At 43.6% G+C, this 119622-nt stretch overlaps 3 protein-coding genes across 7 annotated transcripts; 2 read left to right on the top strand and 1 right to left on the bottom strand.

The window, feature by feature from the left end:
* Positions 1-2574: 2574 nt before the first annotated feature.
* Positions 2575-4243, top strand: bhlha9 (basic helix-loop-helix family, member a9). Its single transcript, XM_040179817.2, has one exon. It carries the CDS (start codon positions 2802-2804, stop codon positions 3666-3668), a length of 867 nt encoding a protein of 288 aa, XP_040035751.2. The 5' UTR covers positions 2575-2801; the 3' UTR covers positions 3669-4243.
* Positions 4244-51719: 47476 nt separating this feature from the next.
* wscd1b (WSC domain containing 1b) lies at positions 51720-65496 on the top strand. Its single transcript, XM_040182404.2, has 9 exons — positions 51720-51975; positions 52823-53459; positions 57838-57952; positions 59553-59737; positions 62538-62659; positions 63174-63363; positions 63937-64101; positions 64194-64394; positions 64587-65496. Exons 2-9 carry the CDS (start codon positions 53057-53059, stop codon positions 64931-64933), a joined length of 1728 nt encoding a protein of 575 aa, XP_040038338.1. The 5' UTR covers positions 51720-51975; positions 52823-53056; the 3' UTR covers positions 64934-65496.
* Positions 65497-74106: 8610 nt separating this feature from the next.
* Positions 74107-114051, bottom strand: LOC120821675 (uncharacterized). Of its 5 annotated transcripts, XR_013468342.1 has the most exons (4): positions 113949-114051; positions 113433-113717; positions 90012-90075; positions 77572-79272 (listed from the first exon to the last, which is right to left on the bottom strand). XR_013468342.1 is itself a non-coding variant. In XM_078106495.1 (3 exons), the coding sequence occupies exons 1-3, from the start codon at positions 98936-98938 to the stop codon at positions 78806-78808; spliced, it is 636 nt and encodes a 211-aa protein (XP_077962621.1). In that variant the 5' UTR covers positions 98939-99053; the 3' UTR covers positions 77572-78805. The 5 variants fall into 5 exon arrangements, 1 of the variants encoding a protein (XP_077962621.1); XR_013468343.1 differs by lacking the exons at positions 77572-79272; positions 113949-114051 and adding an exon at positions 74107-74243 and having other exon boundaries at positions 113433-113938; XR_005712574.2 differs by lacking the exon at positions 113949-114051 and having other exon boundaries at positions 113433-113938.
* Between the last annotated feature and the right edge of the window lie 5571 nt (positions 114052-119622).

The raw sequence follows: 119622 nt of genomic DNA, 5'->3' as shown, positions 1-119622 counted from the left end.
AAAACATGCATTAACATACCACAGCAAAGCCAAGGTTAGCAAACCTGGACCTTACTCACTTATTACTCCTAACTACCCCTTTGTAAATATACATCTATAACGTTTGGCACACAGACCTCTAATAACAACCGGCTAACAACCAGTCATTATGGAGGCTTGAGCAGAGATTTACAAATCTAAGGTTCAGCGGCGTTGGACGGGTTCCCTTTGCTTGAAAATGGTTATTCTGTCAAGGGCATGGCGAGCTGCGTAATAAAATCTGGTGATTTATTCTTGGCGGCTGATAATTACTGGTGTCTTGTCACCTGTCAAAAATGGATGGACGGGGAGAGTCTGAGGCAGTCTTCATGCTCTTTACACCAGAGCAGTAAATCTGACATGTTTTTAAGCCATAAATCACAGCTAGTGATAAAGTTTACTCTCTCCTTGGAGCTGAGTGGCCTGGGCTGTTTTAACTATTAAGCTATGCACAAGATCAACAGGGTTATTTAGAGGTGTGGTAAGCACAGTGGTTGAAGCGGTTATACCTTATGGGATCACAAAAATGCTCAAAAGACTAGATTCTGTATAAGGGCTTATAAAAATTAAATTTATGGTGCTGTTAGTCGAGCGGGAGTGAAAACCATAGAGGTGAATGTTGACATCATTGTGTTTTATCACCAGTGCGTCTTTAAATGTTAAATGGACTGTACATCTATTTTTTAGTCTCCTGACCACTCAAAGCTCTTTAACCCTACATGTCATCAATCACCCATTCACACCCATTCATACACTGATGACAGGAGCCACCTGCCCATCAGTAACTTACATTCACACACCGTAGTCACAGCTACAGGTTAAGTGTTCTGCCCAATGACACACCGACATGCGGACAAGCAGAGCCGAGGATTGAACCGCTGATCCTCGCCAACAACAGAACGCTACACAGTGATATGTTTACTGTTTTGATATTAAAGTTTGCACTACTAGCTTTGCGATCTGAGTATGTCTTTCAGGTTTCGATGTGTCAGTGAGAAATGTTGGATACAAAAAACTGCAGCTTGGACTGACGTCCCTTTCAGGTTTGGACTAGAGCTCGTGACTACCTTTTAATTTAATAAAAGATGGTAAAAATACCATTGAGACCTGAAATCAGTGTGGAATGTTGACTTAAGAACAGATTTACAGTCCATGTCTTCAAGCTTCAAGAAAATAGAAATCATATAAATCATTCTATATTTTACTCTACTTAAAACAAAAATGTTTAACTTACAAACTATATGGCAAAAAATACTTTTTGCAGCTATATTTAGAACCAAACATCTATGTGAGTAGTGAATAGTCCCGGCATCCCTTTTGATCTAATCTCACGGATAATATGGCATAAAGCTTTCCGCCTGAACGTAACAAATGTGTTTTTAGGCTGAAACTCAAGGCTGTAATTGCTTTAAAGGTCGAGGTTTGACACATTCAATAAAACTGATTGGACAGGAAGGAAGCAATGCTCCTCAATGGCCCCCAGTTCAGTGTCTCAGGGCCCACACTTCTGTTACCCTTCAGTTACCTGACCTGTTGCACTTGGTCAGAAGGCCAGCTGGGTTTCAATGCAATCACCTCACCTTCACTGTCCACACATCTTTCAGGGGGGAACAGGTTACTGTTCTGAGGGAATCTGTGGCAATTTGTACCATAAAGGCTAATGTTGATGAAGACTATTATTTACCATATCATTTCTGGAATAGTTTATTCTGTTTAACTTTAATCAAAATATAACCACATCTTAAAAATAAAAAGGACATAAAGCCAGCAGGTTTTAATTGTGAAATATTTGCCCTTAATTTCCCCTCCTCTTTGAAGTCTAGGTCTCTTGTCCTCAGGTGCTGCTCGGCCCTGATTTATGAGTATGGGTTCCAGGGAAGCTACTCTAAATTACATGGCCCTTAAACCTGAGCGCTGAGATACAGAGTGCGCTGAGGATCGCCACTCGAGAGGACACTAATTGCTGGGACAAATCTAACCTGCGCTAGATAACAAGGTTCCTCTCTTCCCAGACCTGAGAAAAGGAGAAACGTGAATAACGGAGTTGGCCACTGGGATAAATGCCTAATTTGTCTAAAATGTCCCTGAGACTTATAGTCATGGAGCACCAATGGTCCAAAGTAAGGGGCACACATGGTGGTGTGCAGCCAAATGAATCATCTTGGCACAATACAGTGTTTGTTTGTAATGACAGGGATTAGATCACACGACTTGTTCAAAACCCCACAGCTTCATGGAAAGTCTCAAGTAAAAACATGCAACTGCTGCAGCCAAAAAACAGTGGCATCAAATCCTCTATAAAGGTGTTAAAGGAAGTGTACTGCTATCCAAATAATTAGTATGTTTTGCATGCATTTTACACTGAGGTTAAATGCTAAAACTCCTCTGTAAGAGCCTGCAAGCGATGTGAGGGAGAGTCTGAGGAGGAGGGGGTGGAAGAGGTGGTGACGGTGCCATTTGCCTGTAGGGCACCCATAAACTTGGAGAGGAGGAGAGAGTGCCCCGTTCCTCATAGGTGACTGTACCATGTGACTCCAAGAGCTTTAAAAGCAGGCCAACCTGTCTTGTCGAGGCACAAGTAATCAAGAGGCAACTGAGGAGTCAGAGGAGGAGAATACCTGGGCTGTCGGCGCAGCAGCAAATACCGACAGCCCCAACAAAACAAACTGGGCAACACCCGGCCAGTGTGTGGAGTAGTCTGCAAACGGTTCCTCTTTACTGCAACAACAATACAGGCAGAAAGACTTTACCCGCACTCACCCAGTGTCTGGGTTTTTGACACAATGAGCTGCAGCAGTGTTTCAGGATCGGAGTTCTCTGAGGAAGAGCTAGAGCTCGGTGTGCTGTGCCAAGGGCAGGACGAGAGAAGTACCAAGGCATCTTTCCAAGACAGCGAAGGCTCCGCGTGCAGCCCAAGTGACCTGGAGGAAGGCCAAACCAAGAAGCGCAATCGCCCCGTCCGCTCAAAGGCACGAAGAATGGCAGCCAACGTCCGCGAGCGGAAGCGCATCATGGACTACAACCAGGCCTTCAACGCCCTGCGCGTCACTCTGAACCATGACCTCAGTGGTAAACGCCTCTCCAAGATCGCCACGCTGCAGAGGGCCATCAACCGCATCTCTGCCCTCTCTGTATTCCTGAGCTCGAACCCCCCGAGCAAGCCCTGCACCCACCGGGAGTGCAACAGGTCATCAGCGGGGCCAGCTGTGATGGGAGCGTCTCGACTAGAGCACCCCAGGGCGGCGGTGCCTTGCCTGGAGCACCAGAGCTATGGCCCCTGGCACGTGTCCATCTCTCACCAGATGCAGCAACAACAAGGGCCCCACGTCCACCGGCTGCCCACTGAGCCGCACGTCTACATGGATAACGCCGCGTCATCGTGTCCCCCGTCTCCACACTACCCTTGTTATCCCAACGAGGGACAGCTCTACGCCCCCTATGGACACTGTGGCAGCCCCCACGACCATCCGCCCAGCCCGGTGCAGTACCCCCAGGTGGTTGAGGGGTTGGGGTACCAGCAGGGCGTGTGGGCCTCCTGCACGCAGAAATACATGGACGCTTTTGTGGAGCCACCGCCTCCAGCTCTGGGAATGCCCTGGCAGGTGAGCTACCCGGAGACCAGCCTCTCTCTGGGCTCTGACATACTGTGACTTGGGGCGCCCCCCAATTTAAACGCTGATTGAAGCTGATCCTTCCAGTGAACTGCTGAATGACCTCAAGGAGTAAAAGGCTTTTGTGTTCAGTATTACAGGCTCTTATTTCAGAACAGAGACATTGTGATGTATTTAACAGCAATAAATAAAAGTGCAATGGCAGTCCAGACAGCAGAATGTTGTATATGTTGCTAAATGTATTTTGACCTGGCATTTAAAAAATGTTAAAGATTATTAAGAATGTGTTACTGTGTTCTGTGGATAATTCACCTACGGAATTGTATTCCGATTGTCTCATTGTGATTATTTGGACGTCTGCAGACGCGGAAATGGTGTAACATGATATTAAAATGAAACATAAGCGTAAAACCACAAAGACCACAAATGGGACAATGTTCCACACTGTTATGTAACTGTCCTATGTGTTTTCTATCAAACAGTGGCTTAATCTTGAGAAAATGGGACAAAGATTTGATCGTGTATTTATTATACTACGTATTGCATACGTTGTAATGTTTGTAAAGAGTTGGTACATAGTTTTTCAAATTAAATGTTGAAATGATACGACACCCGTCATGCTTCCTTTCATAACAGCAAGGCTGGCCTCTAACTGCCGTGGTTCAGACTGAGGCCTTCGACATTGCACAAGCACGCCACCAGCTTTAGTGTGCATTCTTATCCGTGTGTGAGTGTCTGTGTGTGTGTGTGTGTGTGTGTGTGTGTGTGTGTGTGTGTGTGTGTGTGCGTGTGTGTGTGTGTATGTGTTTGATCATAGCCTGAGGTCAGTAGCCTCTACTACTCTGAGATGACAGAGGTCCTTCACTCAGTTGAAAAACGTTCTCACAAGTCTATTCTTGTTGTGTGTTTCTGGGGCAAAAAATATTTACGGCGCTTTTTAGACACAGTAAAATGAAAAGCCTGAGTCAACAATTACAGTGTTTGTGCTAAAACGTGATAAGCATGCAGGGGTATGCGTTATATAATGTATTCATACTTGTTTGCTTCCTTCATTGAAGGACATTTTAGCATGTCAGATTGTTACCAGTTGTAGGTCAGCCAGATCAAGCAATGTCAATTCTAACCACACTTTCTACCTCCTGGCCCTTTACCAGCTCATGTCAACAACAGCCCCCGCCCTCCCAGTGAGCAGCGTGTCATGGAAAACAGCTTTAATATTAGAGTATAGGACAGGGCTCAACGACAGATTTATGTGGGCTCAGGAAGGAAGACTGTGGCCCGTCATCAGTGTGCTGAAATCCCCTGTTGGGCTGCACTGGCCCGCAGGTGGAATAGGGTGAGTGAAGAGGTTTTTTTGAACCTCCCGGAGGTCTCCCAACGAGGACCCTGAGACGCCGCTGGAAAGAGTTGGCCCGGGGACACCTACTGCAGGCTTTGGTCGAGAAATAAATTATGTGGTGCCACAACAATTAGCAGACAGGAAGGAAAGGGACTATACTCACAAAGAGATAAATATAGAGGAGGAGTTAAATAATAGGAAGAGGGGGATGTATGGTGAGAAAAAAGGGGGAGAGTGGCTTTACTTTGAGGCTGTCGTTTGCAGACGTGAATCACCAGAGAACCTTGACTCACCAGCGAAAGACGAGTGCAGCTGACAGCGCTCAGTGACGGCATGTCTCCTCTTCCTCCCTTTCTGGCAGACAGAGAGACTTCCACTCACTTCACTGCCAGTTCATTGACTTGTCTGGGACCTCAAGAGACTCCACGGGGGGAACGTGGGGCTGCCAGTATTATAAGAAGAGTTGACTTTCTCGATCAGTTGCTGCTTTCTCTTACAGAGACTAAATCTACGTCAAACCTGTTAAATAAGAGTGAGAACCAAAGCCGAGCTTTATGAGAGAAAAGTGACAGAATGGGAGGATTGGTAAAGTTTGAATTATTTTTACTGTGAACTTATGGATTTGACAACAAAAGTCATTAAACATTAAACACAAGACGGCATTTACAAAAAAATGTAAGGCCGCTGTTCATCACAATAAGTGATAATATCTTCCTTAAGGTACTGCCACAGCAGTTGAACCATGAAACAGCCGCAACGATTCATTGATTAATCAGTTACACAAAGATGCACAATAAAAATTTCAGAGCATTACTGTTTCTGATCCGAATGGCTCTCTACATGCCGACGTCTGAGCCAGCAGCTAATGGTGATAACAACGCTGACCTTTCTAACAGGGGGTGGGAGGCACAGGTCGGCCAGTTGTAAAATCACAAAAATGACCAAATGACAAAATTATGAATCCATATTCATATTCTCTGTGGAGTCCGTCTGCAGAGAAATGCTTTTAATGGTCGACGCTCATTCTGAACTGTGGCTCACCAGAGCATTTACCTTATTTTCGACATTCAGGCGAGATGCACCTTTTAATCAGACTGTCGACACCCTCCACTGCAGAGCTGATGGAAAAGACAACGAGCATACATGGGAGAAATGATTCCTAGACATGTGTGTGTGTGTGTGTGTTTGCATGATATATGGCGATGAGTCAGCCTTCAGAGTGATGTTGATGCTCTGCATACTGTTCCCACCCCCTGCTACACACACACTCACATGCACACAGCGCTATTGTGACATCGACATGGAAGGTGAAGGGAGTGAAGGTACCAGTGGACAATATGTCCCTTTGTTTGTTCCCATGACATTTACAAACAAGACCGTTAAACCTGAATTATTGCTTCCTGACACAACAGAACTGTGGAAAAACCTTGAACAAAGTAATATACATCAGTCATTTAGGGAAGTTTATTGAGAAACACAATGCTTACTTCAAAGAATGTCTTTTTAATTCTAACAGAACATGACTATGGCAAATCTATGTAACATCACGTGTCAAATAAGAGGGGCAGAACTTCACCAAGGATGCGTCTGTGAGCTTAAACTAATGTATCGGCCTTGTGATTTTGGATTAACTCCAACATCGGATGGGTTCTTGCTCAACCCATGCACCAAGTTTCTCAGAAATGGTCCTTGATACGACAAAAAATAGTGAATGACAATTTTGCCTTCAGACATTCTGTACCTCGGAGGCTGAACCCACCGAATTACATCCACATATACAAGGAAAAAGAATGCTGATATGCTCTCAACAGCCCCATAGAGTCACACTGTAAGGTCCACAAGGTGAATAATCTTTGTGTCTTTATATAGAAAACGATGGCCCCACTCAATCATTCATGAAGTGTTACTCTGCCCTTTTGTTGAGATGAGACGAGACGCTGCTTGTTTTACTGATTTGTTTGGATTCCCCGAGCAGTAAGCAGTTTCACTGCTCAACACTAGATGGAGACGAGACAACAGAGATATGCTTCATGTCGATCAGGGGAAGAAATGTGGCCCCTGAGCTCCTCAGATAACTGGTGGAGAGGAGGCATTGAGTCAGCCAAAAATATCACACTGCAACATGTAAGGATGCAATAATCTGTCTCTAGTAGATGATTCAACCGTGTGTCTGACGCAATACCAAGTCTGGACAGGTGCAAATATTGAAGCATATTTCTTTATCTACTTTTTTATCCCATGGTGACTATATAATACTGACTATATAAATTAGTAACTAATCTTTCCTTCACTGCCACAAACGTCACTTTCTGCGGAGTGGACAATAACGACGACACATCATGTCCGATGAAGTCAAACAAACAAGGTTACTAAAACAATGCAGGAGTAGATTATTTTGAAAATGGAGCATCTAGTGTTACACAGTGAAAGAATTGTCAGACATTATTCACTGTCTGACATGGAAACATTGAGACGCTGTGTGTGTGTGTGTGTGTGTGTGTGTGTGTGTGAGTCATCACGGCAGAATGTGCTCATGGAGACACACTGCTGTCATGGTACTGCAGAGGATGGTGGGAATACTGTGCCAGGACCAGGAGAGAATGAAGGGTGTAACAATGTTATGAAATGTGCTTCAGTATTTTAAAACAACCAACTGAAGAAGAGAACAGGATTAATAACTATCGCTAAACTAGCTGGGCAAAAACAAAAAGAGTTAAGAAAAGCAGTTGCTTTTCCTGAAGAAATGCTGGTTATCAGACTCATTAATGGCAGCTCAAAGGATTTTACGGTTCCCGTGAACACGCTGAACCATGAAAAGGACTTTAAAGCATGTTTTTGTTCTCTTGTATCTGCGGTGCATGTGCACAGACTACACCAGGTGGAAGAGAGCTGTCGCAAACAAAACTAAAGATAACCTGGTGACGTGTAAGGCCTCAAAAACTCTTGCAGCCAGTCAAGCTCCTGCAGACAGTCAGTGGCAGAAGGGCACAAAGGCCCACGTCTCCCTATCGTCTCCCCATCGTCTCCCCATCGTCTCCCCATCGTCTCCCCATCGTCTCCCTATCATCTCCCCATCGTCTCCCCATCGTCTCCCTATCGTCTCCCCATCGTCTCCCCATCGTCTCCCCATCGTCTCCCCATCGTCTCCCTATCATCTCCCCATCGTCTCCCCATCGTCTCCCTATCGTCTCCCCATCGTCTCCCCATCGTCTCCCCATCGTCTCCCTATCGTCTCCCTATCATCTCCCCATCGTCTCCCTATCGTCTCCCTATCGCTCCCCATCGTCTCCCCATTGTCTCCCCATCGTCTCTCTATCTAACGCGGATAACTCGGCTGACATTGAGGTCGCAGACACACAGGGATAAACTGGGAATGGAGTGTGGCGGTTCCTGCTGTGGGATCAGAAGGGCTGTAATCAGCCTGAAGGTGAAGAGGCCTCCGGATCATGAATATGAACGCCTGATGGAGCTTCGAGCTTTGATTTTTCCTCAGTCTCACACTTTGCCTTAAATCCAGGCTTTCTTCATTAGCCGGAACGAGTTGCTCATCTGCTTAGAGGTTCAGCCGTCTGCAGCGGAAGGCGGGGGGATTCTTACGCTATTTACTACACACACTCACAGATAAACACTGTGTGTCGTGTTTGGATTATTACTTTAGTGCTTGGTATGTATTTTTGTATACAACCTCTTTTTATTGTTGTATACACCCTCTTCTCGTCTCGAGCGCGGCCATTGATTCCTCCTCAAACTGAATTCTGAGGACGGTGAGTTTGTTCCAATTAAGCCTGCATCAAGAAAGCAAACAAAACCCGCAACAGTGTGAAAAACATCTGGGGCGTCTTTCAAAAATGTCTGCGTCCACACTGGAACTTATTCCATGTTGAGCCCTCAAAGAAAGAAAACAAAAAGCATCTGCTTTGATAAAAGTTACAAATAACTGTCAGCAATAACTGGCTCTTTGAATTGGCTACAGTGGAGAAAGTCAGTGACAACAACGTGCAAATAAATGCAATTGAACTTCTTCAACTTGACAACACATAAGGAACATTTAGAGAAGAAATAAAACTCAGGCAAAGTGGGAAACACATTCCCGAATAACATTTGCTTCATAAAAACAAGCTGAAAAAACATGCTGTTTGTGTGTTTTCTTTGTGTCTTTGTTTACATATTGCCATATACACAATTGGCTGCCGCGTGTGTTGGCTACACTGCACTGCGCCCTTAGGTCCCCCATTACAGCACCGTAAAAGAACTCAGCCTTTTCCTTGGTAGCTATGTAAAGGACAACCTTTGAGGCTCATGACTACAAAGCGTCCCCCACTGGTTGTACTGGTGGAATCTGTACTAATGCAGGCTTAAGCTGTTGTTGTTGTTAGAGCCACACACATGTGGATTCTCCCCAGTGCATATTAAGTAAGCAATGAGAAAATCCTATTTTCTTGCCCTAAAACTCCAGGCCCCAGTGCTGCTATCACGCTGTGGTTTCTCCATGTCAACCCTCTGCTCCCTTCATTAGTCTTTGATTTGTCCACATCCCAGTTGGCTGGAGCTCTGTTCGCTTGACTTCAGTTAGGTTCAGTTCCAACGGGCTGCTGAGCTGTAGACTGGACTTCAAAGCTGGTGCTGTTTGTGTTTTGACACAAAGTTAATGTGCGATGCTCTAATAAGTATTCATGTTTCAGTTAGAATTTTCAGTACCTTCATCCAATGTATAAAAAAAACCCGTTACTGTGAGTTTTATTGCTAGTAGCAGTAGTGTTGATTCTGGAGAACCTCTGGACTCCAGCATGGAGACTTTCAGTGTCGCACTCTGACTATATATATTATATATACTATGTAAATAGTAATCACATATTGTTTCCAGTGCAAAATACATCATGCAAACACTAGACACATGCAGGCATTAATATCCCAAAATTGAATGGGTTGAGAAGACGGGTTTAAAGACCATGGTGAACAGCACTGTAATTTCAAGAGCACTTCAATAAATACAAGTACGTGATACGACTGCTTTGGAATAGTTCTGACTTCATGGTTGTTACAAATGATCGTTTGGTCACCTGAGGTAGCCAAGAGAAAAACCCTGTTAATTCACAAAAAAGATGTTGATTCAAACACATATACAGTACATACACATTTTCAGTATGTTGTGCATGTCATGCAATTTTGGACATAACCAAGGTACTAAATAACTCAACTAACAGAAGAGAACTTCAATTTCAGAAGCCGACCTTCCCCAGACAGCTTGTGCACGTCTAGGTGCCCCTTTCCTACGGTCGCCTGCCTATTAACTTAAAGGTCAGTGAATACCTCCCTGACTAGATCTTGACAGACCTTGACAGATATCAGCGTGTTAAAATAACTGTCATTTCAACAAACTGGATTTATTATTCACTAAGTAATACTGTTTTTGCACAGAGGTTGTTGCTTATCCAATTTAAAGTTTGGCTCAGACATCTTTTTTTGGGGCGTCTAATGTAAAGTTAGTCAGTTAATGAAGTGGTTTTGAATAATTGTGAGGAGTTAATTGGTCTTTTAAGGGAGCCCAAAACGTGTTAAGAGATCGGACAGGCTCATTTCGGCAGCTAACTCCACCGCTGCCCAATTCATTATTTTTTTTTTCGCCCCTTTCGGAGTCCACATCTAATGAATTGATTTTTCTTTCTCTGAGGGAAATTGGTCTGTAACACCTCTGAGAGTAGAGCGAAAGAGAGTAGAGCAGTGAAATGTCAGAGGGAAGAAGGCTGAGGAGTGTAGAGGGTTGGAAGAAAAGTGTCAGGGAAGAAGGAGGAAGAGAGAGGCTGAGGACAACGCGATGAAGAGTCTGACTTCTGTGCTCCCCGCGCTTTCGTAGCTCCCCGTCTTCCATACCCACCCACGTTTGTTTGAAACCATTTAAAACCATCGCAGGGACAAGACAGACAATTACCATCACTGATTGAACTACAAAATCCTGAGGTCAATAAACATTGAAAGCTGATGACTTTGCGGGGAAAATAGATTTTCATACACGTTCGGATAATCTCCTTCAAACGAGTGTCCTTTCAGAGAGAGCGAGGGGCTCAGCTGTTATGAGAACACCAAAGAAGTTGTGTCTTTAGTCAAAGATAAAGATGCATTACATGTGACTTTCTACAAAACAATGCTTTGTTCGAGGATTTCCAGTCAGGATTTCGAGCGCATCACAGTACAGAAACAGCACTGGTGAAAATTACGAATGATCTTCTACTTGCATCGGACCAAGGACTCATCTCTTTTCTTGTCTTGCTGGACCTCAGTGCCGCATTTGATACCATAGACCATTGTATCCTGTTGCAGAGACTAGAACATTTAATTGGTATCAAAGGAACTGCTCTCAGCTGGTTTAAATCCTACTTATCGGATCGATCCCAGTTTGTGCTTGTAAACGGTGAATCGTCAAAGACCACCAATGTTGGTCACAGAGTCCCACAAGGTTCTGTACTTGGACCGATTTTATTTACCCTCTATATGCTTCCTTTGGGCGATCTTACCAGGAAACACCGCATAAACTTCCATTGTTATGCAGACGATACTCAACTGTATCTGTCGATCAAGCCAGAAGAGACGGACCAGCTAGTTAGACTTCAAGAATGTCTTGGAGACATCAAAACTTGGATGACCGGCAACTTCCTGATGCTAAACTCAGAAAAAATGGAAGTTATCCTGATAGGGCAGATTCGGTCAGCTCTTTTAAAGTAAAACTTCAAACTTTCCTCTTTGATTGTGCCTATAGTTAGGGCTGGCTCAGGTTAGCCCGGACCAGCCCTTAGTTAAGCTGCTATAGGCTTAGAATGCAGGGGGAATTCTTAGGACACACCGAGCTCCTCTCTCACGCTCTCGTTCTACCATAATTCACGTTTTATTAATGCACATGACTAATTCAGCTTCTTTCCGGGAGTTTTTTTTAAGCTTTCTCCCCTAGCAGGTCTCCGTAGATCGTGGTTCCTTCGGGACCCTGGTCCTGACACCTACCGTGGCCCTGCTGACGCCTGCTGCTGCCATCATCATCATCATCATTATTATTTTAGATATTAATCATATTACTGTACTCGTAAACCAAATTACCCTCTCCTAAAGTCTCTGTGCTCTCCCTCCCCACAGGCTTCTGTGGATGGTGGTTCTATCTGATGGTGGTTGCCCCTGCAGTGGTCCTGCTGTGCGCCTGACTTACTACTCACAGTTACTTGAATCATTTCTGTAATAGGAATTGCATGTATTATATATTGTTCATTCTGTACACATGGCATCCATTGTAGTCTGTCCATCCTGGGAGTGGGATCCCTCCTCTGACGTTCTCCCTAAGGTTTCTTCCCTTTTTTCCCTCTTGGAAGGGTTTTTTCATTTTTTGGGGAGTTTTTCCTGTGCTGATGGTCGGTTTCGGGACAGAGGATGTTGTATGTGTACAGACTGTAAAGCCCTCTGAGGCAAATTTGTAATTTGCGATTATGGGCTATACAAAATAAAATGAATTGAATTGAATTGAATTGAATTACATGCAGGGTTGTAGTTGTCAAATTAGTTATTAATAGTAAATCTGTATTCTGGGGTTCATGTGCTTCACCAGCCAGGACTTCACATACTGTGTTGGGATGGATTAACATTCAGGTTAATAAATATCAACAAGAACATATTGAGAACTGACTAGTTTGTGTTCTTTTAATCTGCACTCTCTGTATAGTGACAAAAAAAGGGGATCTCCGGCAGTTCCATGATGGACCCTCAAAACCCCCCGAAAACCTAAATAGGAAGATTTCATAAATTACGCCACATTCATTTGCCACTGAAATGTCTTCTAAAAAGGTACTAATACCCAGAATGATTTCATGATTAAATCTGTAAAACATTTATTTAAGAATAACAATAATGTGAGAGATGATTTTCCACCAATATTACACAAGGAAGCACGCCCGTCTTTCAGTCTGTTTGTGAACTAAATGGGACGTCTTTGGAGAAGCTGGGCTGCAGCGCATGTGTCCTTTTTCAACATGTAGTTAAATGTTAAGAGTCAAGCTTTAACACATACGGCTATATTTAACATTTCCATCAGCGATTTGCTACCTCCATCACCTTCTAAGCAGGACATTTTATTTTGCGCATCTGGTGTTCTGTAATTGCCTTTGTAAAAAGCACATGCTGCAGAACTAACTGGCTTTGCTTGCTTGACTCTTGAAATTGTTTTTCTTGAAGAAAAGTAAGGTCAGTGATCCTGAACGTTAGTTAGGAGGAAATGTTGTGTAAAAGGATAGCTTCAAGCTCTCTGTTTGAAAAAAGCAGTACGTAAGTATAGTTCGTAAGTATGAATAACATAATAATATAGTAAGAAAACATTGTAAGCCTTGTGTATACTTATATAAAATATTTTTGGTACAGTAAATGGGTGAACGAATGTATGAAATTAATCCTTAAAGACTGAGATTTGTTTGTCAAATGCAAAAATAGCTTTTTGTGAAGTCACAGTGACCTTTGACCAACAAACTTCAATCAGTTCATCTTTTGTTCTTAATGGATTCCTGTGCCAAATTAAAGTAAATGTCACCAGTTCCAAATGAGTCAAATCCAGAGTCAGAAGAGAGTTTGTGGTTCTGCTGTACTTTAGAAGTTACAGAGGGAGTTGTCTCAAACGCCCTCTCTCTTGTCTCTTTGTCTTCGTGCTTTTCTCTGACTAACGGCGACTCAGTATAGAGGGAGACACATGACACATGGCAGACAGAATAGAAAGAGACCATTTTACTGCGGTATGCTGAGAACTATTGTTGTTTCAAAAGTAATCAAAGGAAGAAACCAGCAGCAGTTTCTCAGATCATTTGACCAGTAAACAGAACACCTGTCCGCCGAAATGCTCCTATTTCTACTGTCCAAGCTCGTCTATTAGTGATGATGTACAGAGTTTGATAAGATAAGTTAATGATAAGTGACTTTTGACACAGTCGTTTTGGCACAGTATGTTCAGGGTTTACTGATTAACAATATAAGGAAAGAAGGCAAAGAAAAAAAAGTTACTGCTTCACCAATCAGAATTGAGTTTATATGTTCAGTGTGAATAATGCTACACAAAGCACAACACCCCAATCAGGCTGCTGAAACCTCTCCAGAAAATAGATTGTTAATGACAATATAGTGCATACATGGCTGATTACGAAAAGGGCAAGTTACTGTTTTTTGGGTTAATTGGGTCATCTGGCTGCAAAGTGACACCCACTGATAAATGTCTAAAAAGAGTGACAGAGCTAAGATACTACAATGCAGCGCAGTGAGGCAAAGGTCAACGGTATACACTGGAAATGTGTCGGTTTACAGTGCAATCGAGATATGACAATATGTAAATACACGAATCTATAATCAGATTTGGTTTCTAAATGAACCAGTGGTCAGTAGCTGGGATATGCTACTGTACATGTTTGTGGTGTTAAAAGGGTTGTTGAGCTGTTGACAAGGAACTTGCAACTGTAATAGAAGACAATATCAAATTTAAGATTTAAATGTAAAAATACTTCCTGGTTTGTGGACTAAACCTCACAATAGCTTTGCAGCTTAGCACAGCGTCCGTTTCCTCTTTGTTCAAATCAATAAAAACTCTTCCCCTGCAGAAAGTCACATAAGGACTCTTAAAGGAAAGGAATATGTTACATTTTACAGTTGGGCTTCTACAACACACAACATTCAACGTTGGCCACTCGTCCTCGGCTCATCCAGGTGGCAAATTCCAATTCTGTATGGTGAAATCAATGTGAAAGTGGCTGAACTTTGTTAACAACATAGTAAACATAAGTTTATGGCCTCAATCTCTAGTTTCACGTCCACATTATGCAGCATGATGGTCATTTGTAAATGATGGCCCATTTAGAGCAGGGGTGCCCAATAGGTCGATCGCTAAGGCAGTGCCGGTGGGGACTGTGAGTTAATGCTAATGCTAATTAGCGGTCCTTGCTTACTAATGGACACATTTCATTGCATTAAAACGCAACCCTGGCTGACTCCAATCGGTGCAAATAATCCGAGTAATTTACAAAGATGAGGACAGACAATTGTTGGTCCTACATTTATTTTGTAACAATTAAAAATTACAATTTACAGGATAATAAAAGCCATGGCACTGGTGCTTTGTTTGAGCGAAGCCCAAAACTGCTTTGCAAAGCAAAACAATCAATAGCTTTACTCATTTAGAGTAATGCGTTTTGATTTTGATTTTACGTTTTTCCTCCTTACCTTTGGAGTACAATTAACATTAGTTAATAAATAGTTGTCAAGACTTTTAAATGTGTGCATCTAGCTGGAAAAGGCATTCAAACTTGATTCTGAAAAGGGCAAAAGTTTGAGAGATGCGTTTTTAAGTCCAGTTCCCCAAAGCCCCGCTGGCTGAAGATAAGTGGCCATCCTTGCATTTGGACCCTAAGGAGCCGCCCCTGTTTCAAGGATGTTACCCAAAGTGGCACAGACAGCACCCACAAGAGTGGAAACAGAGTTGTCATTTTGGGCAGCTAAGCCGTAAGAAGTATGAGCAGCTGCCAGAGGGTGAACTTGGCCTCCATCAGCCTCCACACTGGGCTGTGCAGCAGTAGAAGCGCCTGACAGCTGTGGAGTTGATCTTAGAAGAGTTGCCGCAGAATAACAGCCGGTGAATCGGTGCTTCAAAGATGAATGGAACACCGAAAGGCCGGTGGCAACGAGAAAGACCTCCAAGCTCCAACTGCTGCTCCATATGCAGGAAGAAAAACTGCAGACTTATGTGACACGTTGAAATAGCCTGGAACAGCAGAGTCATTACAGTCAATGGGGCCCTCGAGGGGGAGGGTAAGAGGGTAAAGTGACCCTCACGCTAAAATGCACAGACACACACACACACACTCATAGTTTTCGTTTGCTCAACAAAATTAAAGCTAGTAAATCTACATCAGAGGTATTCAATTAAAATTTACGAGGTCAATTTAGAGAGAATGTGCTCATGCAAAGGTCCAGATCATCACAATATCTAACTTGTGCAATGATTTAGTAACACATATATCTAACAGTGCTACAGACGTCAGCATAAAGCCTAAACCCTAATTCTTAAATCAAATCAAATCAAATATATATCTATCTATATAAATAGTATCTGAACTGTCAGTAGTAATACATAAATAATTTAATTTCAAGAAACATTGGACTGATACAACTAATTAAAATATTACTGAAAAGTTTGAAAAATGTAAAAGTACGTGCTTTAATAAATTAATTTGGACTGAATTGTTCATTCAGGGCAAAGTGATATTATTACTTTAATTCCAAAAAGAGAGATTTTGTCTGCAGGAACAACCTGTGGTTGTTTAGACCACTTGTTTCCGCTCCAGAGAGGGACTAAGCTGACATCATTGTTGGTTGCCGAATTAAGGTGTCCTGATCATATTGGGCTCTTGTGTTTATTATCTGTGCCTTCGTTTAAGATGTATATAGTAGATAGATATACTAGCTATGTAGTATTGGTGAGAGGATTGAAGATATAACAGCCTGTCCATCCACCACATAACCACTTTCCTCATTTTAGAGGACACCATGTGATATAACTTCTGACTCCCGTAATATTCTCAGACTACTCGGTCTCCCTCCTCTTCTCCCCTGTGTGTAAATGTAGCTTGGGTCGGGAACCTCCTAAATAATACACAAATCTGATTAGTCTCATTACCTGATGTGATTTACATTGTGTTTGCAGGGCTGATGAATCATCTATTGGTTTTGGGTTCAGGTCTGGATACAACAATGTCTGGGCCAGGACTCCACCTTAGGTTAAGCCTGATCCTAACATTGCACTAATTACCTGAAGAGTCACGCTTTCCAAAGGAATGATTCAATTATTGTTCTTCGGAGGCAAAACACACTAAAAGATTGAATAGAAACCAATAATATTATTAGAAGAATGAATTTATTCCGTCATTTATTATTATGAACTTATTCTGACGAAATTGAATGAATATTTTCTAAACTAGCATCAAGTTCTTCAATCCATTAGTCTGGGATGTATTCCATTCACACACAATCATACACTGATGACCTGAGCGATCGTCTACAGTGCTATACCTGCACATCAGTAGCATGAGCAACCTGCAGAAAACCCGCAAACTCCACACAGAAAAACCACCGGGTGCTTTCCAACCCAAAACCTTGTTGGTGTGAGCCGACTGTGCCAAGCACCCCACCACCATGCCCCCCTTCATTTGCTCCATTTTACTCTCAAATTTTCCTCTAGCGCCAACATCATGTCAAATGACAAACTATCCTAAATGTAGATTGCTGCATTTCCATTACATTTTGGGTATCTATGATCTCCTAACATGAATAATTGTATTGTCAGCGTAACATCATGACAAAGCAATACAGACAATACCAAAATACTGGGTTAGAATGCAATAAGGCTTTGAAAATGGTCCATATATTTATTGTAATGCCATTGCGTCCTATTAGAGACGCTGGTGTGATTTTGGACTTAAATCTTTAGATCTACAGTTTAATGTTTAAAGAGACAGTATGACCTATCAGAATATGTGATCAATTAATCTTAATATCTGAAATAAGACACTTTTTTCTTTAATTAAAGATGAATGATGAGTTAAGGATGATACAGTGTAAGGTCCTGCCTGGAGATAAAACAGCTCTTTGGTGTAACTCATCTTTATCTTAATTAAGACCAACTTTCACCTTGATTCACTCTTCAAATGGGTATTTCATTGGATTCCAAATTATATATTTTTCATGCATTAAAACTCCTCCTAAAACGCCTTCCCTGATATTCCTCTTCCAATCCATTATACCACATTTTTTGCTGGTCTTGTTTTCCTGAAGGCACCACTGATTGCAGTCAGCGAGCATTGTGACAGCATGTTATCACAAGAGGTGTGCATGCATAATTAGTACAAGTGTGCATGCTTGAGTGAAGATTAGCAAGCTATTGTTATATAAAGTGTCTAAGGAAGAAAAAAAAGAGAGAGCCCTTTTTTTATATAACTGCCCAAGAAAAATAAGAAGTTCACTTACTGTACATAGACAAATCTACTGAACATCGGTGTCATTTAATGAACTCCAATGTTCATTTAATGCAGTGACTTTTAAACTATGGCAGCGCGACCCTGCAGCGGGTCACAGCGGTATTACAGGCAAATTCTTTTACTTAAAGAACTTTATTGAGAACTTCCTATTTTACAAAAGTACACGGACTGCTGTGGCCTCTCACAAAACGATCCACATCAAGAATGAAATGCAACACTGTTTTGAAACGCTTTGTAGCGGAAAGCAGTTTAATAAAATGTGTTTTACCTGTATGTACACGTCTGCACTAATTCTGTTTTGATTGCACATTTAGTGGAAAACAGATTAATCACAGCCACAATAAACCTTATGTTTTGCCCAGATAGAACTTTATTTGCATTGTTCTAACAAGATGGTTGTGCATTATTGAAGAAAATCGGGTTTATTTGAATATTTTTATAAATTAAATAAATTATTCCATTATTTAAAAAAGATGGAGTTACAAAATGTTATTTTAATAGTACAATTTTGTTCAGCGGCGGGGCATGAACATCTTCTTTTCCTTCAAAGAGGGCCGTGACAGAAAGAGTTTGAGAACCACAGATTTAATGAGTGACCCCTCGTGCCGTTTCTCATAATTTGGAGGATTGTTTTTGTTACTGTTGGGATTCCCAGCGTTGAGCAAGCACCATTAAAATGTGCCAGTGTGTAAAGCCCATTGTGTTAAACAACACATTGTCTATCAACTGAGTCAGCTTTCAATGCAAAGCAGAAAAGCATAGTGAAACGTTTATGCCAAAGTATACAGCCAGTCAAAATAATTGTGCAATATATATAGAACATTCTAAATCCAATATGATGGTTTTATTAAAATGCAATTTATGAGAAAATTAAATAGCACTTATAGCCGTCTAGCTGTCACAGTGGGAATTTTTTGCATGGGCGTGATAAATGGATGTTAATATTTATATTTCTTGCAGTGTATTTTGTTAATATGAAAACATTTTAGTCAACCATACGGGATAAATATGTACTTACTTTACATTATTTGTGGTACACCTTACCTGCAGAAACAGAGCCTTTCTTTGGGAAAGTTTTTGTCTTCTTGCGAATTAAAAAGTGACCAATTAGGGCAGAAATATTAACAAGATCAAATTGTGATTATGATGCAACCAAACCGGAAAAACAGGAAGAAAGAGCGAGCGGCACTCTCACGTGTAATTAAGGGAATTAATCAAGTGTGGTGCAAACATATTTGAGATTGATTTCTTAGAGGACAAAATGGAGAATGTTGCTTGGAGACTGGGCAGTGAATTAATAGCAAAGAGCCTACGCAAAAGGTCAGATTTCTGTGGGCTACATAATGATGGGGAAGCATTTGTTTGCCCCTTTTGTGCACCAAGTGGGCCTCTGCAGAAATAACTTTTAAACAACTATTAAGACGCATTGTACCACAATAATCCATAGAGCCCCCCCCCCCTCCCCCTCCCGAAAAACTGTAGTAACTAGAAAGAGATTAATTAATAGTTGCTGTGAGGATCTCATATCGTGTTGGTTGTGCCCTTGAGAAAAGAAGCACTACCTTGAGGAAACTTCACATATTACTGCTCTGATGGAATGCCTCTTACTTCACGATGTTCATTTAGTAAATGATGGTCCATTTAAATTCCAGTAGACCAGGGTATGCAGGGTATGCTTTAGGGCTGCGCTGTTGATTGACAGGTCTCTAACTCTACAAGAACTATATACGGCACCGTAACGCCATTCCAACAATGGTCACATCTTTTACCGGTTGAAAATTGGCGTTATATTTGTGCCACAATCCTGAGCGCGTAATTGTTAAAAAAAATTTTGAGCACAGAGAACTATATTTTAGCAAAGAAAAACATATTCCGTACGCGCAGTTTACTCAGGTGCCCTCTCCACAAACTGGTTTTCTGCGCGCAGGCAGCCGTTGCTGCGCTCTCTCCACCTCTTCACTCTGCGCTCGCTCGACGTTTCACTCACGCGCTCGCTCGACTTGCAGCAGCGTTACATTTGTCCATTGTGATTGGCTGTTGGTCTCCAATCACAACGCTAGTAGAACTACCTACAGCATCGCGGAAGCTCAGCGAGTTGTTGAAGTTTGCCGCATTCGTGCTAAATGCTAATGGCCTGTTCTCATCATTTGCTTCGGTCACGTCTGATGGTGGCTAGCCGGACTTCTAATATCACTTTTTTTCGTCTTCTTTAGGAAGCGTTGTGATTGGAGACCAACAGCCAATCACAATGGACCTTCTTTAATTCTCTGATTGGTTGGTTTTGTGGCACAAATGTAACGCTGCTGCAAGTCGAGCGAGCGTGTGAGTGAAGAGGTGGAGAGAGCGCAGCAACGGCTGCCTGCGCGGAGAAAACCAGTTTGTGGAGAGGGCACCTGAGTAAACTGCGCGCACGGAATATGTTTTTCTTTGCTAAAATATAGTTCTCTGTGCTCAAAACTTAAAATTACGCGCTCAGGATTGTGACACAAATATAACGCCATAGAAAACAGGCAAGATGGTGATGGCCAAAGGGCTTCTCAGACTTCAAAATAACAGACTAAAAGGTGAGGGGTGACGTCACAACGACTATGTCCACTTTAAACATTTCACAGGTGTTCTTCAGCGGAAACGGAGAAGCAACGCTATGTGGAGCTATATGTGGGTCTGTCTATCCATCCCCAATGGCGTCTGAGTTTCTGTGGAACTGAAGTTCCTTGTAAATTCTGTAAATTGATTTAATGGGGAATGAAACTTGATGATAGGTTCCTAGGATAACTAACTAAAAATAGCCGGTCTTCTCTCTCATAGTCTTTGTCACTTAAAAAGGCCATGTAGAGGTATCAGTATCACATTGAGACTGTTTCATAACCATTTTACAGTTCCCCACAGTATCTTAGAATAATTATAATTTTTGCACAAAACACAATGAGCAGATTATGCACAAATTAATTTACTGTGAGATGTGTTGGATGCTCCTTACAAAAAGTTATTGAGACATTTGATAACAAACAGGCTACAATAACTATGCAGATATTGTCCTCATACTTAAAGAAAGAGAAGGAGAAAACGCTCCTTAAACGTCTGCCTTTTGATTTGAGGTCATATTTGAAGAAGAGTAATGCTAGCTGTCACATGAATTAAGGTGCACGCCTTAATTCTAAGAGGCCAAGTCGACTGTGGGCAAACGTTGATTGCTGTCTGAGAGCCCCATTAGTTGACATTTAGTGATGTCCAACAACAACCCTCATTAGAGAATAGGGTTTCCAAATCGAAGGCTCCTTTAGTTGCCCTTGCAATCGTCATCTCGGAGCAGAAGCAGAAAGAGAATCCATCTCATTTTGGCTAATGCGCATAATGACCAGTACACTTAGGCCTTCACTGGCACAGACTAAAAGTGATGAACCTCTTCCGTGACAGCAGTGCAGTCACTTTTGTTTACTGGAACCATTACTGATTCAAGCCACGCTTCCACTCTCTGTCAGTTGTACCTGGTAAGTTGTTGTGATTGGCAAAAATTAAATCTCTCCAAACATCATCAGTAGGAATGTTAAGAAAAACAAGCCACAAAAGGACTGTTTATCAGTGCTGTGCAAAACAAAGAAATCTAGATAAAGACCAAAACATAATTTCATATTTTGATCACAAGATGTTAGACAAGTTTTCTCACCTCATGAGTTTATGAATAAATGGAACTAAAATCTGCCACAAACCAATCACATTTCTGTCAACTTTGCTAATTGCCTCTCTGACAGCAAAACCATGAAATTAATATTTAGGCAAAAAAGATGTTTTTCAGGCTACAATAAAAATTGTGATAATGCAGCATTGCCTACAAAAAAGCATTGGGTGTTGGATGCAGTTGAAAACATATTATAAAGAGTACAAATAATTGTGGGCTTTGTTGGTACCAGGAATTTGGAAAATAATCAGAAAACTAAAAATCTTTCAAGCATTTTCAACTGGAATAACTTTTAAAAGGTATCATATCAGCTATCTCCCTCCATCTTTCTCTCCCTCTCTGTCTCTCTGTGCCTCTTTGCTGCACTGGTCCGCTTGTAACCTGAGCCGATGGTGGTTGTTGCTGCTGCGGTCCTGGTTCACATCTGGCTTACTATCAATATTTGAATCATTTCTGTATCCATTGAAGGTATTGTACATCTCTTACGTTGTTCATTCTGTCCATCCAGGAAGAGGGACCCTCCTCTGCTGTTCTCAGTAAGGCTTCTTCCTTTTTCGTACATGTTGAAGGTTTTCTTTCATTTTTGTGGGAGTTTTTCTTCTGCCGATGTGAGGGTTTTGGGACAGAGGAGGTTACATGTGCACAAAACCCTCTGAGGATAATTTATAATTTGGGATTTTAGGCTATACAAAATGAAACGAATCAAATTTAGATTTAATTGGAAAATTGAAAAATAAAAATGTTAGAAGAGTCTGACCGCTGCCATGGCATTTCTATTAGCACAAAGCAATATAATTAAGTACTTAATGTGTCTACAGGTGGGAATATTTCAGCTTAAACCTTGAGCTAGTGGTGGATAGAGGCTGCTATGGTGCAACAAATGTCTCCCTGAGTAATACGTGGAGCTCTTTATTTCCCTACAAGCTCTGGAAAGCCGCAAATGTCTACAAAGGACAATGGCAGCACAACAAAGCCACTGTTATAAGTGAGAGCTACCATGATACCCATGTGCTCTCTGTTAGTGTAGCTGGGAAAATAATGACTTGTAAATGCCCACTGAAAAATAAACCCGTAGGATGTCTTTAAATACATTTTTAAGTGCCATCTTATCAACTTTTTTTAGTAAAATGGAACAGTGTGTGATGGCAGGACTGGAAGTTTGGTGCAGAACTAAAGGAATACTGCCATCTGTTTCTTGAAATTTAAAAAAGGTGACATATACACCTGAGAGCAGAGCTTCATGAGTTCTGTGAGAAGAAAGATGTTGATGTGACTGCACTAATGAATAAACTAAATATCATCTGCAAGTCAAGGGCCTTTTGTAAATGAAATGTTCAGCTTAGTGAAGGCTTTCAAGATGGGATAACTTTCTCTGCCGCTTGCCACACTAAAGGAAGCCGCGCCATCGGCTGATCACCTGATCACCTCGGCAGGCACTCATCCATGTTGGGAGCGCTGCAGGGTGAGTTTTGAAAGCAATTTCAGGACTTTGAAATAGGTAAGAATGAAATGCATGCAATCTGTTGTCCTTTAACCTGTAGTGTGGAAAATACACCCAGCGATGTTCAGCTCAAAGCCATTGACCTGCAGTGTGATACTGGTGGAGCCCTAACTCTACTCTCAAAGAGTAAACTGCACAAATATGGAGGCGTGCTTGTCCATGCCTAAGATACAGCGTGGTTACATGGATTCGAATAACTGGCTTAGTTGGACTGAAATCGAATTATCCGTTTCATGTAAACACCTTTGTCCGACTATGTGCGGTCCGACTACGATCCGACTAACACCCCTGGATAACTCCATCCGATTCAGTTGATAGTTTGACTATTGCGGCATGTAACGGTGAATCGGATAAGGAACTGGACTTTGCGTCTTTGCGCATGCTTGAGATCCCGACGGCGTCTTCTCTCCGTTATCAAATCAGCCGATAGCGCCATTCGCATTCGCTGTGCTCCTATTAACATCATGCACAAAGAGTAGAGGGATGTAGCTTCACCTTGCTTTCCGTTAGCCATCTTTCTCGTAATGTTGATGTTGTTGTTGTTGTTGGTTGTTCTTGGTAGTGGTGAAGCTGTCAAGCGGAAATGGCTGTATCACAACTAGTTGTAATGAAAACAGCGCCACCTATCGTATCGGATATGACATGCTTTCGGCCAATGATTCGATTTATTCACTGCCATGTATATTGGGATAATAGCACTTGCCCCGAAAGATAGCATAGTCCGACTAAGCAAAGATTCAAATTATACCATCATGTAAACACACTGATTGACTGGATTTTCTCACAAAAAAAGTGAAAAATATCAAAACCACTTACTGATTTTTGTAAAAAGTTAATTCATTGCTGGTCTTTAACTTACTGCAAAACATATATTTTTTGTCTTGTTTATTTGAAGGTTTGAATGTATATTATGTTGAAAATAAAATAAAACGATATAATGATTGGAGCTCGTTTTTTACTGCCATATTCAAACTGCACCACATTTTCATAGCCCTATCGTAACATGTATTCTTACAGCTCAAAATGATATATGTTTTTTATAGAGCTCGGCGCCTCACGAGACTAGCCTGGGGCCAGCCCTACGATGGCCCAAGGCTGAATATAATTCAGGATGCTGATTGGCTGAATTATATGCCGTTTATACAAGCCGTCATTGGCGGGTTGCAGAAGCAGGTTGGATTCATGGAGGCTGATCGCCGCAAACGCCGGTTTGCCGGTCGAGAGGTGCACAAAGTTGTGGAGGAAAAATGTGTCCGCGATGAAAAGCAGCAGTGGTGATGCACGGGGCAAAAAGTCTATGATAAATAAATAAACAAATAAATAAATAGACGTGACTCTCTAGGTCGTCTTCAACAAAACACGTTACTCCGCCTGTTGTTCTGGAGGTGAATTGCTCTGCAACACACGCAGAACCATGAATTGAAACGAGTGCGACGCAAACGCGGAAGCATGCGCCGGCCTTTACAGTCTCAGCTGTGTGTGTCTCTGGTGAGTGGCAGCAGGACGGCGGTGATGACGAGCGAAGCATCTCAACGGGCACATTTCTTTTTTTCTCCCTCCTTTTTCCTTTCGCATCCTCCGCGCCGCCTGTTAAATTCGCTTCCTGCGCATCCTGTCGCGTCTGTGCAATGACTTTGGATGGAATCTACTCGCGCGAATAATTCGCTTCGCTTTTGGTGTGAACGCAGCATTAGACCAGAGTCTTTTGGGCCTGGGTGAGACATGCAGACAGGTCGAGAGGACGTGCAGGAAAAGCATATATTGACATCTTATTTAAGAAATACTGGTTGTATTCCATATTTCAAAAACACAAGTATTGACTATTTGTAAAATGTATTTTTAATTCAGGGGGCCAACCGGCAATGATCCTTATTACTACTTTCAGATATTCATGATTTTTTTCTTAATTTGATTCCATCTTAATTATTCGCTACTTGCTTTGTTTGACCAATTAATGCCCTTTAATCTCAGGTCTTTACTTCCGTCCCCTGAATGTCCCTGAGTTTCCCCCGGTGGTAGTGTCTGGAATGAGTGTGTTGCATCCCCTTTCTGTTGGGGTAAAAACTGTGAAACAAAATATTATTTGAGCTGAAAATAAATGCTTCAATGACAATCAAACAGGGTTCCAATTACAGAACTTTAGTTCTGATTCTTGGTTCGCTTGAGGGTTCCCTGTGTGAATGCAAACCGGAGCAGTTTGAAACCACATATCATCCTTGCACTGGTTCTATTCAGGTACCAAAATGTCGGTGCTGACCAGCCCTAAATATTAAAGCGATAATTGTGATTTAAAATGCTCCCCAGAAAATAAAGCCATCATAATAGAACTGATCCGTTTTACTTCATAAAGCCACAAAAGCCATTTTGCAAATTTAAGATATCTTTTTAATTCACAAAATTGTTTTTAAATGAGGAAGACCCTTTTCCATCATGAAGTATTACTTAATGTGACATTTTACTATTAGCATTGATCCCTCTGCCATTTTAAATTGACCCTCAAAGGCTCTTTATCAAAAGAAAAGGAGCAGCAATCTCATTATGACATATTTTATCTCTTTGTTTCTTGAATGTTTGCTTTTGACGGTCTTTGTATTTACCATTATTAGAGAACACTGCCACACCAAAGGCTGGGACCACTCTTCAGAGAGCCACTCCACGACCATTTGCCTCCCAGTGGATTGCAGTCACTTAGCTCACCATTTATCACTCGAGAAATTAGCTTGGCCTCCTGTCATCGACAATGAACTCCTGAATTGTAATCAATCTGTGTGCGATGCCTGAAGAAAGTGAGAGCGGAGTGATTGATGTTGCAATGGAACGAGGCATTACAAAAAGGTAGTATTGGAGGAGTCCAAATAAAAAGATAAGCCAAAGGAGCCGTTTTGAGGTGGGCTGGGAAGCAAGAGCTAGACTGACTGGTTCTTAAAAAGAGGAAATCATTTCTGCTCTCATCTCATGTCTGTGGGAAAGAACAAATAGAATACAGCGCACATAGTATTTGGCAGTCTCGTAGGACAGCACAGAAGGCGGAATGAGAGCGGGAGAGATGATGTATATTGTCTGATTTGGAAAAGAAACCACCCAAACATGTTTATGCACGCAGCCTCCAACACGCACTGAAACCAGCGACTCGTTTTAAAGGCTGGCAGTTGGAAACGGCGGCTTCGGCAGCACGATGCCTCATTCACCGCCAGCGAGGCAGAAATGTGTTGATATAGAAGAACTGACTCAATCTGAGAAGAGGAAACTAGAAGGCACTCATTACGCTTGTTGGTTTCGTCCAGCAGTATTTCCAACCGCTAAAATCCTTTTCAGCAGACACACACCATCAAAGTTCAAGAGCAGTCAACCAACGCATTGGCTGCCTCTGGGATCTGCTAATACCACCAGCAGTCTGGCTTTTTTCTTACTCCACTTCACAACACTAATAACTACAAAATGGAAAAACGACATCCTGAAAAGAAGAAAAAGAGAGGCCATGAATTTACAAACAAAAACACACATATGTGCTATCTGAACATATGTTTCCTTGCTGTTCTAAAGCAATATGTTCGCTACATAAGGATGTACTTTGGATGCATTTCAATATATCTATATGTATATATTAGCGCTGTCAAAGTTGATATTATTGTGGCCAAGATTAATGCAATAAGATATTTTAACACAGTTAACAACTTTGTTTACTTCCAGTGTGTGTTGATGCTAGTTGAAGACGGAGAGAGCTTTTGGCAATCAAAGTAAAAAGAGCTTTTTGCAATCAAAGTAAAACAAACAGGCACCACATACAGCGGGAAACTGTGCAGAGGAATTCCTCCACGAGTCAAACAGAAGAGGGATGAGTGGCAAACGGACACCTTTAGGACTGATAGTGCCCAAAACATGTTGGTAGCTGCAAGGCTACTTCGATCTCAACATCTATCCTACGCAGCACAGAGTCTGCAGAGGACCACCACTGTGTCCCTAAAAGACCGTGCTTCTTTCTCCTGGCTAAATGTCACACAAGCCGTCACATTATGGACAGTTGAGAGCACAGCAAACTACACGAGGACAGCGCTAATTCAACATGTTCCACCTGTTGAATTGAACAGTTGCACAGTGTTGGCACGTGCGGTAATTAATAAACCGCTATACCCCAGTGACATATCCCTTAAAAGGCACCTGGGAGCGCAGAGGAGATAATGTGTCTTTCAGTCTTTGTATTCCAATGAGTGAGTGTGACGCCGGTGAGGAGATGACCTTTGATGGAGCCAGGAGGAACAGCCGATGGTGAGTCATTATACCCTTGAAGGACAAGTAACGCACTGCGTTTGCACAGGCAGATTCAGCCCAAGGTTGAACAAAACACCGGATGAATAGATGAAAGGAACGTGTGTGAATTACAGCAAGGCCTCTCCTTAGAATAGCGCCTACAGTAACAAGAATGTCTCTAGAGTAATTCCAAATTGAATTCTTCAACCTCCATCGGCGATCATGAATCATGCCTCAGCTTTGATTTAATCAATGCAACAGCACAACAGACCACCGGCAGGTGGCCCCTCCAGCATCATCCAGTTTTTTCTCTGGGAGTCTGAGGATAAAATAGCAAGCTCATTCTCCTAGTCTCATCCCTCAGCTAGTGCATTGGAGCTTGACGGATTAATTGAAATGTCTATTGGCGTAAAAAGCTGTGGCCCAAGATCATGGGCTGATTTAACGACAGCAATAAAATGTGAGTCATAAAAATAGACTGGGAAAGAGACTCGTCTTCTTCCCAAATCCTTTGCTCTGCTGTTTTCATTTCCTCCTGGATTTCTGCTTCTGGCAATCGTTTTTTAAATCCTCAAAGGGCCATACTGTGGTGTCCCTGTCAAAATGAAAACATGCATGTCAGCTAGAACTGAAGTCAATACTGTTTCATTGATCAGCAAGCTAATTACAATAGCTGTTACATTGCCATAATGATCCATTCTGTAATACCATATGAAAGATCCCTGTTATAAGCATTAGTTAATAGTTTAAACTATAAGATGTTTACTGTCATTGTTGTGCTTATAGCCATTTACAAGTACTTATACACATTTATTAGGTTTAACTAACAGTAATTGTTTATAAACTGTTACTAAGCTGTTACGGGTTGGTTGCATTATTAAGATTAATAGATACTTATTATGCCTTTATATGCAATTAACTACACTGCAGATAAATGGCAGTTGTAAATCTGTTGACTGTCCTTCTCGGAAGAAAAGATTATCCTTTGCAGATTTCTTCCCCTTTTCTCCGTTGAAGTTATTTTTTGGGAGGAGAGTTTTGTATGTCACATTTGTCACATTTATAGATAGTAAAAGAGGCTCATTTTTAAATAATTTTGGGGCATGAAAAATAAATCAAATCGAATTGAATTTTTTATCAAACTCTTTTCAAGAATGCAGCTATTGTAAGAACCAATGGTGAATTAGAAACAGGAAAAGGTGGCGTTGGACCGAAGTTACAATTGTATCTAATCATGTGCTTGCAAAGAAAAGGATATCAATCAGTTTGCATTGTGTTCTGCCTGAATGCGTCTTCTAGTGGTCCTGCAAGGCTGTAGAAATGATTCATTGAATCTGCTGTGTAGCATCTCAGCATTTGTAGCCCAAGGCATGAATCAGACTACTGATTTAGAACACCTCAATAACCCCCTCACACACTGGGGCCGTGGCCCCATCAGGTATATCATCTGGTATTCATGACAGGAAACCTGGAGATAAAAATAGCCTGGCTCATATCATGCATGAGCTCCACACACAGGTGCAAAAGCAACACAGTGGGGAAAGTATGTGGTTTTCATCAGCAGTAATATTTCAATGCTGAAGGGATTTTTTAGTTAAGCACAGAAATCCTGCCAGTCCTGTGAATTTATGTGATTGAGCTATGGGTTGTCTAATTAGCCAACATTAATGATGTATATCAGTCTCTTCTTCCTCATTGGCGTAATACTGCTTACCTTGATATCACAGTTATCCCCCAAATGATTAACGACACAAAAAATGCATTGACAATGAACAATTGATGCATTTGGTTTCCCAACATGTATCTTCAGTCTGCATGCTGAAGTGTTGCCACCGCCTCTTTCTAATAAACATGGCAACATGCTATTCAGCTAAACAGCATTGATAATTATGTTGAATCATGTTACACATGGGATTGAAAGAATGATGCAGATCAGATGTCTCATTAAGTTATCTGCACAAAGGTTTGCAATTAATCACAGTGTATTTCTAGTCAACAAACATGTCAGATGGATTAGGTATGATATAAATATACAATGGATCATTATATTCTCCTTTGTCACACAGGAAGTCAGTTGGGAATGGTTTACCTAAAAAAAGCAGACACCAAATCTGGCGGCCCTGTCTGTTATTGACTCCATTGTTCGACAGATCACACATAATACAATCATTTGAGATACATTTGTATTGATGTCGAGCCAAGCTCTTAAAGCTGCATCATGAACCATAGATGTAAGTGTAAGTGAGGAACGTTTTGACTGAATATATTACCACCTAAAGGTTTAAAGGGGAATATTTAAATGATTTCTAACCTTTGAAATGCAACACAGTTTTTGTTAGGAAATTATTTAATCCATTTGACCAGAGAAAATCCCAATTAGCTGCCTACCTTCAAAATGGATGTGTGAACAAAGGTCACATTGCAAATGCAGTGTCATTGATTTCTGTTTTCCTCTCTTAGAAAGCAGAATGCAAATCCTTACAAATCGAATAGTAGTAGAATGGGCCTTTCCACTGAAATCAATGTAGCAGGATGAACAGAGTGGGGGGCTTTTTATGTGCACAGTTGCAAGTGTCACCGTTGCAGCGGCTCAACTTCTGTGTATAACTAAACAGGCTCTGAGGTAAGGCTTTACAGTAACAAGGTGGTGGAATTAGCCACCCGGCTGTCTTGTTAGCTAGCTTGGTAATTTCATCATGCTGTGCTATCGTGGTTACCGAAGACGACCCAAAGAGCAGCAGCTACAGGGCTAATGGTCCCTTCGACTCACGTCTTACTGCTCCGCAGCACTGAGACATAGCCCTACTAGTCTGCCATCTCTCCGTTAATCAACATCTTGTTTTGTAATGGTGAAATAACAATGGAAGCGAGTTTAATGTACATACTGATCTATTTCTATGATAAAAGTCTCATGACTTCTGGGTCAACATTCAAAACTACAATATTGGTCAGGATTGCTCAGGAAGACAAAGATAACAAATCCGTTTATTGAATTATAAAATAAAATAAATAAAAGATTATATTATCTTAATGCACACTTACTGTAAAAAAAAAAGAACGCTAGTGAAGGAAAATTCTGTTAATAATTAATTAATAATTCTGAATTCTGAATTTATTATTTCTTGTTGTATAGCTACATTAAAGCAATATGAAAGTAAGAAAAACATTTAAAATGCACTGACATTTCTGACTGAGGGTTATTGTGGCGCAGGGGTTAGAGAAGGTGTGCTGGGAAGCACAAGGTTGGTGGTTTGATCTGCCCCATGTTCCATGTCGAAGTGTCCCTGAGCAAGACACCTAACCCCTAATTGCTCCCCAGTCAAAATGTGAAAAAGCCATGGGTTTAAAGTGTAATGTAAGTCGCTTTGGATAAAAGCGTCTGCTAAATGACCTGTAATATAGTGCTTGTTTGTGCTTTTTTGAGAAAAGAGCAATTTGTTTCTTTTTTTTCTTCCCTGTCAGATGCTGTGTATCCTTCATTCAACATTAACATACAGCAAATAAGGTTTTAAGGTTGAGCTGAAACATTTAAGGACAGAAAAAAACCCATCTATTGCTGACATGGAGCGATGTGTCCCAGGACCTGGGGAACAAAAAGCACTAGTACGGGCAACCAAAGCACCAGAGAGGAAAATACTCAGGGATCAGTGCTGCCTTATCCAAACAAAGGAAAGAATTCTAATGTTATTATTGCTACTGTGCATTGAGTATCATAGGGCAAACGTGAATCCCATAAGAGACGTACTAAAAGGATCATTTCTTTGCTGTTGCCTCCTCTTCTGATCAACAAAGAGGATGGAGATTGGTGAAATGCTTGTGGGTGATCGAAGGAGGCAAAGCATGTAGAGATATGCTGATTGTGTTTGCCATCTCAAAAGCTTTAACCGCTCGGCCTTTCCAATACCTTAATCCAGTTTATCCCTCCGAGGCAGGCACAGCGCGCTTGCTCATAGTCAATCCCTTGATTGTTCGATGACCTTGAGCTAGCAAATAAGAAGAGTGCTCAGTTAGTGTAGGCGATCGTTTGGCAGAGGCACGTCAAAGAGATAGACACCTCAGGGGGAAAAAATGACCCTCATTAAAACTAAAACCTGCAGATTAAATCAAGGAGACCGAGAGGTGCAGGATCCCAAAGCATGTCCCTTCCGCAGACATTTTATTTAAATAAATAAAACGGCGGCAAATCAGTAATGTGAAATATGGACATGTCAGATTATGTGTACAGAATTGCTAGTGAGCACATTTGTAGTCATGCTAGTAACATTGGCTCTATAGTCACTTAGTCAGTCAGTCCCATACGTTCAAATGGATTGGGAAGGAATTTGAGACGTACATGGCCCCTCTGAGAAAGAAATCTACCAACTTCCACATTTAGATAACGCCACTTCTTTTAATTTTTTTTTCCACAAAGTGATCTTTACATAAACCTAAAAAAAGTTTGTTTCATGTGAAGACAAAAGTTTTGAAATGACTGAACACACTAACAAGGGGAAAATGACACAAATACCACCAAACAAACAAAAATCACCAAACTTATCACACAAACTGTTGTGGGATTAGTGAACTGCTGCCACGAGTATACAGCCTCATACTCCGTACCATGGCTGTCTGAATATTGTAGAAGTCTTAAGATCAACACACTAGACCAAAAGAAAATTCATTACATTGTCTTTTCAGCTTCGACAGGTAGGTGGTAAAGTGATAGTAAATGTGTCCTGTACATGAGCAATGCTTGATCAGTTGTTAAGAAATATTGACAAAATCAAAATTCATTCTCAGTCTGTCAAAGAAAGGGAGAGCTCATGGCACATTAATAACACAGTGAGCAGTGGGAAGATGGGGGAACCATCTGCATGGAACAACTTGCCAATGCTGGTTATCGCTTTGCTGAGGCACATTCTGCCCACAAACATGAATGCCAAGGCAAGTTGTTGTGGAGAGGCTCAAATGAGCTGCTGGCACGGCAGTTAGGTGGGAGCATATCATGCAGTGTTCCTGCAAAGTGTTACATCTCTTGAGTTTATCGCTGTGCGCTATAATGGGAGTTGTAGGCATGTCTTTACTGGTGAACAAATACGGTTTATTGCAAGAGTATTCATGCGTCTTGAGAGTACCATCTTGTCAGAAGCGTTTAATGAACATTTAGAATATCAATGAAAAGTGCTCTTTGTTGTGAATGTTATTGTCTTTCATCTAAATTGAATCAATTTTAGCTTATTTTCTAGCTGAAGAGCTGCAGGGGGATGATATTATTCAATTGAGTTTCAAGCTTCCCCGCCCCTCCAAACCCTGTAAGGGTAGACAGGGAGGGGTAGCGTTCCTTTATATCCGGCTACACCACCAGGGAGACAAGCGTTCAAACGGCAAACAGTCTTCTGCACTGTGTGTGCCACAACTGAAAGGTTACCACTGGCAGCACTTTGACATGTCCATGAGCTGATAGACATATTTCAACTATTTGAATGCACAAATTGAGGAAAGCATTTTTTATAGCTTGCCTGATGTTGAAAAATGTGTCTATAAAAGCTAAATGTGACACAGTGAAATGGAAACACTATAACCCTAAAGGATGATGTGCATGAAGCATACTGTATGCATTACATGTCAACAGAAAGGTCCATCCATTACATTTCAAAATGATGGGATATATACACTCATTCCCTTTGTTGTTGAGATGATGATCAGAAGATTGATACCACTTGTCCATTCAGCCAATTCTAGTCCAAAGCTAGCAGCTAGTTAGCTTAGGCCTTAGCATAAGGCCAATCCATAAGGCCTGACTGTCCAAACGTTAATAAAAACTCCAATAATACATACTTTTAATTGAATTGATAAGTAAAAATGAAGGTAGAAAAAAAAGGGGATTTACTCCGGTAATGTGTTTCACTATCTATTGGCTGGGCGCTGTGACAGATTCATAATATCCAGTAAACACGCGCTAACTAAAAGGAAAAACTTCCTTAAGCCGCCTTATTGGAATCAGATCCAAGAGACAGAAGATTTAGACTTAACCAACTTCCACTTTCAGGGGTGGTAGACACGGTCAGCTCAGTTAAGACAAAGCTTAAAACTTTCCTCTTTGAGGCATGCTAGTTAGGGCTGGCTCAAGTTAGCCTGGACCAGCCCTTAGTTAAGCTGCTATAGGCTTCGACTGCCAACGGACTTTTTAGCACACACTGAGATCCTCGCTCTCTCTCCTCATCTCGTTCTATAATAAATCAATTCTCATTAATGCACATTACTAATTCAGCTTTGTCCCTCGAGTTTTTGTGCTTTCTCGCTTTGCAGGTTTCCGTCGATCGTGTTTATATATGAATCCTGGTCCTGCCTGGCCCTGCTGACACCTCCCGCTTCTAAAATCATTATCATTCCCATTACTATTACTGTCAACATTAATGCGCATCACTAACTTTGTTTCTTCCACGGAGTATTTGTGCTTTCTCACCTCACAGGTTTCCGCAGATCATGCTTATATCTGGACCCCGTTCCTTCCTCCTGCCATGGCCCTGCTGACAATGGCTGCTGCTATGATTATTTTAAATATCACATTATATTACTGTCATCGTAAACCAGCATTACCCTTTCCTAAAGTCTTTGTGCTTTTCCTTCCCACGGGCTTCTGTGGGTGGTGGTTCTATCTGATGGTGGTTGTCCCTGCACTGGTCCTGCCGTACACATGGCTTACTACACAATACACAATATTTTATTAATATTTAATATTTTAATACAGGGATCAACGTTTTTCAGGCCAAGGTCCCCCAAACTGATGGCGAGACGAAGCAGGGAACCCCTATTCTACGGAGTTTGGTCCGCCATCTTTTATTTTTGAGCTTCTCGCTCTTTAAACGTGAGCATGAACACGATCTGATCGGCTAGTGCCTGTGAAGTTGTATTTGCATGAAAGGTGCTGTGAATGAACCGGTGCCTGCAGCTTGAGAGCTGCTGTGGGAAGCTGAATGTGTGTGTTGCGGACTGAAAGATAAAATCTTCTCCATCAATGTATCCGTTCGCTACAATATGTTGGATTCATGGTAATGTGTATTTAAAGAAAATAAATACAATTCTGATTCTGAAGACATTTTAATTTGTGGAAAAATAATTGGTTGAAAAAAAAAAAAAAGGTCTTATCAACCAAAATTTTTGCGACCCCCCTTGCAGTACCTCCGCGGACCCCCTGTAATTGAATGTCTTGTACATCATTTACATTGTTCATTCTGTACACATGACATCCATTGTAGTCTGTCCATCCCGGGAGAGGGATCCTTCCTCTGATGTTCTACTTAAGATTTCTTCCCTTTTTTCCCCGTCGAAAGGTTTTCCATTTTTTTTGGGAAGTCTTTCCTGTGCCGATGGGAGGGTTTCAGACAGAGGTTGTTGTATGTGTACAGATGGTGAAGGCCTCTGAGGCATATTTGTAATTTGCGATTTTGGGCTATACAAAATAAAAATTAATTGAATTACTTTTTACATTGGGTCAGGTAGGTTTAGATATTTGTTTCTCCCTTAATAAATGAAATCATTTATGAGCTACATTTTATATTTACTCGGTTATCTTGTCCGATATTAAAATTGGTTTGATGATCTGAAAAGTTTAAGTGTTACAAATATGCCAAAAATATAAAAATAGGAATGGGGAAAATACCTTTTCTCATTGTACTGTTAGTCTTTGGAATGAACAGTAATTATCATTTCACTTCCTCGGTGCCTCCCTGTTGAGTGAAATGGCATACCGTTCTAACCCGTAATTACAGAGCTGTTCACCAGTTTGTCATGATGGTTGTCATCCTACCACATTGCATTGTGGGATATTTATGCCGGAGTAGTGTCCAGTATTTGAAAGCTGTATCATCTCAACAGAAAGAGTTTCCAGTTTGCTTATCATTAGTCTCAATATTTCAGACATCATAACAAAATCGTACATATTGAAGAGTGATTTCCAACATGTTATATTGTATATGTGCTCCATGAGTTTTTTGTTTTGATTGATGTGCTGCAGTAGGGAGTAGCCACTACTGCCTTGGATACATACCGATGTGTACTCTTAAGTGTTGAGTACTTGTCTAAAAATGCCATGTAAGTCAGTCATAAAATATGTCGTGGGGTAATATACATTCAGAAGCTTGTTAGCCTCCCCTCAAATGGAAAAATGCTCAAATTAATTATTGAAAGAATAGATTGTTGGTCATGACAAATTAAATGAACGAAAAAGAGAAAAAAATTGATACCTTAAAATTTTTTATTTAACTGCATTGATGCTTTATGTAGCAACAATGTTACTCATACCCAATCTTGCTTTTGGTTATGGTCTGATTCAGCGAAACGGATCACTTGTAGGCTGTGCCAAACATATCGGTAGGTCAGTAATTGAATCATAATCGAGCAGGAAGCCGGGCCTGTAACGGCTTTGGTTTTTTGTGTCACAGATTCTTCCGGCTGAGCTGATTCTGCTTACTGGATCCTTTTAAAGGAATTGAACACAGAATAATTTGTGACTTCATTTTGATTAGGGCGTAAAACAACAGCGGCCGTTCGATAATTAAGTCCGTTTGAAAAAGAAAATAGGAACTAGGCTTCTAGCATGCCTCAAAGTAAGAAGTACAATAAGAGGGTGTCTCACGCCTTTTTCATGTCCAGGAGTAGTAAACTTGTTTTGTACAATATGATTTGCATTGGTGAATGCAAGTCTCACATTCATAAAAAACTATAACAAAAAAAACAATACCCTTCAATTCATTGCAAGTGCAGTATGAAATGTCTGGCCACTGTGGAATCTAGATAGGGTTTAAAGCTTGAGCTCAGCACACTCATTGCTATTCATGCATGGAAACTGTTGAAGTAGAGAAAAATGTGTCGGCAAAGAAATGGAGCAGTTAAAAAAAAAAAAGAAGGCACGCATGGATACTTTTTACCAGATCAGATGCAATCGCATGAGGTAGACAAGGGTCATTTTTATTGCCAGGCTGGGAGATAGGGAGCGTCTGTGTCGTCCTGTCAGGGGTGGGAAGGTCATCGTACCACAGGGAGGAAATATCCATGGTTTTGAATTCAATATGAGGAGTGGGTGAGATGTGGGGGAGGAGGGGGAGTGAAATGGAAGATTTTAGTGTGGATACAATGAGACAGGCTGCAGCCTTCTGTACAAGCTGTGTAGCCCGGAGAGAGGTCTGTTGGGAGGCCAGCCAGAAAGGGAGTTGTATAGCTCAGACAAACGGTGACTGGAATTTAGACAACAAGAGAGGAAGAGGTTGCATTGTGTGTGAATTCATTCAATTCAATTTATTTTGTTAAGCCCAAAATCACAAATTGGCCTTTAGAGAATCTAAAATAATAAAAATCTATAAACATGCAGCATCCTCTGTCCTAGTACCCTCACATCGGCACAAGAATAAACATGGATGGACAAGTGCAATTGAGTAATGTGTACAGAATGAACAGTGTAAAAGATGTACAATATGTTCAAGGGACATGACAGAAATGATTCTAGTATTGATAGTAGTAAGCAGACAACGAATAGAAAAACTAATAACAGTGGATGGGTTAGGGTCTGTATTAGAATATTATCATTAGAGAAGTTCATGAAGTCATTACTACTGAGGGCTAAAGGAATGACTGTCAATCTGTTTACAGTGTTGAAGAGAATATTGGGATTGTTTTTCATTTGTCTTTATTCATGATCAGTAATAAGATGCTCTTGCATTAAGGAGGGACTGCTTAAATTCTTTAGAAATGTCTTACCAAACTAACCAAGATTCTTCGAAATTGGAGCCTTCACCGTTCAAGTTTTTTGCGCTTTCTGTTAATAGGAATTAAAAAATGAATAGATAATGGTCTTATAATTCTGCAGGAAGGCTGTTGAATGTTCTTATGTTGTGGGTTCTGTACATTGACAGAAGCCAATTGAATCTAATAGTGAGATAAACAGCATAAGACTATCATTACCAGCATTTGTGTAAATATTTAAAAAAAAGATCACCCAAATGACTTTGTTTTAAGTAGACAAAACTTGATAATAACTTGAAATTGAGAATCTGATCACTGTGCACTAGAATTGAAGAGAATCAGTATTGTTTTGCAGGTTGGGTGCCAAAGACTGAATACCAGGCTTTTAAATTAGTTCTAAACAACTGTTGGATTAAGCGAGAAGTTGCTAAAGGATAAAGAGAGCTACGTGTGTTTAAAATGTATTAGATTACAGCATATAATTAGCCACTTGTGCTAAAGAATATCACACAACTAACTTATTTTGGCTAGCTGAGAAAGTACACTCGCTTACAGCAGGAAGTGAGGCAACATGCTTCCCGTAACATCAGTTGATTCTGTAACATCCGAGGGGCGTATGTTTCTACCTATTCACACCAAGGTTGTTGTCTCTGCAGGACATGACGCAGGATTGTCATTTGGCCGAAGACTAACAAAAAAGTGTTGAGATTGATTGTCAGCACTAAAGATGAAGATGTAGATTGTGAGGAGAATAGGAGCAGCAATAGGACTGCAGCTGTGAGTATAAATGGGGCCAGCGGGGGCCCCGGTGAGGGGAAATGTGCATCAGTGAGGTGATGAATCACGAGAGACTCTTTGGGGAGCAAACATGACAAGGACTACTTGACTTCAATGACTTCATCGGCTTCAGAGCACACTGCCCCTGTAGAGGTTATCTCTGCAAGCCATTCCCCTCACACAATGGACATTAACCATTGATTTTTCCATATGACATTTCCGTTCAATCAATCAACCATACATAAATGAGAATTTCTAATGTGACAAGTCAACCAGTACTGGGCCTCTTTGGGGCTTTTTAGCACACTGCAAAATGTTTGTTAGACAACACCAACAAGTTAAAAATGAAAGGCGTTAACAACATTGTAAGCAGCCCTTTTGCCTCTCAACGGTTCAACAGCTGAGACGGCCGCTCTTAGCCAACGGTGTGAACAGCGGATGGGTCCTACGTTTTCATGACGAGGGCATTATCTGATGCTCAGAGGGAGAATGACTTCATCTTCTGATCAGGTAATTGCTTCAAATGCACTTTACACACATAGCAGTTTGATGCTATATTATTGCTCTGCACCTTTGAGACTTAAATATCGTCCACTCAACAACAAGGTAGGACTTTAAATCTCAAATGAGAGCTTCTCCAAAAAGGTAAAAATATAATTTGCAAAAGGTTCTTTTTGATAAATATACAGCTAGGAAGGATGCAACATAAATAGAGAAATGAAACTAGCCAAACAATTTCAGAGAAGGTATTTTTTTTTTCAATGTTTGTCAGAACCAAGGAGCTTTTTCAATTAACTTTGCAAGGTTAACAGACAGCAAAGCTGTGGAAGGAAATCAGGACTGAGAAGGTCAAAAGACAGCTGCTAAAGCCTGGAGTTTGAGAAAGTTACTGCTGACGGCAGATTCTGCTAAGCCGTGGCATTAATATGGAGGATAAATAGTGATTGAAAATTAATCATTTCACATTTTTTTGGAAGGATGTTGAGGTAATTTAGCACGTCTGTTGGACTGTTAAATAGAGAAGCAGTACATGCTACAGCACATATGTCAAACTCACAGCCCGCGGGCCAAATCGGGCCCGCTGCCAGAGTCTGGACGGCCCGCCGCCGAAGCCGGTGCACCACCCCTCCCTATGATTTTAATGGTCTGGCCCGCTCTCGATCGAAGTGGGCAGTATCTGGCCCGAACCTGAAATGAGTTTGACACCCCTGTGCTACAGTCTACGCCGGCAGATAATGGGATTGGTCGTGTGCATGAGTTATGTGTGCATGTCAGTCCAGAGACTTGTAAAGGATTCAAAGAAAGGGGGAGCTTAGGCCCAGTGGTATGGGTCCGTCTGCGTGGTAGTTTTTTTGGGGGGTCTATTTGGGGCCGCGAACAGACATTGTTTCAGACGTTTCATAGATATGCATTTCTACCACTGTAGTGGAAATAAAACCTCCACTTGTTTCCTTCTAGACCAGTAACCTCCATCAAACCACTTCCTTCAGCCCTGTCGGCTTCCATCTCTCATCTGACTAGGCGGTCCTGCCACCTCTCCGTAAGAATCTTCATATGTCCATCTGGTCAATGACATACCGGTACAAAAGCATTATGTTTTTTTATGGCAAAGTCAATTCCACCATGGCTCGTTGTATCATATACTGAAAGCAAGCAGAACTACAGAGCAACATCACACTGATTGAACCAATCTATGAACTGTCTGAAACAATCAATATCGGGGGCCCCAGAAGAATTTGACATACCGCTACCAATGGGGCTAAGCCTCCTATTTCTTTGAATCCTAGCAACGCCCTTGCTGCAGACAACAAATAATTTACAAACAAGACCTTCTTGAGCCATACATGGTGAATACCACACATGAGCATCGACTGTTCACACTCAATCAGTCAGACTGGTGCACGTGGTGATCTTCTTAAAGTTTATTTTCTCCTTCTCCAGTCCTCAAGTCTGGCCTTAATCAGGTGGCCTAAACACCTACACCTGGGTGAGTGGTGAGGCCTTCTGGGAGCTGTAGTTCCTTCCTTGGCAGCCATCTTGTAGGGTGGCTGCTGCTCCTTAAAGGGGAAATAGCTCTTTTATTTTCTCTGCAGTCCATACACCTACGACATCCCCTGTCCCGAAATCCTGACATCGTCACAGGAAAAACTGAGGAGGAAAAGTGAAGAAGCCTTAGTAAGAACAGCAGAGGAGGATCCCTCACTCAGACTGACTGCGATGGATGTCATGTGTACAAAATTAGAAGAATAACAGCGTAAAAGACGTACAATACGTTCAATTCCTATGAAAGAAATAATTCAAATGTTCTTGAACTTCTCATATACGTTCATGATCTGATCTGCTCGTCAGCAGTTTCAGAGTTCATTGGCCGTTGTACTGTTGTGATTTCGATTACAGAAATCATGGTTTCTGTAATCGACTCTTCTCCCTTTTGAAATAGGACGCACAAGCAAAATCTTCCTGATGACCTCTTCAAAATAACATTATAATATATATAGTAAAATTGTTTTACCAGCTGTTGAGGAATCAAGATAGCTTGACATCAATCATCGAGTTAATTTGATCTCACTGAATCACTACTATACTGCTTATTTAACAGGGAGATAAACAAGTCACTCAATAGAATGCAACTTAGGCCAATTACACCTCCACATGGCACAGTTCCCTAACCCACTCCCCTAATCTGTCCCCTGTGCAGCCGAGCCGAACCATGCCCCACCACAAAGACCAGTTCAAGATCTTGTCCAGACATTTCACAATTATGTGTGTTATCTTTTTAATTCAGAGCCGGAGAGGAAAACCTTTGAGAAACCTTGATTCATAACCTGTTCAATTCTATCTCATCTTGCAAGTATTAAGAAATAGTATTCATAAATGTTAATAAATTACCTTCTTAGATTTGAGGGCAAATAAAGAGTTTGTTAAACTCTCGTGCTGGAAAAAGTTTATTTTTACATGCCTCTAGTGTTGAGAACTAGAGAATGAGGTTCTGGTAGTAACATTGGCTCCGAGCCTAAAACAGTCCTACGTATGACTCTTAAACAATTCATGTGCATAGAATTTGAATAAGGGGATTAGAGTCAGAGAGACGGCCTGAGGGAAGAAGCTGTTCCTGTTCCTGTCTCTGTATACAGGGCTCTGTAGCGCCTACCAGAGGTGAGGGGTCTCCCTTAAACTTCCTTAGCTGGCGCAGGAAGTTAAACTTCTGCTGGGCCTTCTTTCTGATTGTGTTGATGTTGGAGGCCCAGTTCAGGGGCCTCATTTATAAAACCTTGCGTAGGATTTGCGCCAGAAGTGTCGTACGGATGAAACATAGGACGTGCGTACGCACAGAAATATTCAGACTTATAAAACCGTGCGCACGCACGTCCTACGCAGTTTTCCCTTAATAAATCACAATCACGTCTAAATGCAGCGCAGCTTTTGCCGCTTCATGCCACGCCCATAGTTGCCCATATATAGTCTGTGGAACGCCCACAAATTAATATTCATCGATTGCTAAATCATGGCAAAAACTGAGAGGAAAACAAAGAAACGTAACTTAACTCAGTGTAAAGTCGAAATGATCATTGGAAAGGTGGAAAGGAGAAGGTAAATGCTTTTTGGAGGGCACAGTATGGGCATTACTAATGCCAAAAAGGCACTTGAGTGGCATCACTTCCTTGATCTGAGTCTTGCAGACGTAATGAACTTCTCTTTTGAGCTTGACCTTTGGGTTTGTTTCAGGCGTCACTTGCCTTACGATGATGCAATGGCTTACTCCAATTACATCACTGTGGTGCTTCTGTGGGTCTCCATAACTCACTATGCTCCAACCTAGATCAGTTTTCTGAGCGAAGGGTTGGTCATCTTCCCCGCATACAACTGCTCTAGGCATTAGCGCTTGAGGGCAATTGTACCCAATAAGCAGTCCAATTTCGCATTCTTTTGGTGGCGCAATGTGTTCTGCGAGATGTTCCAGATGAGGCCATGCTTTAGCGGTCTCTTGAGTTGGAATGGAATACTGGAATACTCACAACTACTTGAATCATTTCTGTCATAGGAATTGCATGTATTATACATTGTTCATTCTGTACACATGGCATCCATTGTAGTCTGTCCATCCCGGGAGTGGGATCTCTCCTCTGAGGTTCTCCCTAAGGTTTCTTGCCTTTTTTTCCTCTTGGAAGGGTTTTTCATTTTTTGGGGAGTTTTTCCTGTGCCGATGGTGGGTTTCGGGAAAGAGGATGTTGTATGTGTACAGACTGTAAAGCCCTCTGAGGCAAATTTGTAATTTGCGATCTTGGGCTATACAAAATAAAATGAATTGAATTGAATTGAATGTGTGTCCGATTAGCAGGTATGAATCCACAACTGTATATTGTTGGCACTGTGATCTTCTTAGAGGACAATAGCCCTCTTATTTGTAAGTCTGAGTCTTTTACAAGGTACAGTCGTTCCCTTTGACGACATTGTAGATAGTTTCAAATTCACTGGTTCCATGTCTGTATCCAGAACGTTTGCTACTCCCTCCAGGATAAACGAAGAATCGCTTTGTGAGTCTAGCAGTGCATAGACAAGAACTTCCTTGTTTGAATTGCTTAGAGTTGACACATAAACAGGAACTATCGCTGAAGTCTGTGTAATGTTGCCATCTTGCACACCTCTGTTAGATGTGCTTTCCTTGATGTTGTCTTGTAGTTGTGTTGATTGTGGCTTTCTTACATTGCTACAGCTCATTTCTTTAGAAGATTCTCTCCTTGGTTCTTGCTTTGAGCGATCTCCGTGTAAGCATGTAGGATGACGTTTTGAACAGGTGTCACAGGCCATCCGGCTACTGCAACTCTTGGATTGATGACCGGGGCTCAAACATCCGAAGCATAGTCTCTCGCTTTGAATGAACTTCACTCGATCAGCAACTGGTGTTTCGACAAATCTTCGACACTTGTGTAGACTGTGTCGTAATTTCTTGCAAAACACACATGTGGGTATGGTTCTTTCACTTGCATTGGTTGTGAAGGTCTTTGCACCTACAGTTTGGGCTTCAGTGGCTACTATGGTTTGGCTCTTGATCTTCGCTTTGTCATGTTGGCTTTGTTGTAATGCATGGCAAGAGTTTATTGGGTTGCACGCAATATTATCTTCCATTGTCAGGAATGTAACAAAATAATTAAAGCTAGGAAATCTTCTGTGTTCCATTTGGTATTGTGTGGCTCTTCGGTTCCATCGAGTACTCAACCAGTCAGGTAGTTTGTCAGTGAGTCTTTGATTTTCAACTAGTGTCTGGAAAGAAGACTTCCAATGGCTGAACTTGAGTGGATCTCCACTTTGCTGATTTTGCTTCAGCTAGAACCTTCACCAGCTCTCCTATTTCGTTTTGAAGTATGCTGCTTGGAACTACTTCAATTAGAGATTGAGGTCGTTGATTCACTGTGTTCTCCTGATTAATTGCGTGCTCAGGCATAGGCAACTCAACCCTACATGATGTAAGCCCTTGCTCTGACTTGAACATATCTTCATCGTAGATTTGAAGCCTTGCTCTGGCTGCATTCAGTTTCTTTAGCTCTTCCAAACGCTCAAGCTCTCTCTTCAGGTCCTCTACAGATTTTTTTCTTTCAGCATTTTCCTCTTGCTGTTTCTTTAAGAGAACAGCTTCGTGCAGCTGCTTTTTGGTCTGCAACTATCAGCCTATCCTCAACTTCAAGTCTTTGCAGTTTTTGTTGATGGCAATCTTGCTCAGCCATAATTTTTTAACACAGCTTGGGTGGCTGCATACTTCGCAGCAACTTCTTGTCTTTTAATTGAGAATGCATTAGAGCGATTGGAAATGGCCTTAGAACACTTGGAGTTTGGAGATGAAACGCTAGACGTAGAAATACAGAGCTTGCATCTGGCCAAATCAGTTCTTCTTCTATACCTTGGATTTGAGACTGTGCGTTTTGTACGACAATTTGGGTGACTGAAATGCAATTGTCCAGCTTGCGGCGCATTTCGTGAGCTGGGCTGTCCATCCTTCGGTATTCGTCATAAACATTATTCAGCTCGGATAATTCTCTTTGAATAGTGCTGATGTTTTCTTGTAGGATGTTACTGGGATCCTGTCTTGTAACAGATTTCTTTGCTAGCTTAGTTAAAGCTTTCCAACGTTCATAGATACTGTCGAAGTGAAGTAGTAGCTCTTTGTTTTTTTCTTTTTGAAATTCTCTTCCTTTTTCTGTTAATGTGCGGGCTCTTTCACCTCTTCGAGGCTCTTCAGGTTGAACTTCCCTTTGTACGATGCAGGACTCGTCGGTCTGCTTTGTCTCTTGTTCTACGAGTGCTCCTTCATAATTACTATCTTCACTTGTTTGTGACATTTTGAATTATTTGAAAGCAAGCTGTACACTATCAAGTTTCACAATTAAGCAATGCATTTCATAACAAGCATTTACCAAATACCCAAAAATAATAAGATGTTAGGTTACTTTCCTTTAACTTAACCCTTTAAAGTAAACTAGGCATTATAAAGCTTGCAGATATCACAGATATTACTCCTGTCAAAGTGTTACCTTTCTTAGGTGCACACACAAAATTCTTTAAGAAAATGAATACTCTTTTCAAATTCAAAAATGAAAGACAAAGCTGTAACACTCACTTACGTACATGCTCCTTCATACCCGATGAACACAGTTATGTTAATTGGCTTCACACAGCTCTTTGTGGTATCCTTTTGTCCTTTCAGAACACACTTCCGTGTCTGACTTATGGACGTCTGACAAGCAGGTGAACTTGTGTGTCCTTTAACGTATAAGTTGCTCATCTGTGATCCGTCTTGACGAGCAGGTCGGGAACGGTTCACGAAGGTCTGAGTTTGACTGTCACTCCCTCCAGGAAATACACGAGACCACGAATCGTACTGATGGTTTTATTCCGCTTGTCCACGCCGGCATCCACCGTCGAACTAAACACACAGCTATTAGCTAACATAAAAACGTATCGAACAGATATGACAAGACATTAAACAAACGTACCTCACTGGCTGCACACGACCGAGCGGGAATGATAACACTTTAGCTGAGGAACTACCTTGTGAGACCTACATCTTAACATTATTATCTCTTGGTAAGATAAGACCTGAGACCTTACTTTCACTGCATGAAAAGTGAGATTTTCGTCCCCGTAAACGCCCGGAAATCTCCCTAATTTCCGTCAATTTCCGACAATTTGCAACCCGCGCACGTCGCGTTTGTCTGTGCCACAAATTGTCGGAAACGAACCATGACGTATGTGGAGAGCTGGCGGAGGTGCGAATGGCCCGAATTAGCATATGAATGCAGCGAAAACGCGGGTGGCCGAGCGGGCTTGAATATCCTTACTCCTTATTGGATGAAACCACAACTTACTAACAAATAATCACTCGTGATTGGCAGCAAAACCACACGTGGGCAGGCCAGGCTTGAGTTTCCTTGTTCATGATTGGATGAAACCACAACTTTCAATCACTCGTGATTGGTTGGCAGATCTGTCGCTATTGGTCACCCGCCTCATTTTATTTATATATTCATATTATGCTGTATATTCATTTCATGGTTATCCTATGTAGGCTACTACACTATTCTTAGGATACCAACCAGGACATCAATGAATTTATAGAGAAAATGAACATTTGACACATGTTTATGCAAAGAAAGAGCTTTATTAACGACACACAAACAAGAACTACATACAAAGTGAAGATCTGCCCTCACTTGGGTAAAGGCGGTTTAAAAAACTACAGCTCAGTAAACTGTCCGTCTGCCTCCTCGGGGTTGTAGACCGTCACTGGCGCCGTGTTTTCCGAGGCAGGTCTGTTGTGCAGGCGGCTCGTGTGTGAGGATCTGTATTTCTGAGTCGCCTCTAACCGGGACCGTACAATCCACCCCGAGACCCCGCCAACAACGCCGTCCTCTCCGTCCGACGTGAGCTCTACGGTGGCGTATTTCCAGAGTTCCACCTCGTCATCAGCCAGCACACTTTGTCTCGATTCCCGCAGCTGTAAAAACAACAATGAATCAGTACTGTGCGATGCGTACGGACACAACACATCTATCAATGCACCTGAAAAAAGTCAGCAAATAAACTCTGACCCTCTTTCTTCTCGCTCGACTCCGCGCTGAATCCTTCGCAGCTTCCGCCCGCAATGAGTGTCCGGCTGAACCTGAAGCTCCTGCGTACCGTCTCAAAATACGTCTCACAGGCGGCTGGAAAACAATTAAATGAGTGTGATATAAATACAAAAAAAATCAAACGCAAGTCACAGTAACATTTAACAAGGAAGGAGAAACAGTAAACAGTGTCACTTATACACAATGACGTCGTCTAAAAGGGTACGGCATTTAAACATGTTCTTGCACAAGTTTCCTGGCTTCATCTCCACCCGGACAGACATTTTTATGGAAAGCCAAAAGAAGTTTGGGGCTCGCAGGGAACAGACACGTCATACCCAGCATCATTTCTGCCAGTTGAGCGCATTGCTAGAAGATGTGTGGTTAATACATCCTCTGTGCATTTAAGTAAGACCAAAGAAAAGGTCACTGTAGTCCTGCCACTATGCACTGTAGTTGAGCTCTAGGAGACTGTGATCTCTGCAGACCCCTCATGCTGATTCAAATGTTGTTTGCATGGAATGCTCATTTTACCTTGATTAAAACTAATTTTTTAAGAAGTTATTTTGTGTATCTTTTTTACATAACATTTGCCATTGCTAATGGCGTACACAGTAATCTAGCATATTTGAATTAAATAAATCAATTCAAGCTCAAATGTAAGAGTCTATAATTAGGCTACTGACCCTGATCTATTTGTACCAGAGATTTTCTTACCTTTTAAAAAAATGTCACCTGGGCTAAAACTCCCTCTGCGACAACTGCCAAGGGAGGCCCACATCAATTTTTGACAATTTAGGGCAGTTTTCGGCGTTGCCCGCAAATTGCTGTGAACAGCCGCAAACCTGAAATTCCACGACAATTTACAGTGCCGTATACTGCCGAAAATCCCACTTTTCATGCAGTGTTTCTTCGCATGCTTCTTGGCTGTGCGACACCAAAACATGTTCCCCCGAAACCAACCCAGCAAACATAGTTCCCACCTCCAAAACAAACAAATATTCCTGAGAACCCACAAACAAATAAACTGCATCAGGACATCATACAAATGACACAAAATACATTCATGGCAGTTAAAGTGTGGGTCCAGTTTAGAATGGCAGCTTTATGATGCAGCCAAGAAAATAATGTATTGTACCGACTGTAGGACGTTGAGGGGTCTCTTTTGTTGGGACAAGCAATTTCACAGTGGAAACAATAAAGGACCATGAAGTTTCCGGTGGCCATGTCACTGCTGACCGTCCGCTGACCGTCCGCCGGGCCGACCCCCAGAAGCATCCCGGCCAACAGACCGTCCGCCGGGCCGACCCCCTGAAGCTCCCCGGTCGTCTGGCCGCCCGCCGGGCCGCCCGCCAGAGTTCCCCGGGCAGCTCACCATCGTCTGGTTTCCCTCCCTCCCGCCCCTTGTCTGTTCCTGGTCTGGTTAGGGCCATGTTAGGGCCATCTGGAATTTGGTCCTTAAGCGGGGAGTACTGTCATGGTGTGGTTTATTTTCTGTCTTATTTTGTAGTTTCTGCTTCTTGTCTCCCTGGGTAACTTCACTTCCTGCCTTGTACTGTCATCCCCTGTGATTGTCTGATCGTTTCCACCTGTGTCCAATCACCTGCACCTCCCTAGTGTATTTAAGCAGTCTGTCTCTTGTGTCACTTGTCGCGTCATTGTCGAATGTCCTGGATGTCTCTAGTTCCTGCCTGCCTTTTTTCCCCTGGTACCTGTATGCGTTTTTGCCTCTTGGCTATTTTGTGTTGGAGTTTATGACTATTAAAGTATTTTTGTGTTTTGACGTCTGCATTTGAGTCCTGCCTTCCCACGCATGCCTGACACAGAGACCTGAAGGTCTCCACAGCAGACACATTGTGGTTGTGTATGATGACGGGGGCGTTGGGCAGTGTTGGGGAGGGTAAAGTCCACGGTCATCTCTCACTGTGGTGCAGTCCCATGTTGACGGCATGATTCACCAACCTGTTCTGGCTGTAGGCAAACTGCTTTAGTTAGATCATCGTGCAGCGATCAATTTCATTGATGAGAACTTTGCCGCACAGACAAGAATCCCTCTCGAGCCCTTAGAAGTGCCCAAATCGGTCAATGAGATGACCGAAATAAATTATGACGTGGGTAACCGAGAGTTGCTGGCGGTAGTGCTGGCTCTTCAGGGGTGGAGGCACTGGCTTGAAGGCTCCCAGCAAGCGTTTCTTATATGGACGGACCACAAGAACCTTGCGTAACTCTGCGATGCTCGCCGGCTCAATCCCCGTCAAGCCCGTTGGTCGCTGTTCCTCAGCAGGTTCCATTACACTCTATCCTATCGTCCCGGAAGCCGTAATGGGAAACCGGACTCACACTCACGAATCTACTCGCCCTCTAGTCCCCAGGATACAGATCCCATCATTCCCACCACCGGTGTGGTGGGGGCAGCATCGTGGGAGATCAAGTCGGTGGTGAAGGAGGCCCAAGAGGTTGTCCCGGATCCTGGAGGAGGTCCTCCTGCTCGTTTTTTCGTCCCACCTGCACAGGTCACAGGTCTTTCAGTGGGGGCATTTGTCTAAATTGACGTGTCATCTGGGAGCCCACCGTACCCTTATCTTTCTCCGCCATCGCTTCTGGTGGCCGGGGATTGCGAAGGATGTTCGTGAGTTCGTGGCTGCCTGCTGTTTGTGCCAGGAGCAAAGCTTCCCATCGGCCTCCTGCTGGTCTGCTACGTCCTTTACCTATTCCCAGTCGCCCTTGGTCACATATTGCCGTGGATTTCGTCACCGGGTTACCCCCATCCGAAGGTAACAGTCATACTCCCCATCATTGATCGTTTCTCCAAGGCTGTGCATTATGTTCCCCTCCCCAAATTACCCTCTGCCTTGGAAACTGCTAACCTTCTAACCAATCATGTGTTTAAGCTCCACGGGATTCCGTTAGATATCGTGTCAGATCGTGGACCACAGTTTGCTTTCCGTGTGTGGAGCGCTTTCTGTAAGGCCGTGGGCGCAGCAGCCAGTCTCTCCTCTGGCTATCATCCCCAGACGAACGGCCAGACAGAGCGGGCTAATCAGGATCTGGAAGCAGCACTACGCCGTGTGACCGCTCCTCACCCTGTCTCCTGGAGCTCTTTCCTGCCCTGGATTGAGTATGCGAGTCACGTAAGCTGGCGTCCCATTATGTGGGGCCTTTCACAATCTCCAGAATAATTAACCCTTCCTCTGTCCGTCTAATCCTCCCTGATTCGATGAAGATACATCCCACTTTCCATGTTTCCCTCCATAAGCCTGTCTCCATCAGTGACCTCGCAATCAGCAATCCGACACGAGTTATAGCCTGCTGTCTCCCAGGCCTCCTCGTCGGATCATTACCTCTCGTCGACGCGACTCTACGCCACGCGCCAGCGCGCTTACGCAGCCTTCGCTCCGGATCCTGCACTCGCGACCTTCTCCTCACGAGCCTCTTGAGAAATAAAGATTTTCGTTTGTTGACCACAAGACTTTGTCCCCGGTTCTGCTTTTGGATCCTGTCCTCATCAACCCTAACACTAAAAAGGTAGAGCTTCTTTTTAAGCAGTCTAGTTGGGATCTAATATACAAAGTTAGACTACACGGCCATCATCGAGTCCATCCTCTGCTCCTCCATCACCATCTGGTACGCTGCAGCCACAGCCAAGGACAAGGGCAGGCTGCAGCGCGTCATCCGCTCTGCAGAGAGGGTGATTGGCTGCAATCTGCCGTCCCTGCAGGACTTGTTCGCTTCCAGGTCTCTGAAGCGAGCTAAAAAGATCGTGGCCGACCCCTCTCACTCCGGACAAAAACTGTTTGTGCCCTTTCCATCTGGCAGGAGGCTGAGGTCCATCAGGACTAAGACCTCCCGCCACACGAACAGTTTCTTCCCGTCGGCAGTCCGGTTCATCAACAGAGCCCGGTCCCCCACTGACTGACTATAACATTCCACCGGTCACTCCCCTTCACACTGCACAAGTTACTTTAACTGTAATTCATCACTTTGTCGTCACTCGTCACTTTGTTACTTTTTCGCTAGTGCACTTTATGCTTAATATTTTTTTTTAACTTAAGATTTAAAAATTTTAACTTTATTCCCTTGTTTTATACTAACCCATAGCGTTATTCTACTAACCCATTGCATTAGCATTTCATTTTACTTTATTTTATTACTTGTGCACTGCGGTCTTGTCTATTGTCACACTGTCTACTGTCGCGCACCAACCGCAAAGACAAATCCCTTGTATGTTTGACATATTTTGGTAATGTTTCCTGATTCCTCCTGACTTAGAAATTGTTGAGGTCATAGGTCAATGGGAGTAAAGTAGTCTTAATATATAGGTTTCTTGTTAGAGAAGTTCATGGTGCTTACTACTGAGGTCCATGTATGCAAGGTTCAACAGAGCCTCTGATATAATGAGACACGATATTGAACTAAAAATGGGGAAATTCAGGGGAGGTTGTTCCAATATTTTAAGTGAAACCTCACTGCAGACCTCACTGCAGACCTCACTGCAGACCTCACTGCGTCTGCTGATCATTACGGCTCTTGATAGTTTCTTTGGACTGACAGTTCTCGATAAACATGGAAATGGGTAGTTTTTGCATGCAACCCTTTTTCTAAAGCCATTGTGTGTTCCTATGTCAGTGTTATCCTACAAGCATGAAAAAATGGAAAATGGGAGGCTAACCCCATGGTTTGCTGTCACGAGAAGAAACCTAAAAAGATGGTATAGTCTCTGTTCTATTTTAATCTTGTTTTGAAATGTTGGTCAATTCCCCATAAACATCTCATTACCACATTAAGAAACCTCTCAAAAGTTTTACAGATGTTTTGATCTGCTCTTTTGGCACTTTAAGACAGTAATAATAAAAGCGAATGAAATAATAGTTAAGACAATGCACAGTATCGAGTTGTATGTAATTCCCGGTGTCCATGTCATAACGCGCATGAGGCGCTGTTCGTGGTGCTGATCCGCTACGCACGTCCACACGGGTATCGTCCGTGACTCGAGACACAGGTCCACTCATTCGGCATCTCAACTTTACGCGCGTGCAAGCCTGAGTCCGAGTGAACAATAGAGGGGGGCAGTAACTGGATTCTAGATCTATGAACTATCAGGACCTGCTGTCCTGGCTCAGAGAACGTAATATTTGTCTCCCGGTTTCGCTTGCAGGTCATTCATCATACGGGTTAACGGCATTGAAAGCAACCGTGTGCATAGCTTTCTTTACCAAGAGACCCGCAAAGCCAAATGTTCTTCGATCAGCTTCTCTGCGGTGGTTTTTACAGACGGGGAGAAGCGTGCATGCCGGTCGGGGGTTTCTGAAGTGATTTGGTCCGCAGCGGAGCGCGGGGAAAGCTGCGCACGCAAAGCAGGGTCTCGGGACAAGACATGAAGGTATAATTGTGTCTTTATTATGCAAACAAACAAAAAAAAAACTGTTTTGAGAGCAAATATCTTGCATCCCAAATAAAAATCGAGTTTGTAAGTAAAAATATCTAAACTGAGAATAAATGATTTGCTAGTTTTGAGAAGAGGTCGATGTGCAGCCCGAGCTGTGGACTGTTGGACACGATCCTTCCGTTCGCTCAGTGTGGCGGAGCCGTGACGCGTTCAGATCAGCAATGCAAATGAGACTCCCTCTTCCTCCTCCTCCTCCTCCTCCTCCTCCTCCTCACGCCTCCCTCTCTCCCTCTCTCTCTCTGTCACTAACACATACTGGCTTTATTTCGCCGTGCCAGCCTTTCAGAGCGACGGATAGCAAGCAGCGCTGTCTGCCAGAGAGAGAGAGAGAGAGAGAGAGAGAGAAAGAGAGTGAGATTATATAACACCAGCTCTGGAAAATGCTGGAGAGGGGAGCCAAAGGGACCTTCGCCGGACAGCAAACGGGAAAAAGAGCGAACATAACGGCCGCAAAGTGATGAGAGATCTCTCGACAAAGGGATGCTGAGCGCGTGAAGGTGAGCGGCGCGTCCACGCAGCCTCTGCACTGTAAATGGTGGCTGATGAAAGACCTGATTGATAAATAGCGTATGCGGTGCGCGTTTGCTCCTGCTGTTTGTTGATGCGTTCCGCGGGGTTGTTGATGATGTTTCGCGGTCATTTTTGTTTTAGGCGTGAAAATAGAAATTGGGAATAGAACGTAACTTGGGCACTCGGACTTGATCGGAGACTCGTCGTGCAAACTGTTGCTTCAATCTTCGGGAGCACTACCGCACCCCTACTTTCTTTTTTTGGGGGGGGCGAGAGATCTGAGACGAAAAGTGGAGCCGAAGGGCACGACGGTGTGTGCGTGTTGGGGTGTGCAGGCACAGCTAATCCTACGTGGGCTCCTCTATAGGCTGGAAGTCTAAATCATCCCGCAAGAGAGTACATCGTGACAGAGAAATAAAAGCCACCGGACAAGCAGAGCCTGCACTTCACTGCTCCTCTCCTCTGTCAGAGTCTGGAGGGATGTTTTACATCCGAATTGTCCACATCTTCATCCTCACCTTTCTTTTTTACTTCATCTTTCCACCGATTGTCTGCATGCTGCTAGGACAGTCCCCATTTCATAAGCAAGAACATCCCCACCCTCCTTTTAAATAAAATAAGGAAAATTGCAGAATACTACTTGAAGTAGGGTTTTAAACAATGAAGCCTCAGACCAAGGGATGTGGTGCAAGATGCTGCAAAAACAAAGAAACAAGCCCATATTTCAACATGAGCTGTGCACTTAATCCCCAGGCATATACTTCCTTCCCCTTAGACTGTGCTGACAGAAATACTCTTGTTATAAATCAGTCTTTTTCTGTGTTTGTGCCTCAGCTTTTCCCCAGAGATCATCTTGGAGTCTGTGACCGCTCGGATTTTAAGCCCCTCTCTGTCGTGACACATCTATTGTTTCTCTGCTGCTATTGGACGATGAAGTGCCAATGTCTTCCACATCCCCGCGTGCTGCAGGTCTTTCCAAGATCATGAAGTTGTTGGTAGGTTACCCATCTTGTCCCTCCTAGTCCAGGAGCTGTCCTTCCACTGAGGACAGGGAGACGGTTGAACAGGATGGCGACGCCTCACTACAGGCTGCAATGCCTCTTGAAGCGCGCTCAAATGCTGCTGCTAGGCCTGGGAATTGCTTATCTCATGGCGGGCAGCATCTTGCTCCTGCAGCGCTCCAGTGTCAGGGTGGCCCAGCCCAACCTCGCCGGCCTGCCACCCCTGCTGGCCCTGGCTGCGCCCCCCACTGTCCTCAGGGCCTGGTTTGGCCCGGGCGTGAGGGCCCGCTCCAGATGGGCCGCCGCTGCTGCGGTTCAGCCCGCGTCCGGAGGGGGAACCAAGGCGGGGCGGCAGTGGCCTGCTTCCCAAAGCCTGGGGGTACAACACTTGCACCGCCAGTGGTTTCACAGTCTGCTGCCAGAGAGCCCAGAGCAGAGAGTCCCTCTCCACAGGAGCAGCAAACATAAAGGTAAATAACTACACACAGTCAACACAGACAACTAAACGGGCGGATAATTCCACATTGACATTTGCTTTACATGCATTCTGCCTTTGCACTCTTGCTGTCATTGGAATAGAGTTTGCATCACCTGGTTGGGTATTTCAGGCTGGTTTCTTGGTCAATAAGAATTGTAAGATTACTCCCCTTATAGCTTTAAGGCTCAGTGTTGGGCTCCACATTGAGTTGATACCTACCACCTACCTACCAGTCTTTAGTCATTTTTTCAACTCTGAATGGTCTTTCCTTATAGCTAACTGGCCAGCAGCCAATAGCAGCCAGTGTAAATGCTAACATGTGACCACTGCTTGCCCTATTTACATTAAATAGTGTGCAAGTGAGATGTTAACATGTAAGAGGCAGTTGACTGTTTCAACCAGCTGACCATGTAAATACTAAATTAATATTCTTTCCCACTCATTTTCTGCTTCTCCTAACCTCAAGGAGTCTCAATACAGTAGTAAAAAATACATTTGACCCGACAGACTTGTGGTTGCGTGGTCACATCATCTGGAGGGTTTTTTGCACATTGTGAACTGACCTTGTATAGCCGGCTCTATGCACCTATTGCTAGTAAACAATGGAATAGTCAGAGAAAAAAGCCCTCAGCTTTGACACTCTGAAATGTGAAATGGAGCATAGGGAGGATTTGCAAGTTTGAAATATCTTGGGTGAAGACGTGTTGACTGAGTCGTGGGTTTTTCTGGTGAATAATATATGAAGGGGGAAATACAAGTTTATTTTTTCGCTTTGTGATTTACTATTTTAGCTCAGGTGGCCTGGAGCCGAGGCTGTGCGGTGCACTCAACAGGATTCATTGACATTTCACGAAAAGATAATCATGACCTTAAAACATTTAGATGGCCATCATCATACATTTATATGACATTTTACTTGAGGGTGCTTCAGCTATTGTAGAAGAGGTAAATTGCTCACTGAAAAAGCAGAGAAGGAAAAGGCAGGCATGCCAAAATACATTTGTAAATTACAAAAATAATATTTAATTAATAATTCTATAATTCCTATATGCTATCGCTAAGGTGCCAATATTGTCACTTGACTGCTGGACAGTTACTCTGTTGCTTCACACTGATCGTCTGGGCCTTTCACATTTTGTTAAAATGATAAATGCACTATAGAATATGCTTTGGTGGAGCCTTTGTTCTTCCAGCTCATTCTTGAAAAGCTACAAAAGCTGTTAATCCTTCATTCAAATAGACAATGCTCAACCACTCAGTCAGAAGCAAAGGGATTGTTGTGTTCAAAAACCTTTAGGCCGGTGCGAATAACTTCATTCATTGAGTTTTAAAGTGGTTTTAATAAAAAGGTTGTGATACAGTCAACAGGCCACTGCAGATGATGCTTCTACTCAAGAACCAAGAATGAAGGAATCCATCAGGCCTCTTATTGGATTTATTTGAAGTTTAAGAGATATGGAGCTGGCTGTGGGTTGGTAAACTGCAGAGTCGTCTTTCCTAAAACTCCCTACATTCCATGTAAGCATTCATAACTCCACGTTTAGGCTAAATATAGTTTTCTTATATGTTACTGATACACAGTGTCATAAGGCAGTTAGTCTTATTGGTTCCCGACTTGAATTACTGAGTATAGTAATTGACATTTAGACATTTTATGAGCACACAAAATCTAAAGGAAATGAACACTCTTCAGGCCACTACTTGGGCCAGAGTTCATAACCCTCTACGGTACAGTTATCACTAGCAATAGACTCGCTTTCAGTCAGTGCCAAAAGCATGAATTAATTAATTTGACTGAAAATAAATTATTCAGATTATTGATCAATGTAAATAAAGCAATAGACATTGTGAATAAATACATTTATTGCTTTCTTGCTTAGAATTTGAGAAGATCGACACTACGAAGCTTTAATTCCCTCCAGCAGGTCTAAATTTGACGCTAATGCCAGCAGCTTAGCTTAGCATAACAACTGGAAACAGTGACACATTATATTCACCTACCAGATCCTCGAAAACTTGTAACGTAAAAAATCTGTTTGCCGCGTCACTGCGAGGTTGCCAGGCAACCGACAGTCTTTATCCTTGCTCCAGGCCAAAACAAAATGTTACATAAAACTCCTGTGTTATTGTCGTAATTAAATTACGTAGATATAACATGTTACCTTTAAAAGCGGGCAGATTTTGTCATCCGATTTATTCGCTTCCCCCCATTCGCTTCGTTCTCGTCCTACACGCCGTGTCATTCCCGCCGCCCGTTGAAAATTTGCTTTGTTTGCAACTATTTGTGCCTGAGCATTGACTTTGCATGGAATCTACTCGCGTGAATAATTCGCTTCGCTTTCGGGGGGAAACGTACCACAAGTACCGTCCTTTCTATCATCTTTAGAATTTGGGGCCTCCTCAGCCTCAGCTGCCTTTCCCCTTTGATCACTTTAATTAAACCGCAACTTCATCCCCAACCCACAAACACATCACAAATACAATGGTGTAAAAATTGGTTGTATGTAAGAAAGAAAAAAGTAAGCGGAACCGACGTGACATGCACGGCCAATGTGGACACATTTGTGAATGGTGTAAAGCGCAAATCTGATCTGCAACGTGACCACAACAACAACGGCAGAAAAAAGGCCTTACCCAAAGGCCCTAGGTGATACCTTTTGAGATGGTCCCTACAATAGACTTTTTGACTTTTGGAGTGTTTGCCTCCCGAGGCCGCCGCTGCGACTCCGCAGCTCTGCCTTGCCCGGTGCAACTCGCTGGACGGGCTTCAGAGGACATCGCAGACTGATTGAATCACAAATTCGATATTGCAACGCTCGGGCTGCCAGGGGACCTCACGGTCCGTCGCTTTTGTCCATCTTGTTCGTGCACCTTGCTTCCGAACCTCTTTAGTCCTTCCAACACTTAAAAAAAATCCCCTTTGACCTGTTGAGATGACTTTATTTTTATGTGGGAAACTCAGAGTCCCTGAAACCACTAAAACATCCTTGTATGCAAATTCACAAAGCCTGTTAAATAAAAGCTTAAAGCCAGGATTTGGGAATTTCCTGCATACAGTCCACTCACTAAAAACATACACTCCCAGGGTGAACATTTGGCATATCACCTAAAAATACAACCGTCTTAGACACAAAGGGCAGAATGTAAATGAAGCCCGCACACAAACGAAATGCATGTGCTGCCCTCCACACAGACACTGGTCTTTCAAACGAAGACTTTGATGTGTCAGCTGAGTTTGATGTAGCGATGTGGCAAAGACAAGGATAACATCAAAGGCGGAATTCGGGTGACTTTTTACATGGAGCCCATGGAGTCTTGTCACTGCCTACGTGTTACCGGTATATCCTCCTTTCTACAGGAGTAGTTCTTATTTGAGTGCAAGTCAATTGGTTCACTGTAAAATAGGAATAGAATAATCTATATTGGATGATCAATTATGCCTCGTAATGTTATGAAATAGTTGGATATTATGGCTCACAGTACATGCTGGCTTGTATAATGAGTAGAAAGTGATGATTTTCTTACCCTGTTTGAGGACCCCGTCAGTGCCAAATGAAGTCTGGTTTATGTCCAAATTACGGCTAATCATCGATCCGCATTGTGCTCACGCATATCAGTGAAGCGTGTCACATGGAAGAAAGTGCATTCAGAATTATCTCTGGCCACAACAGCAACGCTAGAATTGTGTTTTCACTGGTATCACCTGAGACACCTGGTACTCATGTTTCAGAAAAACTTTAAAGGTGTGTATTCATTGGAATGAAGGCCGATTTGAAAGATAGGGCAAGTAAGTGCCAAGAAGGATGCAGCGATGAGTGGGGAATCCAAAGCCAAATTATCGCAATTCATTCAAGTTTTTTTTGGTAAACATTGCTCTGAGTCTAAAAATAAATCTGAAACCAACTTTTTAATATTTAATATTGATTATATATTACGGCTGAAACTGATCACTGTTTTCATGTTCATGTTTCATGTTCGATTAGATTGGCAATCAATTCAAATAATGAACCATTTGGTCAACAAAATGTCCCATTGCTAATTCCAAAGGTCAAAGGTGAGAACTTCAAATAGTTTATCATGTCCGGCTTACGATGGCAAAACCCCAACAAGTCATATTCAAATAAAATAAAAGCAACTCCTCACTCTTGAGAATCTAGAAACAAAGAATGTTTAAAACCTTGTATGGACAAATTATCTAAAGGATTACCTGATTGTCAAGTGCATTTGTTTCGTTGACTAATTGATTCATTGACTACATTGTTACTGTAATCTCAAGAACACTTTTCAAGCCGACACTCGTCTATTGTGACAATAGCTGAGCTCCTTTTCTAGGATGTCTGTCACTCTCACCGCTTCTCACTCGCATGCAGGAACGTACATGGGCTGCTATCTGCACAACGCCAGCGATCGAGCGCTGGGAGGAACCATGCTTTATGACCTGCGCAAAATGACCAGCTCTCTGTGTCAAGACACCTGCTCCGAAAGGTAATGCGTTCGCGGCGGGCTGCCGGGGAAGGGGCCACAGAGGGCCGGCTGTTTGAGTAAACGCTTTGGATCCCAGTCCCCTCCATGAATGTCTCCTTGTGTTTGGAGCCAGCGGAGAGCCAGGTGGCTCGATGACAGTAAAAGATGTGGGGGGGAAGGAGGGGGTGAAGAGCAAGCCAGGACAGAAGACTTGATCTATTGCAGGAAAAGGAAGGTGTGTGTGTGTCTGTTAGAAAGCTGAATGGGTTGAATACAGCGGTTAGTGAATAAATCAAAGGTTAGATATGGGTCTTCCTGTGGCCGCCTTTGAATCGCATTTGGGTCGCTGTGACCTGAATTCTCCGCATTTGCAACGACACTCCATAGCTGCAAGGAAATGTTGGGGAGGCAGTTGGGCAGTTCATGGGAAACTCAACGAATGACCCGCTTGAGGTATTCTCCTTCACGTCTTAGCAGTGAGGAAGTAGCACAGCCCCGCTGGAACAGAACAGCAGAGGACAGATGGATGCAGTCAGACAGCCCCCGAAAGCCCCCAACCACCTCCACATGCCCCCGTCCTTATGGAAGGCAGTCGTGCTCAAGTGGGCCAATTACCGCGTTGAATAAAAAGTAAAAAGTCAAGGTAATTTATGGGGAAGCCTCAAAAGAACATATATGAAAAGGTCAACTTTGATGACGTCTCTGCCTTTCCCGAAGAGGGAGGATAAAAAGAGAGGATGAGTCACGACAGCCTTGATATGTAAAGTACAGATCATAGATGACCGCCATTCAGCTAGAGAATAAAAGGCATCTCGCAGTTAGATGAGTGCAGAAAGAGAAACACTGAGGAACATCACTCAGCGTGGTTACATGGATTTGAATAACTGGCTTAGTTGGACTGAAATCGAATTATCCGTTTCATGTAAACACCTTTGTCCGACTATGTGCGGTCCGACTACGATCCGACTAACACCCCTGGATAACTCCATCCGATCCAGTTGATAGTTCGACTATTGCGGCATGTAACGGTGAATCGGATAAGGAACTGGACTTTGCGTCTTTGCGCATCCTTGAGATCCCGACGGCGTCTTCTCTCCGTTATCAAATCAGCCGATAGCGCCATTCGCATTCGCTGTGCTCCTATTAACATCATGCACAAAGAGTAGAGGGATGTAGCTTCACCTTGCTCTCCGTTCGCCATCTTTCTCGTAATGTTGATGTTGTTGGTTGTTGTTGGTAGTGGTGAAGCGGTCAAGCGGAAATGGCTGTATCACAACTAGTTGTAATGAAAACAGCGCCACCTACTGTATCGGATATGACATGCTTTCGGCCAATGATTCGATTTATTCACTGCCATGTATATTGGGATAATAGCACTTGCCCCGAAAGATAGCATAGTCCGACTAAGCAAAGATTCAAATTATACCATCATGTAAACACACTGACTGGGGACGGGCACCGCTTTAGATTTAATGCTGGGAACTGTGTTAAATGATAATTTAGAAATGTGATATTAATGTCCTGAGGGACGGTTTAGCCTGAGGGCGAGAGCTTGAGGTGATGCATTGCCTTTGGCTAGGGCATTAACGCTGTGTTTTTACCTGTGTGTGTGTGTGGATAGCGGGTACCAGTTTGCAGGTCTGGAGTTTGGAGCCGACTGCCACTGCGGGAACCGAATCAGTAGCACGCGGGCCCCGGAGGAAGACTGCGGTCTGGTGTGCCGGGGTGAGAGGGGATCTCCCTGTGGAGGCGTGGGCCGACTCTCCATTTACAAAGTGGACGGGCAGCTGCCAGGTCACAGAAAATGTGAGTTAACTCGCCTCGTAGAAGAAGAGGCGCTGTTTTTAATCTGCATGAGCTGCTTTGTGGTGCTGCCGACGAGCGACAAAACTTAAATCCTTTAAATGAAAGACACAGACCTCTTTAAACAGTGTGCTGCGTCCGGTAAAAGAAATTAAATGCTGTTTGCACAGAAATGTATGGCAACAGGACGGGATGAAGTTCAAAACATAGATGCGCTGCGGATCTATGGGAAATCTGCATGCAATGATGTACCCTTCTGTGGTCCATTTAACGACAAGTTTATAAACAGTTTCAAAGAGAACCAGGCGAGCTGTTTCATGTCCTTGGGCTACGCTAAACAGCTTTAGCTGTAAATCCGCCCTGTAAATAAGCCCTCGATAGTGCCCATGTATACTCAATACAACAAAAACCTATTTTCTCAACTTACCTACACCCAGGCGTCATGCTAATGTTAGCTTTTGTGGCAAGCTCCAAACCGTCATATAACGCATATAGGCAATCTCAAGCCGTATATTTAAACAACATCTATCCTTTATTTGGCTTGGTTGAAGGGTTTGTTGCAGCGTTTGTTGTGCAATTTTACATTAAAAAAGCAAGCTACCTGGAACTGGACTTGAGGTATCACTTTAGTCAGAACAATAAAAGTCAAAAAAATATTTCCAAAACTGCAGGGGTTCACAAGGTTTCATTACAACTTGTACAATCTTATTTCTCTATATTTTTGGAACGAAAATCTGGGCTTGGTACAGATTGGCAAAAACCTAAAGCTAAAAAAGCTAAAACAATTTGTTAAATCAATTCTTACTAATATCACAAGACCATAAATATATAAATTCCTCTGAACACACCAGTGAGTCGTACATACATAATTTTGCTGCCAGAAATACTCACAAGGCGTGACAAAAAATATGTCTTTATATAGTTGTATTGTATTTTACCTTGTTTTATTATGGATGTTATAACTGCATGGGCATGGGCTTTTTTGGCAATGATGGGTATTTCTTTCTTTCACTATGGCAACCCTCTTACGGAAGAACATTTAAACAATAGAAAGCCGCTGAACACACAACACATATTTACTGCTTGATGTAAATAAATATTTGATAAAAATGAATTGACGTCAGGGTTTGCATCAACAGGGGCCTTTCCTCTCTGGAAACGTCCCAAACGGTTTAGGTTACGTTGCTGAGCAGATTTTCAGATGACAACTTACTTCCCCTCCCCGTGAGCCAAGTGGTTTTCACCGTCTAACACAGTCTAATTTGACTTATTTTGGTTGTCTCAAATTCTGATGCCGCCCGAGTAAAAGATCCATTTCTTTACTGCTGCTGTGACACTTATGTTATGTCTGATGTGCACTTGGAGAGCTCTCATGTCCCGGACAGCCACCATCAACCATTCTTAGTGATGTATAGACATAGACGGCACATTGCAGTACCCTTGGTCTGTCCTCGAGACAACCTGGTGTGTTGCAGCAGCCACTGCACAAGAGCACTGAATGAGTATTAATCCACGGCTGAAAATAGTCCACAACAAATTGACTACTCATATTTCTATCTGAGACCAGTCTACTCAAAAATACGGAGCCAAGTTGCTCAAGCAAATGTACGGAGCCTTTCTTAAAAAAAAAAAAAAAACACATGTGTTACAAAGGAGTTCCGTAGAGTCCACAGAAAAATAAACACTACCAGCCCTATCGTTAATGTCTCTGATGTCTCAAGCTCATTGGATTTGAATTCATTTTTAATAGCAAAAGTAGTCTGGATAACTTGGGGCTCTTTGTATAACAACAGAGAGAATAAAGACCTTCAACCTTTAATAAAGCAAGAGTAATGTGCAATTCAACCCTCTATTGAAAACCTTTGTAGCTGTGGAGTTTCTATAATGTATATCAAATAATACCAGTTGTTTCCTGGAGCATGACAGATTTTAGCTACTGTGCATTTCATTTAAAACTGCATGACATATTCAGGCAACATGTCGGTATCGGACTGTCAGAAGAGTATATAGATCTTAATAATGAAAAACAAAGTCATCTGAAAAATTCAGCAGTACAGATTATACACACCATTTCTGTGTTTTGCACTTCAAAAATACAGTATGTGCAACATTATTGATGTTGGCATGGTCAACTATATTATATAATGAGTTTATACCATATTCAGTATTAATATTCAGGCTGGGTGGGTTGTGTGTCTCTGGAGATGTGTAGCTGACTAGTGAATGTAAAAATCAGAATAGAACTAAGTATAGGAATGTAATTATTAGGGCAGACATACTTCAAGACAGATAATTTAAATTTAACCCTGATGTCGAGCAACCAATTTTAAAAATCGTAAACCCTCCATTTGCGCTAATCGGTGAATAAATTAAGTGACTTCTCAGTGCTGGTTTATGCAGGGGAATCCCGCCAAATCATTTCTTGTTATCATGCCACCAGTATGCAACTAGGCGACTGTGAGTGAGTGGAGAGCCCGGTCGTCCTCCAATCAGAGCATAGGCCGTTCCATCCCAGGCACTGATAACCCGTGTTTTGACGCGTCCTTGGGAAGGACACTTAACCCCAACATTGGTCATTCACACACATCGCTGTGACTGCTGTGTGTGAATGATGTGAATGTTAGTTACTGGTGGGCAGATGGCTTTGCATCCGGTAGCTGCTGTCGTCAGTGTGTGAATGGCTGAATGATGACATGTGACACGTGTTGAAAGAGCTTTGAGTGGCCAGCAGACTAGAAAAGCGCTACACAAGTACAGTCTATTTACCATTTATATATTTTCTTGTGTGTCTGTCTATTTCCAGTCAGAAATGTTCACTACCGCGGTTGCTTCAAGTTGACAAAGAGCACCATCAGAACCTTCCCCATCGATTCCTTTCAGCCCAACCTCACCACGCAGTCCTGCATCGAGACCTGCACAGACAAGGTTGGAATTAGGCCTCTGAAATGACAGACCTGATGATCAATATATTGCGAGAAGCTTTCTGTTTCTTAAGCCCATAGCTCAGAGAGCTGTCTCCACTCCCAGGAGAGAACATGTGGGAGCGTAGAGCTCCTTGGATTTTGCTGAATATTTACAGTCTAATGTGGCTTTAATGAGAAGCAGATAGTTTGGATCCCTTTCGTGACATCTTAATGGATGCCGCTGCGTCTTCTCAGAAAAACAAAACTGGCTGATATATAGGGGTGGCAATTGCATTGAGAATTAATTCTCACACCATGTTGTGAGTGCATGTATATGATTATACACAAATCCTCTAAAATGTTTAAAACGGTTCGTTCCTGTGCTTTGACACTGAGCATTTTGCTCACTTGGAAATGTGTGAAAAAATGATGGAAATGACGGAAGACCCACGAGGAGAATACACATCTTTGGAAAGAAAAGTCATTGTGATGAGTCATAGGAAGACACAGAGAACGTTGTGCTTTTTGGTTTGCAGGAGCTCCCGCTGGCTGTGTTCAAGAAGCCCCACTGCTTCTGTACGTGGACGCCGTCTCTTTTTAGTCTCAACCAGCAGTCCGACAACCAGCAGTGTGTGGAGCAAACTGGGCTCAATCACACCGGCAACTCCACAGCCGTGGCGCCCACTGAGCTCGCCCACTACCAGGTGTATCACACACCTGTGCTTGGTGAGATAACAATCATCTGCATGTGGAAAGCACTTAAAGTAATCACAGCTACAGCATGGATCAACAATCTGGGGACCGAATCATTTCTGTACAAAAGCGTTTTTAACACGCTAAATACAGTACATTTCTTTTGCTTCTCGTAGCTATTGGTGCTAACAGTGCAAACTACAGCAAATATGTTACCTGAGCTGACAGGGTTTACCCGGGGGGGAACTACAGGGTGCTTCGCTTCCTCAACTGCGACGTAGAAGAGCAGTGCAGAATAGCAGCCGTGATCTAATCTATGTGGTGCACTCACATGTACTAACATACACTACTGGCATGTGCGCACGATGCGTAAAACAGCTGTACTGTGTTTTGATATAGAAAGTAATGTTCATTTAATAGCAAATTACTTAATATCCATGTAAAAATGTCAATTAGATGGTAATATGCTTGACAAAAAAAGTTGGTAATCCTCTGCATTAATTTGACCCGGATAGATGTGATCACAAAAAGGGCTTTCCACTGAAATCTGATGGGGTTAATCTCTTGTTTAATAACTAAAGAGTAAATAACGACCTCTCCTTCTAGACTCCATGTGCAAAGAGAGGATGTTTCTGCCACAGAGATCCAGCTCCCTGGTGGCCCTTTCTAGTTTTCCCGGTGCAGGCAACACCTGGGTGAGACACCTGATCGAGCTCGTGACCGGCTACTACACCGGCAGCTTCTATTTTGACGGCACCCTCTACAACAGAGGTGGGGGAGGACAAACGGGAGTCTGAGGTTTGATGACGTACTGCCCGCGCAGCTGACCGTTATCCATTCATTCATTCATTTACTGCCGGCAGGTTTCAAAGGGGAGAAGGACTACTGGAAGAGCGGCCGCAGCATCTGCGTGAAGACCCACGAGAGCGGTCAGAAGGAGATTGAGATGTTTGATTCTTCCATCCTGCTGATTCGAAACCCGTACCGCTCCCTTGTGGCAGAGTTTAACCGCAAGTGTGCCGGACATCTAGGCCACGCCACAGACGCACAGTGGAAAAGCAAAGGTAATACTGTTTTCCTCTTTACTTTCATATGCCGTGAAATCACAGTGATTCTTAAATTTCAAGCTCCCTCATACAAAGAAAGCGCATGCGGGTCAAATAATCAAAAACTTATTCAGACATACACATATTATATAGTGCAACAGCTCAGTTCCTTCAAGTTGAGTCCCAAACTGCTCTGTCTTTCACCTGCAGAATGGCCAGAATTTGTCTCCAGCTACGCCCCCTGGTGGGCGTCCCATGCTCTCAGCTGGCTGAAGTTCGGACGGCGCCTGCTGGTGGTGCATTACGAGGAGCTGCAGAGGGCCCTTCTCCCTCAGCTGCGTGTCATCACAGCCTTCCTGAACGCCACCATCACAGAGGAGAGGCTGCTTTGTGCCCAGAGCAACCAGGACGGCCATTTTAAACGCTCGGGGGCCTCCTCCTTTGACCCGTTCACTCCCGACATGAGACGGATGATCGACCCCTTGATTCGTTCTGTTGACCAAGCTCTGCATAGCAGGAACTTTAGTGGACTTCCACAGGAGTACCTTCCCAGATGATGACGTGACAAGGTCGTGCTCTTAGTCTTTTGAAATGCTGGTCCAGTCGGGGTTTAACGAGAGAGAAGTTTCACCCGCGGGTGCTCCCAAGTGGACCACCTGACTCTTTGATACGGCAGACACAGCGTGAACGGCTATGGAGTCATGGCAACACATTTGAGGTCACAGGAAACATGACAATACATCGTGAAATGCAATGGTGAACAGAGCTGAAAGCCTCGGGGCCGCGACGGCCTCTGTGAGAGCTGCACATCCCACGAATACTCAAACAGGATTTGACGTGATTTGTTGCACTGCGGGTTAGGATTATTATTATTATTATTTGGCCAAGCGCCCGACTGCACAAACACGTGTGGGTAAATCCTGGATAGACTCTTTATAATTTCACTTTAGTACATCTATTGTGTTTTTAACAGATACCCATGCTCATAAAAAGTCCTACTAACACAGGTGAGCATTGGAATGATTTTCTGGATGGATTTCTGTCTGGCTGCTACAGTTTGATCATGGTCAACTGCTTTGGACTGTAAAGTTGTATTTCATTAAAACGCATTCCGTTTGAACCGGTTTAAGTCTCTTACTCCCACATGTTAACGGGCTGAGGACTATCTCAACATGTTTGTGTCAGAAAGGGAAGGATGATGTTCACAGCGGTTTGTGTGCCCGGTGTCCTCTGAAAGCATCAAGAGAGGCTAAAAAACAGAAAATGTTAGTGTGCAAATCCTACCAAAACAACTTGCCTCTCACTTACTTGACGTTGTAGACACGAGACAGATGATCGACCCCTCAGCTTCAATCCGTGGATTTATCAGACCCACCACTTATTTCTGAAAGTAGACTGTACAAATAGTGCTAATGAAATACCTGATGTCTCCAGTGACCCGCTTCACTGTCAGTGCTTCGAAAAGAGAGCACGTGGCTCTCTGATTCTAGTCACCATGCTTTCAGTTCCTATATCTGAATAGCCAGATTACGAATAGAGGTCTACACAGATTAGCACTGTAAAATGAGGAACGCGATGTTAAGAACGGACAATACTGCAGCAGATGCCTTTTCACTTTGGTCAAATATTAGTAGAAGTAGAAAAGAAAGCGTCAGAATCTTTGGTCTCAACATAACATCATCAAAACTGAATCTCAATCTTTCGCAAATGTTTCGCGCATGGTTGTTATATTGGACTGCACAGGTTCCTTGATAATGTGTTCACCAACAGCTGTCACGGGGCCCAGGCAAGATTCCAGCAGCAAGCTCTGACATTGAATATTACAGCCACATCCAATCCCTAAAAGCAGCCTCAATCCGTGGATTTATGAGCTTGTTTACCCTGCTGTGAACTAGATCCCTGCGACACACATCTACACGTGTGCAGCACTGTGCAGAGGCATCAGACATGTGTGCTGGTCACCACTGGACCTCTTCTCTATCCACCTGTCAGAAACATCTGGAACACAGTATGGTAAATGTCAAACGCTAACTACATAAATGAGGTGTTAAATCAGCGTGTCCCTTCGTCTCCAAAGGCAACACAGGACGGTGGGTCCTGGAGTGGCTTGACAGGCAAAGGGAAGTTTCATAGTGACATCAGTTCATTTCTTACCACATTCACGTCAACTCTGTAAAGTTACAATGTTATCGATCTTTGAATGTTTTACTCTATTCAACAGTAGGGTCTCCCCATGACTTGTTGAGACATTTTGTCAAATGCCACAGCTGGAGATTAACTGAACATCTGGTTAGCTTAAGGCTCCGATATTTCCCTCAAAATCTGAGCCGCTATAACAGGAGTGTAAAAATCTAACTTACATTTATTAGGTAAAATTATTACAAAACGGGCCTCCTATCTTGTTTGTAGATAGAATGCCAACAGCTTCATATGTTGACATGCCAGTGTTGTCATCATATTTCAAGAAATCATTGAAAAAAGGTTGCAGTATTTGGGCTGCAGTATCTAAGAAGGATCCGATTTGTATTTGGAATATATCTCTGAAGATTCCAGAAGGACAGTAGCAATCTTTTAGGTAAAAATGAATTGTCGTTTAAAGAAGACAGGATGACGTGACGCACAGCCTGTAAATCTGCTGCAGGATGCTTTGACTGAGAGGAGCTCACAGGGGGCTGGCTGACATTCAGGCTCGTCACGTTGATTGTCTGTAACAGTTGTGTTATTCCCAGAGGCTCGGATGAGTTTGAGACTAAGCTTCATTTGTGAAGCATAAGGCCTCACAGTCAGGTGTCTGTCAAAAACACTGAATGGACCGACAGCCAGTCTGGCATATTTTAAGACACACGGCTCCATCTGTTTCTACAGTGCCTTTTTTCTCTCTTTGGAATTGCAAACACAAAAAAAGGAAGAAACCTCAAGGAGAAAAGCAGAGGAGGGTCCGTCTGCCGGGATGGACAGACTGCAATAGATGTCATATGTACAGAATGAACAACGTAAAAGCAACATCCTAAGTAAGGATGTGTTCAAAAAGTGAACAGGACTGGCCGCATCTCAGTGTCAAGACCGGGTAGCAGAGGCAGGACCCAGACGCAGAGTTCCGAACAAAAAGACTTTAATAGTCGAAATTCAGAATCACCGAGGGACCGGGACCGGGACCAGGACCGGGACCGGGACCAGGACCAGGACCAGGACCTTCAATGACATGACAAAGGACAAAAGACACACAGGTTTAAATACACTGGGAAGGTGCAGGTGATTGGACACAGGTGGAACCAATCAGAGACACAGCAGACAATCACAGGGGAGACAGGACGAGGCAGGAAGTGAAGTTAACCCAGGAACACAAGAGGCAGGAAACTACAAAGTAAAACAGGAAATAAACCCAAACCGTGACACACAGAGGGCAATACTTTTACGGCAATACAACACAACTTTTGGGCAAGCCTGTATCTAAATATAAACCTGCAGTACAGTATCACTTCTATCATCTAGTTCTCATTTCCACTCTGTATTTACAATGTACCAAAATATGACGTAGTGACATCCAAGAATCTTCCATTAGTTGTCATCACTTAACCAAGTGGTTCGCATCATTATTCCAAAGATTGATCACTGCTGCCCTCCCAAGTTGTGACTGCAGTTCTTACTTCCGGTATTTTTGTGATGTTTTCATCTGTGCCCGAATCTGAGTTCTTCCAAGACACAAAGGGACTTCAGAGTGAAAAGGGATTACGCCACAAGTGAAGGTGACATTCAGTCATACTGACTGCCGGCCTGAGCAAACCAATGAGTCCATTTCAGACAGCTTGCATCCCTCTGTTCACTCACAGTGGTTTAATCAGGGGACCTGATCAAACAACTAAAACAGGGACTCAACAGCAGCAGGTTGCTGAGTGTGGGTTGGACCAGCTGGACCAGATGGACCACTGAATTAAACAAGCTATTGTGAAAATGATGCCCAATGATGCCCAAGGACACATCAACATGCGGGTTAGCCGGGCCTGGGATTGAACCGTCAACCCTGTAATTGGAGGACAACCGTGCTCCCCACTTATTGTTAATGGTCTCATGTATGTATCTATGTATGTATGTATGTATTAATTCATTGACCCTTATTACTTTGCAATAAATCGTTTTCTGACTAACATGGATTTTCCAAACCCCTCCAAACAGACACCGCTCCTCTCTTGGGCACAAGTTGTGTTGGTGCATCTCTGGTTGTTCCTCCTGTATCGCCTTTTCCGTTTTTATGTACCAACAGAGTTACTTGTTGTTGTGAGCGGCACCCAGCATACAGTTTGGCAGGGTAATTTTATAAATATACAATTATTAGTAATTAGTAATAATTGTTTATGAGTCATAAGCTGTTGCGTTGTGGTGTTTTGTGCTGTTAAAGAGTGTTTGTTGTGGGTTATTTATTGTTGTTATAAAGTTATAACCATGACTCAGACTCAACACACGTAAGAGAAGTAGCTCCAACAGAGTTCTGCAATGACGTGCAGAAATAAATTCTGCCACTTGCCAAAGAGCGTCATCAATTGTTACCAGTATACGTTTGAATCAGTTTACCTGCAACCCTATATTGCATATGACTTTACTGCTCACATGTAAAACATAACATGGATCCATACAATGTTTACAGTGGACACAGAAGCGGCAGGAATTTATGTAAACCACCTGAACAAAGCTCTGACTCTTCTGCCCTTCACTGCCTCTCTTGTCCTCTGCAGGAGGTTCAGAGCTTTCCACCCCTCTGCTCACACACAGCGGTCACACATATCTTGGTGGAAATGAAAACATTGCTTGGTCAAAGGTACATAAAACAGGTCCGAAGTGGCCGCGTCACAGTTTCCGTTTTGGCCGTTGAGATACAATGCGGTGCTGTTTGCCATCACTATTTTATACTGTAATGTTTATGCTTAGTTTCCGTGTTCTATTTTGTTTTCCTTAATGACTTTTTCCATATTTTTTATATTCTGTTATTTACTTGTATATCTATGTATGACAGAGTAGCGTGTAACCGGAGTCAAATTCCATGTATGTGCAAACATACATGGCCAATAAAGCCCATTCTGATTCCTCTGCTATACAACCTTGCTTTTTATTTTGTCTGCTATGCGGTGAAGATGAATCAGCACAGCAACAGGACGGACATGCCAAAAAAAGCAGAATACAAACTGCTGTTGACTAGAAGCTGGTAGTTATGTCACTTATATACTGTCACATTTTGCTCACTGATGAAGGGAAACGGTTCATATTGAAATCCCTTTACCTTTTACCCTGAATTCCCTGCAGCAGTCTATTAGCATTACAGATGAGATGCGCACCTACACACTCAGCTTCAATGCAAAATGTTCGACAAAAAGAAAAATAAGGGCAATATGGGTATTTCATAATGGACTTTCAGGCATATTTTACCATTAGTGTATGACCGAGCTAGACACATCCATTCATCATGACCTTTGGAGGAGGGATTAAAGTAACCTCTCTCGAACAAGAGTTACTGAAAGGTCACTAGGAAAGTGCAGCACCACACAGTAACATTGGCACCATTTGGCTTGTTAATGATAATAACAAAAGTGATTTATAGCTCAGAGTCAAACTTGCTGCGCAGACTGTGTGAAAAGAAACATAACCACTGTGGTTCTGATTCAATATCGTGGTCAAACTAATGAGACTACCTCTAAAATTGGCCCGCAGGATGCCGTTTTAAGGCAACCAGACAGTCTACGGCAAAGTTGATGGCCATGCAAGCAGCTGTGGGAGGCTAGCCTTACTTTTTATTAACCAAAGATGTGCTTTGAGCGATCTGCTGACGCCAGCATCCCAACACGCCAACGATGAAGATGATGATGTTCAGCAAGCACATTGTATCAATGCATGCACTTGTTTGCGCATTCTATCACAATGTACTGTAGAACCTTAGTTACTAAACTGAAATTCAAACCACGTTTGGGTTGCGGTTAAGTTTATGTTAGAGGACAGCTCCCTGTGCTCAGGAGTTTAATTAGTCCACTTTAACATGCACCTTGACGTGGCCAAACAAAATATTCTTAGATCCGTTGAGCATCATCTTATTCCCTCTGGCAATCTAAATGATCACCAACACTACAGACGTGACAAAACAAAATAAAATAGATCCTAAGTAAAATAGAGAATACAATGCCTATAAAAATTATAAAGGTAGAGGGGAACATGAATGCAGAAAGATATCACCAAATCCTGGAGAATAATCTAATAATCTCCTCAAGAGAATTACGATGACGACGAAGATTTATTTTCCAGCAAGACAACAAGCCCAAGCACCTACTAGAAGCTCCACAGAAACGGTTCAAAGACAAGGGGAATGTTCTGTAACGGTCAAATCAAAGCACACATCTCAATCCAATGGAGAATTTATGGCTAGATTTAAAGAGCTGTTCACGCCCAATCCCCAGGCCACCTGACACACCTTGAGCTGTTAAAAGGAATTGAGAAAATGGCTGTTTAGATGTTTAGGCACTGAGTGACACTGACTCGTCTACTAAATACTGACCTAAAGCGGGGGGGTTCTTGAACTTAAATACCGTTAATTAATTGACATTTAAAATCTGTAACGTAAATATCTTTCTTCACTTTGGCATCAATGATTTTTTTTGTGCAGATTCTGAGCCAAAATAATATTAACCAAGATTTCATTTATAAAAGAAAAAAAGGGTGAAACATCTATATATATATATATATCAGGAATCAGGAATCAGGAAACATTTATTAGCCAAAATATGTCAAACATACAAGGAATTAGTCTTGGCGGTTAGTGCGCGACAGTAGACAGACAAGACAAGACAACAGTGCACAGGTAATAAAATAAAGTGGAATGAAATGCTAATGCAATGGGTTAGTAAGAATAAGGCTAAGGCTATGGGTTAGTATAAAACAGGGGAATAAAGTTAAACAAATTTTAAATATTAAAAAGTTGAAAAATATTAAGCATAAAGTGCACTAACAAACAAGTAACAGACAAGAGACAAAGTGACAAGTGACAAAGTGATGAATTGCAGTTAAAGTGACATGTGCAGTGTGAGGGGGAGTGACCGGTGGAGTGTTATAGTCAGGCAGTGGGGGACCGGGCTCTGTTGAGTAGTCCTGATGGACCTCAGCCTCCTGCCAGATGGAAGGGGCACAAACAGTTTATGTCCGGGGTGGGACATATATATACATAATAGTATTAATGCTTAAATCATCTAATTTTAGCAGATAAATCAGTAGGATTTATCGAATGGATTGACAGAATTAGAACTAGCATTATAGTCTAAAGGACTAGCTTTCTACTTGATGATGTTTATTTAGTCTTATTTTAACATGTAAATGCTTCTAAATGTAGTGTTTACTCAACTAACCAAATACGCTTAAAAATACCCTTAACTTGGAGTTATGGGAACATAAGTCGTTTCCTGGCTGGTGGAAAAAGAGTTTGTCAGTTTTACCCTATGATTTATGTTGTCAGGGTCATGTCCATTGTTTAATGGTACTTTGACCGGCTGTTTGCTTCACTTCTTTGGGTAAACACTCATAGCTGCAGTGTCAGCTATGAAACACACTCGTCATTTTGACTCTGCACAACGGGGCGTCGACGCGCGTGCTGATTCTCAGACGACCTCGACCCCGGCCGGTTCCACCTGCGAAGACCAAAACCAACATGGAGACACAGCAGTCGGTTCAGGAACGTGCGGCCTGTTACTGTCGCCTGGTGGCAGGTCTCTGTTGGGGAGCGAAACAGGCAGGCTAATCCACGCTGACAGCACGGCAGCCTCGCTCTGCTCCTCCTGAACCCGTGAACACACAGTGTAGATGAATCTCATTTACATCTCTGTGATGATCCCTTTCTCCTGCCCACCCCGCCATGTCTGTTTACTGCCTTTGCCACGCTTGATACAGCGGCGTGCTTGCATGTTTCTTCACCACGAGGGATTGTTTTTCTTTTTGATTAATACGTCTGAATTCACACGAGAGAGTCGACACAGCAAAGTGCTGATTATTTAAATGTGAATATTTGTTTGACACTCACACACATGTCATACTACATGCTTCTACTCCACTACATTTACTCTGAGGTTTAGTTTAGTTCAGTTACAGTAACTAAGTGTAGGAGGGATTTGGGTGGGGAGTGTGGCGTTCGACGGGTGACGTCCTCACATCGACCACCAGGGGGAGGCAGAGCTCTTTCCACTGATGAGGCAGCGCTGCGGGTCTTATCCAATCAGCTGACAGGCAGGTCTGCACAGTGTTAGATCAGAGGATGTTAGACCACAGAGAAATAACATCACGGCCTCATCGTTGTTACTGTAATACATCTCATTGTATGAACGTAGCGTCTCCTCTCAGAGGTTGTGTTGAACACGGAGGCCCGTCCGGTATGAAGAGCTGTCACATTGTCCAGCCTGAGCGCCGAAACTGGCTCGTTACAGATGAGACGGCGTCTCCTTCACGCAGCAGCTCTGTCTGCTCGGTTCCGCCGGCTGCCTCCGACACAAGTCTGTCCTCCCGTCGGCATCACGAGGACGAGCTCAGCGCCTCCGCTGACGGCTCCGCTGTGTGAGCGCAGGCCCCAGTGAGCCTGTGAGAGACGGACACATCTGTGCAGCGCGTCGTGTGCTCTACCGCAGCAATGTGCTGCCCGGCCCAGCTTGGCACAACACGAGGAGGTGGTGATCCGTGGAACTCCATCATTGTTGTTTGAGACTGTGACATGAAGATGAATCAATGCACTGAAGATGTGTGTGCTCATGTGGATGTTTATTGTATCCTCAGATGATCAAACGACTGCAAGTCTTTAACCGTTTGTTCTGTCTCAATGAGGATTTGAAATATTAACTTTTATAAATGGCACGTGTTTTAAAAGTCAATACATTAATACACATTACATTTTTTTTAAATCATTTTTATATATGGTTTCATCAAACAGGATTCAGTTCTAAAAATAATAGGACAAAAAAGATGTGTGTGTTCAGCTGAAATCTTAGAATCTGGACCCCACAGTTGGTCTTCATAAACAAGATGAGTCAAATGAAATAGAAAATGGAATGCGTATGGTTTTAAATAGACTTTGGCCTGAGGATGTGGTTTCGTGGTAGGTAATTTCTGTTGATGTAAAAATAATGAAAAAACTCTCATAGAAACAGGAGGCGGGTTGGCAGCTATGGGGCTCTATTGAGGAGCAGTACTTTTGATGAAGGGGGTAGACAATGTCCCATTTTAGTTTAGCTTGTTAGCATGCAAGTAATAATCAGCAGCGACGTAGAGAGGGCTGGAAATTGTCAAATTGTCCCTTGAATGAATTAGACCTCTGTCCCACACACCTTCTCCTTTCTCTCTCCATAGTGCTACGTAAGCTCAAATAAATGCTGATTTGTGTGACCATCGATTGGATGGTTTATTTAGTAACCCCCCCCCCCCCCTTGGGGCAGGATGAGTCATCAGACATTTGAAACCAGATTACAAGAAAGAAAAGGTAATGAATGTATAAGATACTGATTGATACTTATTGACACATTCAGCATTCAGCAACTAGATATAAATCAATATTTAACAAAAACTATAAAATCTAAAAATGTGCATTAAAAATGTACTTTTATTTCACTGGCCTTCACCCTGTTGGAGGACCATTAATGTCCACGCCACGTATCATGGCAGTCCAGTAGTTCAATCAAAGTGACAGACAGCTAGCACGGCTTATATAATATTCTATTGTCTCAGATCCCTCCAGCTTTCCTCTGATTGGGACACAAGGAGAGCATGGATTAGTCTTCTTTGGAACGGGCGGAGGTCTTTGTTTCCCTGTGACGTCATTGTGTGCCATGCGATCCCGTGTGGTAGGGGTCATGGGTACTGTATGTAACAGGGGAAATGAATACTCCATTCAGTCATTCCATTACATTATATGTCATATGTACAGCATGTGTGCAACGGCTGAGCTAAGCACAGGTGCAAGATATTATCTGCAGTTGACTGAATGCTGAAACCATATTTATACACATGATTTGTAGGCTGTGATTAAATGCCACACCCTACATACTATATATATACTGTACACAGTATGCGTTCATTTTCCTCCGCGTGAGATTCCCCGGGGCCACTTGGCATCGACAGAGTCAGCAGATTCTGGTAACATGTTCAAGCATGATGTTTACTTCCATCAGAAACCAAAGGCGTCTGCGTGCCCGGCCGGGGTCACGGTCCCAGGCCTCAGAAACCTCTCTCTTTGAGCATGCTGTGGTTGAATCACGGTCACTGGGATTTTCTAAACAGCTTGGAAGCTCCGTTCAAAACCCTCATGCTCGCAGCAATGCACCAGAGCAGGTCTGAGGAACGGAGGGGGGAAGGGGGGGGGGGGGGTATACAGAGGAACTGGTTAAATGAAGCAGGTTATTTCATTCCCAGATGCTGCAGACAGTTTATTGAAAAAAGGCCAGAACTTGGTTTCTTTGACCTGCTGCCGTAACACACAGTGGCTCATGCGGCGTCCATGTCATGCAGGCAATAATCTCCTGGCAAAAAATGCGAGCAGTGTTTCAATGTGGAGCACGCTGAAGCTTCCAAGACGAGTCCTTGGTCGCGTGCACATTTGGGTTTCCTCCCATGAGCTCGTTCACATGTGCACTTGGTTAAGGGTTCATGTTTTACAGCGAGCCAAACATAGAGACGTAAACCGCAAATGACAAACTCCGATAGTTCTGTGTGCTATTTTCTTTCTTCTTTAATGTCAGTAAAAAACAACAGCAGAAGGTCATACGGTCCTTTTGGTTTATTTAACGGTGAATGTAACACGCCTTACTCTGCTTTATAACAACCACAGGATACAAGAAGAGGAAGGAAACACTTTCAAATAGTATTTCTGAGCAAGAATTAATTCCTGTTTTAAAACATTCTAATGTACTCTTAAGAGGATACACAATTTAAAGAAAGGAGTTAAAAGTTATGGACTACTGTTTTCAATAACAGTAGCATTAAAACACATTGACTAATTATTCACAGGCGGCTTTAAAACATATATATATATATATATATATATATATATATATATATATATATATATATATATATATATATATATATATATATATATATATATATGCATGAGGCAGATTTCCCATGTATATTTTATTATAAGTGGGTTATTGCATGTTGCCAACAATTCATTATCATTACTTAAGACTGAGGCTTTTTACTGGTAGACATTGCCATTTGGGACTTCAGGACAACGTAACCTAAGTTAAAAAACCTAAATAAACTGTATTCAATTTTCAAGTGAGAAATGAAAAAAGGCAAAATTGTCCTTTCACGATGATTTGCTGAATTCTGATATGATTCTGGATAGTTTAAATAATAATAATGCTATTTGTGTCTTGTTTTATTTTGTGAGGCAAATGTTCAAGATTAAGTATATATACTAAAATGATTTCCTCATAGTACACAGTAAGTAGTATATTAACTATAAATATATATAAAGTAATTTCATGTATGTTTGTGCCCCTTTTGGTTAGGGCCCCAGGCCTAAGACCTGGTGTTTAAATAGATAGATGGATATGTATGTGTATATATATATATATACTTTATTCCTCCCAAACAACGAGGTCACACTCTCTCGTCAACCCACATGGTCACTGGGTTGTGTTTTGTCTCTCCTGTTAACATACAAGTGTTATTCCTGTAACGTACATTTCCTGCCACCCGACAGGTGAGGGCCGAGTGTTTGAGCTCGCAGGCCTCGTCCTCTCGATATCCTTCATTCATGTGTTCAAAGCGTCGACAGATGTCCTTTACACATCATCATATTACTAATGCAGGACCAAATAAATACTGTAATGATTAAATTATTTCTTTTATTTCCATGATGTCTCCACAATTATATTGACCATCACAAATGTACGACCCTTTAATTTCCTTTCTTAAGTGAAACTACAAAACCTAAAAAAGAGCAGAAAGCACACGTAGTTACACACATGACCTATAAACGAATCCTCGTGCCAATGTTGATTTCACATGTAGGATCAGAGATGGGAATGCACCAGTAATAGTTATGGCTCACAATGGGAACTATCATTGTTCACATACTAAGAATAAAACATAGTGGAATTTAAATTATTTGTTAAAGTTTTACCAATTCATTGACGTATTTACAAGGTTTTATACTTAAATTGTAACTAATGTGAATTTTGCAATTTTCTTTTTGCAAAGCTTCTGTTTTACCAAGTATTATTTTAATAATAAACAACAGTTTATTTATTTATATTTATTTACTTGCTACATTTAGACAAATTACAAAGGAAAGCGTAAAAGAATGATCCCAGTCCGTTCCACACTGGTTAGTAAATAAACACTGGTACATTATGGGTACTCTGTAAAGCGCAGATATCTCTATCGGGACTGGAAAAGCTTTTCACTAAACAGAGATGAGAGACAGAAGCTGTTGGAGAAATGGCAAAATATAACAAAAGCCATTGAATGTCTGACAACAGCTTTATAACACAATTAGTCAAGGCCAACCAGAAAGCATGTAATCCAGTTAGAACACGCTATTGCCAAGAAGACTTTTATTTTGAAAAATGCATCATGCGGATGAAATCCCTGCAGTGTCTGCAACTCAAGATGCATGATGGGAGCTGATGTGATGTCCAGGGCTGAGGTGCACGTTTGGATCTGGGTCCAGAGGGTTAATGGTTTTCCTTACTGGGTGGGAGAGAGGAGCAGCCGTGGCTTCTTTTAAAAAAATTAATTCAAGTATTCTGTGTTGGAAAATTAGGATGCCGCCTCTGTTGTCAGTCGTGAGCTGTCTGCCACTTTCCCAGCAGCCCTTGGGCCCGGTGACAAGGAGATGGATGATATCTGCAGCCAGGCTCGCACCGCTCCCCCAACGCTCGTTCACACACACACACACACACACACACACACACACACACACACACACACACACACACACACACACACACACACACACACACGCACACGCACACGCACACACTTACAGAGTGTATGATTATTTGTCTAATACACCTCTCCTTGTTGCCTTTGGCAGCAAAACCAATAGCGTACATATCATGGGGGGAATGAAAACCTCACAGGTGAAATTGTTTTGAGGGGAAACTGCAGGACTTCTCCATTGTTTGCTTTTACGCAACAAAACATCAGATGTTTAAATAACGAAAGGCAAAACATATTCTTCTGGAACATTTATTGAAATTCCATGATTTACAAACAAAAAGTTGTTATTCCAATAATTAATACATTTTCACTTTGGATGTAAAATACAAGAAACAAATATTTGTCAATTGATGCCTTTTGGAAACCCAGACTATTATATTTTACAAATATATAAGGCAGTGTGTGTGTGTGTCCTTACAATAATTCAACCCTCTCTCCCTGTCTGCCTACGTATTTCTTCCCCTTCTTATTGTCCTTACCTGCTATCCGGTTCCCCTCCACGCTGCTGATGCTTGTCCCCTGTGCAACCGCCGCTGCATACTAATGAGGAGCCGAGGTGTGTGTGTGTGTGTGTGTGTGTGTGTGTGTGTGTGTGTGTGCGTGCGTGTGTCTTGGGAGGGAGATTGACTTTGCTCTTCCCCCCCTTTCCTCTTACTCTTCCTCCTCATCATTCCTGAAGAGCAGAGAGTGAACAGGGGAGAAGAGCAGTAGAACGGGAGGAGAAGGGAGAGAGGGGGAGGGAGGGGCGGAGAGAGAGAGAGAGAGAAAGGAGGAGGCGGCCTGGTAGGGAGCGGCCCGCTGACATCCATCAGCGTTTTAAGTGACTGCATTGGGCCGGCGCCGAGTGTAAAGGTCGTCTGGGCTCTTTCTGTGCAGTGGGCACCTGGGCAGAGCGCAGCGGCCCCCTGACGGCGTGAAGGCTAATTAGCTGGCGCAGGCAGCGCGTTACGCCGCTCTGACACTTTCACTGACTCACTGCGCTACTGTGAGAAGCGCAGGCAAAAGCCACAGCACTGCCCCCCCCCCCTCACACTCTGTCAGCTGACTGAAGGCCTGCGCAGAAGAAGGCCATGAAAGGAAGGGTCCCCACCTGGAGAAGGGATTTGTCTTACCTCAGATAGAGATACAGACATTTATCTTTATATATTTATATTTATTAAGCCCACCGGAAGCCCCCTAGAAACCAATGTAGCAGGATTTGTCTGAAACGTTCAATCTTTCAGTGGTGGATTATCAAGGACCGGCCCTACAAAGAGCACAGTAATTATCCACGTGGCCTCGGGGACTGAGCGGATGCACTCAAGGACACACTGGGAATTTTTGGTCAAGGTCGCGTTTGAGGGGCACAAAGAAAAAGCAGCGGGATTGGACCGGGCTAGCCGGACACGTGCTACAGTACAAGCGAGACGTTTCCCTTCCTTTCTAATTGGAAGTCGTCCAAAACAACCCCCCGCGGCACTAATGCGGCGTCACCAAAGAGTCACGGAGAGCGTGGAGGTGGAACTCTGATTAGGCACGTCCCATAAGGTCACAGCCGCCGAGGGGTTAACGGCGCCTCTCTGAGGCCAGCCGCGGGTCACATTCAAGTCCCAGCTTGCTAGACACAGCACAGTTATCAATAACCTCCTCAAGCTGCTGGCCAGATACCAGGTTTCCCTGGCAACGCCCCGGAGTGAATCACAGATGAGAGGGAGACCGGAGATAAGACACCGGGAGAGGGGGGCGGGGGGTCGTTCCATTCGGCATTCACCTCCGGACCGGTCTCGCTGCTTCTCAATCTTCGGCGTCGGCTCTTTCGACTCTCTTTCTTTCTCTTTCTTTCTAAAGCGCTGTCGATGGATAAACACGGGTCTCAGCGCCGCTCCACTGTCCGTTTTACATCCCCCTCCACCCTCCCCCGCCTCCCTCTTCCACCTCTCACAGCACTTACTGTAATCTGAAAGAAAAAAAACAAAGTGGTTAATGGGGTTTATCTCTCATCCCTGTCGCCCGGAGAATAAAAGACAAACTTTATTTGAGCTTGATGCACGGGGATAATTGCATTACAAGTGGCACTACAATTTATAGCCTTGATTGAATTCCAAACAAGATTGAATTAGCTTTAGTGCAGACTTTAGGGCTGGAGGGGGATTATTGTGTATTAAATGTGCGCCTGCATGTTTTTGCTCATGCCAGCGGCACACAGTGTGTGTGTTTGTGTGTTGAGGTGACTGTCTGGCCTCCTGCCGCAGTGTCTGGAAAGTCAGACGCCCCCCCCCCCCCCCTCTCTACACTGCTCCTCTATCAGGCATACCGAACGCCCCCCCCCCCCTGTCCCTGCTGCGATAAGAGATCCAGCGAACACTAAGCTGCTTCAGCAGCCAACACGACATGCCGGTCAACCCTAACCCCCAAAAAACGTAAATAAAACCAGCCGTCTATTTTACTAAATCCATTTGAGCCACGAATCCAAATACGTTAATCTGTCCCTTATTACTTTTATCGGCGAGCGACGAGGGGGCGCAGCGTGCTACATGACCACCTCTGAACAATGGAGAGTAATCTCTCACACACACACCGGGTCCGTCAGCTGGAGCCTTTGGTTTATCTACACCCATTCTGCATCCGCATCCATGCTTCCTGCAGGAAGTAAAGGACGAGCGGAGAGCAGGGTACGCACGGGGTTCAGGATGGTCAGTGACCAAAGAGCGTACTTGCATTATTCATTTTATTAAATATTTAGGTACCTTAGAATAAAGGAAAAGCTGAAGTTCTGCTTATTGATCACTTTCATGAATTCAGATTTTGAGGAGATTTCAACATCCCACTTGCTAAAAAAAAAGAAAAAACATAATATTTTCTGTTGTACTGCGCTGTGTTTAAAGACAATATTAAGACAGATAATACTGAAGATATACTTGAAGGACTTCAAACAGCTCGCACCATGCAGTGATGTGACCTTGACAACCACTTCCAGGTTCACTGTTACTGCAAAAATCAAAAGACCAAAAAAGGGAAATTACGATCACTGCTCTTATTTAAAAACAACACATTCTAATGCGAAATATGTTCACATTTAATATGCTAATTCATAACCAACTGACATTGATAAAAAGTGAAGCAGGTTTAGAATTTGTGATGAGGAAATAATTTGACCCTATGCCCAAAAGCTCAAGATAAAAAAGTGAATTCATTTTTAATAAGTCAATAAACTTGCAGTATTAACAGAAAACGGGGTTCCCCTGCCTGTTTTGTGTGACGCAGTGTAGTGTGTTTATGGCCCATAACAGATCAATGAGCAGTGGCTTCCTCAGAACTGCTTTGACTTTGAACCAAGTTTCTAATTCCCATTCAGCAGAGTCACTGAAGTAGCCGGGAGCCGATTTTTACGGGTTATTATTTATTGGATCCTTGGCAGATTGCTCTGAGCATGCTGCTTTGTTACTGTCAGGGTGGGGGGAGGCAGAGGGGGAAGAGGGACGGGGGGGGGGTGTTGCGTGTCAGACAGACCCTAATAAAACTGTCTGGCTGTTTTGTGGGCACCAGCTCTGCTGACTGCTCAGCACTTGTCGCACTGTGCCGGAGCTGTTTGGTATTCATGGGGGCACGGCGCTCCTTCAGCTGTTGCTGGGGGCTCTGTGGCACAGGCACACACTGATTAGCTGGCAAAGGCATTGTTCGGCGTGAAACCAAACGGGGGAACCGGGGGTGGGTGGGGAAAGAAAATGAAAAAAATAATAATTGGCGAGCGAAAGGGAAACTGGGAGAGAGATGGAGTGTTAGAGAGAAAATCGATTGTTTTGAACTGCATTCCTAATATGGGTAATTTAGCAGAAATGAGGTTTTCAGAAAAGCGTGCTGCCTTGGGAAAAGGGGAGAGTTTAAAAAATCAGGTCAAGCTGTAATGGTGAAAGAAATACCACCTTTGAGTTGCATAAAGGAAAAGGCCTGACTCTATAATGGTGTAGAGTCAGCAGCCCGCTGTTCTATACGGTCATTTTCACCCTGCTAATTCACAATGTTTATATATTGACGTATACGGTTATTTGACATTTTCTGTCGATGGAACATTTAAATGGAAATTATTGTATTAGGAAAGCAAGAAAAAATGATTGTGGAACTGATGAAACAATCCAAAAATCTGCTCATTGATCTTCAACACACAATGAGATGTCTGTCTCTCATTTCCACAGTCTGCCCCTTGATATCTTACTTTCTGTCTCACATTTAAATCGTGACCATGACGCGTGCAGTTTTTTTAAACATTCCAGTCTCTATTAAAAAAAAAGATAGCTATTATTATAAATATTTGGCTTTTCACCTAATTGTAAATTAATAACGTTAATTTAAAACTTTGGGAAAAAATATTTTTCAAATGATATTACTTTCACTTAATTTTTATATATTTGTATTCTTTGCAAACAAATATATTATATGGTTATTAAGTTTTTGCACACTTTCTTATAGTAATCCGAGACAAAAATGACAGGACTTTAAAAAATAATTGCTAATGGATTTAGCTGCAGTGGAGGGATTAAGTTAGTGGAAGCAGAGCTGTGAAACATGTGTATGAGACATTGTGTGCAAGCGGCTGCTGCGGATGCGGCTCAGGGCCAATTGTCCAGTGATGGACCATCAGACAGACAAATGGGCTGCGGTGCTGACGGGCCAGCCAGCACCACTCTGGGGCTGGGTGTGGTTGTGGAGTGGTAGATGTCCTGGGTCTCATCATCAGATCCCATGTATTGAAACAAAGATTTCGACGCGCAGAGAGATGATATGTCGGCCCTCGGCCCAGCGCTTAAGGTTTGATGGCGATGACGATGCAGAGATCCCGAAAGCCGCTTTGAAAACATACCTATTCTACACATACGGTTCAAAAGCTACCTGCCTGAGCTACTTCCTCCTCATGTCTCAACTACCCCGTCCTCCGCGTCGTTCCTAGTATGTATATTTCTAGCGGTAAATCAGGGAGTGCTTCTTTCCGACTCCACCCTCGGGACCGCTCGGCTGAAAGTCGATTGTGCCGTCCACCCGCGTCCCGAGAGCCTAACCCGTGATATTTTATCAAGAGAGCTCACAAGTTAGGGTCTCAGGGAGCAGGTGAAGTACGACTGAGTCTACTGAGGAGCTGCAGTCGGCTGCAGGGCGCCGCGTAGCAACACAACCTTTCCCTATCTTTCTCTCACAAACACACACACACACACTTCGTCAGCCACTGCTACTTGAAAGTACCCAATCTCTTCCCGAAGGCACCAGTAGCCACAACGTCTCTGTACTATACCAGACATTGGCTGCAATAAAAAAATAAAAAGAGGATCCATATTCCTCCCGCAATGATGATATGTTGTTCGAACGGGTTCAGCACACAGACAAGCAGAAGTAGAAACCTTCTTAGCACGCACAGCGAATGCTAAAGGACGACAACGAAGAAGGAAAATGAAAAAAGGTGGAAAAAGCGGTTGAATGCGTCGATTTGTTCAGACTTAAACAACCCTCATCACCCAGAGGCAGAAGCAGCCTGCTCTGTGCTAACTAGCCTTTGTGCTGCGAGAGGAAAAGCCCCCCCATTCCAGCAGCCGGGGCTCCCCTCTTTGTCCTGAAGAGCATCGGCTGATCATCAGTCTACATTTGTCCCTTCTTGGGCGGCTCGACCAGTCGTCTGCTGGGCCGTGTGCTTTATATGTATACATACATATTGCAAAATAGATATATTAAAAACCCTAATCAATCAACAAGAACACTGTAAAAAAAACGCCACTCTGACTGCAACGCCCTGGATGGCAGAGCCCTGCTGCCTACCCAGCCAACCGCGGTCGCAGGCTTGGCATGCAATAAGTTGTTGAAGGCAACAAAGAGCTTCCATGGATCCAAGAGAGGACCGAGGAGAAGGCTCGATGCTGCAGGTGCACACGGACTTCCCGGTGAATATGAACAAAGTCATGGTGAAGACATTCCCATGTCCTTTTTGCCTGTCATGTACCCAAACACACTGCCGGTTGCCCTCTCTCCACCCGCCCTCCCCATCCTGCCAGCCACCTCACAACTCCTCCCCCTCAGACAAAAAAAAAAAAATGGGATAGATGCCTTTGCCTGTCTCCTCCTCTCTGGGGAACCGGCAGAGTGGAGGCTTCCGGAAGCGAATGCTCCGCGCCGCCTCACACGCTCCGTCTCCTCCTGCCCACGCCGACTGCCCGCCGACTGCCCCCCGATTCCTCCCCAACTGCCTTCCGACTGCCCGCCGACTACTCCTTTTGTTGTCCGCCTCCGAGGACGAGGAAGTGCAGAGGGAAAAAAGGGCAGCGGTAGAAGCATGGCGTGGGGGTGTCCGCCGGAGGCTGCAGCCAGACGTAGGTCAGTGAGGTGGGACGCCCGCCGCGCCCCCCCTTCCAGCACAGAGCTCCATCCCTGCAACCACTCCTTCTCCTCCCCCCATCCAGACACTAGGACACATCAGCTCCACTGACACTGTCATCTACCCCCCCACCTCCTCTACTCATTTTCTATCGCCACAGGTCCAACGCGACGCCTGCCATTGCAGAAGAAGAAAGGAAAAGCCAAAAATGTCTGCTTCCTCCTGCCGCCGCATCCCGCTACCTTTCGCTCTCACCCCCCCCACCCCTCCTCCAGCTTTTGAGCCCTCCACCCCCACCAAGCCCTGCTGCTCCTGCATCTCCTGTCCTTCCTTTACCACTATGTCCACACCCCCACCCGTCCCCTCCCCTGTACCTGTCTGCCTGTCTTGTCTGTTTCTCGCCGTGTGCAGCTGCTCACCCAAAGTGAGATACTGCAGCAGCAGTGTGCAGCGACAGCCCTCGCTCCCTCTCCCTCTCCCTCTCTCTCTCTCACGCACCCTCCATCCAGCCTTAGCTGGCGACCACGTTCCTCTCTGTGCTGATCAATTTCTTCTCTTTTCCTGCGGTGCGCGCACACACACACACACACACACAAACACACACACAGCCATGGTGCAGGATGCACTGTAACTATCCCATGGTCTACTAACATGAATTCAGCTGGCAGAGACACAGACACCAATCAACAGATAAAGGCTCTGATACTAAAATAGCAAACAGTCATCAGAGACAGACAACACACACACACACACACACACACAACTGGCAGCACATGCAAAACCGACAGCAAACAGACAAAAAGATGAAAGATAGCCAACGTGGTTTGAATGGAAAAAGCAGGACGCAGGACGCAGAAAGACGAACACGCACAAGCTGTCGCCTGGATGTGGACGTGGTCACTGTCATGGGGCCCGAGGCTTGGAGGAAGCAGCCCGAGGCACGGGACAATCAGTCCGACGGGACGGGCAGGTGGCGGCTAGTCCTTGATTATCGGTCTGGTATTTTTTAATTCTCCATCTTCCCCTAAATGTCTCCTCTCTCTGCCAGCACAGCTATTGAATTTAATATAATGTATTTTGTGGTATTATTGTACCGTGTCTATAATAATGTATATAATTCCACTGTAGGGAAAGGCTGTAGAAAATAAAACAATACAAAACATTTTTTTTTGTATTGTTAAAAATTGTTAAAATGCAAAACTTTTTTTTCCTATTCTGATTGTGTCTAAATGAGTTTTGCCCTTGACAGCTTGTTCTAATCTCAAAGTCGAATCCCCCTCAACACCCTGGATAGATTAGGGTTGTGACCCCGTGTGACACGGAAGGGGCTGGGTGGAAGATCTGCAAATGTTATCATTGATTGATTACGCCCTTTAATTCAGATAGAAAACGGCCCCTTTTTTTCTTTTCCTTTGCACTCAAAAATAAAAGGCAGAATTGTAAAATGTCCCCTCGTTAAAGAGTCGGCACCTCTGTGCACACAGTGAGGAGCGGGGGGGGGGCAACGCCAACTGAATCCTGCAGCCAATGTCAAAACCGTGGCCAGGTTGAAGTCTATGGGGGATGGTGGGTCTTCGCAGATTGGCTCAGTGATGGCGCCGCTGACGCAGAGACGGGGGGGCGGAGGAGGAGGGGTGCTCTATGCTAAAGCCAGCGGGGCCAGCAGGCGACCATATAGGTGATCAATCAGCTCCATTACAGCCGTGTCACTGCAGTCTGGAGCTGTCGCCGCATCCCGCCCATCACCGCTCCACACACACACACACACACACACACACAAACATTACCCACTTGGTTTCCAGTCTAGACTGGAAACAGAACCCGCTGGCGTGATGAAATTTCCCCACGAGAGCAAATGGCGGGCAATAGCTGCTGTTAGGTACCGCCGACACATTTTCACAGAGGCGCTGGGGATCAGGCATCGATCGGAGACGTCCGTCGCTGTGAGTCGGAATATTCACAATAAGCAGCGAGACGTTCTGCGGCACGACACTTACAGTTGGTCCCATATCCAGGTGCCACAAGCAGGCATCAGAAAGGTATCTAACTGACTTATCTGAGACGCAATGGGAAAACATAGCAGGTAGACGAGGTAAATATGTAATGCACAGCGCCTCGGCAGCCAGCCAGCGGGACATTAATGACGATCATGTCTGGTCACACTAGCTGTCGGGCCAGTCAGCAGATCCTGCCCTTGTCCATGCCCTTCTCCGATCAATGCCATTGATCTGTCCCACGGGTCAAGGGGCAAGAGCGTATCAATAGGGGGAGGGTGGCTGATGCAGCAGGAGAAGCAGGCTTACTCCAGACAGATCAATGACGTCCCCCCCACCCCCCCAACGTCTGCCATCGCTGTGTTATGATTATTCATTTGCCATTAACCCCGAGCACATTAAGGGAATATGCTTCCTCTGGAAGAAATAGTGCTCGGGGCGGCTTTCTTTCATTCGAGAGGGAGATTTTATGAGCTGGCGGAGGTGAAGCGCGCGGCCGGGTCAGAACCTGCAACCATCAGACCATTTTTTGCTAAGGTTTCCACATGTCGCTGACATCAACAGCAGGAAAGCCAATAGGGGGTTGAGCAGTTGTAGACGCACGCTGTGATTGGCCGGTTTTAAGAGTGCCTGAGTGCCCCTCCCCTGTGATGGATTTGGATGGCTCTTGAACACTTGAGGCAGAGAAAATATTAGAAATATTATACGACCCTTGAGCAGGAGGTTCTATCCGTGCGTGAATAAATAGTTTCTCTGATCACGAAAGTGTGATCTGCCATGTGAACACAATGTACATACTTTGGTGTGGTTTTGCTTTTCTATTGAGGAGATTCATAGTGACCTGAAGCTTGGATTCGCATGTCAAAGAGCAAGCTCACGTATTTGACACAGAATTAATTAACCACTTTGTGTTGGCCGTGAGGAAATGAAGCAGATGTGATCAAGGCTGTAGTGATCTTTGTCACACTGCCAGCGCTTTCTGCTACAAATGATTTCAGTTCATAACGTTAAGTTTCATAACGTTAACCTTATTTTTATTCATTTCTAAAGGCAGCTTAAGGACCTCAAAACCTCGTGAATCTGAACTGCATAATGTATTTGTTCAACCATCCCATAAATGAAGGCCCAGCTGGAACCAATGACTTTTAGCTGTGCTGCTGTGGGCTGCTGGATGATTCTCAGCGACTCAACACTTTCCCCCTCCACATCTGGAGGAGCGATTGAAATCCAGAAGTGAGGGTTGATGAGAAAATCACAATTCTTAAAATAAACCCTAACCCAAGACACATCTCGACTCTCTGTGCCATGTTTGATTTGTGACAGCTGGGGAGGTGATCCGTTTCTAATCAAATAAAGCATTTGTTCCTGCCCTTAGTTATTCATTTGAAGACAATGAAATTCCATCTGCCTCCCTGTCCACTTGTCAGCAGTTATTGGGAGCATTTTTCAAGCGAGCGGTTGGGAGCATTGTCAACGTGAGCCCCGGAGATGTTGGGCTCAATGAGGAGGCATGAGCTTCCGAACACCAGGGTGGCAAAAGCAGGACATAAAAGGGATTCTTGGGTTTCCAGGGATTTACCGGGATCCTATTTCCTCACAGACACTTGTTTGATGACAATGGACTCTGTTGCCGATGCGAGGCTGAGCAGGATCACTGAGCTTCAATGGAACTGATAGTATCGGCCCCCGTTTCATTACTCATGTGTAAAAATAGCTGCTTTAGATGAATCCCATCATATATCTGCACTGGTAGGAAACAAATAAGTGATTTTCCAGGGTAACGTGCCTTAGATGGTTTTGGGAATCTGACCTATGTAAATAAAACCCAAAAGACTGGCCTGTGTGTTAAAAGGGAAATAAGTGAAATACAAAAGTCACTTCTGTCTTAGAGCGTGTGCACATATAAACGTGGGTGTCCTGGCAGAACCACAAACTGTGGAATAAGACGACTAAGAAGTCAATTTTAGACTAGATCAGAAAAAATGTGGTTCAATAAGCCAATCCCATTTGGCTTCCCTTCCAATGTCCAATTTATGCTTATTGCAATATATCAACCAAAACAAAGTGTTATTGGAAACCCAACCCAACCCAATCATATTTGGTTGGACATGACATATTACAGATAGAGAAATTGGACTTGATGAGCATTATAACTGTGGCCCAGGAAAGTGAAGTTTGAGGTCTCCTGCTGCAAGTGTTGCCCCCGGGACCCAACCAGGGATAAGCAGTTGAAGGTGAGATGAAATGGAGATGAGCATAAGGAGTTTATAGATAAGTATCATTAGTGTAGTTTGATTGGCCCCACTTGGTTGTTATTATTATAAGTGCCACCCTCAGCCAAAGAGAAGAGCAAACACAGCCTTTAGAAGTCTCTGAGTACAACACATCTGGCTTGGTATAAGGCCGGTTCAGAGGAAACTCTGAGCATCAAACACCATGAACAAAAACCTCCCCCACTTCAGACCAAAAAGCTAATTGCATAAATAACAAAGGTTAAGCGGGGGCCGTCCCGAACACGGCAAAGCAGTTACATCCATCAAACCCCAAATACACTGTCACAATGATAAAGAACTGCAGCAGAAAAGCACAGACGTGATCTAGACATGCTGTCTTTCTAATCAAGCCGTCCAGAAGAGAAACAGTGGTATGTGTTGGTGCTTTGGAGGATTTTACAAGCGCTGGCTCGGTGCCAGACAGCGATGAGGTCAGACCACCGTAAACAGAGACTTCAGTGTCACTGAGGCCATAGCTTCAACCTGAAACTGGACCTCTTATCACAAATGCTCATTGTATGAAACCTGCAAACCTTATTTCCCAAGGCCCAAAGACCACGCATGAACTTGGACTATTACTGCGGAGGCAGCTCGGGGCCAACGGCTTTAAACACGTTAGGTATGATAATTAGAGCTCCAAATCCCTAAGAACTGTATCTAACTTGAGTAAACTGCCATCAAAATATTCAAATGAACTGAGCGAGAGCAGTAATGTAAAACCACGGGGCATGGCAGTCACCGGGAAGGAATCTGTTAAACACAGGCAGTCACATTCATTTTGATTATTGTGTTTGTAATCAAACCGTCTGTGCATCACGATGTCTGGTGCGCGGCTCCCACGGGGGCCAACGCCGCGGCCCACACGCCGACTAAACGGGGCCACGGAGGCGGAGCAACCGCTTGAGGAGCAAAGCCATTACTGTGTGAAATAGGTTCCGCTACACAATTACACCTCAATGAGGGAAATGGCCATTTCCAAATGAGACGATAAATAAACATAGTTAGTTCATTTTAGAATGTCACGGTCTGCTCACGTGGAGCCCGTGTGTGTGTTGCAGTTGAAGGGACACCATGACGCAATCAATGCAGTGCAGTTACTCCAACCATAATGCTTTCAGTCTAAAAGTAAAAAAATACAGCATACGTCAAAGGTCAGCTAAGAAATGAGATCCACAGAGGGGGCAAAGGTCACATCACTGCATGAGGCAATGCTACCCAAAGAGGCCCTGCATTAGAAGTATTCTCAGTGGAGACAGATGTCATACGTGTACTCCAAGGAAAGCTAGAAGGTTGTACAGTTAACTCCCAGGGTGTAATTCTAAACCATACAACCTACTACCTCAACCCGGATGCACACATTGTCAGCTTTATATAGCTTCTCTATTCATGAAATGAAGCACATCAGATGCCACTAGCCTAAATAAATACATGTCAAACTTCGCTTTGAATGAAGACAGCAATCAATAGTTCAATCACAGCTGTGAGTAGGGATCAGCAGCCATGTTGCTTGTTTACGTTGATGATCATTTTGGGGGGGTGGCTTTGGAGGGGAGGGTTTGGCCACTTTCTCTTGTAGCGACATTGAGAGCGACAGCTGCTAGCTAGTTTTTAGGTCAGATTACTTTAAATTCAGTGTATTCTTGCTGGTTTTTCACCTGTGTACGCTCCTACAGCAATAAAGACTTCCCCCCCAAAAAGGTTAGAAAGCGACGTTCACACCACAATGACAAAGACCCACAGAGGCGAGCTTGTGCTGTCAGATTTGCCACAAGATCGGATCTACGGGTTTGTGCCAAATGGTTAGGGCCAAAGTAGCAAAACAGTGACGGTTTTAAAAAATGTGACTACGGTTCATCTGGCTGAGTGTGTCGTGAGTGTGACGTGTCCCGGACTGCAGAAAGCCAATCACACAAGGCGACTTCACCTCAAAACGCCTGTGCCTGTTGTACTGAGCGCTGACAGCGAGTAGAAAGGGGGCAGCAGAGGATCTACTTCTGCTGGCATTTGGAGAAACTGCAGCAGGAGCCTTTGTTGAGTCCCTTAAAATGAAAGTTAACAAAGCAGACAAACTCACCCTTCATGGAAGAGGCTTGCTGCCGAGGAGGGAGTGGAGTTTGGGTCGATTCGGAGTTCTTCTCCTTTAAAAAGAAAAGGAAAAAGAAAGTCCTTTAGTGCTTTGTGGAACACTAGCAACCATTGTGATGTGAAGAAGAACCGTTGCACAACATTGAACACCAGATCCTCACGAACACTGCAGAGTGACTTTACACCCTTAAGCTACTGAGCGCCACAAACCTCGCCAGTTCCCACATATCTCAGTGACTCTCGTTGTTGCCGTGTTCCAGCAGCAACTGGCCCCGTATGCAGCAGTCCTCCTCGCGGCCAGCAGAGACGTGTCTCTGGCGAGAGGTTGGTCCTGCTCAGCCAACACCGCACAGAGCAGGGAGGGCTGCCAGTGTAACGAAGCGTGCCACGGTCGGCTACCACTAGCTGTGCCAGTGCCAGAGAGCACTGCAACCAGCGCAATATTCCCACGGCCGCAGTGCGACAAAGGGAAGTCTGAAGCAAAGAAGAAAAAACGCCACTTACCCAGGACTGGGCCTGATTTATGGCGTCTATGTCTGGTGGCGAGCAGCGTTTTTGTTGGTGTCGTTTTATTCTCGGTAATGAGACGAACAAGGAAAAGGAACCGAGGGGGCACCTTCTTAAAAAGCGAGCTGGCTGACAATGCGCCGCTCAGTTTTGGTTACGCTGCGGACGCCATTTCCTCCGAAAAGCAAACAGGAGGGTGAAAGAGAAGAAAAATACTGGAATAAAACGATTTGCTGGCATCATTATTCAAAGTTTCCCCCTTTCTGTCCCTCTGCCTCCCTCCCTGTCTCTCCCTCCCTCTCCCTCCCTCCCTGGCTCCATCACAAAACATGGCTGGAGAGATCACATGATTTCCCACCAAAAAGCCGCAGCATTACCAGTAAGTATTCTGCTGACATTGTAAAGACAGCTTTTGTCCAAATCTAAACGTCAGCCCGGGCCGCCCCCCTCCCAAAACCTGGCACCTCCTGCTGTTGTGTATGTGTGTGTGGGTTGGGGCTGGGGAGGGGGGATGTGAAGGGTTCTGTTAGGAGTCATGGCAACCTCCACCTGGCAGACTGCCCAGCACACCAAGGTGGTGTTGGGGGGGCTAATATGGTGTCAAGCAGGAATGCGCGGTGCCTTCCAAAGTCAACTCTGCGGGCGTGCGGCTTGTTTGAGATTTCAGTTCAGACGCCAGCGAATTTTGTTTTTAACAGGGTCAAAACGAAAGAGCGGACATGGGGCGAACAAATGACTGGCCGCTCTTCCCGCTCCAACTGGTGAAATGAAAGTTGACGCGCTTCTGTTCAAACAAAAGACGGGATTCATCCTGAAGCATGTGAGCTGAGCAGATCAGGTTCATAGTGATGTTACATTTCAACCTGCTGAGTTACCTGTTTGAGTGAACATGGCAGATTAGTCTGAATGAACTGAATGAGCGTGTTTAGTGGCTCCTAACAGTACAGGTATAATGTCATGGACACGGGACTCACTAAAGAGCCAGGGTCCAGATTAAGGCCTTTAGAGCCGCTCAGTACTCTCTCTCGCTCAATTTGACACCAAACCTCTCGTGCATCTGTCGAACTCTGGCCATGAATCAATTAGGACATGTTTGTGAGAGCTGTGGCTCTGTCCCATATTAGTTTTACCCTTATTTTTATGTTTATTTTTCTGCATATTAAAACTCTACAAATGTCTTTGGTCACACTTACGTACGATCATTAAAGAAGATGATGTATCTAATGAAGATACATCAAGCACTAAATGTTAGCCTGCACCTGAGATCATTAGGAAAAATGTACTGCAAACCGTGGTTATGTCTGAGCATTCATAATGCTTATTTGGTGTTCATTATCAGATTTTATGGCCTTTGCGTACCTGGTGGTGCGGTGGTTTTAGTGGTCAGCACCGTCCCCCTCACAGCAAGAATGTTCTGGGTTTGAAACAACCAAGCAGAATTTCAGTGTGGAGTCTGCATGTTTTCCCCGTGTCTGTGTGGCTTCTCTGCGGCTGCCGCCCACAGTCCAAAGACATGCTCTGGGGGTTAATTGCTGACACCCTTGCGGGTGTGTGAATGCGAGACCCTGCGATTGACTGGTGACCGGTCCAGGGTGAACCCGTCCCTCGCCCGATGTGGACTGGGATAGACTCCAGCCCCCCCGCCACCTTCTAAAGATAAACGGTACGGACGATGACAGACACCAGGACATTTCAGAACAAACATATTGTGACAAATCAAGGAGGGGGGCTCCAATTGAATCCGCTGTTAAAATGTCTTAAATTCATTCAAAATGTTTGGGAGCTTAAACGTCTCTTATTGACAGTTTTTCACAACAAATAGAATACCTCAGTAATTTTGAACAAACACTTGTATCAGAGCGTAAACCATATTATTTCAGACTCCATTACGGACCGGGACAAGCGGAGACAGTTCTTCTTTCCACTGCGGACCACACATCATTAACACAGCTGGATTGTTGAATGGTTTATGGTTTTAATGCAGGAAAAGACGTATATGCACGTTATGTTTAATATTATCACATGCAGTCAACTCATCTCTGCTGCTCACATTAGCACACTACTCCTCTCTATTGTTATTAGCTTGAAGGAAGCGCTGTGGATACATTAGACCGGTGCTGTGAAAAGCTGAGAAGATTGCGATTAACCGCTACAGTCACATTCCATGCAACGCCATAGCGCATTATATATGCGAGTCCACCTAAGACACAAAAAACAGTTGAAGTAGATCTATCAACAAAATGGCCATGCGGCTCACGTGGTCATCTGCTACCTACGAAAAAAGGAAAAAAATCCCACTGAGATGGTCATTTCATATCCTGAGAGGAAGGAGGCCAGGGTCGAAGTTCAAATGAGAATGGGGGTGAGGGGGGTTGTTGCACCTCCCTATGGGACGGGATATATCATTGCACACCAGACAGGGCCAGACAAACCAGACGGACTTCTCACGCTGTTAGATGTGAAAAATCTATAGTTGGTGGGGGAGGGTGGCACCAAAACACATCACATGTGCACACGTGGGAACAAACGACATTGGTGGCTTCGAAACAACGGCCTGGTACCGTTGGCCCATTCAATAGAGACATATTTCTGGTAAATTTCCATAAACTGTCCCTATATCCTTACAGCAGCACACGGGATGGATAATCTGTGACATCACCAGGTGCTTCTACATCCCTTTACTGCTGATAGCGGCATTGGGCAGATTCCAAGGACAACACAGCTATCAAACACAGCGTTGGTCAAATATGAAGCATCATCCTTTTACTGTGTTGCCTGTTTCTCTATTTCAACGTTTGGCCGCCACGTTGAAAAAAGTCAAGCCAAACCAAGGCAAAGCCCACCGTGCCCTCTGGTTTTACAGCTTAACAGTACCTAAAATAGGTTGTTGAAAACATCTGAGGCCGTAAACAGCCGATGCAGGGAGATGATATTGATTCATACTGGCTAACACAGCTCACTACTGGAACAAATAGGATGTGTTGACATTGAACAGGTAGAACCGGACAGTCAGGACACTTGGAGAAGCTGCATGACTTCAGTTTAGTTGTACCATTGACATTCATTTAGTAAAACTACTTACTATGCACACCCAGCAGGCTCACACGAGGCATCCACTGTACATGTTACACAACAAAAAAATACAAAACCTCAAGCAAAAGTCAGAGTGATGCGTCTCGGCATTCTGGCCGGTTGTTGACTCTCACCGAGGTGACAGCAATGCTGCTTTGGGACTCGTAAAGCCGGGATATGGAGTTGCTTTATAAAGCTCACAGAGGCTTTTCTCTTCTTGCCGTGGAGCCCGTCAAAACGGATGACTTTGCCTGACCCACCTGTCTGTTGACCGTGCTGCCTAGCACCAGACTAAACACTGGGATCTTTCGCAGAGGCTCATTGGCCAGCGCCGACCGAGCAGCGGCCAATGGGCGCGCTCGGGGAGGGAACGGCTGAGGAGTCGCACAGTGAGCTAGGTAAGGGGAAGGAAGGAGGCTGCGCAGAGACAACCAAACCTCACGCTGAGTCCCCAACAGGAACAGCGAGACGGAAAAAAGAGAATAGAGCCTGGTCTTTTTTTATCGCACAACACAAATAGAGATGCTGCGTGCAGAAACTCTGGTGATCGGGTAGGAAATGTAAATGATGCACAACAACAGCACAGTTAAAGGGCATCTGATTTGATAAGCCGGCTCCAGACTGAGGCTATCGGACCGTGCGTCACTACAAGGGGATCAATACCTAATGAATTCCAAACAGCAGAGTTTCAGAAACACCAATGTCTCCTACACATGAGCGCATAAAGGAGCTCTGCGGATCGATGAATATGACATTACACGCAGGCGGAGGAATGGATCTTCCTAATTGACCTGAGCATTTTGAAATGAATTCAAACGACATCTAAAACAGTTTCGGACGGCGCGGCACCTTTTGGCCCCCGAGAGCTTCCCGTGGCTTTGTAGTTTTAATTACCGGCGTCTACCATCAGGCGGTTCGGGCAATACCGCAAAAACAATGGAGGAATAAAAGGCTCCGTTTGGCATTTACGTAGAGGCAGAATGAGCACTTCTCAATGAGAGAAGGTTTCCATTGTGCTCAAATCCAATGTGTTACACAGCCGGAGAGACGACAGACGCCAGTGAGGAGCCTCGCACATCTGATGTGTACTTCCATGAAGTGTGAGAAAAGATTCCTCTTTGAAAAACCACAGGTGACGAGGTTTAAACATCTGAACTAATATATATTATCTATATGCTTTTTGCAACTAACTAATTGTTGGACATCAACTGTATATTTAAATACAAAATAAATGTATTTTCTTATCAAATATGTATGTATTAAGTTAACATTTTAGGGATTTTGGATATCTATATTAGACACAAAGTATTAAACTTATTAAAGACGACTTCTTATCGAATATTTCGGCACGTCACTTCCAAATGCTTCCCCCAAAAAGATTATCGCGGCAATCGGCGGACATTTGGAAGACGAAAACTGCAAATGACCTGAATTTGCAGAAATTACAGAAATTAATTGAGGCCTTGCAAAAACAATCAGACATAAGAGATAAAATAAGTACCAGTTGTTATATTATTGAAGTTACTTACGTGAATTTAAATAACAAGTCAATATCTACACGATGGAGCTTCACAAGAGAAGGAGCTTGGTACTGTATTCATTCAATGTGTGTTGCTTCATGAGTAGAACCCACAGTCATTCTGGATAATGTTTGCAGAAGAGTTGTCTTACACATGTTATAAAGCTTTTTTATGTCCTAATATTTTGATTAATGAAAATACCAATGCTGTGGCAACTTTATTCTCCAAGCTTTCATCCCGGTAAAGCCCCTTTGAAGAGGATGGAATGCACTTGCTCATAACAATATGGTTAAAAAAAGGATTTTTGGGGTTGAAATAAGCAGAAGCCCATTTGGTATTCATTGTTATTTTAAGACAGATTTTTTAAGTGTAATTTACAGTGGATTCCTGGGTATCAAACTGCATCAGACTCTCAAACAGAGAGTCTGTCTAAAATAAACACCACAGAAAAAATAAATGCTGCAAAAATGATTCAAGCCCTTCATTTTGAAATGAGTACTAGGGATCCATGGTGTGCAGCACACAGTCAGACCCGCTCCCAGACCCGGACGGAAGGGACCGTATGGACACGGACTGTGGGGACCAGGAATGTAGGACCCTCTCGGTTTGATGGAGCAGGACTTAAAGCAGGAAATCACATGCAGCTGGTCAACACAATAAAACCATCCATTCGTCCCTCCATTAGGAATCGGGAGCATTTGTCCCATCCAACAGCGTGACAATATCCTCACGTGGGCTCAAGGTGTGTGTGTGTGTGTGTGTGTGTGTGTGTGTGTGTGTGTGTGTGTGTGTGTGTGTGTGTGTGTGTGTGTGTGAGAGATTCTGCAGAGATGCGCTCCAAATGAAAAACACGAGGCCGCTCTCGAGCCCGCAAAGCCGCACAGTGAGTCAGTCAGTAGTGATTGGGACGGCACAGAGCGGAGGGGGGTGCGGGGGTGGAGGGGATTAGGAGGCACCCTGGTGTTTCCACTGGGGTCCCCCCTGCTGGGCTACATGGTCTCCGCTCCCTTTGTCTGCTGTTAACCCGTTAAATCCCGTTGAAGAAGCCATACACAAAATGTGTCACACACCCCAGGGGGTGCATTTCGTGTGGCAGAAAGATCTTAAAGGGGTTACACAGCACTGCCACTGACTCCACCCCCCCCCTCACACACCCCCCCAAACATTCATTAGTATCCTGGGGTGTTGCGGTTTCAACTGCTGCCAAATCGCTATAAGTACGCTCACAGAAAGTGTAATCACGCCGCAGTGATTAATGACGGGGGCCTCTGAAACCAAACCATTGCACCAATGGCAAATTACTGCTGTAAAAATAAGTGTGTGAGCGGGTCAGCGAGGCCGCAGCACAAAATGTCTGCCACTGTGTATTTATACACAGTGTGTGAGCGTTGGTGGGGGGGACGACTTCCAGTGACCCAATTAGAGCTCTGAATGCAGCTCTACAGTCCCAAAAAAACAAACATGCTTTGGCTTTTGCGTTCTGCATTCACACAGAGGAGAAGGAGTATCTGTTGGTGTGCTCAGGTAACCACAGAGCGGCTGGAGCACCGTCGACGCTGTCGTCACCGCTCAATACAAATGTACAACTGTATGATGTCATCCCTGCGACGCAAACCCTTCCCAGAAAAGCATGCGGCTTGGTTGGGAATGTGAAGTTAAATGTCCTGAAGGGTCCTCTGGAGGGCTGCGGAGTCAAGATCACATTTCTTGTCAAACACTGACGTTGGTGCTCTGTTAATAACCACATTTGATTAGTTCTCCACTTTCCCCTCCACTAGACACACACACATAGCTTAGATGAAGAGCACTCGACTCGTACCCAAATTGAACTCCACTTATATGAAAGATAAAGCCTTTCTGTGGCCCGGCTGCCTTGGAGTATTTCATTGAGAATCAGTCTCGACATTGTCAGTGCCACGGCTCGGTGTCATGAACATAACACTATTTGCCACGCATTAAAGACGCTTGTCAAATACATTTTCTGTGTTCCCCACTGACTTAAATTAGGAAGAAAGAAAGGATTTTCTTTGAGAGAAAAGGTATTGGGTGATAATGCTCGAAATATCATATGAGTTTGCATAACAACAGCAATAATAATAATAATGTAATTGAGACAGAACATGAAGGGATCTGTCATCAGTGCAGGTGATCACAGAGGGACTACAGAGCTGCAGCCCGGGTCTGGACTTCACGCCACACTGATCCTTGTCCCAGTTACGACAGCGATTTTGTTTTTTGATCGTTCATTTGCTCAGTTGTCAGTGCACCTTTGACTGAATTTCAGCATACACACACACACTTGATGAAACAAGTGTAAAGAACAAGAAGATAATTAACAATCCACGACCGTAAAAGCGAGGCCTGTGGTGTCGTATGAGCATGAATCTGAAGTCTGAATGCATCTCGGCATCAATCGGATGAAAGCCTTACAAGATGGCCTTATTCTTTTTTTAATAACAATAAATCAAAGCGTGCACATGGCCGAGGCAATCAAAAGCAGAAAGAGAGAGAGATGGCCAAGCAAGTCTAACGTCCCAACAAGCTGAGGATCAACTGGTTCCAATTAGGATTACAAAGACGTGCAAAAATTAGAGTGAACCCATCCAACCCGTCTCCCTTTGCACCTGCTGAGAAAAACAGTATTTTATGTCTGCTGTCAGATTCAAACGTCTCCTCTCCATTTGCAGCCTTTTCCTCTCTTAAACAAGATATGAAGGAAAACGCTCGCCGGCACAAAGCCATATGTGCGGCCGTTGTCCCCGCTAGCTTTCCCTTTTCTCCCCCCTTTCTATTGCCGTTTAATCCAGTCACATCGGCTCCCTGAGCAGGTGAAGTCAGCCGGAGACTTTCCCACGGTCCGAGAGCAAATCCGACGCCCCGAGCCCTTCCTGAGGGCCGGCCATCTGTCCGCTCTGTTTGGGGAGTGTTGGGGGCTAAAGCGTCAGCTGCATGACCAAATCCAACGTTCCAACACACGAGGGGTGTTTCTTTCACAGAAAGAAAAAAGAAGAGCCAAAGCATCCATTCAACTCAATACACACACATACACACAGCTTGTGCCCAAACACAAACAAATCAACAAGCAAACAAACAGACCGATTTGATAGATTTACAGTCCGAAGCCCTCACTCTCTGTGATGGGGGCAGTCAACGGTTTGCTACAGCTGATCTGAAAACTCAGAAGACAATAAATGTTTAAGAACAGATCCCAGCGTCGCCCTGTGTGGAGAGAACCCTAATCAAGATGTGCCTCTGCACAAAGGGGTTCCCCACGTAAACCTTGACCTTTGCTCCCTGTGACGATAAATCACCACTGCGGCAGGCTTCCAAACAATACTATTTCAGTAAGAGCTCACAACAAACAAACAAACATCTTACTTTGAATTCGGGTTTGCGCGAGCATTTCTTTCTTTCCCCAAGCACATCCCAAAGTGCACCCCCCCCCCCCCCCCCCCCCCCCCCTCTCACAACTTCCCTTTTTTCTTCTCCCCGCCTCCTTCAACTGACGTGCCATCGTCTTAAAAAGCGACTGTGCCGCCGGTGGACGTGGTCCTCCGCGCACCCGGCCTGGCGCATTTTTCTTTCTTTTTTTTTTCTAAATGCGTGACATTGCCTCTGTGGGAGCATGAGAACGGAGCTTCCTCAATGGCAGGGTCCCCATACCCGGCCCGTAACCATGGAAGCAGATGCCTGCCCTCCCGGCCCTCCTTACCTCCTGTCGATCCCAGGCTGTGAGCGGCTTCGCCAGTGAAAAGAGGCTGTGCCTGCTTTTCTCCTCGCTCTGACCGAACTTGCCCCGCTCCTCAAAAGGAGCCATTGAGCGGGTCACCGGTCTAGACTTGTTTGCACGGTCCAGGGAGCAGCCTTGATGTAACCCTTGCTCTCCTCTCTCCTCTCTCTCTGCCTGCCACACCAGCCGCTCAGCGACTGCAGACTGTGGAGGGGTGGCGAGGAGGGTGGGGGGGTGTCGGGGGGGGGGGGGGCGGAGGGGGGCATTGGAGACGCGGACTTGAAAAAGGAGCCCGTGCCGATTTTGCCATTGTGCCTTTTCATTTATCGATCGAATGAATATCGAACCTTCTGTCCCTGCGTGTGTGAAACGGATAGCTTAGCAAGCATTTTGTCCTCCCTCGCCGGTCCGTGTCCAGGGCCCAGATGAAAATTCATTACGCACTAATTGTAAAACTAATTGTGTCATTTTTATTCAGAATATTTGTTTTGGTCTCTCTCTTTTTCATAATCCCTGCATTGTATAACCGTGATGTCCACTGATATTAAGAATGACGCATAAAGGACGTCTGTTGGATTTCCTGATGAGTTTGAGTGTACATTTAAGAATGTTTATTTCAGAATTAGCATTTAATGTATACACAAAAAAAAAGTAAAGCGTTGGATCGGATAAGAAAGTAAAGAAACGATTTACTAAATTCTTGCTGCATTTGTTACACTCAAATTGATTGGTAACTATTTGCATTTAATTATTAAATATTATAGGGAGACAAATACAACAAAAAATAAAATACTAGATTTCTAGAAACTGCTTGTGGTGGATGATTTTCCTCAGCATTTCAACAAATTCTATACAGAGAGAATAATAAATGAATACCTGGATTATTATTTGGAGGATTTAATGAATGAAAAAAATATATATAAAATACTAAATTGTTAAGTTCAGGCAACTGCAATTATTTTGATATAATCCTTATTTCTGGTCTGCTCACGTGAACACAAATTGTGTGCGTTTCTACATCGGAGGCTTATTCGTGTATTCAAGGCGATGGGAGTGAGGAGGCAGGAAAGAACCTCCATCAGCGTCAGCAAAAAGGTGAGACAAATGTTGACATACCAATATTGTCCAATGGAAGCCTGTTTCATAAAGTGAAGCTCGTTTTGTTATTCCATGTTTTCACATGTGCTCCTATGAGCACTTCATCTTTAAAACAGAAGAATTCGTCCTTTGGTTCGTTCCCAAGACAAAATTTAAACATTCCCTTCGCTTAAAGGACGTACAGAATCTCATTTACAAACGTTCATAAAGCCAGTTATCAATCATTTATGTCATCATGATAACTATTTTTTTAAGAGAACTAATGCATTCTAATAATTCAATGTGTTGCATAATGAGAGTTGCGAGAGAAAGAAATGTTCCCGTATAATGAGCTGTTATAAATACAGCACATAAAAATAGTAAATAGGCATGAATAAATTTAGAGGAACGTTGTAGCTTCCATGCACCATGTGACGCGTTGCTTTGTGGGGGCCAATCAAAGGGGGGCCAACACGGGGCAGAAAATGAGCAAATTCAAAGAGGAAGGAGAGCAAAGGAACCAGTGAAGTAAAAAGGCATTGTGTCCACAATCCATGAGGCTCCAACTACCCAAGAGAAAAGTCACCAACCAGCGACCAAAACCATTCAACACCAGGGTAGAATTCCTTAGGTTTAAGTGATTAACACTTACTGAGATTATGATCAGACAATCATATTTAACAATACGAAAAAAATTAACTGAAAAGTGTTTCGTAAATTATATATTTGTATTAGAATCATTCGGTGATGTCATTTATTTTCCAGTTTTATTACTATAAAATATCTGTTACAACTACAGTTACAATTGACATTACAATTCCTGCCATTTAACATATTTTCGATAAAATATAATTACATTAAATGATAATAACATGCATATGAATAGTTCATTTTAAAAAGTAAAGCGTGAATGCGCTGTTATCCGATTGTTTTAATATTATTGAAATATCTTCTTTTAAAAAGGGAATATTTTCCAATAAAAGGGAAACATTTAAGAGCTATGGTAGGGAACAAACAACAATAAAATAAAATAATAAAATAAAATCCCCCCCTCAAACATTAATCAGTGTGAGGAGAGGGGGGAGAGTGTCGACTGAACCGACAAAGGGACAGGGACAAGGACAGGCCGGACAAACGTGTCTCATATTACATTTTAGAGCACAAGCCCATATTTTACTTAGAGACAATAAACTAAATATAATTATTTGACGCAGAGCTTTGTGTACAACAGGGAATGAAATACTATCAGGACACATTTCATATATTCCCCTAATGAACCAATCCAAATTATAGTTATTTCTTCCCCATGAACTGATTCTCAAACAAATCTGTAGGTTCTGTAAGATGATCACACACACACACACACACACATACACAGAGCTTCGGCCGATGTTCCCTGGAACATACAAGCTGACCAGCGAAAGCTTCATCACCACCACCATCCTCATCCTCCTGCCTGGGAACTGCCTGTCCGCCACGTCTGCTGAGGCTGAAGCCCCGACCCCCGTGTGAGCAGCATCGCTACAAGGCCGCCTCCTCCCCTCTCCTCCCCTCTGGTCTCCTCTCCTCACTCCTGCCCCCGATTCTCAACTGAAAGCAGATCGCGCAGAGAGCAAACCGTCGGACTGCTGCTCACATCATCACAGCATTGTTTCTTCCTCTACACGATTTTGGCTGGATTTTTTTCAGGAAATATTTAGAAGAATGTATACATAAACCATTCTGAGGCCTCTTACCTTGCAGATTGTATTAAGTGTCAGGATCTTAAAAATGTTAAAGGCTTTTTGAGCATTTTGACATAAAATTCCCCCAAAATCCCCACTGATTTAATTATTTTAGGGTTTCATTTTAGTCAGAGACAGAGAGAGCCTTGGGAGACTTTAAATAAAAATAATGAAAAAATGCGTGAGGAATAGGACATTTTTACAAATTGCCTCAGTATCAAAATGATGCTAAACTCATGCTGATGCTGGACTCACCGCGAAAGACTGGTGATCTGTGGTCTCTTTCTCAGAGACCCCCCGACCCTCTAAATCCAAGTTTAGAGAATCCAAAACCTCACTTTGTTATCTGGCTCATTGTATTTCACGGCATCATCCCATTTTAATGAAGATGAAATGACGGAATATGAAAACATTCAGTTTTGATAGTGACTGAGGACAGGACATTACCAGAGGATATGGTAAAAGAAATAGATATGTTTAAATATGAAATTAGGCGTTATCTAAATGTAGTAGAACAAACGTCTAAATGTGTATTCTGGGTTTTTTCTTCCCAGTAGTCTGAAAGAAGGAATGTTATGGAAATGAAATCTCATGAAGCAGAGCATGAAAAACCACATTTGGCCTTTAGAGTTTCCCCTCGAGGAAATTGAAACCCTCTCTTGGTGAAAAGTTGCACGAGTCGCGCTTGATGAAACACTCGTTGGATGGGTCGCAAACGGGGTGCAAAGAGCATCCCATTTTTAAGTAGGGGGGGGGGGGGGGGGGTTGTTTTCGTATTTGTCTATTTGTCACTCCTCCTCTTGTCGGCGGAGTCAAACATTAAGCCTTCCAAGGTGCTTTGAAGGTGAGCTGGAACAAAGGGGGCCCTCGCCCTCCTCAAAGCGTTGTTTAATTAGGTGCGGGGCCACAAATCCTCCCTTTTCACAGGCCGCACACTTGTCCTTGTTGGAGTGGAGTGCGTCGACGGTGAAAAGCCTCCCGTCATAACACCAGAGGAGTACAAAGACACACACTGGCTCACTAATGCGTGTGTGTTAACAAGCCCATCGTCTGCTTCTCTGACTCATTGTCTCCTGAATGGCTGCTAATGGAGAGACAAAACACAATCACACACAGAGGCCCTCCTGCCCTCCTTTTGCTCTTTTTATCGACTTAGGACTCGATGTGCCCGTGAGTTGAGGGACGACTTGTCATGATTTGGATCTACAGATTTAATGCTGCAACTGAACATAACGGCTGACTCTCAAAATGTAACGGAACAGCCCCCGAAAAACGGCCATTACCTTTTTAATCAAATTATTTGAATCAGTGAAAATATGCCGGAAAAAGCAGTGGTGAATTCTAAATTAACACATTATGAATGCAATTTTATTGTATTCAATTTACTCAATACTAAATTATTTTTGTAACACTGCTAGAATAAAGAAACAAATATAGGTCAAAAAAGCACTGCAACCTTTTTTAAATTAACAAAGATTTGCTATATCTTTCTATAAATAATCTCTCTAATTTAGTTTTTCATTCATTTATAAGGAAAGCTCATTTGTTCTTTAATTTATTACTACTTTTAATATTGTACAAAAAGCTAATTTAAATAAGCCGAATTGCAGAGATCATAAAAAAATAAAAACAAGGTAATTTATGATAAAATTATAGTCTGCCGGCAGATGTTTGGTTCTCTTTCCAGAGTATGAAACAAACAGAGGCGGACGAGGGTGGATTATGGGTTGTGGCCTCTAATCTTAAAGGAACTAAAAAGCAGCAAATCCACTGAGACGGATCTGATGGATCCCTGCTGCTGGATCCAGGCGCAGCGGTCCGGTCTGGGAGGCCCATTGTTTGGGGGGCGCTGCAGGAGGAAACCCACTCAGACAGCATTAGCCACGGAACGCATTCACATGAAAAACCAGCACACAGAGGCCTGCACGGCTTTTCTCTCAGTAGGACAATATAATATATTTGGGAAAACATTTAGCATGTTTGTTTGCGCTTTTCTCTTCTCTATTTTAACGGCAGCTTATTCTGATGAAATATAAAAATGATGACATCTCCTTTTATCTCGGATGAACATTAACAATTAACAACATTAATTAACAATATTAAGAACACTTAATTGTTGTCTAAAATGTAATGAAAATGATGTAAATGTATTAGCTTTTTGAGCATTATTTGAGCATTTTCTGGCCAGTGATTGCCACAATAAAATGCATCAGCAACACTTCAATTCAATTCAAGAGTGAAACTTCCCTCTTCCCTCCATGTGTGATCGGGGATGGTTTATGTGTGGACAAGAGGAGTCAGGGTTCATGAAATGAAAGGATTAGAGAGAGAGAGAGAAGAGGAGCGCTTTGCCGCGGTGATATAAGGCGCCATGTCCGTGAGAAAGTGACAGAAACTAAGACAGCGCTCAGGGTTTCTCATCTAGGAAATGATCAGCACTTCTCTTTTCATCTCCGGTGTCGGCGCATGTGTGTTACAATGTGCTTGGCTCTGTGGTGTCGGGGCGGCTGAGGCTTTTAAGTCAGCTTTGGGTCAGTCCAAATACTGCCAGCTATTCATGAATATATCAAGTTGATGCAAGATTCTGTCCCTCCTCCAATCATTTCCATATGAATGTAGAATATGCCATTGGCAAAAAAAAAAAAAACACAGGCAGGACCTTTGTCCCAGGGAGCCTCTGCAGGGTGAGGAACCAGGGAGGCTCCGTATCCTCCCCCATGGCAAACGATAGAAACACACCGCGAGCCCGTTTAGAAATAAGAATTATAAAAGGACAACTTAAACACACACATTTCCTATCGATGGAAACAGCTGAGGCCCCGCAACTTATTTAGAGATGCTCCATAATGGACGAGCGCACACACACACGTTTCCAGCCACTGCATAAAGACTTTAGCGTGACAAAAGTGTTCGTCCTGAAAGACAAACAGCAGGAAGCACAATGACAATGAGCAATGAGCGGGACGTTTGTCCTCTTTGGACAAACAGCAGCTCACTGAGGAGACGACCGATCTGGGATGTGCCGTATCCCCCCTATCTCCCCTTCCGCCCCTTCTCTCTCTCTCTCTACCTGGTGGGCCGAGCTGAAGGGACACACTATCGACACTGCGTCCCAGTGTGTGTTTGCCAAGGGCCTCCTGATGTCCCCGCTGCCAAGTTCTTGCTCTTGCTTTTGATTAAAATAAAATGAATAGAAACAATAAAAAATTATTTGCATACATGCCATTACGTTCAGTTGATAGTAAATCCTAATAAAAAAAATTGAATTTATGTTGATCTTTTTTTTTCCTTTTATTTTTTTAATTTATTTTTAAGGTGGTTAAAAGGGTCAAATCTTTTTTTGTTTTAGGCTATATGTTATCAAATGATTTTTGATACCTTGAGTGTGTTTTCCTGATTTTAAAGGCTGCATTACATCAACATTACTTATGGTTATATATCTCATTATGTAAATAGTATCAAACCATCATCAAGATATTTGGTAATAAATATCGATATTAGAATAGATATTACTTGTGCCCAGTAAGGTGGATGCAATTTGACAACATGTTTATGTGACAAGCAGGATGTGTTGTAACGGCTCGGTATTTCTGCAGAGTCATTGTGTCTAAAGGTCACATGTGCATTTATCAGAATTAATATAGAACCATCACTTTTCCTTTCCCTGACACAGGGCTCTGTTTCACAACTGTTTGGCGTGGACACAAGCAAAAGTACCTGTCACCGCTAATCACTGGTGCCGGCGTAATCATTCAGAGCCAATCAGACGGCTGGGATTCGTCTCGGATACAGGTGACCATGGTTAGCACCATTCATTGTGAGGCCGGCTTACGATTTTTGCTGCACGCTGAGACCTGTTCCACTATGTTTCAGGTTACCAGAGTAACTGGTGTTTTCTGTGCGGATGGGTCCGGTCTGGTCCCCCTCAGTTGAGCGCCTGCCACCTGTAGACGGGTTCTCCTGTATTTACATTTAGGGATCTTAACCCGATTGTTTTTACAGTGAGAGCTCTGGAGATATGTGCTATCTACAAAGAGCTCTGCTTACTCCGGCTGAATAAAAAAACAGTTACCAGATTCAAACTGATGAAAAAAAAAACTGTTTGCATGGAAGATTTCAAATCATCATGTCAAAACAGAATTAAAGAGGCCAAAAAAGGGGAAATTTCTTAAAAACTTGTTTTTGTTTTTGGACAAATGTCCCACTGGCCTGACCCTCTGCCAGCTACACAAACAGTGAGGGAGAACATGATATCACCCCTCTATCATCCCTCCAGCCTCTCGGTTCAGCTGGTTCAAGTGCTGCATACAGATGGCGGCTCATGTTGACTCACCGAGCAAGAGATCTTTGCTTCACGTGGTCCCGCTCCAACTGCCCCGGAGCAAGGCACCGAAACCCTAGCTGCTCCCGATGGAGCAGGTCAGCTCTCAAAACACGCTATGTTAGGTAGAACAGTAAGTTATACTTCTTGTCAAGGCCTTTACGCACAGAAAGTGTTTGTTCTTAACAAAACTACATATATATTCATCAAACTGTTTTATTATATTGTAATATTAAACATTGATTTTTCTGGGCTTTCACATCGCGTATAGAGTCATGAACCATGAAACATCATGTAGCAAAAACACAAGTAGTCTGGACTTTATTACAGCAAAGACCGCAGGGCGACAGCAGCTCCGCCGCGCTGAATGTCGGCGAGGGAATGCGGCCTCCCTGGGCCGCGCGCGCGAGCAATGTTCCCTCCTGACACGAAGTTCCCTTCCCTCCACGCGGGGGACATCAATTACCACCAATCAGCACGCCTGCATTCGTACAGATTTCCTGACACCCTCGTGATCGCGCCCCTCGGCGGTTAACATGCGGAAATGAGCCGGTGCCTCCTGAAGTGGACCCCAACAAACAATTTGACAGTGAGAAAGCCAACGTGTGTTTTACACTTTAATGGGCCTAAAAATGAAGTGCCATTATCACGCCGTAGAACTGTCAGGACCCTGCAGTGCATTTTTCCAATTTAACCTACGAGGTGAAAAAGAGACGTTTTTGACGGGGAAAATACGACCCTGTCTCACTGAAGAAGAGTGAAGGCCGGTGGAAGACGGGACCCACCGGACTCCACCGCCTGGTCCACAATCTATTCATTACTCCTGTTTAATTTCTTTTGGGCGCATAATCCTTTCACTTTCAATAGCAAATGTAACAGTCCCCAAGGTCCCGGCACCAGACTGGTCAATACAAAACCAGACAACTAATTACTGGGCGCACCCAAAATCCTCTTCTACCCCCCCCCCCCCCCAACCCCTCCCTATTTTCTCTCCCTCATCCCTCGCTTTCTTACTCTCTCTCTCTCTCTCTCTCCAGCAGCTGTGGCGTTCATGTACACAAGAGCAGCAGTCGGGCAGTATTAAGTTTCCACTTCCCAGATCTCTCTTAAAAGCCCGTCCCATAACGGCCCTTCAGTCACACAAACACGCGTAGAGTATCGTGCAGAAACTAACAAAAGCTTACAACACGCACAGTTGGACGAGCCACTGTTAGTATGTAAACGTTTGCAGTTCTGCCGGTCTTCATTCTTCCTAACTTGATACTAAGCGGGTAATTTAATTGACTCTCTTGTTTCCCAGCTGCTAAACAGAAACCCCCAAATTGCATGTATACCAAGAGACGACAAAAGCAATGCTCATAATGTCCAGCAGTTAAGCGTTGGCTTTAAGAGCATGTAATTAGCATGTAATTGAGGACTTGTTGTCAAGCAATAAATTTGAACTGGTTGACAGGCTGTTTAGCTAATAAGAGATGCTAAAAGCTGACCAACACGTGAGCACTGGTGGTTAGTGGAGTCGAGCATTAATTTATCCATTAGTTGATTGGCGCAACTCAACTCAGTTTTTCCTCCTAAACTAACGTTTGATCCCAACTCGGAACGCAGAGGCTGCCTGGTTGTGCTGCGGTTGATTGAAGCAGGGAAGGATGCACCCAGCGGATAATGAATGGGGCTTTTTGTCGTGGGTGAGAAAGAAAGCAGCTCCCGGACTGTGACAGTGATATGGCGAGCGCAGCCCTGCGTTGCGTGGTGGCGGCAGTCGTGGGCTTCTGCTATGAATTTCAGGGTTTTGTCATGACCCGGCGCACATGGCGCGGTCACTCACCGGCCGACGGGTTTGAAAACGAAGTCCCTCTGTTAAGATCACTTCCCCAGATAATGGAAAGATTCGGTTCCCCCCTGTGACCTGAGTGGAGGGTCCTTTGTCTCACTCCCAGTGTTTGCCTTAGCCCATTGTGTCTGCATTATCCAGCGCCTCCACCCCCCCTCCCTCGCTGCCCGGCTTTGATGCGACAAACCCCGCTGCAACACACAGGCCTGCCTCAAAGGAGGAAATGCTTAATGCATGGGAGCCATTTCCCAGTGTGCCCCTGAGCTCTGTAACCTTTCTCCCACCACATCCGTGTGACCCCCAAGAGGGCGAGGCAGGTTAAAATAGTGTAGAGAATCATGTGGCTACACACACACACACACAAATACACAACTGGTTCCACAAAGAAGTCCTGCACCCCTACCCTGGCAAACAAGCAGGACAAGCTCCATTCATCTCACAGACGAGCAGACAAATTGCTAATGATCTCTTGACCCAAGAAGACACAAAATAAGATGTGCAACATCAGAGTCACCGAAGCACAAGCAAAGATCAGCACTTTGTTTTAAATGAATGTGCTTTAATGACCGCAGCATGTGTAATCTTAGCATGCTTTTACTTGCCAAAGGCACATTTTAATGAGGGAGGGAGAAAAGCTAAGCGAACCTTGGCTTTCTTTCTTTCTTTTGTCCTTTCCTTTCTCCCTCTCTGCTTTGTGTCAGTGAGGACAGCTGGATAAGAAATGGATCGCTGGTAAAGGGACACAGTCTCCATCACAGACATGACCTCACTGCCTCCATAAGCAACCCACTGGGAGCTGTTTGTGCTAGAATTCAATGCTGTGTCCTTGTGTGTGCACACGTATGTGTGTGCGTGCACGCAAGCGGCATCTCGGTTGTCGTTGTGATAACCCATTTGTGGCTGGTGGTTCAACCACCGACATGTCGTTCTGCTTTTCTTACTCATATGGCAATAATAGTTTGAAGGGAAAATGTAGGTAGCCATGGCTATAGTCATTGATTGCAGGACACATTTGTGTGGCTATCCACTGACGGAGGCAAATCATTAATAATTCAATAAAGAATCTGACTTATGATGCAAATCTGAACGGCATCTTGTATCCATATTTCCTTGATACTATTAATCAAACAGGGATGTGCCAGGACTGTCTTTCATAAAGTTGATGTTTCAATAAATCCACGGCAGACATGTCATGGCTTTTGGGCCGTCTTGCTTTGCTTTCAGATCCACGTTGAGGTATCGATATTTCTTTAGATAAGCACTGGCCACATTGTGAGGAGTGAAAAATGATGTCACCGTCTCTAAAACATCCCCTGACGCCACATTGACTGAGAGATGCGAACACGGGGCTGCTGTCAACAACCTGAGTATTCCAGCTTTGTGCAGGAGGAGCCCAGTCTGCATCGGGAAATCGTTCCCATAAACTTTACAATACCAACTGCATGCTTTACCGAAACTAAAGTAAAGGTTAGGCCATCGATATCACCCACCTCACCCTCCCATGGGTTCATATTAGTCTGCTGCTACGTCCACTGGGCGTGGTCCCTCGCCCAAACCTACTCCAATCAAGTCCAAAACCAACAGACTTTTCGAGAAGCATAAAAGGCGCTTGTTCACTGGGAAAACTACTGGACAGGCCCATTGACTGAGTTCACGGGGATGGTCATGAGCAGACAAGTTGCTAATAAAAGACACAAAATAAGATGTTTAATAATCAGTGTTGAGCAGGAGCTGATCCCACAACCTGTAGAGGTCATCCAAAGGAAGCAATAAGTCCAAGCCCTGAAGACAGACTCGGCAGCTGGCATGAGATGTAGACGCTCCATGGTAATGAACTCCGAGGGCTGCCCGGTGAGTTATTCTCATAACTACTCACTTCGTATGCCTTCGTAGAACAGGACGGAAGCTTATGCCCAAATTAGTCATCAGTCAAGTAGAGGCCCTTTGTCCAACTGTCCCCCATTGGTCTGTCAGAGAAGAACTGGAGTGTATACCTCACATTTTCCCTTAAAATCAAAACAGAAACCCCCAGACAGAATTAGAAACTTGGTTGGTTGGCCATAGTACTTTTGTGGGGGACAAAATGCTGTGGAGGTTATTGGGACTGTCATCTTGACAAAGTTATCTTCCTTGCATTATGGCTGTAAACGGAGTACCCACAACTCGATTCACAGAGATGGATTCCTCAGCCATCTCCTCGTGACCCTTGATGTCAGTGGCTCTGCCAGCAATAATCCTTCATGCACCGAGAGTCTGTCCCTTTGGATTCTCTTTTTATGTAGTAATGTGCTTGATAAGCATTTCTTTGGCTGCCCCTTGCCAATACTGTTGGTGACTGGTTTGCTTTACAGTGCTCTGGAGTTAGAGGACAGGTTCCCCATGCAAGGTTTGAAATAATCCTCCACACAATAGCCCATTCATATATGGTATTCCAGTGAAAGTGTTTAAATATTAATTGAAAATGATTGAATCTATCATCTGGAGTGGAAATGTTTGGATCAGACAAGTGGGAAACAATATGCAGCCACCACTTGAGTCTACTTCTACAAATAGTATAATACAAATAAAGAGTGTAACTAGCCTGATTATGATGAATAGGCATACAAAAGCCAAACAAAAATCTGTGTAGCATTTAATGTTGATTCAGGATGCAGGTTACAAAAGAAGCTTCAAAGTATTTTGTACGAGCCTTCTTTCCTTTGTGTTAACTGATGAGGAGCAACGGTGTTTATTAGTTGGAGAGTGCTGATTTAATGTTGGCCGTGGTATATTGTGCAGAGAGGGGAGGGTCTTCAACGTGCCCATGGGCCCCCAGCCAAGTATGTGCTTCTGGCTATTTGGTTACCTGTTGCTGGCTTCTCTTGGGTTTCAGGAAATCAGGTTGTGGATGGTGGTGGTGTATCAGTAATGTGAGTGAAAATAGGGATTCATCTGTGTCTCTCTTGTTCACTCACACAGCAGGCTTCACCGTACGCAAAGGATCATGTTTGTAGAAAGACGCCTGCCACCTGCTTTTAAGGCCAATAGTAAACGAAGTAGTTCTTCCCAGTCCAGTACTTAGCTGCTTCTTGTTTCCCTGTAGCTCTGCACAGGGGATGGTTGCGATCAAACAACTCACAGGGATTAGCAGGAGCACTATTACCGTGCATTTCTTTCTGGCAGTAAATGGAACCCACCTCCTGTTTCCTGGAGAAGTCCGATCCTGCCTGCTGTCAGAGTTTATTTTCCTCTTGAATGGCACCTCTTTCATTCACATGGCAGCAGGAAGCTAACAGCTAATAAATCTCTTCTACTAAGTGAGCTTTTCCTTTCGCTGCTTGCAAACAGCAACCCGGGCTAATTTATAACCAGAGGAGGTATGGGGGAGAGGCTAAAATGGTCGGTACAGGTCGGGCAGGTTATCTTGCGACCTGTCTTCACCCGGCATAAAGGACAACCAACAACGCCAAATGAGTATTATTTAGAAATACATAAAATATGTCTCCTAAACTGGTCAATTAACATGGTGATATTTCTTAGTTAATTTGGAGTGTCTTCATAGTGTAACTCTCACAGTTTTGATGATTCTCTATATTTCTCATTATATTATATTATATTTCTCAACCTTTTTATTTTATCACTGATAACATGGCAAATAATTGCTGTCGGTAAAGTAATTTGACTCTAATGCGCCTTCAAAACTGTCCTAATGTTAGTGGGGAAAGTGACCTGATCCTGTCTATTATTCCTTTGTCTTCACTCAATAATTTAACAATTTTGCTTTATGATTTAAAATAATGAGTTTTAATAGATTAAACTGACTATATTATATTTAAACAGTGAAAGAAGGTCTTTATTAATAAGTAGTTCATAAATGTATGTTGTATTTCTGCCGTTGTCCCGTTACACAGCTGAAACAGAAGGCTACTTTACCACAGTGACGTCATTAGGAAGGAGTGCAGCACTGCTTCATTAGCTGCTGACCCACACGCCCCAACCAGAGAAGGAGATCCTTCATGGGCCGGTATCAGTGGATTTAGAACGGAGCAGTGAGTGAGATCCTGAAGATCTTCCCAGCATGCTTAGTTCGTTAAAACTGCACCATGCTGCATTAGAGAGCACGCTAACAATGCAATCGGAAAGGTCCAACTTTTTTTGTCTCAAACAGCTTTCACAGGAAGAAGGGGTTCGGTAATGGGGGCCGAGACATTCCCACATTACTAAGATGTCTAATTAAGGGAGCGAGCGGGGTCAAAGCCATCGAGATAAGCCATCGAGGTGGGACATGCAAATTACTGCTTTCCAGTTCAATTGCTGACTCCCTCAACTTAACTGGATACGCGTCACCTGATACATGCGCACCAGTTCTTTAAGCCATTCTGGGGGAGGAGAAGAATGGCCGTGGTTTCTCTCAATCAACGGCGCAAACCTTTGAGGAACTTTTGCTCCACAGAAAATAGTATTTGAGTATTTGAATTCAAGAAAATTCTATTTTATTTTATATATATTATCGGTCGAGGGACACGTTTCTAGGGGGCGTGTGTGGTTTTTAAAAGATAATTATCTCAGGCAATGATATGGGATGATATATACAAACCTAGTGTAAAACATTTTAAAATACTTTATGTAAAATGATTAACCATTTCTTATGTAATATGATAATCAATGGAATTTATGCAGAACATAGCTTGCAAGATTATAAATGTACTACTAAAATCTACAATATCTATTCAAATAGAAACAAACAACCAAACAAACGTGAAGCCTTGTCATATGTATGCAAATCCAAGAGGTTTCTCTTATCACATATATATATGGAATAAATATTTATATATGACACCATTAAGTCACCCAGCAGTGAAGCATGAGTTTGCACCGTCAGCAACCTCCAACATGACCTGTTTCTACGGCAATGAACCAACTGCTAAAAATCTCCAAAGAGCAAGGCTTGCCAAAATATGGACTCATGTGGCGAGGTGTTCTGGGCCCCACTTGCATCCTTTTTATTAAAAAAACCCTCTGCAATGCATTTCTCATCTTCTATGTCACAGTGAGCTTTTAGATGAATATGTATAACAAAGAGCGTAACATTTATGTCCAAACAAACTACGATGCTCGGTATCCCAGAACTTCACTCAACCACTCAGAAAAAAAGTTCAACCGCTGAGCAACTGATCGGCTTCGTCAGCGAAATGAACGGCAACAAAGCCAGCTGAAACATGCAGTCCCCAGGTTTTGATGTTCTATAGTGAAAATGTCCTAATAAAAGAAAGAAGAGAAAGTGTTTGGAGCCATTGTAAAGCCTCCCATTCTATTCAACCCCTCGAGATTCCCTTCTCCCCCCCCCGTCAGTATCCACTGTACCTCGAACCTTAAAACTTTTGGTGCAAATACAAAAACGCACAAAGCCCCCTTTCTATTGCCAGAGCTGACTAATTCAGTCTGACAAATTTAAGGGAAGAAAAAAGGATCAAAAAGCAAACAGCGTCCGGCTGTTCAAACCCCAAACAGGTAACGGCTGGCAGCACATGAATCACGAGCAACGAGGGACCGGACAACAGGGAGGATCTGTGCATGTGGAGACTCCACAGCACAACTTCCCACGAAAGAAAAAGTACCAAGAGAGAGAAGGAGAGGATCATTACTTACCGATCCAAGTAGACCCCGACATCCGAGCCTGAGAGTGACACATTCCCCTCTTGCCTATCCCAGGTCCATTTCTCTCAGCTCCCATATGGCACCCCCACCCCTCCGAGAGGCAGAGAGAGTGCGACGGAGAGAAGGTCAAACACACAGTGTGACGAAGAGAGAGACGGTGTGGGGTGGGGGCGTGGGGGGGGGGGGGGGGGGGTGGCGGGCACTGTTGCAGCTGTGCGCCCCCGTCAGTATCTCCTTCAAATCAGGTCCTCTCCTTCATGTGTGTCTGCAGCTCCACTAAAAAAAAAAAAAAACAACGGAAACAAAGTGATCCTCTTACACACAGCCTGGAGAAGGAGAGCGGGAGAGACGGAGCGGGAAGGACAGGAAAACAAGTGAGCTAGTTAGGAGGCCGAGGCAGCTGGAGAATAGCAGGTTCAAGTTTTCAGCGCCCCCCTCTACTGTGTCGTAGGAGGGGGAGGGAACAAGCAAGAGCGACTAGAAAGCCGAGGAAATAGTGCATAATACCTTCCAGCTTCTTTCGACCCCCACCTCTCTCTCCCTGTCTCTCTCTCTCTCACACACACACACACACACACACACATTCTCTCTCTGGTAACATGCCTGGCTGCAACAACCCCCTCCTCCGAGCGCAGGAATGCAAGGCAAGAGTTTCAAGAGGCCCAGTTAGACAACCCTCAGAGTCACTGCACCTTGACACCCAGGTCAGCCTCTGAGTGTGTGTGTGTGTGTGTGTGTGTGTGTGTGTGTGCGCACTATGAATAGAACACTGATTGGAGATGAGATGGGACAGAACTCAATCAATCCCAAAGGGAGGCGTCAAAGAAGAATTTATAACAAATATTACACGTACAATGTGCAAAATAGAACGTCAATAAGAGTAAAATAAATAGCGTAATAAATAGATTAAAATCCCAAAAGTAGATTGCAGTAGCGTTTAAACATGCAAATAAGCAGTGCCTAATATAAATAAAGTAGGAAACTCATTGTGCATGATTATAAAAAAAATACTTTACTTTTCTCGTTATGTTACAGGAAGGTCGTGAAGACGAACAACACACGTGTAGCATTGGTGTCCAGGCCCCAGCTGTGCTGCTACCATCAAGTGGGCCTAATGAGGCAACGCTTAAATGCTTACATAACACAGAGGTTTTATAAATCTGCATATTTTGATTGAGGTTGCAGAACAAGATATTGTTTTGGTGATGGAAAATATCTGGACAACTGTTTGAATACGTACTTATAGGAGCAATAAAACTGTTTGACTTAAGCCTAACCTCTCTTTTGTAATTTAATACATATATGTGTTCAGTCAGTGCTTGTAACAAAAGGTATACAAACCAAATATTCAATGTGTTCAACCAGTCCCAGGGAAATAGTTAACATAAATTATGATTTTATTTTTTGAATTAAATAAAGATCTCTGATATCCGGTACATGTAGGTTATTGTGGGTAAATTCTTATCATATCATTATCATATCATTTTATTTTTCACTAAAATGTCACGGCTAGTACTGTGCACGGCCAAGCGTAATATGTACATGAATGTGAACCATTAGTGATGCAAGAAGAAAAAGGTCAAAACTGTTAACCTAGACTACTGCTATTATCAAACCAATTGACATCCAACAAGAGTTATTGCTTTTGATTTAAGATCTATTGAGATCTCTTGGCTTGGCTAACAATGAATCAATCAGGACCTTGTTTGTGGTCATTGGTGAAGGGTGAAGTGCACCCTGGGCCGACATCAACTGCTTTCACTGGCTTCTTCTGCTTATTCATAAAGCATGTGGTTTAGACACTTCTACTCACCTCTACTTCAAAGTGGTCCGATTCTCATCTCTATAGCAGACAAGAGCAACACTTTGTTCTAGTAAAGGAATGCTGTCCAAATATAAACTTGTATTTATTGGAAATATGTTTGCCGTCAACGAATAAAAGATGCAATCAGCGCACAAAGGTGTGCTTATGCTAACCGTCCCGTTGGTTGTATTATTCTGCAAAATAAGAAAGAACACAAGTGACCCCAGAAGAGCCCTTGACACCCCCCCCCCACCACCATGCCTCGGAGGACTTATAATTAAGTGCAAACTCATAGCTCATAGGCATGCACTATTTAATGCCTTTATCAAGATTTGGCTGCAAAATATTTGATCAAATGTAGATTTTTAGAAACTACTGTTTCTAAAGCAGGTGTCAAACTCAAGGCCTGCGGGCCGAATCCGGCCGATGACTTTGCTATTGTGGTAATAACAGGAGCCGGTTTAGAGGACACACCTGATCTATCCTTTGCGGCCCAGCATATCCCAGCCCCCGACCCAGACTCTCACCTGATCCCCCCTGGGTCCATGTACTGCTTCCAATGAATATCAATGTACCAAGACACATTTATAACAAATACACAACGAGCCGCTGCGCTGTTAACGGCAGCTCGTCACTTTAATGACTTAACCATCACACTTTAGAGGTTGACGCTGTGATAGTTTATACTTCATTTTATGAACAGAAATAGATCAAAGTCAACCCGGGCAGACAAGTTATGAACATGAAAAATCACTTCAAGTCAGTAACGTTACAGAACAAATACACAAAAAGACTTAACTTGCACTGGTCCTTTTGTGGTGTGATTATGAACCAACTTTACATTTAGAGTCAGGAGGAAGCATCAAACTGAAGGACAACAATGTGTGTCTATTGACATTAAGCTACTGCAGCGTGGACATAGTCTGTAATATTTTACAGTTAAAATAGCTTGTATCCTATGCAAGAAAAAAAGTCCTTAATAAATGTGTTTGCTCTTCTGTTTTTTAAGACAACATTGATGGGATCTCTCCCTCTGCCTTAAGACTGCAATATTACTTTTAGCTGAGGGTAATTATAAATTAGAAAAGTATTAACTGATTTAATTTGAATTTAAAATAACGGGAAAATGTTCTTCTCTCAGTCTGAAATATATCATGCTCTGGAGGAAGAAGCGTATCTTCCTAAATTAAATGAAATAAAAAAAAGTTTATCTTCTTTATGTGAACTCTATAAGTTTTTTGGCTTTTAAGAAGAAGGAAGTCCCCCCGTAGGCCAGACCGTCCCATTTCAGAGCCCATTTCAGTTCAGCCTATGCGGTTGTTGCAGGACCAAGTCCAGATCTCCCGAGAAGGCTGCCGAAGGCTACAAGGACGCAGCCTATCGTACTTGTAGAGGCCCTAACTATTTTAAATGTACTGTTAAAGCCACTAGGGCGAACGTGGGAGGGGGGGGGGGCATGTTCGGACCCGTGTTCTGCCATAAACAATTTTCACTGTCCAGTGCGCTGTGTGTCTTTTAGTCACTTGAATCCGTGCTCCGCATACAATAACCGATGTCACCTTCCTTGCATTGCATTACGTTTGTCGGTTACAGGCACCACACACATTAGACGCCACCTCGTTGACACGACACGTTGACACCTGCAACACGGTCAAAAACTCTCTGCCTCATGTCTACACCTGTTCCCATTAGCGGGCACTGACTTATATGCATTTTACTGGTAATGTGCCACCATGTGATCAAATGTAGGAACTGCATGTCCCTCGCTGGTTCCCTCAAGATAAACGAAAGCAACAAAACCTGCATTCCGCTCCGACAATACTCTTTTAAAAATCTGATTATTTTACCATGATCACTGTGGGGGGTTTAGTTAGTGAGCTTCATACTGTCTGTCGACAGTATTTTAAGACACTCATACACTGTTACTGTCATGTAACTGTTTGCCAGGATTTCCTTGAGGTCAAACGAAAGGCCTTCTCCATTGTCTCCTCCAACAAGTACCTGTCGGCCGTTCTCGGGGGCTCCTGGATCAACCGAGCACAAAAGCCCTTGTTGAGCGTGATGAAGGTTTGCTGGTTGCTGCCATGAAAGGCGCCAATGGCCTTTTGAGCACAACTCCTAGCAGCAGTTTCCACAAGGGAGGGTTTGAACATGGTCCACCCAGAAGATGCACAGACATTTCTGTTGGAAAGGAACCTCAGCCTGAATTCCTAGTTGACAACACAATAGGGTTTACTTGGTCCCCCCCCCCGCCATATATTTCTTAATATATTCCTAGTGCCTGATTCCTATTGCCATTAGATTAGACCCACATTTTCTCTGCAGCAGAACTTAAGTTGGGGCATCCATAGAAAGTTGGTGGGGCTCCATCTCCTGCACCAGCTCCAGTTCCTTCCGTGCCAGGGAGGACACATCCCATTCCAGGTGGGAAAGTCAAATTCCACCAAAGCCACTACAGGGACATTGCATATTTAAAGAAAAAAGAAGTTAAAAAGGAAAATAACACAGAAAGATAAGTCCACATATATAAAAGGAAGGGAGATGATAAAAATAGTTTCAGAGCAGGAGTGTCAACATAACCATAGAAACTCACTACAGGGGGATTTAGTCCGAGCAGCATACATGGCAATGAAATACAGTATATTTAAATATATTTATTGTGTTTCCATTCCCTTTTCTAGACACATTTTTAGAAATGAAGTCACTAGGAAGGTCTCACAAGTCCCTAAATCTAACGAGTCGCCGGGTTGGCCACACTGCCAGAGCTTCATCCTGTCGCCGTCTTATCTCGGCAAACACATGCTGGGTTTTTTCCACACGTGCTGTTCAAATAAACACCACACCGTCCACTCTTTGTGGAAAGAGACTGCTGGCTCTTTAAACTTTTCTGAGCCGACTCTCCGAGAGTCCCAGCGTCTGTGATTAGAGAGAACGAGGAGTGGTGAGAGGGATGGGCGAGTATGAGGTGACCTCACTGCTCTCTCTCCCCCTCGTCTTCGAGGTCCTTGACAACGCTGAGCAGACTGATTCAGAAATGGGTTTAAAACTAAACAAAAGCAAGTGACAGAAAGCATGTCCAGTTTGGAGGTTTGGGTTAACTCAAAAATAATGAAAAGTGCAAGCAGGGAGCTGCTCATTCCCCAGCAACCGTACCAACAGCACCAATACAGTCAATCCCATGAGAAAAGATGCTCAGCATCCCTCATTACCACCCCAGGTTGAGGAGTGTCGCCCTCGCTGACGTTCCCAAAGAAGCCGATCTCAGCAGCTTGATGGCAGCTGCCGGCTTCCAGTAATGAGGCAGTCAAGCGGCCACCTCCTCTTTTGTTTGACCGCTGATGGAAATCTTGTTCGGGCCCAGCTGCATCACCATGGAAGTGGCACCTTGAGAGTCCGTCTCCCCCCCTCTCTCCCCCCCGCTCACCTCAGATCCTTTCTCCCACCAAGTTTTCTCATCACAGCCCCGGTGGGAGGCGGTAGCTGCTGTGAGACACCAGCCCTGGCACAAAGCCCAGATGGCATTTGTCTCCCTGCACAACTTTTATTTAACAATAAAACAGCCCAAGGAGGGCGGGGCTCTCAGAGCCTTGGAGCAGTAACCGAATGGGGCAGTACTTTCTGAAACCCCCTTTCAACTATTCTCAAACGCAGAAAGAGGTGCAATTTAATTGATATTCAGGTCAAGGGGGAGACCCACGCGGGCAGAGATGTTAAATACGCGTTCAGGCTGTGTGATGAAGGCCCTCTCAGCGCGAACTACAAATTGCCAGCAGCGTGAACTTGTGGCGGCCGTGCCCTGGGAGGCTTCGGCGCCATTCACCCACTGCAGCTGCACAAGGTTGGACTCCCACAACACAGTGATTTCTTTTACACTTTTCTAAAGGGAAATTTGAAAGGTGAGATATTTAACACTGCTGCGGAAGAAACGAGTGTGTAAACATGTATTAGCTGCAAAGTTCAAACCATGCGCTGTTTTTTTTCTATCATCTATCGGCTTCATAGGCGTCGCTGCCTCGCTCAACGTGGTCCAAATCACCAGATGCTCTACCTATCTATCTAGTATTGCGTATTTTCAGTTATTTGAGTTAGGCTCCGCTGCTATGCTGGTCAGTAGCTAATTGGGATGGAATTTCAGTTCTGAAGAATAAAATCCTTGCAGTCAAATAAGACCATCTGGATCAAATGATATCCACCTTTCGACCCAATTTCAAGCCTAAACAAAGACTTGTGACACACTTCACTCCTTGATCACTTTGTCTGTCAAATTGCAGCTGGTAATTGTGGCTCTGGCCATTTGTGTGGCTGTGATCGGGGCGTTTAGTTGTAACTGGCAGATCGGTACCTTGGGAAGCAACGTTGGTCCAGACAGAGTAGAAT

Source organism: Gasterosteus aculeatus, chromosome 7 (assembly GCF_964276395.1).
Source record: "Gasterosteus aculeatus chromosome 7, fGasAcu3.hap1.1, whole genome shotgun sequence".
Taxonomy (NCBI): domain Eukaryota; kingdom Metazoa; phylum Chordata; class Actinopteri; order Perciformes; family Gasterosteidae; genus Gasterosteus; species Gasterosteus aculeatus.
The sequence above is the reverse complement of the archived record's forward strand: the minus strand, read 5'-3'. Positions and strand labels throughout refer to the sequence as shown.

Excerpts from the sequence above, each read along its gene's own strand:
- LOC120821675 (XM_078106495.1), bottom strand. The coding sequence starts at position 98,938 with ATGGCTCCTTTTGAGGAGCGGGGCAAGTTCGGTCAGAGCGAGGAGAAA. Across the intron at positions 90,076-98,833 it reads CAGCCTGGGATCGACAGGAG|GAGAAGAACTCCGAATCGAC; the intron begins GTAAGGAGGGCC and ends TTCTTTTTAAAG. Across the intron at positions 79,273-90,011 it reads GCAAGCCTCTTCCATGAAGG|ATTACAGTAAGTGCTGTGAG; the intron begins GTGAGTTTGTCT and ends TTTTTCTTTCAG.
- bhlha9 (XM_040179817.2), top strand. The coding sequence starts at position 2,802 with ATGAGCTGCAGCAGTGTTTCAGGATCGGAGTTCTCTGAGGAAGAGCTA.
- wscd1b (XM_040182404.2), top strand. The coding sequence starts at position 53,057 with ATGGCGACGCCTCACTACAGGCTGCAATGCCTCTTGAAGCGCGCTCAA. Across the intron at positions 53,460-57,837 it reads CAGGAGCAGCAAACATAAAG|GAACGTACATGGGCTGCTAT; the intron begins GTAAATAACTAC and ends ACTCGCATGCAG. Across the intron at positions 57,953-59,552 it reads CAAGACACCTGCTCCGAAAG|CGGGTACCAGTTTGCAGGTC; the intron begins GTAATGCGTTCG and ends GTGTGTGGATAG.